The 106,729-nt window shown below is 50.4% G+C and overlaps 3 protein-coding genes across 35 annotated transcripts; 1 reads left to right on the forward strand and 2 right to left on the reverse strand.

The window, feature by feature from the left end:
- Window positions 1-2,536: 2,536 nt before the first annotated feature.
- Window positions 2,537-51,322, reverse strand: LOC102929380 (C-type lectin domain family 2 member D). 32 transcript variants are annotated; one of them, XM_043528997.1, is made up of 14 exons: window positions 50,936-51,117; window positions 48,250-48,397; window positions 47,005-47,167; window positions 43,948-44,503; window positions 27,073-27,199; window positions 24,494-24,596; window positions 24,099-24,386; window positions 13,316-13,390; window positions 12,304-12,369; window positions 11,476-11,568; window positions 9,740-9,924; window positions 6,791-6,900; window positions 4,590-4,808; window positions 2,537-4,391 (listed from the first exon to the last, which is right to left on the reverse strand). In XM_043528997.1, the coding sequence occupies exons 5-13, from the start codon at window positions 27,097-27,099 to the stop codon at window positions 4,646-4,648; spliced, it is 1,110 nt and encodes a 369-aa protein (XP_043384932.1). In that variant the 5' UTR covers window positions 27,100-27,199; window positions 43,948-44,503; window positions 47,005-47,167; window positions 48,250-48,397; window positions 50,936-51,117; the 3' UTR covers window positions 2,537-4,391; window positions 4,590-4,645. The 32 variants fall into 32 exon arrangements, with proteins under 32 accessions (XP_043384932.1, XP_043384947.1, XP_043384934.1 ...); XM_043529012.1 differs by having other exon boundaries at window positions 24,099-24,296; window positions 50,936-51,116; XM_043528999.1 differs by lacking the exon at window positions 47,005-47,167 and having other exon boundaries at window positions 50,936-51,140.
- A 9,903-nt stretch (window positions 51,323-61,225) lies between these two features.
- LOC114020494 (killer cell lectin-like receptor subfamily B member 1) lies at window positions 61,226-78,496 on the forward strand. Its single transcript, XM_043528536.1, has 8 exons — window positions 61,226-61,346; window positions 62,305-62,330; window positions 66,093-66,201; window positions 66,632-66,727; window positions 72,530-72,748; window positions 73,647-73,801; window positions 75,950-76,062; window positions 76,694-78,496. Exons 1-8 carry the CDS (start codon window positions 61,226-61,228, stop codon window positions 76,815-76,817), a joined length of 963 nt encoding a protein of 320 aa, XP_043384471.1. The 3' UTR covers window positions 76,818-78,496.
- An 872-nt stretch (window positions 78,497-79,368) lies between these two features.
- Window positions 79,369-92,967, reverse strand: LOC102937928 (C-type lectin domain family 2 member A). Of its 2 annotated transcripts, none has more exons than XM_043529031.1 (6): window positions 92,822-92,967; window positions 86,198-86,761; window positions 85,349-85,465; window positions 83,146-83,315; window positions 81,382-81,485; window positions 79,369-81,141 (listed from the first exon to the last, which is right to left on the reverse strand). In XM_043529031.1, exons 2-6 carry the CDS (start codon window positions 86,382-86,384, stop codon window positions 81,012-81,014), a joined length of 708 nt encoding a protein of 235 aa, XP_043384966.1. In that variant the 5' UTR covers window positions 86,385-86,761; window positions 92,822-92,967; the 3' UTR covers window positions 79,369-81,011. The 2 variants fall into 2 exon arrangements, with proteins under 2 accessions (XP_043384966.1, XP_037769875.1); XM_037913947.2 differs by having other exon boundaries at window positions 92,727-92,964.
- Between the last annotated feature and the right edge of the window lie 13,762 nt (window positions 92,968-106,729).

The following is a 106,729-nucleotide window of genomic DNA, read 5'->3' on the forward strand; positions in this document are numbered from 1 at the left end:
AGGAAAGAATCTGCTGCTCGGATTCAGAGCATTGCTAATGTGTGGGTGTGTCGTACCTGTGGACTGGACTGTCACTCGCCCATCGGACTCAGCAGACATCAGAGAACTCACCGGTGCACATACCATGCTCTGTAAAGAGCGACGGTGCCATTGCATTTGTACTGCCGTGGCACTTAGCCCCAGTCATGGAGCAGGACTCAGCTGTGCTAGGGGCTGTACAAACACAGACTAGACAAGCGCAAGACAAACGACAACAGGTACAGCACATGGTAAGAGTACGGTATTTTACAGAGTCTAGCACAATGTGATGGCTAAGTATCAAGCATTAAAATAATCATTTGTAATTCAGTCTCTAGGGGGCAGTCCTGTACAGGGGATACTGGTATGACAGTGTCAAAGGGGGCTGCTCAGTGAAGTTCATGGGGCCCAGAACCTCAAAGGTATTTCAATTCTCATCTCCCACCTTTGACCATCTAGTTCTGTGAGTTTTTCCAATAATTTCAATAAGCTTTGGATCAGAAGTTCTGTCAGGCTCCTTTTTGGCACCCCCCCCCCCCCCCCCCCCCCCCCCAGAGTGTGGTACTCGTTAGTGCTGTTATAATGAATGCCAGCCTCGTTATCTGTTTCTGGGAGAGTCCCACTCATGCTAGTCAGAAATCTTTTGATAAAGCCGCTCTTGTTTGAAAATGCCGATTCAGTGAACGCAAACCTTTTTGCAGAAACAGAGCTGGTTTGGTGAAACTTTCCTTGGGACGAGTTCTCACAGCCAGGCCAGACTATGTGAGAATAGCCCAGGGGCCAGGGCCCTCACCTGGGATGTGAAAACCCCCCGGTCAAGTCCCATTCAGAGCAACGATTTACTTGTATCTCCTACTTGTCAGGTGAGTGCATCCACGGTTGGGGGAGTGGGTTGCTCTCGGCCTGTTTGGGAAATTGTGAAATGGTTTCATCCCAATTTGGGACAGAATTTTTTTTTTTTAAATATCAAAATTTTTTGTGGGATGGGAAAACTATTTCCTGCCCAACGATATACAGGCTGCCCTGCATAAGGCACTTTCCAAACACCAAAGGCACACTGTGTCCTGAGACTGTAAGCAATTCACAGCAGGGAATCTATGTGAAGGGGAAGGAAAGCAAAACATGTAATTTATCTACAGATCAATAGACCAGATCAAAAACTTGCCATCAGAACATTTTTTGAAACACAAAATGCCTTTTTTACAAAAAAATATTTCCCCATCCCTCCCTCCCGACATGGGTAAAAGAGTTTTTAGAAGTGAGAGGAAGTAGGATTGGTTGGTGTATTTTTCCTCTCACCAAAACAAAGATTTATTTACTTGTCTATTTTAAACACCAGAGTAACCCAAAATGAGAGACCCAGCTTAGAGGGGAATTATTTTGGGGCAGTTTTCTGGCCTGTATCATGCAGGAGGTCAGACGACATGACCACAGTGGTCCCTTATGGCCTTGGAATCTATGACTCGTTCAGTTTTCTGTTCGTGTTTTCTGTTTGCTTTTCGCTTTAGTTTCTGCTCCAAGTTAAGGGCCTTCAGGTTTCCCTCAAGCATTGTGACAGCTCCCCTTGTGACACTTAGGGCACATTTTCAGAACAGCTCAGCTCATTGTATATGGTGTCGATGAGCCCGACTCTGGAATCATAAATCCAGTTCTGGGGTCCATGTTTTTAAAAAGGTTGAAAAGTCACACAGGGTGCAGAGAAGAGCTTCCACAATGACTGAAAGGTTGGACAAAATTGCCTCATACTGAGAGACTTAAGGAGCTCGATCTGTTTAGTCTGTTGAAAAGCAGATCAAGAAGGGCCTTTGATTACAGTGTGTAGGTCTCTTCATGGGGAGAAACTCCTAGCTACTAACTACTAGCGCAAACAACTAGCTCCTCAACCTAGCAGAGAAAGGCAGAACAAGAACTCACGCCTGGAAGATAAGTCAGCCGACATGCTTCAATCAGAAATATGACACGCACTTTTCACAAAGAAAGAGACTAACCACTGACACAAACTACCAAGGGAAGTTGTGGATTTTCTATCTCTTGATGGTCTTCATATCCAACTGGATGCCTTTCTGGAAGACAGACTATCACAGAATCATAGAATATCAGGGTTGGAAGGGACCTCAGGAGGTCATCTAGTCCAACCCCCTGCTCAAAGCAGGATCAATCCCCAATTTTTGCCCCAGATCCCTAAATGGCCCCCTCAAGGATTGAACTCACAACCCTGGGTTTAGCAGGCCAACGCTCAAACCACTGAGCTATCCCTCCCCCTATAGCCAAACACAAGTTGTTGGGCTTGATACAGGGGGAAGTGGGGGAAGTTCTCTGGCCCATGCTAAGCAGGAGGCCAGACTAGATGATTTAATGGTCCCTTCTGGCCTAAAACTACATGAATCTATTGAAAACCTGGCCACTAATTTTGGTTCCTAACTGGGAGTCATTATGGGTTACTCTGGTATTTACAGGTTTCAGAGTAACAGCCGTGTTAGTCTGTATTCGTAAAAAGAAAAGGAGTACTTGTGGCACCTTAGAGACTAACCAGTTTATTTGAGCATGAGCTTTCGTGAGCTACAGCTCACTTCATCGGATGCATAGCATATCGTGGAAACTGCAGAAGACCTGGTATTTACACAGCCTAGGGGAAGTGACTAAATGCTTTCAGGAGCTCTCCTGACCCAAACAATCTTAGCTCACAGCAATGAATTAAATGCAGATGATGAGAGATGCTGACTAAGTTTCTCCCATTCACAGTTGCTGTCAAAAATTTAAAATAAATAAATAAATATTCAGGATTGCAAAAAAAAATCCTGGAGAAAACACGCTTAGAAAAATGTTTCTTGTCAAATTGTGAAACAGATCTACTCAAAAACATATTAAAAAAAATAAAGTTCATAAGAACAGCCATACAGGGTCAGGCCAATGGTCCATCTAGCCCAGCGCTCTGTCTTCCAACAGCAGCTGGTGGCAGGTGCTTCCCAGGAAATGACCAGAACAAGGCAATTATCAAGTGATCCATCCTGTGTCCCAGCTTCAAGTGATGCTTCCAAGATCCACTGGTTACTTCTTACCCTGACTTTGGTTCAGTGTCTCTTCGGCCTTTTCCCAGGTGTAAGGGTCTATATCCTACACTCAGGGTCTTTGTGTCCCTGTAGCAGCTGCTGTCCAGAAGTACAGGGCTGTTCACAAGCTCTTTGCACCCTAGTGTCCACTTCCCATCTAACCTTGATCCCACCGTCCCTCACTGAGCAACACGGAAAGGGGTGGGGGAGGTCGCAGCTAGAGCTGGGCAAATAATGGATTTTTTTCAGTTTGTTGGAAATTCCAACAAATCAAACAAAAATTCGGTTTCAGATTGAATCAAAACCGATTTTCCCCCCCCAAAATTCTCGTTGCATTGAAAAGTTAAAAAAAAAATTGAAAAAAGTTTCATTTTGATTTTTAAGGTTTAAATTTCTGAAAACAAAAATTAAAGGAAATCATGAAATAAAAAGCTATTTTCAGTCAAAAAGTTTGGTTTCAAAACCAGGAAAATGAAACGTTCAGCTTTTATTTTTCGGTTGTTTTTCTGCCAAATCAATTTGGCAAAGGTCGACACAAATTCACATTGTTTTGGTGACACAAGATCTGCATTTTTTGCCTAAATAAATAAAACAAACAAAATAAATAAAATACATAAAAGGGTTTGGTCAAAAAATTTCACCTAGTTCCAGTTGCGACCAAAACGTATGACCTTTAGATTTTGTTAATCCAATTTTGTCAAACCCAAACATTCAAAAATCCCCCCAAAATCATGACTTTTTTTAATACACAGGGTGAGGGGCTTGGCTCTTCGGGAGCGCCTCGGAGTAGAGCTGCTACACCTCCGGATTGAGAGGATCCAGCTGGGGATGCCCCCGGGCAGGCTTCTTTTGGAACTCTACTGACCACGTACCACTAGGAAGAGGCCCAGAGGCACGCTGGAGGGATTATATCTCCCAGCTGGCCTGGGAATGCTTGGGAGTTCCCCAGGAGGAGTTGGAATCTGTCATGGAGGAAAGGGAGGTCTAGCCCGCCCTACTCTCCATGCTGCTGCCGCGACCCTCACCAAGAAAAAGTGGCGTAGAGGAAACAGAAAGAAAGAAGTTAGTGTCATCACTAGGTTCCAGAGTCAATTAATTAAATGGGGCATTTTTCTGAGTTATTGTTTCAAGCTCTCTGCTGACTCAGGCTCTCTTTGATTTGCCAGGGCATATTGATAACCAAGCGAGCTAGAAACATACTCTTTTTAAAATAAAATTCTTCATAATCTAAATAATTTATCCACTTCACGTATTAAGGGAATATTAGATTTAATATTAAATCATCTCTTGCAGAGCATCCTCTACCTCTCCAACCATTGCTCCCTCCAGGTCCCTGCTGAAAAACTCTCTTTACAACACTCGACTACACTAACTCGACTATAAAATAACTCCAGGGCCTGTGTCCAGCAGTACCACGGCAATGGAGTTATTGTGTAGTCGAGTTAGTGTAGTCGAGCGTTGTGAAGAGAGTTTTTCAGCAGGGACCTGGAGGGAGCAATGGCTGGAGAGGTAGGATGCTCCCCAAGAGATGATGAATGTGTAAGTTCTGCATCCACTAAAGAGGCCGCATTGGCCCTTTAAGTGATCTTAGCCATTGTGTCCCCTCCTGCGGCGCTTGGCTTCCTTCTAGAGCACTCGTCCGGCTGCTTGCAGATGAAATGTCTCTCTGAGTAGCATCGGGAGCTGCTGACCCCATGTTCATTCAGGTAGGCGCACTGCCCTTCCCCTCTGACCGGAAACCTGCAATGAGAAGCAGTGTGGGGTTATCAGATGCAGCCGGCTTCCATTCCTGCTCACGTACAGAGAAGCAATGTGGTCCAGCGGTGTATGATGCAGGGGAACTGGGTTCTCAACCAGGGTTTGCTACTAATCAACCCTGAGCTAGTCACTTCTAGCTGTAAATGTCACAGTGGACGCTGAGCACCTGGAAATCAGGCTCACAGAGAACAGGCAACAGAGGCTGTCAAGCTTCTTGCAGGTTTTTCCCAGTGTATGAGGGGACATAGGCCCGCAAGGGAGTTCCTGGGTCCCAGCCCCGTTCCAGCAGGCAAAACCGGCATATCGTCCTGTTCGTAGACTTCGCAGGCTCTGTATTCTATCTAGTTAGGTGGTTTTCCCCCACTGCTCTGACGGTGAGGCTGCTTCAGAACCTCCCTCTTCTGATGGGCAGAAATCTTCTGCTACTTTCCAGCCCCAAATTAATTCCTGGCCAGTTTATCCCTGTGTGATCTTGTGACAACATTGTCCTGTAGCTTCAGTAGTTCTTCTCCCTCCCAGGTGTCTACTCCCGAGGTATTTACAGAGAGCAATGAGATACCCTCTCATCTTGCTAGCCTCAACCAGCCAAGCTCTTTCAGTCTCCTCTGATAAGAGACACTCTCCATTCCCGCGAGCATCCTAGCTGCACTTCTCTGCACCTGTTCCAGTCTGAGTGTGTCTTTCTTGAATATAGGTGAACAGAACTGGACGCATTAGTGCAGCTAGACTGGAAATCAGGCAGTACTTCAGGGTAAGCAAACCTCATAAGAACGGCCATGCTGGGTCAGCCCAATGGTCTATCTAGCCCAGTATCCTGTCTGTCAACAGTGGCCGGTGCAGAATGAACAGAAGAGGGCAATTATCAAGTGATCCATCCCCTGTCGGCCATTCCCAGCTTCTGGCAAACAGAACTAGGGACATCCAGAGCATGGGGTTGCTTCCCTGACCATCTTGGTTAATAGCCGTGGATGGACCTGTCCTCCCGCTTTCCCTGTCAGACTCGCCTCTTCCAGAAACTTCTCCTTTCTCCCAATATCCTTTTGCTGCCCCACCTGCCCCGCCCCCATTATCTTCTCCCCGTGGGTCTCCCAAGCCCTCCCCCACACTTTCCATCCATTTCCTCTGCCTCCCCTTCTGCCCCAGGCAGCCAGAGTCCAGCTGGGCTAGGCAAGGCCCTAACGCGGCTACCGAGATGTTCCCCCACCGAGCTGCCGCATCTTCTGTCCTGTCCCATAGCCATAGTGACTCCGCTTGGTGGGGTGTCATTGTGTATGAATGATGGGATGTGCTTGTGAATGATTTAGGGGGACCCATTTGCACAGAGGTGGGTGACAAACGGAATTTCCATCCTGAGGGAAATTCTCATGTTTTGGGACAAAAAGTCAAAATATTTAGATTTCCCACAGAACAGAAATTCTCCTCCCCTCCAAAAAAAAAAAAGAAAAAAAAAAGAGAGAGATTTAGGTCAACCCAAAATGAAACATTTTCTTTAGATAGACTGGGGGGCTGATGCCTGGCATCATGGTAATTGTAGTTCTTGGTTCTTCCACCCCTGTTCTCTCCTATAGATCCCGATTCCCAGCTGGACTACATCTCCCATGATGCACTGCAGTGTCTTCCTCCCACCAAAATACCACATAAGAATGCATGAGTGAGACACTGCAGTGCATCATGGGAGACGATGTCTGGTCAAAGACCGGGGCAAATGGGACCAGAAGAACCCAGAACTACAATTCCCATGATGTGCTGCAGTGGCCCCACAGGCAAACCAAAATGAAAGTGTTTCATTCTGGGTTGACTGAAAATAAACATTTGAGTCAATTTCCGCAATGGAAAAATCTCATCCAAAGTGACCTTTCCCTGCAGGAAATTTTGCTTTCGACACAATCTCCACCCAGCCCAGGGTTTTGTTGCATTTGTCTGCGCCCTAATACCGAGAAAGCGAATAAGGAAAAAGGACGCACAGGTTGTTGAATATGGTACCGTTGGTCCACTTCCAGGGCTGGCCCTGGCCTTGCTCCCTCTGGAGGCCAATCCAGCAGTAAGGGATCCCCCTATAGCGCAGCATGAAATTCTGTGGATAAGAACACACACATTATATCCTTATCTGTATTACAGCCACCTTAATGGGGATCAGGGCCCCCATGTGCTAGGTGCTGTAAACGCGAAGAAAGCTGGTCCCTCATGTTAGGATATAAATATTCAGGCCTGTCTGTAAAGGCCTATACTCTAAGAATTTAGGTGTATTCTTATCACTTAGCTAGTTATAGAGGTATAAAAGAAAGAATCAAAATCACTGTCTGCCGGTGTAAGGGCCTTCTCTCACTGCGACGGTCTGAGGCCCTGTTCTTAGGCTAAGGCCTTTGGCTAAGCAACAGAGACAGCCATAAGCTGGGAAGTGACCGGTCACCTCCTCACATTCCAAACTAGTCACATTGAAAGAAGGTGCTATTGGGCTGTTAGGAATACAATCCTGTCCTGATAGTGCCTATCGCCTCCAGAGAAAGGGAAGTGCCTAGAAGATGTAAAAGGAACCTTAGTTTGATAGCATCCTGTCTGGCAAGAACTCACTTATCAATAGCCGGGATGTGAAATCCTCACTGCTGTATTGTTCTATCACTGTAGTCCCCATTTCCCCATTGTTTGTCTGTATAATCTCTGTCTGGTTCTGTGATTATTTCTTTCTGCTGTATAATTAATTTTGCTGGGTGTAAACTAATTAAGGTGGTGGGATATAATTGGTTAAATAATTGTGTTACAATATGTTAGAATTGGTTAGTTAAATTTCAGGAAAATGATTGGTTAAGGTATAGCTAAGCAGAACTCAAGTTTTACTATATAGTCTGCAGTCAATCAGGAAGTAAGGGGGGCGGGAATGGGAACAGGGAATGGAGGTGGGGAAATTGGAATCATGTTTGGCTAAGGGGGGAAATGGGAGCAGGGACAAAGGTGGGGCTCTGTGGTGTCAGAGCTGGGAAGGGGGACACTAAGGAAGGAAACTGGAATCATGCTTGCTGGAAGTTCACCCCAATAAACATCGCATTGTTTGCACCTTTGGACTTTGGGTATTGTTGCTCTCTGTTCATGCGAGAAGGACCAGGGAAGTAAGTGGGTGAAGGAATAAGCCCCCTAACACCTCACCCAAAGAGCTTCCAGTCAAACTACACAGGACAAAGCGGTTTATCCAAAATGATTTTTTCCATAGGAAAATTTATTTAAAAAAACCAAACAAAATACCGCCCCCCACCCCCATTTCATAACTGGGGGGTTTCCTCCCATTTTTCTTACAGTTTCCCAACTTTTGGGAATCACAGAAATGCAGGGCTGGAAGGGACCTCAAGAGATCATCAAGTCCAGCCTCCTGTGCTTAGGCAGGACAAAATAAACCTAGACCATCCCTGAGGGGTGTTTGTCCAACCTGGTCTTTAAAAGCTCCAATGACGGGGATTCTACAACACCCCCAGAGCTTAATTACCCTGAGAGTTAGAAAGTTTGTCCTAGTATCGAACCTACATCTCCCTTGATGCAAATTAAGCCCATTGCTTCCTGTCCTGCCTTCAGTGGACACGGAGAACAACCAATCAGTGTCCTCTTTATAAAAGCCCTAAACATACTGGAAGACTGTTATCGGGTCCCCGCTCAGTCTTCTCTTCTCATGACTAAACACGCCCAGTCTTTTAAACCTTTGCCCAAAGGTCAGGCTCTGTCAACCTTTCATCACTTTTGTTGCTCTCCTCTGGACTCTCTCCAAATTGTCCATGTCTCTCCTAAAGTGCGGCACCCAGAACTGGACACAATACTCCAGCTGAGACCTCACTAGTGCCCATAGGCACCAACCTTCTCCAGCACCCCCCTGGCCCCACCCCAACCTCGCCCCCATTCCAACCCCTTCCCCAAATCCCCACCTCCTTCCCTGAGCGCACCCTGTTTCCCCTCCCCCCAGCTTGCCGCGCGAAACAGCTGTTTGGCACGGCAAGCCTGGGAAGGAGGGGTGAGAAGCGGAGCGCTCAGGGGAGGAGGCGGAGTGGAAGCAGAGGTGAGCTGGGGTGGGGTGGGGGGAAGCTGCCGGTGGGTGCTGAGCACCCACCAATTTTTCCCCATGGGTGCTCCAGCCCCAGAGCACCCACGGAGTCGGCGCCTATGTCAGTGCCAAGTAGTGAGGGACAATTACCTCCCATGTCTTACATACAACACTCCTGGTCATGCACCCCAGGACGATATTAGCCTCGTTCTCAGCTGCATCACATTGTCGATTCATATTTAATTTGTGGTCCACTGTAACCCCCAGATCCTTTTCAGCAATACGACCGCCTAGCCAGGTATTCCCTATTTTGTCTCCATGGATTTGGTTTTTCCTTCCTAGGTGAAGTACTTCGCACTTGTCTTTATTGCTGCTTAAATGATATAGATCTAGGTAGATCTAGGTATATAGGCATATACTGCTGAGATGAAAACATTCCTTTCTTTTTCAGAGTAACATTTGCACTGGTTTCCTGTTTTCGAAATAGGTTTTTATTTCTACTTCTTTTAAAGGCAGGTTTTCACACCTCCTTCCCACGCTTTTTACTTTTCCTCCCTTTTTCTATTTATAAAGTGATGTGGAAAAAGGCCAAAAAAAAAAAAAAAAAAAGAAGGGAACCCAAAATTTTGAAAAATTAGATTTTGGAGTTAAAAAAACAAAACAAACAACCCCCAAACTGAAATGACATTTGAAGTTAAAAATGAAATTAAAAATTGGGGGGGGGGGTCAACTTTTTTCTATTAAAAAAAGTCAAATCCTGTCCCTGAATTTGCATTTTACAACCGCAGGAGATTCAGTTCCTTGTGTCTAGAAGCTGCCTTAGGCCTTCAGGGGGCGCCAGGCTCTGGCATGTCCCTAGCTGTGGTTATGAAGGTGCGTGTCTCTTCCTTACCAGCTCCGTCAGGGACTCAATCGAAGCCAGGGAGGCGTTGAGGGAAGAGCAGTGGCTCTGGCTCGTGCTCCAGTTCCCTTCAGTCTCTGAGAAGAAGTAGCAGTTCCCTTGGTATCCAACCCAGCCGTCCGGGCACGCAGCAGTGACATGGGGCGGGCAGCGTGGGCAGGGAGGAGTCTTCTTGGCTGAAAATAAGTAACACAGTGGTGAGAGATGGACCTCTCCCTGGTGTCTGTCTCCGTGTGGGAATCCCGGCCAGAGAGAGCACTAAGACCCACACGTCTCAGGCCTGGGTTGTCGTTTTGCATAGATCCCGAGACCAGAAGGGACCATTGTGATCTTCTTGTCTGACCTCCTGCATCACACAGGTCTTAGAACTGCCCCCAGAATAATCCCTCGAGCAGAGCTCTTACAGCAACGTCCCACTGTGGTTTAAAAACTGTCAGTGATGGAGAATCCACCGCGCCCCTTGGTAAATCGTTCCGAGGGGGAATAACGCTCTCTGTTAACAACTGATGCCTTATTCCCAGTCTGAATTTGTCCAGCTTCAACTTCCAGCCATTAGATCGTGTAGACTGAAGAGCCCATTGTTAAATATTTGTTCCCCAAGTAGGTATTTATAGCCTGGGATCAAGTCACCCTTTAACCTTCTCCTGGAAATAGATGGAGCTCTTTGAGTCTATCACTATAAAGCAGGTTTTAATCCTTCTTGTGGCTCAACTCTGACCCTTCTCCAATTTATCAACATCCTTCTTGAATTGTGGGCACCAGAACTGGACACAGGATTCCAGCAGCGGTCGCACCAGGGCCAAATCCAGAGGTAAAATAACCCGTCTTCTCCTACTCGAGATTCCCCTGGTTATACATCCCAGGGTTACATTAGCTCCTCTGACCCACCGGGAGCTCATGTTCAGCTGATTATCCCTCATGACCCCCAGACCTTTGTCAAAGTCCCCGCTTCCCCGGACAGAGCCCCCCATCCTGTATGTACGGCTGCCATTTGCATGGGGTGGCTGTGGAGGACTGGGTGGAGCTACGATGGCATCATGACACACTGTACCCTTGCATCCAAATGGGCCCGTCCGCCATCTTAACTTCCGGCACCGTCAGGGGTGGACCCATTCTGTCAGGCAAGGGGTGAAAAATGGGAAGGGTGGGTGCATTTCATGGACTCCCCCTTGACGTACCCTCCTCAGTGCACACATGTGATGGCTGCCACACCAGGGCTAGAACCGGGGCCCTTCACAGCTAAGAGCGAGACCCGTAATGTGGGAGCCGAGAGCCCCTAGGCAGGGCTATAATAACTCATGTTCTCTGTGGCTGGGCCCAAAGGCCGGCCTGTCACACATGCTCGCTGAGGCTTTCCATGCAGGCGAGTGAAGCAGCCACAAAAACTGAGGGCCTACTCTCATCGTCCGTGGGGGGGTTCTATGGAGCTGTGTGCTGCCCAGAGCTTGATTTTCCCAGAGGCGCTCAGCAATTGCCATTCCTGATGGCTCTGGGTGGGGTTGCGGGTGCCGGGAATCTAGGCCCTTCCTCTTTGGGGGAAAAGGGTCTGGAGAGAGATTTCCCCTCTGAAAAGGGGAATGTGCTTCCATGGAGGCGTCAGACCAGGGCAACGACAGGGTGGGAAACGCAAGTGGGCCCCGTGACCTTGGGGCTCGGACAAGCAGTGAATGAAGAATACGTGACAAGGGAATGAGAATCGGCAGGGTTAGGAATGACCCTTCACTCACCCGCCAGCGCAATTATGACGATGATCAAAGCTGTGATGACGACAGTAACGGTAATTGGAATCCGTTTATCTTTAATGCATTTCAGGCTGAAATCTGCAAAATAAAAAAAATAAATGAAAAGACACGAAAGCAGATGAAGGCAGGCAGCAAACATATCAACAGCACATGCTGCCGGTGTGTGAAAACGGTCCTGTTTTGCTAAGTGCTTCCGTGAGTGGATAAATCTAGCTGACGACGATCAAGGGCGTGGAACAGCTTCCATACAAGGAGATGAAGTGGGCTGTAGCCCACGAAAGGTGATGCTCAAATAAATGTGTTCGTCTCTCAGGTGCCACAAGTCCTCCTGTTGTTTTTGCGGGTACAGACTAACACGGCTGCTACTCTGAAACCGTACAAGGAGAGACTACAAAGATTAGGGCTGTTCAGCTTAGAAAAGAGATGACCAAGGGGGCGTGGGATCATAGAATCATAGAATATCAGGGTTGGAAGGGACCTCAGGAGGTCATCTAGTCCAACCCCCTGCTCAAAGCAGGACCAATCCCCATCTAAATCATCCCAGCCAGGGCTTGGTCAAGCCTGACCTTAAAAATAACTAAGGAAGGAGATTCCACCACCTCCCTAGATAGGATAGAAGTCTATAAAACCATGAACGGTGTGGAACAAGTGAATAGAGAAGTGTTATTTACCCAGCGCCTGGCACAACGGGGCCCTGATCTCAGCTGGGGCAGGGACTCTTTCCCCCTGTGGGTCTGTGCAACGCACAATGGGGCTCAGCTGCTGTCTCTAGGTGTTACCGTATTATACCTAATAAATAATATAATTTTTTACCTACATCTCTTCTCCTTTCTGCCACTGGTCCGTGACCCTGCAGCATTGAGACATTCACTCCTCTACCTACCAGAAAGCAAAAGAAACTGTCATTTAAGGTCAGATCATACAGTCCCCTCCACGCAGGGCCCAGTGCTGTGTATGAAGTCCAGGCCTTTTGAATGTATCCATCACTGCTTCCCCTCCCCTCGTGCATCCCAGAGTGACTGGCAGTCCCCAGATCTTGCTAGCCTCACCCCACACAGCCCAGCCTTAGCCTGATTGAGGGGCTCCAAGAAGATCAGAGAGCATGGTAATGCATTTGACAAATTGTGTGCCATGTCCCCCTCTAGTGGCTGGTAAGAGGATAATATCTCTGCCAACATTTTTGTTAGCATTATAACAACTCGGGCTCTTCCTGTTCTCCATAGAAATGTCCAATCCCTCTTGGAATTTTTGCTAAGTTCTTGGCCTTAACATCATCGGTTGATGTCACCTCGCAGTGAGTTCCACCACCTAATTACCCAGTGCATGAAAAATTGTTTCCTCTGATCCGTTTTGAAGTTCCCACCTTTCCGTTCCATCCCTTTGTGCTTGTGCTAGACATGGATCTACCTTCTCTAGCCCATCCGTTATCCTGTCCCTTGTACCCGTCTCCTCTCCAAGGTAACAACCTCAGTCTTTTCAAGCTCTCGTCACAGGAGAGGTTTCCCAGGCCCTTGATCCTTCTCGTCACCTCTCTCTGAACCCCTCTAGTCTACAATATCCTTTCCGAGATGGGGCGCACACAGTATTCCAGATTTCAAGCCTTTCACTACACCAGATCCCCTGTTGGCCAGAGTCCTTCAGGGTGGAAAAGACCCAAATTGCCAACATAAAAAACAAGCATGAACCAAAGAGCAACAAAAACTCCTTGTATCCTGTCTTTATCCCTCATAAAAATGAGGAGGTAACCCAGCCACCATATTTTTGTCCCTCTGCCAATCACACCACAAGCTCCCTTTTAATTAAGACCAAAGTATTTCTTATTTACTGGTATCGCTTGTCACTTCGGGGCTCTCTTCGGCCATTTTCTGGACAATCAGCACCGAGACTGCTGTGTCTCCACCTACCAGGAAGGAACAGAGACGGTCACTCAGGGTGGTTATTTTAATTATGCACTTCTCCTTTAAAGCCGTCAGAATGTGCCAAATGCAACAGACAATGCCCGGTCCAACCTCTCCCTGTGTCCACCTAGGTGTTTTCAGTGCATCCGTCACCACGTGAGACCCACGGTCGTGGCTTCCACCGGCCTTAATATCCTCAAATACCCAAACAGTCCCCACCCCTCCTTCAGAGATTTTAAGGCCTGAAATAGGGCTGTCGATCAGTCGCAGTTAACTCACACGATTAATTTAAAAAAAACAACTTAATCACGATTAAAAAACTTAATCGCAATTAATTCCGCTGTTCAACAACAGAATACCAATTGAAATTTATTCAATATTTTGGATGTTTTTCTACATTTGCAAATATATTGATTTCTATTACAACGCAGAATACAAAGGGTACAGTGCTCACTTTATATTATTATTTTTGGTTACAAATAATTGCACTGTAAAAATGATAAACAAAAGAAATGGTATTTTTCAATTCACCTCATGCAAGTACTGTAATGCAATCTCTTTATCGTGAAAGTGTAACTTGCAAATGTAGATTATATTTTGTTACATAACCGCACTCAAAAATAAAACAACGTCAAACTTTAGAGCTTCAAAGTCCTCCTTATTGTTCATCCAATCGCTAAGACAAACAAGTTTGTTTACATTTATGGGAGGTAATCATAGAAGATTAGGGTTGGACGAGACCTCCTAGTGAAATAGTAAAAAGAAAAGGAGTACTAGCTCCCGATGTGCTGTAATAATTAAATTGTCAGTATTAAAATGTTTTCTAAAAATATCTTGTGCTGTTTCCTGTACATTGTTTCTGGATGGCTAGTCTTTCTGTGGGGGGTTTAAAATACTATGGGGCTACAGTAAGGATACCATTGTTAAAGTTGTAAAATATTTTCCATTTTAACCTCAGTTTTTACAACCACTATCCTATATTGGGGCTAGATTGAATCTCCACTGCATTATACCAGTTTTACCCAGGAGCTACTCAATTAAGTTACTCTGGCATAAAACTGGTGTAATGCAGTGGAGAACTAAACCATAAAATATTAAGAAAAACTTTTTTCAGCCTGAAATTTTGTATAGTAAGTCATAGGTCTGTTGAGAATTTTTGGAGAAACTTTGAGGATAGTTGAATAAGCCATTTGTAAGTTATGAGTCTTTGAAACATTATTTGTTTTTCACATTTTTAAAATAGGTCTAACTTTAACTGCTCATAATTCAAAAGTAGCTTGGGCTAAATACTTTTTACATATTTATCGTCGCTTGTACGTAGGTCTAGCTTTACTGTTTGGAATTAATAAATCTTTAGTTATTTAAAGTTTTGTTTTTGTAGGGTTTTTTCCTGTGAACATTATAGGTTCTTCATGCTACCATGCAGTATTTAGGAACTTAACATGGAAACCCACAGACATTGTAATTTCCATGATCTTGAAAGTAGGCATTGCAGTCTATGGTGCTTCCCTGTGGAGATTGTAAATTCTGATGTGAGAAGGAAAAGAGGAAGTCTGGGTGCACTTGAAAAACTGGTGGGAAAGGAGGATCTAATCCCAAAAAGGGTGTCTAGATGATGATCAATAAAGGTACAACAGGCGTCCCTATGGACTTTATATGCTCCAGTTTGAGATGTAAAATTAGCTATGTATTTGCCTTAAGAAACTGTTCCATATTAATGTAAAAATGGATTACGCTTTCGTTGTTCTATTTGGATTTGAGGTTGTAAAAGTTTTATATGTATAATCTAGTGTACGACTGTGAACTATTAGGAGAAGAAACCTGAACAGATAATGTAGCCAAATAATAGTGTCATGACTGGGCATGGGTGGTCTGACCTAGTGGTGAGAGCAGAAATCAGACTGGGTCAGATACCAGGAAATCATAGTCCAAGACAGGCCAGAGGGCAAAACCCAGACTCAGATGTCAGGCAGGGTGAGGTTACTAGGAGATGAGGAGGACCAGGTTGCGGGGTCTGCAGTCCTAATCTGCATGGACAACTTCCTGTTCCTGTGCTTGGGTTAAATAGAAGCTGGGGACCAATCAGGATCCCCTAATGTTCCACCAATCAGATTCCAGGACTGGAGTCCTCTGTCAGAATTCAGCTGCTGTTCTGGCAGCCGGTCACTGTGGCAGGTTGGAATTGCCTAGCTTGTAGGGGCCCTGTAGACTACTGTCCAAGACTCATGGTTCCTGATAAATAAATACACTTTCCAGATAAAATACAAATAAGGTTACAATATTAGATCTGCTAAGAACTGTTTTAGCACATATGTGGTTTTTTTTTAAATTAAAATGTCTTGAAATCCAAGAAATACTAACCTAAATTTCTAGAATCAATAAACAAACATTGAAAGCCCTGGCTGGGATGATTTAGTTGGGGATTCGTCCTGCTTTGAGCAGGGGGTTGGACTAGATGACCTCCTGAGGTCCCTTCCAACCCTGATATTCTATGATTCTATGATGAAGTGAGCTGTAGCTCACGAAAGCTTATGCTCAAATAAATTGGTTAGTCTCTAAGGTGCCACAAGTCCTCCTTTTCTTTTTGCGAATACAGACTAACATGGCTGTTACTCTGAAACTAGTGAAATAGTGTTTCCTAATATCCAACCTAGACCTCCCCCACTGCAACTTGAGACCATTGCTCCTTGTTCTGTCATCTGCCAGCACAGAGAACAGCCTCGCTCCATTCCTTTTGGAACCCCCCCTTCAGGTAGTTGAAAGCAGCTATCAAATCCCCCCTCACTCCTCTCTTCTGCAGACTAAACAATTCCAGTTCCCTCAGCCTCTCCTCATAAGTCATGTGTTCCAGCCCCCTAATCATTTTCATTGCCCTCCGCTGGACTCTCCAATTTGTTCACATCCTTTCTGTAGTGGGGGGCACAAACTTGATCCAATACTCCAGATGTGGCCTCACCAGTGCCGAATAGAGGGGAATAATCACTTCCCTCGATCCGCTGGCAATGTTCCTACTAATACAGCCCAAAATGCCGTTAGCTTTCTTGGCAACGAGGGCACACCGCTGACTCCTATCCAGCTTCTCATCCACTGTAATCCCCAGGTCCTTTTCTGCTGCCTGCTTCTTATTTGTGATGAAACTGATAACAGGTATTCGCATGGCACTTTTGTAGCTGGCCTTGCAAGGTATTTACGTGCCAGATATGCTAAACATTCATATGCCCCTTCATGCTTCGGCCTCCATTCCAGAGCACATGCTTCCATGCTGATGACGCTCGTTAAAAAAATAATGTGTTAATTAAATTTGTGACTCAACTCCTTGGGGGAGAATTGTAGGTCTCCTGCTCTGTTTTACCTGCATTCTCCCCTATATTTCAAGCTCTAGCAGTCTCGGATGACGACCCAGCACGTGGTCATGTTAAGAACACTTTCACTGCAGGTTTGACAAAATGCAAAAACCATACCAATGTGAGATTTCTAAAGAGAGCTACAGCACTCGACCCAAAGTTTAAGGAGCTCTCTTTCAGAAGTCTTAAAAGAGCAACACTCAGAAGCGGAAACCACAGAACCTGAACGATCAAAAAAGAAAATCAACCTTCTGGGGCTGGCATCTGACTCAGATGAGGACGTGTCAGTCTGCTCTGCTTTGGATCGTTATCAAGCAGAACCCGTCATCAGGGTGGTCGAAGCATGAAGGGACATATGAATCTTTAGCCCATCTGACACGTAAATATCTTGCGACAGCAGCTACAACCGTGCCATGCGAACGCCTGTTCTCACTTTCAGGTGACATTGTAAACAAGAAGCGGGCAGCATGTCTTCGAGTCACCAGGGCCTGCTGAAATGCATCCTAGAATACTCCAGGAGCCGACGGAGGAGCTTTCTGAGCCATTAGCTATTATTTCTGAAAAGTCATGGAAGACGAGAGACATTCCAGAAGAGTGGAAAAGGGCAAATACAGTGCCCATCTATAAAAAGGGAAATAAGTGTAAGCGGGGGAATAGTCCCGCTATTGTGGGGAACTTTCCTGGCTTCTGCACGACCCCGGTGAAGTGGGCTAGCGAAAGGATCTGAGTCCTCGCTCCTACTTCCTTTACCCAGTGGCCTCCCTGCCCTTGAGGGCTCCCCTTCCACTCTCCTGTCTGGCAGAGTCCTCGTCACCCCAACAAGGCTGGGCCCAGGATTCCTGGGGGGCTCGACCCCCAACCCTGCTGTGGTCACCTAGGACAGGGGCTAGGGTGTCCCCACTCCGGGGTACTCTCTCTGCACTGGGCACTTCTCTGATCCACTGACCATTACGTACAAGTTAAAGCAAATGCAAATTATTTAATCAACCATTAATTTTAAAAAGAATAAGGAAAAATGGGAAAGGTTAAAGGAAACACATCACCCCGCTCTGTGGCAGGGAACATCACAAACAGCGTCTCTGGAACGTCAGGGCAGTTCACAGTCTGTTCCTTGTAAGTCCCAGGCCCCTTCTCCGGCCCTGGCCGTGCTGCAGGGATGCTGCGGGTTGGACACTTGCTCTGGTGATGGCCACACGCTCTCAGGCTCTAAGTGGCAGGACCCTTCTGCCCATTGTCGCCCCCGCCCTGTCGGGGTTACGATCCAAGCCCGGCCTGCAGAGCCCCTTGGCTGAGACGTCTCCCTGTGCTGGGCCTGATGCCCAGGGTCCCCCTCGCCCTCCCCAGCTGCTCACCGCGCCCAGCTCCGGACTGCTCCACCCCAGCTCCACCACTCGGTCTCGCTGCTCTGCCTCCAGCTCCCTGGGCTGCTTCTTTGGCATCTCTGGCTCTGGTTGCTGCAGCTCTGCTCCCAGGACAGGTCTGCTCTGCAGGCTGCTTCTGTGACTCTGCTCCCAGCATGGACCTGCATCCTGGGCTGCTTTTCTGGCCCCTCTGGCTCTGGTTGCTGCAGCTCTGCTCCCAGGGCAAGTCTGCTCTCTCTGGGCTGTGCCTCTGGCTTTGGGGCTGCAGCTCTGCTCCCAGGACAGGGTCTGCTCTCTCTGGGCTGCTTCTCTGGTCCCTCTGGATCTGGCCCAGCTCTGCTCCCTAGCTCAGCTTGGGCTCCTGCTTTCTCCTTAGCTCGGCCCCAGTCTGTCTGACCCAGGCAAATCCAGCTCACATGGAGGAGGGGACCTCCCTGGCCTCTTGACTCCCTGACTAGCCTGCCCGCCCTGTCATTCAGGCTGACCAGGAGCATTGGCCTCTCCCCATTGTTCCTGGGGACTATCAGTCTCAGGGTCCTGGTTTCCCATACACCCTTCCCCTTTCAGTACTGGGAGCTAGCAACCAAAAGACCCCCACTGAATGTTAGTAAGGGGGCAACAGTCCCCTTACATAAGGACAACCTGGGGAATTACAGACCAGTCAGCTTAAACTTCTGTACCCGGAAAGATAATGGAGCAAATAACCCACCCCTCGTCTAAATGGAAAAGCACCAGGTTAAAGATGGATTCCAGTTCAGGTGACATGATCACAGGTCACTGTAAGACCCCAAGCTTTCATTCCTCCCGGCCTGATTCACAGGAAGGCCTGCAAGCCAACAGAGCCATCCACAGTCAATTGTCCTGGTTGATGGGAGCCATCAAGATTCCAAAACCACCATTAATGGCCCACACTTTGAAAAATTACAATAGGGCCTCCAAGTTATATTTCATATTTCTAGTTTTGGATACAAGAATGATACATACATACAAACAGGATGACCACACTCAGTAGATTATAAGCTTTGTAATGATACCTTACAAGAGAGCTTTTGCATGAAGCATATTCCAGTTACATTATATTCACACTCATTACCATATTTTCATAAAATCATATAGCATGCAACATCACAACTGCCTAGAAAGGAGTACTGCGGAAAGGGATCTGGGGGTCATAGTGGATCACAAGCTAAATATGAGTCAACAGTGTAATGTTTTTGCAAAATAAGCAAATATATCATTCTGGGATGTATTAGCAGGAGTGTTGTAAGCGAGACAAGAGAAGTAATTCTTCCACTCTACTCTGTGCTGATTAGGCCTCAACTGGAGTATTGCGTCCAGTTCTGGGTGCCACATTTCAGGAGAGATGTGGACAAATTGGAGAATGTCCAGAGAAGAGCAATAAAAATGATTAAAGTTCTAGAAAATATGACCTATGAGGGAAGACTGAAAAAAATTGGGTTTGTTTAGTCTGGAGAAGAGAAGACTGAGAGAGGACATGATAACAGTTTTCAAGTACATAAAAGGTTGTTACAAGGAGGAGCGAGAAAAATTGTTCTGCTTAACCTCTGAAGATAGGACAAGAGTCAACAGTGTAATGATGGCGTGGACTGCACCCTCAGCAAGTTTGTAGATGACACTAAACTGGGAGGAGAGGTAGATACGCTGGAGGGTAGGGATAGGATACAGAGGGACCTAGACAAATTGGAGGATTGGGCCAAAAGAAATCTGATGAGGTTCAACAAGGACAAGTGCAGAGTCCTGCACTTAGGACGGACTAATCCAATGCACCTCATCTGGAGTACTGTGTCCAGTTTTGGATCCCTGCACTACAAGAAGGATGTGGAAAAATTGGAAAGCGTCCAGCGGAGGGCAACAAAAATGATTAGGGGACTGGAACACATGACTTATCAGGAGAGGCTGAAGGAACTGGGATTGTTTAGTCTGCAGAAGAGAAGAATGAGGGGCAGATTTGATAGCTGCTTTCAACTACCTGAAAGGGGGTTCCAAAGAGGATGGATCTAGACTGTTCTCAGTGGTAGCAGATGACAGAACAAGGAGTAATGGTCTCAAGTTGCAGCGGGGGAGGTTTAGGTTGGATATTAGGAAAAACTTTTTCACCAGGAGGGTGGTGAAGCACTGGAATGCGTTCCCTAGGGAGGTGGTGGAATCTCCTTCCTTTGAGGTTTTCAAGGTCAGGCTTGACAAAGCCCTGGCTGGGATGATTTAGTTGGGGATTGGTCCTGCTTTGAGCAGGGGGTTGGACTAGATGACCTCCTGAGGTCTCTTCCAACCCTGATAGTCTATGATTCTATGAAGAAGCAATGGGCTTAAATTGCAGCAAGGGCCTTTTAGGTTGTACATTAGGAAAAACTTCCTAACTGTCAGGGTGGTTAAGCACTGGAATAAATTGCCTAGGGAGGTTGTGGAATCTCCATTATTGCATATTTTTAAGAGCAGGTCAGACAAACACCTGACAGGGATGGTCTAGATAATACGCAGTCCTGCCATGAGTGCAGGGGACTGGACTAGACGACCTCTCGCGGTCCCTTCCAGTTCTGATTATCTTCTGCAAACTGCAACCAAACTTGTTTGTCTGAGTGACTGGCTGAACAAGAAGTGGGACTGAGTGGACTCGCGGGCTCTAAAGTTTTACACTGTTTTATTTTTGAATGCAGATATTTTTTGTACGTAATTCTACATTTGTACAGTTCAACTTTCATGACAAATAGATTGTACTATAGTACTTGTATTGGGTGAACTGAAAAATACTATTTCTTTAGTTTTTTTACAGTGCAAATATTTGTAATCAAAAATAAATATAAGGTGAGCACTGTACACTTCGTATTCTGTGTTGTACTTGAAATCAATATATTTGAAAATGTAGAAAACATTCAAAAATATTTAAATAAATAGTATTCTGTTATTGACAGCGCGATTAATCACAATTACTTTTTTTTTTTTTTTGGTAATCGCTTGACAGCACTAGCCCAAAGACATTAAGAAGAGGAGAATCCAGCGCTTCCCTAGGGAATTTGGTCCCAGGGTTAAACGCTCTCACGGTTAGAAAACCTGGGCGTTATTTCTCATTTGAATTTGTCTGGCTTCAGCTTGCAGCCATTGGGCCTTGTCCTGCCTGACTCTGTTAGTTTAAAGAGCCATTTAGCACCCGGTATTTCCTCCCAGGGCAGGTCCAAGTCACCTCTCAATCTTCCGTTTAAGAAACTAACCAGACGGAGCTCCTTAAATCTCTCACTGTGGGGCCTTTTCTCCAGCCGGCAATCATGTTCGTGGCTCTTCTCCGCCCCTCTCCGATTTTTCAACATCCTTTTTAAAACGTGGGCACAAGAAGTGGAACCACTTGTCCAGTATCAGCCTCACCAGTGCCATACACAGAGGTTAAATCACCCACCTTCCTCTGCTCCCATTTACATGTTCACGGCTCGCGTTCACGATTTTTGCCATGGGTTGAATTGCTTGTTCATTATCACCCCTGCTCCCCCAGGCTGAGATAATAACCTGTTTTTTCAATACATTCAGTGTAATGCATTGCAAAGGGAGACTCTCGTACCCCTCTACTGGTCCAGTCGCACAGCGGATAACAGCCTACTACTGCTGCCACCTCACGTTCTACGTTGCGGTGCTAACTGTCCCCACTTCAAACCCAGCTCATAGACAACGAGGAAAGTCTTTATGTTAACAAACAGTTTAGTGGGGTTCAGGACACACTCCGCTGATCAGAGAGATCTCCTGGCTGATAAAGGGGCCCTTAATGTAATGGGGTGCACAGGGCTCCCCACACAAGTGTTTAGTAAGTAAGAGCAATGGGCCAGCGCTGCTGAGTTATCAGTCCCCATCCCCAGAACTGCAGATTCTCCTGCTCCAGCCACTGGACTCTGGGCCACCAAATTCCCAACCTTCACTTACAACAACCAGATGGCTACTTTTAAGGCATTAAAGAATGTGACCCCCTCTGGCACCAGGCCTTTAGCTCAGGGGACACGCGGCATTTCCTTTCCACCTTGGCTTCAGTGGTGCAGGCTGCTGGGAAGGGCAAGCGAGACTTGGCACAGACACCTGGGAATGCAGATGGCTCTTGACTGTCTCCCTCATTCCAGCCCTTAGTTCTACAGGTTCTATCTCATCGCCGTAGCTTCTGAGAATCTCCCATGTACTTGGTGCCAATGGACCTACGGTTAATATTATTAGCTACTTCTCTTGCAGAAGTGGCATGGGACATCAACCAAGACTGGAGCCCCGTTGTGCAGGGTGCTGCCCAGACACACAGCGAGAGACAGTCCCTGCCCCAGCTGAGATCAGGGCCCCGTTGTGCTGGGCGCTGCACAGACACACAGCGAGAGACAGTCCCTGCCCCACCTGAGATCAGGGCCCCGTTGTGCTGGGCGCTGCACAGACACACAGGGAGAGACAGTCCCTGCCCATTTGTGCAGACACAGTCCCTGACCCAAAGAGCTTCCAATCTAAACAGACAAAGGGCGGGAGGGGAAGTAGTGCAGAGAGGGGACTTGCTCAGAGTCACACCACAGTTTAGTGGCAGAACCAGGATTAGAACCCAGATCTTCTGTCGCCCACTCTGCTGCTCCAGGCACTAGACTACAGCATTGCTGTGGTTTTCTGTTCTGATTAGCATGGGCCTGGCTGGAGCCCTTGGCATAACGAACAGTGTGAACCAAAGCAGGCCTGACCTTGGCAAGATAAGTTTTAGCTAACACCAAGCAAGCGTATCCTGACCAGAGACAAAAAACACACAGCTCTCTCAAGAGACTACGTCAGCACATTCCCAAGAGATGGTGCAGGAACACGCCGACCCCTCGGACGACAAGGAGGGGAGGACAGAACAACAGATAAAGGATGTTTTGGTGGAACTGGAAGGTACAAGGACAAGGGTGGTAACTAGCAACGTCTGGGGCGTCATACATCACTTGTTTGTATCAATGCCTAGAAAGCAGACGCCAGAGGAGGGGTGACTTTATGCTGATCTAGGGGACAGGACCCTGGTGCGCTGACGGAGCAGGTCCCATGGACACGGGGACACACGGGTTAGTGTCCTTGTGGCTCCTACGGGACGCTAGCGCCGTGGTTTGGCCGAGTGTCTTTGCCACTGAACCGAGCCCAGGGCCTTACCACACCACACTGAACGAACACGCGGCTCGGCGAGAGGGAACAAGGCTGCAGCAGCCGCCGCACCCCACAGCACGGACGGCAGTCAGTCATTTCCAAGGGCCCAATCCGCAGAAACAGCCGAGTATCAGGGCTGCTGAAAATCAGGCTTCTTTCCCCAGTTCAAAGGCCAGCAGGGCCCGTTAAGACCATCTGGCAGTACACAGGTGTCAAAGAAAAGTTAGCATATGTGACTCCATTTTGGTTTGGGGCCCACCATTGTCTAAAAGCAAACACGTCAGGCACCAGGAGGAGTGTTCCTTTGATACTGCATTCCTGTGGAAACTCCCCCCCCCGTCTCCGGCCTGTTTCGACTCCAGGTTTCTGTTCTTTGTCTGTTCCTAACTCCCTGCCTCCTGGCCTTTTGATGTGGGCCTCCCATCCTAATAAGAAAAGTTACTGATGCATTGCTTCAGGGCCATGGTGGGAAGTTAAAGTAACAGTTTAGCACGAGGAATGTACCTAGCAGGGATAGGTGGGAGATAAGAAGAAGGTTTGTCTATTGGCTAAGGTTTCCGATGCACGAGGGTAACATGCTTTGCTAAAAGGTATATAATCTCTGTATAACCTGCATTCGGGGTCCCCTCCTGACTAGCAGGGGGGCACCACGCTCGAGCGTAATAAACTTAGTATCTTTGGGAACTCTGCAGTTGTGGACTTTGTTTGTGTGCCTCAGCCTAGACTCGAACTGTGTGTGACCTATCAGGTATAATTCGTAACACAGGCCAGAGAGCCTCCCCCGCAGCGCGTCCGGCATCCAGAACGGGTACGTGTTAAAGAGAGTGTGTGTTTCAGAAAGATAACGAATCTCGGTTTAGTGGCTTCACCTGCTGTTGGAACCACCTCAGCCTCAGAGTGCTGTTCCCATGATTGAGTGAAAACAGGTACTGTTTTCTGCAGTCGGACTTTCCCCAGCCTCAGCCTCCTTCTGTTGGCTCTGCTTATCTCTGCTCCATGCCAGGGACTTCCCTGAGGCAGCTCAGCATGGCCTCTCCAGCCACAGTGCTTATTTAGAGCGGCTTTCTCTGCAGGCAGCAAACAGGGAAAAGCCTGTGATCCCCAGATAAGCATTATCAACGTGACAGCCACTGCTGGGCTTCCAGCTGAGCGCTGGGCTACGAGAAGAAGTGATTCCAGAGTAAGATAGAGAGAGACGTTAAAGGGCCAGAGCTATTCTAGAATAACTCCCAGGGTGGGCGCTCTCATTCCAAAATAAGATCACCTCGTTCCGGTTCAGCTTCCTCCACTTCTGGAACAAGGGGAGCTATCCCGGAACAGCTTAGCCCATGGGAGCTATTCCAGTCCATTCCCTGTGTAGACAAGTCCTGTGGAAGGTGTTTGATTGTGAGAGTCAGACGTGAGCTTGGGGAAGTATAAACCACCCCTCCAGAAGGACGAGGAGCCATGACAGTATGGTGGATTCTCTCCCTACCCCCCTTGAACCCCTTATGCCACTGGACTTGATCAGAAGCCCTGTGACCCCCCCCTCCTACACAGACCCTAGCATAAAGGCCTGCTGGGGATGCAGCTAGAGCTAGGAGCGAGCATAACTCTGCAAGGCTGCTGCAAATTAGAGTAGCCCTGGGGCTGCTCTAAGTTGCATTAACATCCCTGGAGCAGTCCTGAATAAGAGAGACGCACCGGTGGCTTTAGGCCTTGCACCCCCACTGCCTGGGCTCTGACCCCTGTGCTGACCTCCCCACCCCCCCATCTCCCCTTGTCCCTTCTTCTTGTCAGAACTCCAGGGGTTAAAGAAAGGGGGTGCTAAAAGCAGAGGCAAGGCCCATCCTCCTCTCCCTGGCTTGGGTTGAGCAGCCTCCTTCGCAGCTCCCCCTCCTTTCTGGCTGGTGCAGAAAGGATGCCCCCTTCCTGTTTCTATCTAGTTCAACACCCATGGGCTCCTGTGGGACAGGATGGTCTAGTAGCGATAGGGTGACCAGACAGCAAGTGTGAAAAATCAGGACAGAGGGTGGGGGGGTAATAGGAACCTATAGAAGAAAAAGCCCCAAATATCAGGACTGTCCCTATAAAATTGGGACATCTGGTCACCCTAAGTAGCGAGGGTACCACGCTGGGACTCAGGAGAGCTCAATTCTGTTCGCAGCTACACCACTGCTTTCCTAGGTGACCTTGGACAAGTCCCCGCTCTGTGACTCAGTTTCCCCACCTGCCCCTTTCTTTCTGGTGCATTTCACTTGCAAGCTCCCTGCCTCTGAGTGTGTGTCTGTTCTGTGCCCAGCACAGTGGGTTCCTGGTCTCAGTTAGGGCCTCTAGATCCCACAGTAAGAATACAACCAGTAAAGTAACAGCGGGTGATTGTGAGTGAGAGACGCCAGAGGACACATAACGGAGATCAGCTGAGGCACTTCAGCTGAAAGTCTTGTGCTGGTTTAATGAGGAAGGGGCGGCTGACTTGACCTTGGTTACAATCACAGTTCCTAAATGCTAGAATTTTTACCTCACTCTCGCTTACTGGACCTAGTTTCCTTTCTCCCACACATTTTCAGGTGGGATTGGCGAAGCGAGACCTTTAATTGAACCTGAGCCTTTAACGTCAATGGGCCTTGGAGGCTTTTAGCTTTGGAGCCATTGTTACGTGGTGTGCATTTACTGAGACAGGGTGGAATGGCAGAGCCGGGGTTGACCGCATTTTCAGTCAACAAATATTTCAGACTGACAATGCTTAAAAGCAAAAATCCAAGGAGGCAAATTGCCCCTGAGCTCCTCAAAGAACCAGTTCATCAAATCATAGGATCCGAAAAATGTCAGATGGGAAGGGACCTCACAGGTCATCAAGTCCAGCCCCCTGCGCTGACCATGACCCAGTAAACCTAGACCGTCCCTGACAGGTGTTTGTCCAGCCTGGTCTTATATACCTCCAGTGATGGGGATTCCACAACCTCCCATGGACGCCTGTTCCAGACCTTAACTCCCCTTAGAGTTCTATTTTTCCCTAATATCTAACCTAAGTCTCCCTTGCTGAAGATTCAGCCCATTACTTCTTGTCCTGCCATCAGTGGACATGAAGAACAATTGATCACAGTCCTCTTTAGAACAGCCCTTAACATATTTGAAGGCTGCTTTCAAGTCCCCCCCTCAGTCTTCTCTTCTCACGACTAAACATGTCCAATTCTTTCATCCTTTCCCCATAAGTCGGGTTTTCTAAACCTTTTATCACTTTTGTTGCTCTCCTGTGAAGTCTCTCCAAATTGTCCACATCTTTCTTAAGGTCCAGAATTGGGCACTGTACCCCAGATGAGGTCTCATCAGCTCCAAGGGGGCTGGACAATGACCTCCTCTGTCTTCCACATGGCACTCTTGTTCATGCACCCCGGAATGACATTAAAGCCTTTTTTGAAGCTGCATCACATTGTTGTCTCACATTCAATTTTTTGATCCACTAGAACTCCCAGATCCTTTTCCCCACTACGACCACCTGGCCAGTTATTCCCCAGTTTATAGTCGTCCATTTATTTTTTTCCCCCTTCTTACGTGTAGCACTTTGCACTTGTCCTTACTGAATTTCATCTGGCTGATTTCAGACCAATTCTCCAATTTATCAAGGTCATTCTGAATTCTGATCTTGTCCTCCAGAGTGCTTGCAACCCCTCCCAGCTTGGTATCAGCCTCCCAGTTTATAAGCGTACGCTCCACTCCATTATCCAGGTAATTAATGTAAATAATGAAAAGCACCTGACCTACAACTGACCCCTGATAGACCCTACTAGACACATCCTCTCAGCTGGACAGCGAACCACTGATAACTACTGAGTATAATCTTTCAACCAGTGGTGCACCCACCTTATAGTAATTTCGTCTAGACCACATTCCTCAGTTTGCTCGTGAGAATGTCACGTGGGACTAGGTCAAAGGCCTTACTAAAATAAAGATGTATCATGTCTCCTGCTTCTCCACTAGGCCAGTGACCCTGTTAAAAGAAGGAAATTAGGTTGGGTTAGTATGATTTTTTTCTTGACAAATCCATGTTGACTCTTACTTATTACCCTGTTATCCTTTAGGCTAGGGGTTTACAAACCGATTGTTTAATCATTTGTTCTAGTCCCTTTGCAGGGATCAAAGTTAGACTGACTGGTCTATAATTCCCTGGGTCCTCTTTCTTCCCCTTTTTAAAGATAGGTCCTACGTTTGCCCACCTTCCATGAGTTCTTGAAGATAATCGCTAACAGTTCCGAGATGATTTCGCCTGAATCATCGCTGCAAAGTGGGCAGGTTCCAGGCGCTCAATAATAACCCAGGGTAGGTCTACACTGCAAAACACCACACAGGGCAGCGAGCCTCAGAGCCTGGGACTACAAACTCGAGCTTGTGCTATGGCGCTAAACACTGCCATGTAGACGTTGCCACCCGGGCTCGGAGACTCGCCCTTCTCATGGAGCTTCAGGGCAGGAACGTCTACATGGCTCTTTTCAGTACCACAGTGTGTGGCCCCAGGCTCGGAGATGAACATCTGTCATGGGTGGCTTATACTCCATTGCCCTCTGCCCAGGGGGTGAATTGCCAGTGCCCTGGAGTGTTTTGTCTTGGCAGGTGTCGAGGCTGAATCCCGACTCTGTCACGCAAAGTGCAGAAGTGGGGCCCACAAGGATTTTTAAAAAAATTAATACTGGCCACTCCACACTTGTATTAAACTCCCAAGGTCACAGCTTCTCTCTGACCTTGGCTTGGTCAACGCTGCCACCACCAAAATGCAACAAAACCCCCTCTGAACCCAGGAAGGCGCACTTGGGAATTCCTCCCTGTGGGGTACCCTCATGCCAATTCACTCCCAACCCCCCTCCGGGGAAGACCTGAGAAAGAAAACAAAGGAAATCAGCTGTGGCTATCAGCTAATCAGACAACAGGCACACACCTCTGCTGACACCAAAAACCCAATCCTGTTCTTAAAAAAGGTAAATTTTATTAAAAACAAAAAGGCAAAAATACATCTGGGACTTAGGCATTTTCCTAGATCTTAAAAGAAACAATTACAAAAAATAAGCACCCCAGCTAACTTTCTTGGGGGTTCAGCTTAAAGGTTACAAGCAAACAAAAGCATCTGAAGTTAGCACAGAGTCTACAAGGCAATAAAAAATAAAAGAAATAACCCTGATCGTGTCTAGCTAAACACGCTGATCTACTTACACTTTTGGAGTTCAGATGAGTAGTTTTAGGCACAATCTGACGCTTTATGATCATACCTGGCTTAAGCTGCTTATAGCCTGGCTGCTCTGTCCCTCCAGCCCAGAGAACAATAGACAAAGGGAAAATTTCTTTCCCTATTTTAAAAAGTTCTACCTTCCCATTGGCTCTTTTGGTCAGGTGCCCACTTTCTTTTCCTGGAGGACTTTTTAACCTTTTACAGGTAAAGCAAGTAAACAGCTACCAAGAGGGATTTTACGGCTCACTGGCTGGCCATCAAAGGGAGCTATCCCCCTTCATTTATCACAGCAGGGATGTGTTAATGCACACACCGCCCTCTGTACTTAATACCAATGTTTGCTACTAGCCATAAAAATCTCCAGGCTGTGGCAGCTTTTCTTCTGCTTCTGGGGACTTGTCCTTGCCGCCGGGTTAGCTGGAGGTGCCGCTCGAGCGTTGCTCCAGAGCCAGCTCCCGAGCACACCCCCAAACCTCTAGCCCGAGTGAAGCGGTGCCGTAACCAAGAGCCAGCCGCCCCGCTGGGGTTGGGGGAGGACCCGTAGCTCGAGCGCTGCGGAGGCCGGAGCTCGTACCGCAGTAGGGACCTCCAGTTAGGGCAAGTCACCGGGCACAAACGCTCTGCTCTGCCCGTCTCTGTGCGGTCAGTGAACTCAGCCGGTGGGTCAGCGGCTGTTCTGCAGTGTGGATCGCTAGGCTCGAGCCGGCTGTGATAACAAACCCCTCTGGGCCTTCAGTGTTGTGACATTACTAAGGGGAATGGTACTTGGTAGCATGTGCTGACTGGCCTCATGGCACCCAGCAGGGGCTCCTTGGATCTCCCCATAGCCTGCCCCTGCCCCACAGGCTTCCTGATGCCACCTTTCTCTACGCCCCCACTGCAGGCCCTTCCTGCAACTTCCCCTGGCCGTTTGCCCTCCCTTGGCTCCGGTCACGCAGACTAAACGCCGAAGGCCACAGTCTCGAGTGCAAGCACAATGCTTATTGGGGTTACCAAGCAAACACAATCACAGATCCGCACACCAGCAGAGCTATTCCCTTTCCCCCTCCTCTTTTTTACCAGGCCTAATCAGACCTGTAGTGCCTGCCCAGGTCCGACCCCTGACAATTGATGGTCATGTTCCGTTTTGGAGGATCGGGAGTCTGGGGGCTTCATCACCACTTCTTTTCGTACGGGGTAAGGAGTGAGGGTATGTTTTGGCCAGGGTCGCTGTTTCTTTGGCTTTTAGCCTCTCTTATGCCTTCCCCTGTCCATCCGTCCCCGACGCAGACCCGTCTCTCCCCTCCCGACTGGTTGCTTGACCTTGGCTTGGGAGAGGAGTCAGGCAGCCTTCAAGTGTCCGCTCGTAAGTCAAACTCCCACCATCCCCAGTGAGACTTTAACTCTCCTCCTTCTTTTGTCTCATTTTGTGCTATAAACCCCATCTGGCCATGGGCAGATGCAACATACAGAAGATCAAAAGTCAAACAGGCAAACAAACTCCCAAATTTCATCTCAGGCTAATAAACAGGGCTAAATACTCAATGACTGTCACTAACGCCCCCCCCCCCCCCCGGCAGGGGTACTCCGCGCCCCCAGCTCTGTCCCCTCAATAGAGATTTCAGAGCTGAGGCACGGTTACTAGGCAAGGGACAAGCTGTGATGATCACCGGCTATGTACATCATGCTCGTTGCACTTGCCCCATCTGTTTCGTCCACCGGTTGCTACATTGTTGTCATGACTTGTTGTCATGCCTCTCGACTGTTGCCACAATTTGAGCCTGTGGGTCGGGTAGGGCAGGTACCACCTGTGCAGGCCCCCACACAATGGGGCCCCTAGGCAGGGCTGTAATGCAAACAACGGAAATGACAGTTGAGTTCATGCTCCTTCAGTGGAGCGAGTCTGTTTGCAGAACTGGGCTTTAATTAGCAACTCCCCCCTCCTCCCCTCCAAAGTTTAAGCTGATACAAACTCAGGGTGGAGAAAGACTGGAGTCTCTTCTCTCTAAGCCAGAGACGTGTCCCCAAAATAATTCCACTGTGATGCTGTGTAAGTTGTTCTGGTGGTTAATTCCCTTCCCTGTTAAAAATATACGTCTTATGTTCAGCCTGAATTTGGCTAACTTCCACTTCCAGTCATGGGAGCATGAGAGTAAGGCTTCTGACACAGCCCCACATAAACACTGTCATAAGCAAGCTTGGGAAGCATGGTCTAGATGAAATTGCTATAAGGTGGGTGCCCAACTGGGTGAAAGACCGTATGCACAGAGTGCTTTTCACTGGTTCACTGCCAGACTGGGAGGAAGGGTTGACCACATTTTCAATCTATAATTCCCTGGGTCCTCTTTCTTCCCCTTCTTAAAGGTAGGTTTTGTGATGGGTTCGGTCACAGAGACCCCCTTGGGACTGTCACCTGATGTGCTGAATTCACCTCGGAGCCCGTTTTCCCTGCCAGCTTGGGACTCCAGCACCCTGCCTTGTTGAGCCAGACATGCTAGCCTGCTGCAAACACACACCCGGGTCTGGGCCACGCTCCCAAAGCTGCAGGGGAGTCGGGCAGCCTTCAAGTGTCCGCTCGTAAGTCAAACTCCTACCATACCCAGCGAGACTTTAACTCTCTTCCTTCTCTTTTCTCATCATGTGCTATAAACCCCATCTGGCCATGGGCAGATGCAACACACACAGTCTCCACGGCAAAACAACACCCACGGCAGCAAGTCTGAGTCTGGGACTACAGACTCGGGTTTGTGCGATGGCGCTAAAAATTGCCATGTAAATGTTGTCGCCCGGGCTCGGAGACCCACCCATCTCACCGAGCTTCAGGGCAGGAAGGTCTACATGGATCTAGAGGCGTCTACCAGGGTCCAGTCTCAGGTGCTTGTAAAATTTGCAGCTGACACCATGCTGGGAGGATCACAAGCACTTTGGAGGGCTGGATGAGAATTCAAAACGACCTTAACAAATAGGAGAATTGGTCTGAATTCAACAAGATGAAATTCAGTAAAGATAAGCAGAAAGTACGGCACATGGGAAGGAAAAAAATCAAACGCACACCTACAAACTGGGGAATAGCTGGCTCGGGGGTTGTACTGCTGAAAAGGAGCTGGGGATGCAAGTGGATCACAAATTGAAGGAGTCGGCAATGGGCTGCCGCCGCAAATAAAGTGAATTCACCCCGGGAGTCGGATTTTCCAAAGAGCCCAGCACCCGATATCCCTTCTTCCCGCACAGCTGAGCTAACCAGGGGGAACAGAGCCTCCTTGCATCCAGGGTAGCAGCTGATGCCCTTGAGGCCTTATCGGAGACAGAGGATGGCCTTGTGATAAAGGCCTTGTCGACACAGGGAAAAAAATTGTAATCATTTTTCCATGGGTGGCCTGGCACCCACACATGAGGGAGTGAGCCGGAACAAGGAACCACAGAAACGATCATAACTCAGAATTCTGTTATTTCATCAAGAACAGATTTCCCCTTCATCGCCTTGCAGACTGCCCCGGACGCTAGCGGGACCCTCGCTGTGTATTGAGGGGTGTGCGTAGCCCTAAATTTATGCCCCCTGGTTCCCCGGTTGGTGATTAAAACAGAGCCGGGCCTGTCGCACAGAATAAATTGGGGAACTTTCGCATCATATAAATAGAATGAAACTAAAACTATTAGGGGTAAAAACAGACCAAACAGCAGCTGCAGCATTAAACTTAACTATGTAAGTAACACACCTGTGCAAGACTGCAACCAATCACAACCAACCACATCACTAAAAAGCTATTCCCATTCTTCACTATTTTCACATGCCCGTTCTAGCAAAGGCCCCAGCTGCTGGTCTGTTTTGTGTCTATTCAGACTGCAAGCTCTTCGGGGAAGGGACTTAACTCTATCTGTAAAACTCCCAGGTCAAAGGGGCTCTGATCCCAAAAAGTTTCCAGATGCTGCCATATAAATTCTATTCTTTTCCCCTCCTCATTGCTGCATTACATGAGCACCTGTCGGTGACATGAGATTCGTTCCCTCTCTCATCTCATCCCATCCCTGGAGGGGAACAGAATAGGGTGTGCTGGGGAGCGTTTTGTTTTGATGCGGGTTTTGTTTTTAGTGCACACACCGTTCTGGGTACTAAATATAAAATGTTTACTCTGGCAGCATAAAGCATCTTTCATATTGATGCCAATTTTCCCTACGCTCGCTTTAAGGTCCCAAAGAGAAGCAATTTTCTCTTCCTCCCACACTGTCCCCCCTTCCTCCCTCCGTCCCTCCCTCCCTCCATCCCCCAGCTCTCTCACACTCACAACAGAGCTCACCCCTTCTCCACTTTATTCACAACGTGGCTGCTAAGAACACAGAGTCACAGCAATGTCGGGCTGGACAGGACCTCGAGAGCTCAGCAAGTCCAGCCCCCTGCTCTGTGGCAGGACCAAGTAAACCTAGACAGACGCCTATCAGGGCTGATCTAACCTGTTCCTAAAAACCTCCAGTGACGGTTACCCTTAGAGTTTATTACCCTGCCAGCTTAGACGCCTCTCGGGTCTCTCCCACTGGCTCCCGCTCCTCTACAGCATTAGACACATACCTTGAAGGTTCATGTAACAGAGTCCCTGCAGGGCCCTCCTGGCTCCTGCCCTCGCTGGGCTGAGAAAGTCACAGAGACCTTTAGGTGCAGTGCCCACCTGGTGCTTTTATTTACAGGCTGTGTTTCCACCACCTTTCCACCATACAAGTCGTCCCCTTCTTGCAGTCCACCAGCAGGAGAGAGAGGCCAAGCTATCTCTCTGCTTCCCCTCACTGCCTTCCCTCTACCGAAGCTTTCCTCTTTCCAGCTTCCCCCCTGGCTTTCTTCCCTGGGACTCTTACGCAGCCGGAGCCTGCTGGGGCAGCAGCCGTTCAAGTTCCCCGATCAGGGCCAGGTGGTCTATCCAGCTCCAATTCACTTCCCTTCATTGGAGCTGGAGTGACAGAGGGTTGGCGAAGCAGTTTTCTGCTTAGCACCCTGTCACAGTTCTTCTTTAGCTCCTCATTTCCTAGCAGACCTGCTATTTTGTCATGCCAAGGAAACCACTATTGCACTGCCAATGATATCCAGCCTTTCCCCCCGCAAGCGTCTCCAGGCTCTCCCCTCATCAAGGTATAAGACGTCGCCGGCAAAAAACAGGAAGTCCCTACAATACCTTCCTTTCGACTCAGTTCTGCTGCGACACCCACAGAACCCGGCCAGCTGCTGAGGGCACTGGCCGGGGGTGAGCCGAGACTGACTGACTATGCAAAACATGCTGATTGGATTTGTCTTAAACAAAAGGGCTGTTATACAGACAACAGGGACCAACTGTTCTCCGGGGCCACTGAAGGTAGGGCAAGAAGTGATGGGCTTTAATCTGCAGCAAGGGAGATTTAGATTAGACATTAGGAAAAACTTTCTAACTCTAAGGGAAGTTCAGCTCTGGAATAGGCTTCCAAGGGGGCTTGTGGAATCCCCCTCACTGGAGGCTTTTCAGAACAGGCGGGATAAAGGCCCACCAGGGATGGTCTAGGTTTACTTGGTCCTGCCTCAGGACAGGGGGCTGGACTTGATGACCTCTCCAGGTCCCTACCAGCTCCACATTTCTATGAGTCTAAGCTTAAGGCCTCTAGGCACTGCTGTAATACCAGGGACCGCACCAAATGCCTGCTCCCCCAACAGATTCTGCAAGGGAGTAACAGTCTGTTTGCAGGAACGGGCTCTTAATTAGGAGGATTCACAATTCACCACAACCCGATTTAAGCCTTTATTAGCATCGCACTAGTGCCCGGAGGTCCCATCTCCTCTATCTATGGACCCCATTACAATAGCCTCTAATCACCTTAATCTTTTAGGTTTCAGAGTAACAGCCGTGTTAGTCTGTATTCACAAAAAGAAAAGGAGGACTTGTGGCACCTTAGAGACTAACCAATTTATTTGAGCATGAGCTTTCGTGAGCTACAGCTCACTTCATCGGATGCATACTGTGGAAATCGCACAAGACATTTTATACACAGACACCATGAAACAATGCCTCCTCCCACCCCACTCTCCTGCTGGTAATAGCTTATCTAAAGTGATCATCAAGTTGGGCCATTTTCAGCACAAATCCAGGTTTTCTCACCCTCCGCCCTCCCACAAACAAACTCACTCTCTTGCTGGTAATAGCCCATCCAAAGTGACCACTCTCTTCACAATGCATATGATAATCAATGTGGGCCATTTCCTGCAGAAATCCAGATTCTCTCACCCCCTCACCCCCCTTCAAAAACCACACACACAAACTCACTCTCCTGCTGGTAATAGCTCATCCGAAGTGACCACTCCCCCTACAATGTGCATGATAATCAAGGTGGGCCATTTCCAGCACAAATCTAGGTTTTCTCACACCCCCCCACACACAAACTCACTCTCCTGCTGGCAATAGCTCATCCAAACTGACCACTCTCCCCACACTGTGCATGGCAATCAAGGTGGGCCACTTCCAGCATAAATCCAAGTTTAACCAGAACGTCTGGGGGGGGGGGGGGAGGAAAAAACAAGGGGAAATAGGCTACCTTGCATAATGACTTAGCCACTCCCAGTCTCTATTTAAGCCTAAATTAATAGTATCCAATTTGCAAATGAATGGCCCACTTTGATTTTCATGCAGGTTGTAGGGAGAGTGGTCACTTTGGATAGGCTATTACCAGCAGGAGAGTGAGTTTGTGTGTGTGGTTTTTGAAGGGGGGTGAGGGGGTGAGAGAATCTGGATTTCTGCAGGAAATGGCCCACATTGATTATCATATGCATTGTGAAGACAGTGGTCACTTTGGATGGGCTATTACCAGCAAGAGAGTGAGTTTGTTTGTGGGAGGGCGGAGGGTGAGAAAACCTGGATTTGTGCTGGAAATGGCCCAACTTGATGATCACTTTAGATAAGCTATTACCAGCAGGAGAGTGGGGTGGGAGGAGGCATTGTTTCATGGTGTCTGTGTATAAAATGTCTTGTGCGATTTCCACAGCATGCATCCGATGAAGTGAGCTGTAGCTCACGAAAGCTCATGCTCAAATAAATTGGTTAGTCTCTAAGGTGCCACAAGTCCTCCTTTTCTTAATCTTTTAAAGCATTTAACCCTGCAGGGTAGGACAATGCTTTTATCCCCGTGTGACAGACGGGGAACTGCAACCAGATTGATTTAAATGGGAAATAGGCTTGTAAATACCAATGAAGATCAGGACCTAGGTGATTCACCCCAGGTATCAATGGTGGAGCAGGGAATCAAAGCCAGGTTTTTCAGGTCCCAGGCTAATGTCCTAATGACTGGACCATCCTTCCTCTCTTCAAGGCAGGGAGGCCTGGACCCACAAAGGGTGTCATGCTGTGGAGAGTCACAACACCTACCTTTCAGACGCCTAGAAAAATCTCAGGAACAGCACCGGGATCCACCACGCCTGGGTTAGGTTCCCCGGCGCCCTACACAATGAATGGGGAGAGGTAGATGCCGTAGAATGGGGGCCACACCAGCCAGCATGCTAGGCAGGGAGATGCCTACTCCAGCCAGTGCTAACGAGGGGTGTGTCCTAAGCCCTGCCCTCTCAGGGAGTTTGGCACCTAAGTCCAGGCCGGAGCGAGGCACCTATCTCCGCTAGCTATCCACGAACGGGACATGTCTCTGGAGTCAGGCGATTAAACCCCCTGAGTAGATAGTCATCCTCCCTGCCCAGCTGCCTCTCCCTATGAGCCAGAAATGTGATCAGGCCACGCATTAGGCAAGATATTTCCGGCAGAGACAGGGAAGTGTTCGTACCATTAGTCAATACTAACTGTCAGGGTGGTTAAGCACTGGAATAAATTGTGGAATCTCTCATTGGAGATTATTAACAGCAGGATAGACAAACACCTGTCAGGGATGGTCTAGATAATACTTAGTACTGCCTTGAGTGCAGGGGACTGGACTAGATGACCTCTCAAGGTCCCTTCCAGTCCTATGATTCTCTGATTATATAAAGAACTGGTGAGACCTCATCTGGAATACTGTGGGCAGTTCTGGTTTTCCGTGTTTAAGAAAGATGAATCCAGACTAGAACAGATGCAGAGAAGGGTTACGAGGACGTTGTGAGGCATGGAGAGCCTACCCTACGAGAGGAGATTTAAGGAGCTTGGCTTGTTTAGCCTAACCAAACGAAGGCAGAGGGGAGATAGGATTGCTCTCTATGAATACATGAGAGAGATCAATACCAGGGACGGAGAGGAGTTATTTAAGTCAAGGGCCAATGCTGGCACAAGAAAAAAAAAATGGATACAAACTGGCCATCAATAAATTTAGTTTTGAAATTAGATGAAGGTTTCTAATCACCAGAGGAGTTTAGTTCTGAAACAGTCTTCCGAGGGGAGCAGTGCAGACAACAAAATAACTTGTTTTAAGACTGAGCTTGATAAGTTTATGGGAGGTGGAGGGGGCAGTTACGATGAAGTTCCCTACAGTGGCATGTGGCCCATCCATGACTGCTATTAGCAAATATCTCCAATGGCCCATGATGGGACACTAGACGGGGAGGGCTCGGAGGTACGACAGAGAATTCTTTCCCAGGCGTCTGTCTGGTGGGTCTCGCCCACATGCTCAGGGTCTAACTGGTCGCCAGATTTGGGGTCAGGAAGGAATTTTCCCCTAGCTCAGCTTGGCAGAGACCCTGGGGAGGTTTCATCTTCCTCTGCAGCATGGGGCATGGGTCACTTGCAGGTTTGAACTAGTGTAAAATGGTGGATTCTCTGTCGCTTGAAGTTTTTAAACCATGATGTGAGGATGTCAGTGACTCAGCCAGAGGTTTGGGGTGGATCACAGGAGTGGGTGGGTGAGATTCTGTGGCCTGTGAGGTGCAGGAGGTCACACTGGATGATCACGATGGGCCCTCCTGGCCTTCAGGTCTATGAGTCTATAAGGCTGCGTGCGTGTCTGGTGGGTGGGCAGGAGGGACACGAGTGTACAGGCCAGAGATCAGCAGATGAATCCCGCACTGCCGGGGGCGGGGGGCGCTGACACGGGTGAGTTGGGAGAGTCTGAGGCAGGCGTTAGTCTCTCCCTCCATAACTAACGGGTGTCTCAGAACAATCCCCATGACACCTGCATCTGCCGAATTGAACAGGCAGTTGGAGGCTCCCTGCTTCAGGGCGCTGTGGGCGAACCGTCAGAAAACAGCAGTTGGGAGTTGTGGCTGACTGCAGCAGCGGCTGGGGGTAGATACAACCTATCTCACAACCGATTATTTTCTAGCCCGGAAGGGACAAACTGCAGAGCTAGATAAGGAAAGACGGAGCGTGGTGAAATACCACAGCCCTCCTCCACGGAAAAGCAGCCGAAATAAATTTCTTCTTTGACGGGTGTTAAAATCCCCTGCCCCTCCGGAAACTGCAAAATTACAGGGAACAATGAAGAATTGTAGGTGTCTGGCTGGCTGAGTTTCTGGCTGAATGCTTATTATACAGAATGCCATTGGTTTTCAATTTTTAACTGAAAAATTCCAGGGTTTTACAAAAGCTATTTGGTGGGGGGGGGGGGGGGTTAACCAATTTTTGACCTCTCCAGTTCACGAAAATACTGATCCGCTCTGTCTCAAAGTCGTGGGACATCAATGGGCCCCAGTTCCAGACCCTACAGTTGTCATGAACAAGTCTTACCACCGCAGTTTGGTGCCAGGCTTTGTGTCTCCGCTGCGCTGGTATAAATGGGCTGCATGAACTGGGCCCATTGTTTGCCCTGCTGCTTAAAAATCAAGCCAGGCTGGCGTCATGATGCAGTGGCTAAAGAATCCTAGAGCTCCTGTCTCTGAACAAAGAGCTCTGCTCTCATGAAGAACTGGGTCAGATGCGAGATCAACCCACCCAGCAGCCTGTTCTCCTAGTAACAGCATGAAAACCGGCAGCAGGCACTTCAAAAGAAACGGCATTATTCCCGCAAGCTGCTCTGTCTGCCTGCAATGTTGATACAAAGCCTGGCACCAAACTCCGTGGGGGTAGGATGTGCAGAGTGCCCATGGCAATGGACGGGTCTGGAACTGGGGCCTGTTGATGTCCCAGGACTTTGAGACAGAGCTGTCCTAGCTGACGTCCACGCTGGACTCAATGCACCGGCTGCTGGCCGCTTTTGGAGGCCAAACAGCCCCAGGCCTGGCTCGTGCTTCGAAGACCAGCCAGGAACCCAGGCAGTCTCCGCCACTGCAGAGCGTCTGCCTAAAACATCTTTCCCCACCCCCACTCAGACTCACTGCCTGAAGAAAAACAGGCTATAAACTAAAAAAAAAAAAAAAAGTGAAACGAATTGGTTTAAAAGCACAAGAAACAGGATGCAATGTGATGCACCTGTTATTCGTTGGCCTGACTCCTAGCAACCACATTTGCATGCCCACAGCCGTTTGCAGTTAGATGCTAGGGAAGCAAAGGAAAAAACAAGCAGCAGAAGAAGATAAATGAGCAATTAACAGACAGCTGAATCCGATCAAAACCAGTTTTGGCAATTTCCCAGGGGATGGTACTTCTCCAGAGTCACTTACCTCGTCAGCGTTTTGCATGAATTTACACACACACACACCCCCCCCAGTGATTTTAGTTCCTGCAGGTATTTCTGTAACCTTCCCCCTGCCCCCGCCCTGGCAGGGATGGCAGCACAGGGGAAGGGGGCATGCGAGAGCGCCCCTTCTGCAATGCAAATATGCAGGGGCTGATCTGTTTCTGGGGGGCTTGCAGCTGCTGGGGGCAGAGACAAGACCAGGACCTGAAAGGGGTGGGAGCAGCCACTGAAGCTCCAGGGATCGGGCTGGGGAGCAGGTGGGGTCCAATGAGATCAGGTCAGCAGCAGCTACCCCGGTGAAGAGACAGAATCACCAGGACCCCTCTTCCTCGGCCTTTTTACAGGACTAGATTCACAAAAAAGATAGAGGTGGTCATGCACCGTTATCCCTGTGGTTAGAGCAGCTCCTTGGAGATGGTCGGGCTGTGGGGTATTCTCCCCATCTCTCCTGCTGACATCATATAAAGTATGACGGGGGGAGAGGGATAGCTCAGTGGTTTGAGCGTTGGCCTGCTAAACCCAGGGTTGTGAGTTTCAATCCTTGAGGGGGCCATCTAGGGCAAAAATTGGGGATTGGTCCTGCTTTGAGCAGGAGGTTGAACTAGATGACCTCTGAGGTCCCTTCCAACCCTGATATTCTATGATTCTATACTCAGATCTTCACTGGGCCAGAGAGCATGTGAGAATGTCCCAGCCACCAAGCTATGGAACCAGTCACCTAGGACGGAGAAATCTCTGCTCCATCCTCTGTGAACATCCTCCCCCTAGAGCTTTTAGTCCAGTGGTAAGACAGCATCTACCCCCCATGCCACTATTTTGTGAATGGCACCTAAGTCAAGGGGGGGAAATGGCCAAACTAGTCGGTGAAATGGTGTCAAATTTGCAAATAGCTGCAGCAAATAAACGAGGAATGTGAAAAATTTCACACATACCCTGGGGATAAGCCAACATAACTTGTAGCAGAACATGAGTAATGAAACATGGGGGAGGCCTTGTTTCTTGGAAGACAATCATAGATTATCAGGGTTGGAAGGGACCTCAGGAGGTCATCTAGTCCAACCCCCTGCTCAAAGCAGGACCAGTCCCCAATTTTTGCCCCGGATCCCTAAATAGCCCCCTCAAGGATTGAACTCACAACCCTGGGTTTAGCAGGCCAATGCTCAAAACACTGAGCTGTCCCTCCCCCTCCTCCAAGATTAGGGAAGGTAACTAGAGCAGCAGAAATGTTGTGCTAAGATAAGCAAATGGGACAGTAAGCTAAAAGAGAGAATGTCTGAGGTAGCTATAATAAGAGGGAGACCACATGGGGAACCATTCGTTAACAAGAAGAAAACAAAGGACAAGAGAAGTCAGGAGCATAAATAAGAGTAAAGTCAAACATAGTGCGTGGGTAGAACTTGCGGTACAGGGATTGGTTCCTGCAAAGGAACCAAGGCAATTCCAAAATGTGAAGCGATGTATCATGAATGCAATGTAATGTATAAAGGAGGAGGTTGGCGGTGTAATTTCGGGAGGTGTGGTATGACCTATACCCACCCCCTACACTTGAGTTTGGTCAGCTCAGAGTAGCTTTGCTATATGCCAATTAAGAAAGTTGCGCGATCTGCCCAGAGTTGTTCTTGGGGAGCTGAGGGGAAGAGGTCTCAGGGGCACCCCAACGTAACTAAACAGAGACAAGCCCCTGTGTGGTTGCCCTGAGTGGTGTGCTGCAGTTTAGCTTAACACCGGCTCCCAATGACCATAGGTCCAAGCGTCTGGCGTTTAGAAGCAGCAACGGGGGTGTGTGAGAGCAGACGTAAACAGAGTGATTGTTGTGGTCCTAGTATGCTGGGGGCGGGGGGGGGGGTGACAGATGGTCTCTTAGAAGCCGCATGGTGGGGGAAGCAAACAAAGGACTCTTTAAAGCAGAGAAGCAAAGTGCATTGGCCTACAGAGCATGGCTCACATGCACATGTCTGGAATGGAGCTACGCAGCAGGGGATTACCTCTATCCTCAGGAGGAACAAAGTAGGGGGCAGGTACAGACACACACACACCCCTGCCCAGGGACGGACACACACACACACACAGCTGGCTTGGATTCCTGAGTCTCTCATGTCACCGATTTATATAGATCTCTTCTGAAACCTGGTCCTCTTTCTTCCATTGTGAGATCTTCCTACAATACACACTTGGGGAGAACACACACATAAGAGGGGGGTGCAAAAGGCACATACACACACCCCAAGGCAGGGGGGGACTCACACATACTAGGAATCAGAGAGGACACAATGGAGGGGAACACAGAGGGCAGGGGAGGGAAGAGAGACATTTTGGGGGGAGCAGATGAGGACACTGAAAAAAACCCACACATACACACACACACACGCACACCAGGGGTCAAGGACACAAACTGGGGCAACACAGACACACACACGTGCCCCTCTTCACCCACTTGGAAGCAGACAATGTTCTGCGATGGACCTATTTTCCAGGCTCCTGAAAGCTACCTGGGGAGAAAGGGGACTTTCCTTTGTGAGGTTTCAGAGTAGCAGCCGTATTAGTCTGTATCCATAAAAAGAACGAGGAGGACTTGTGGCACTTTAGAGACGAACAAATTGATTAGAGTGTTAGGGAAAAAGGGTTTCTCTCCCGTCTAGGGTTGGGAGGGTAGCCTTCCCTGGACTTCTGTATTAGCCAAACACACACAGAGTCAGGACTCTTAGATAAAATGAGGCACTTTAATGCTAGCAAGTATGACAGCTGAAGGGCTCACCAATTCCTACACAGAGGAACAAGGTAGAGCTTTTATAGCTTGGTTCAACATACTTTGTGAATCTCTTCCAGTTCAAACCGGTCAACCCCTGTTGCTCTGAATCCTGAGGTATGAACATGGAGGCCCATCTGTATAAGGAATTCTTTCCCCAAACGGGGAGTACAGGTTACACATAGTTCAAATTCTTTCTACCCATAAACATAGGGAAAGGACAGATAAGCATAGAAAAAAGACAGAAGCCTAGCTTTACATGATTATAGGGTTGTTTTCTGGTTCTTTTCTTTATCAGAAAGAAAATAATGCTCAAATACATTGGTTAGTCTCTAAGGTGCCACAAGTCCTCCTTTTCTTTTTGCGAATACAGACTAACACGGCTGTTACTCTGAAATCTTTCTTTATCAAGAGCATAAGCTTTCGTGAGCTACAGCTCACTTCAGCGGATGTTTTTTTTTTCCTTTGTGAACCTTTCATGCAGTATAAATAGGCTCGGCAGGATTAGATTTGGATCTGCCACTGATCAGTTTCGCCGCAAGTGCACAAACGGACGACAAAATATTTCCATCCACAATTATCAAGATTTACAGAAGGGCAAAGTAAGGAAAATGCTGCTTGAGAACGGATTAGGGTTTGTCTGACGTGTATTTCCCTCGTCTGTTTTGACATGAGATGTTGCAATTTGTGTTTTAAAGGTTATAAAGCTCTAACTGTTTAAATCTCAACATCTATTGCCATTAATTATTCTCTGCTCCCCCTCTGCCCCCATTAATTTCCCACAACGGCGAGCATTTACAGAAACATTTTTTAAAAGGCTTAAAACCCATAATTTTGCACAGCTGTGAACATTTAAAATTGATAAAAATCTGTTTTAAAAAAGCTTAAAAATAAACTTCAATATTATCTGTCAAAGTTATGAAAATCATCATCATCGTCTGCCAAGCCTAGTTATAAACACAAGCCATTTAAAGTCCCCTAGTCAACAAATCCCCACTAGCCCAAGCTTCGGCTGTTACCCACTGACTGTGGTTCTGCGAGCTCGGACCCACCACTCAGTGACCTGAACAGAAACAGGGGGTTTGGGATCAGGTTCTAGTACGTCCACACTGCAGTGTAAGCCCAGGGTTCAAACTCAGGCTCAAGGCTAACCCCTCTTCCATCAACACACAAATCACGCTAACCCAGGGTTCCACTGGGGTAGAAGGCCTGAACCGGATTCAAGCCAGGACCCAGGGTTCAAGCCCTATTGCTTTGTTGGGTAGATGCAGCCCCACTGGATTCGTGCTCTGGGAGTCCACCAATAGTATCCCACAATCCCACAGGCCGACGTTCTTTGTCCTCTGGACAGCCAAGTTTTTCCACACTGCATCACGAACAAAGGGCTAGAACGGCCACATTTTGGCAGGGCGCATTGCAGACACTGGAGCCCTGGGGTGGGGCCCAGGGTTGAATAAGTGTAGATGCTCAAGTCCTAGGTCAGTGGTTCCCAAACTTTAACAACTAATCCCCTTTCACTAAAATGTCAAGTCTCGCGAACCCCCTCTTAAAAATGAATATTTCCAGGGATTTTCTCCATTACCTGAGTATAAATTCTAAAAGCAGTGATCTGGAAAATACAGAATTTGTTCTTATGACATGCTTATTAGACACTATTATTAATCATTACATTATGAAAATGGCAACACTCTTCCAAGATCTCACTTTCGCAGCTTGTATCACTTTGATTAATCCTGTTATAAGACCAGGCTCCTATGTTTCATCAAGGAGTATCAGACGTGAAACAGCATGAAGGTATTTAAGAAGCCAACTCAGAGAGCATTCACGTCTTGAGCAGTCCAGGCAAACAACGTATGTTACAACAGAGCTTAAACTTGTTCTTCATAATAATTTAAAAACAATACTAGCTGCCTATTTAATTTCAAAAACAGCAAAAAATATCCACCTCCCTTTCCGCTTCTTCTAAGGAGTCTTGAAGTTTAAATCTCCTCAGTCGGACAGATATGCTTGCTTTGATCTACTTAGCTCTTGGAAGTCCAGGGGCTCCAGGCCCCATGCTGCCTGGGGTCCCTAGGGACAGCTCTGTTCGCCATTAGGGAATTTTTCCCCCCCGAGAACCCCCTGTAACATTTTGCAAACTCCAGCTTGGGAACCACTGTCCTAGGTTAACAAACCCCGGGTCTGCTCAGTTGAGGTCTATGAACCCTGGGCTTACATTGCAGTGTAGACATACCCTTTAGGGCTACCCTCTATATCTTACCTCAGTCCCAACAAAAGATGGAGACAGCACAGATCTGCTGACCAGGAGGTCTTGGTTCAATTCCCAGCAATGACGTCACAAGGTCCTTGGGCTAGTCAGTTCATCGATCTATCCCTTACCTACCAAACACGCTCCTGATAATGCTTGCTTGGCGAGGAAATATTTCATTCCTATTCGGGAGGCTCAGACTCTGCAGTGACGAACAGCAGACACCTCCTCAACTCCGCACATCTGGAATAGGAAATTCCACCCACCTCCAAATTGGCTGCTACCCCAGAGAGGCAAGGCTGGAACAGCGGGTTTGGAAGCGAATGACGTCTGTGTTCCTTCACAGACACGCAGCTCATTTCAGAGCCATAGTTTGTACGCCTGGGTTGGGATACCAAGCACGGACACTTGTTTTTACATCTCAGCCATTCCTTGTTGATTTCCACTGTAAGCTCTTCAGGGAGAGGGGCTGTGGCGTTTAATTAATTCGTATGGCTCCAAGGATATTGGTAGTTGCTAAGTAACAAATCACAATCCCTTCTGCAGAGATCATATGGCCTTCAGCCCCCTGCAAGAACAAGAAATGTGCAATATGAGGAACAGAGAGGAATTCTCCATACCCTTGAGATCAGCTGCTGAGCCAGCCCACATAGGGCAAATGTCGTCACCCTTTGCTAACATTTCAGTATTCCTAAATAACACAAGGGCTCAAACATCACGAGCAGCGGTCATGAGACTGGCTTCTAAAACCATGAATTATGCCAACATTTATTATTTTGTGCAACAGCTGCTGTCGATGCATTTAATATTGTTGAGACTCCAGATAGAAAGTGTGAAAAATCAGGGGGGTGGGGGGGAGGGAATAGGTGCCTATATAAGAAAAGATCCCAAAAATCAGGACTGTCCCTATAAAATCGGGACATCTGGTCACCCTAGGCTTTGATCTACAAGAAACCACTAGGAGAGAGGTGTGGCTTTTGGTAAGATTAACGTGCATTTAGACCTTTGACATGTTCTCACTAATGCCTTTGTCCCTCAAAGACAAACACTTTGCATCCGAAGGCATGGGGTACATGGAGAGACGTGAGCAGAGTGAGAGAGGAGAACGCCTATCAAATTGCAATGCAAGATCTACAAGACGATAATTAGGCCTGGATTTGTATATGGCTCTGAATGCTGGGCAAGGAGAAAGAGACAGGAGCAGATCTTGAAAACAGTGACAAAGAGAAGGTGGCGCCGGCCGCTGGGAGTTACGAGGAGGGTTCTGTTTGTTCGCCTCCTGGCTTCTCAGCCTTTCGGATTCGTGTTTTCCAGCTTTTCTGCCTGGCCACAAGGCCTAGAAACGGACCAGAAGGTGAATAATCATTCGGGGTTCACGGCACGTCTCTCCCCCTCCCTGGCCTCCTCAAGCCCAGCCTCTTAAATTTCAGGCCTCCGGCCCGGTGCCACATTACCGGGGCAACAGCTGCTGGCCTGGCTGAATTCAGGGATCTCCAGTGCCAACAGCATGAACTGCTCCAGTGAGAGCTGAGCCAGGCTCAAACAATCCAGATCCTCTCTGCATTGCGTGCAGAGGAACAGCCCGTAAAACACACTACAGGATGGGCAGCTTGTTCCCGTCTGGCCCTGGAAAGGCCCCTGCACCGGTGAGGGGGATTTTCAGGGTATTCCCAAAGCAGAGGGGCCTTGACCTCTCCTCTCCAGCCCCTTTGCATCCTGACTCAGGCCCTCACGTTGCAAACAGACATCGCACTCCTCTTCCCAGCCCCGCTCCCCTCTGCTCCCCCACCCGGCCCCTATCCCACCCTGCTCCCTTAGCCCGGCTCCACCCTGCCTGCTGCAAACCAGACCCCCTCTGCTGTCTGCCTTCCCCATGGAATGAGCCGCCTCTGTCCTTCCCCCAGCAAGCATGGATCTCCCCTCCTGCCCCACCCCTCAAATCCAGGGGCCTCCTTCCCTCCCCCGTTCCCAGTTCCACCCACCCCAGTGCTGCTGGTCCCAAAACAAGGGAGCTTCCTTCCCTCCATGCTGAGACCCCTCCATCCTTCCCCCAGCCCATCTGAGCAGAGCAGGGGGAGGCTGGTTATGGCTGCAGCTCTCCCTGCAGGAGGCCCCATAGGAAGGAAGGTGATCCAGCAAACCCACGATCGCCCATCTGTTCTGTGCGGCCCCCTGGCTCCCATCTGCCCACAGATGCCCCGGCCCTGCCTTAATTCAGGAACCCCACTCCCTTTCCCCAGGGATTTGGGGTGTGGCCCAGTGAAGACACATCCAGGCAGCTGGATAGAGAAAAGCAGGCACCTGGCTAATGGAAATAACTCTGCGGGCCTTGTGACAGCCCCTGCCTTCTCGCTGCCCCCAGGAAAACAGGCACACACACTGCCCTGAACCCCACCGGGGGTCCCACGCTTCACAACCTGCGCAGGCCAAGCTCACTGCACACACCGTGGGCTACCTGCATCCATCCTGCCCCCCCTCAACAAGCTCCCATCCCCCTTTATTGTGGGGACTCCAAGCAACTCCCTCCACTCTGCCAGGGGCTCTGTGTGCCCCCAAATTCCTCCCTCCCCAGACACAGGGATCCCCCCATTCTGCCCCCATGCCAGGGCCTCTGTGCATCCCCCTCCCCCCACACACTCATTTCTTTTCTCTGAGCCATCAGTCACGCCTGTCAAACTCCCCGGGGACAGGGCCAGAGCTGAGCTGGAGGGCGGCGATGCTGGAAGGAGCTGCCAGCACCCGGCTCTTTGATCCCCAGACCGATCCCTGCCATCCTGCAACTGATCCACTGCAGCTTTCCAGAGTCATCCTGACCCAGAGAAACGCCGCCAAGCCGAGGGCTGCCCCTTGCCTGGCTGGGCCAATTCGCCGCCCTGAACACCCCTTTTCTCCACCCTTGGATCCGCTCCCCGCAGATCTCAAACCCTCAGTCCCTTCTCGGATGTTTCCCCCACACCCTTGGGGGGAGTTGAAGGGAGGGTTTCCCCTCTTCTGCCTCCAACAACCATATTCCTTTAAGAAATCCACTAACCCCCCCTCAACTTCCCCTGGACACAAGCCACCACTTACCCTGACCCCAAGCAGCTGCAGGGAGCTAAATGCATTGGGCCTGCCCCATGCAGCGAGCATCTGTAGGGTCCAGCGGTAGGTGGCATTTCAGCCCCTCTTGCCTTTTTTCTCTCCTGCGCCCTCCCACTCCTTCGTCATCCTCAACAACCAACGGGAGAACGAGCTGTGATGACAGAAGGGGGGCAGGTGAGCAGGAGGAGGGCGAGTGAGGAATTGAGTTCATGCTGCTAAGAACTGGAATAAATCGCCCTGGGAGTTTGTGGAATCTCCCTCCCTGCATGACCTTCCCCTCCTCCTGTCTTGTCTAGATGGATAATAAACTCTCCCAGGCAAGGACTGGGCTGTGCCTTTTGCTCTTTGCACAACAAAATAGCATGTGGCACCAACACAGGCCCAGGGGAGTTCCCCATCACCGTGTTTACTGACTACACACCCGGCTTAGCTACACACACAGCACCGCTCTGGCTGGCTCAGGAGAGCCATTCACTGAGTCAGTCCGAGCCCTGGCCCTTTAGGTCGCAGAAAAACCCACCATCAAAAGGTAACAAAAGTTTCTCCCCGGTTCAGTGGTTTTTACACCAGCCCTGCACTGAGATCGCCTTTCCCCCAGCCATTCCCTGCTGGCAGAGCCTGAGAGCAGCTGGTTCATAGCTTCCTCTCCCAGAGCAGCTGTGTGTACCTGAGCTGTTATTTAAATCATTCTCTCCCCACCGGCGCCACAGGACGACAAACGCCAGATCCCCAGCTGGTGTGTGTCAGTGTCGCTCCATTGGAGTCAATGGGGCCGGATCTCCAACTGGTGTGGCCACACCTCCATCGCTTATGCTCAGATAAATTTGCTAGTCTCTAAGGTGCCACAAGTCCTCCTTTTCTTTTCACCTCCATCCCAGACAGCCAGCTGGTCTGAGCAAGTACTTAACCAGCTGTACTCCTTCCTGGCTAGATTACTAGCTGGGATGAAGTGACTGCAGTGGATCTAGGTGATCTAGTTACATGTAATTTTACATAATTAGACTGTGGAACTCATTGCCACAGGAAGATGTCGGTTGTAAGAATTCTGCAACATTTAAAAAGGATCGGACCCTTTTATGCATAAAAAGAGCCTCCAGAATTACAATAGTTAATGCTAACAAATTGTGGCAGCGAACCTCCTGGTTCAGGGCATAGCTCAATCTCCGACTATTAGAGACCAAGGTATGACCTAATATGGGGGGCAAATTAACCCACATCTCCTGCTGCACTTACATTTGCCTTTGAAGCATCGGTTACCAGCCAGAGGCAGGGTACTGGGTTAGATGGATCTTGGATCTGATCTGTTCCAGTCCGGCAAGTCCTATAGGAACTGCCCCGAGTATAACGGACGCAGTGACTTCTGCCTGAGTCTGCAGACAGCCTGAAACACAAACTCTGAGATACGAACTTATCTCCACTAAGCGAGATGATGCCTTAAATATTAATGTTGTGAGTTATGTAACTGCTCATTAATGCCTGGGAACAAGGAGAGGGCTGATTAGTGTTATGAAAATCCACATTAACGGTTCTTCTGGTGAGGAATGATGGACTAGCTGGGGCAGGGAGCAGACACGGAGCATGGTCTCCATTGAAATACGGAGGCCTTTAACACCACTTGCTTTGGTTACGAAAAGGGGCACAATTAGTTTCATTTCCCTGACATGGGAACACGGGGAGTCAGGCTGGGTTTTGCACCAGTTTAACTAAATGGATTTAAAAATGCACCTTTTGTGAAACCAGCACACCCCTCATCCAACAACAAAGCCGAAGACTCTGGTTGTGTTGAGCAGTGTTGGCCGGGGCAGCCATGTTGTGAAGAAGGGTGGCTCGGCGCTCGAGGCGTTGCCATGGTACCTGGAAAATTTAGATTTAATTCCTGACTCTGCCACAGACTCCCGGTGTGACCTTGGGCGAGTCATAACGTCTCTACAGCTCAGGTCGCCAGACTCTGCGGGGCAGGGAGGATTGCCTCTCCCTGTGGGTCTACAGCGCCTGGCACACAGTATTCCCTGTAATTTTTTCCACCCATGTGCAGAATGAATTTTGTTATGTGCACCATATTGAGGTAATGTGCGGATGTGCATCACCAGTAGAAACCAAACACCTAGACATAATATATATTTTTTAAAAGTTACCAAAGGGAGAATTACTCCAGCCAGGACAGGTTGGGTATTTTAGAACTCACTACTCAAAGAATTAAATTTAAGCGTAAGAGAGAAATAAAAAGTATGAAATGCCTAGAGCAGTCAAAAAATTAAAATCACACGCTTTGAAAGAAGTATCAAGAAGTAACAACAAGTACACGAGCATGTTTTGGGAGGGAAGTGAGAAAGAGAGAGAGAGAGGCATGCATTGCCCTTTAAGTTCGCTGCCCTTTTAAGTAGATCAGCGAGTTCAGATATAGCACAGCAGCAGCTGCCATCCAGCTCCCTCTGTCCTGAGCCTTGGCCTGCCCACCCCCCTGTGGAGATGGGGTGCAGGGAGGGGGACACCCTGACATCAGCACCCCTCTCCCTCCTCCTCCTTCCCCCCCACTGAGGCTCCCGGGTGCAGCTCCGAGGCAGAGGGCAGGCGTGCACGGCAGTGGGCGGACGGACACCTGAACTGTGTGGGACTTGATAGCCTGGTGGGGGCACAACGGGGCCCTGATCTCCGCTGGGGCAGGGACTGTCGCTCGCTGTGTGTCTGTGCAGTGCCTGGCACCACGGGGCCCTGATCTCAGTTGTGGTCTCCAGGTGCTACAGCAGGGTGTGCCTCGTGGGGAGCTCAGTACAGCACAAGGCCAGAGAAGCCCCCGGCTCCAGCCCATGAACCCCACCCATTCCCAGTGGGCCGTGGACAACTCCATACTGTGGCTGGCAGAGACGGAGGGAGCCAATGCCCTGAGCACTGGGACATCAGCTTATAACAGAAGATCAGCGCAGCCGCTGCTAACCCAGCCCCCCAAGGCAGGCGGTTAGAGGGGAAAAGGGAATTGAACCCGTGGGCCGCTCTGTCCTAGTGCCATGTCCCTCCAGGGTCCTTTCTGCCAGGGACAATCCAGCAGCTCCTTGCCGATCTGCCAGGCCGAGCTCCGATTTGTGTCTGTGGTCTCACTCGGGACTTTCTGCACCGTCCTCCTTCCACCCCATGTGCATGTGCCCCACTCTGCCCCACACCGCCTCACTGCCGTCCCCCCCCACCCCGCCCCCCATCCACAGCATTTCCAGTCTCCGTTTTTTCTAGCTCAATCTCATTGTGCAGCCCTCTGAACTGAGTGACGCAGTGACCTCTGCTGGCTAGATCCTCTCCCTCCAGCTCAGACCGGTTGAGAGGAGAGGGCTGGGTTCATAGACGGGACCACACGGGTCATCCACTCTAACCCTCTGCCAAGATGCAGGATTCGCTGGGTCTAAACCATCCGAGGCAGATGGCTCCAGCCTCCATTCGAAAACCTCCAGCAAAGGAGCTTCAACCACCTCCCTAAGCGTCTGTTCCACTGCCCTGCTCTTCTTCCCGAGATTTAATCTAAACCTGCCATGCGGTTGTATGAACCCGTGGCCTCTTGTTCTGCTCTCTGTGGCAACTTTTCTCCATCTTTTTTACGGCAACCTTTCAAGTATTTGAAGACTGCTGTAATATGCCCTCTTTTATCTCCTCTTTTCCAACCTAAACATACCCAGTTCCTTCATATGCTCATAGGGCTTGCATTCCATCCTTTGGGTCATCTTTGTCACTCACCTCTGGATCCCTTCCAATTTCTCGACATCCTTTCTATACATCGGTGACCAAAACTGGACACAGTACTCCGGCTGCCACTTTGCTGCTTTGGCCTGACCCCTTGTCCCCACCCCTCTTCTGAAGGAACTTCCCACTGTGTGGACCAACGCTCTGACACCCTGGAGCATGGCCCTGAAGACACACACAGAGATTCTCGTACCTCAGTGCCCACTGAATCTTCCCCCGGGGCATCCCACCAGTGGGAGGCTTTTAAACCCTGCTTCCAACCTCTGACGCTTTCCAAAGTCCTCCCAGAGCCCATCGCTCTCTGTCCTGCTTCCACCGGTGACGTTGCAAATCACTTTAGCAATCCGCTGAGACTCCATCCCCTGCAAACTTCCTCCTGCCGAAAATGAATAGAAAACAGTGACGGAAGGGAGGCAGCTAATTGCAGAGATGAATGTAGAGACAGCCCCGTTCAATACACATGTTCTGTATGGTCCAATTGAGTCACTGATACACGCAGCTCCTCCTCTCTTCTGCTCAAACCTCCTGCTCCCCCCAAAACAAACACCTCATACAGCCCCTTGCTTGCCCACCATGAGCTGCTGTCACTGGGGGTAGAAGAGAAGGAGCTGAGGGTAAAGAGGAAGCAGATGCAGCATAGATGGGGTGGAATCATTTCACTGCTAATTATCTTGCTTTCTCCAGCCGAGCCTGACAGGACGTCCTGCAATCTGTTCACCTCAGCCCTAGGGCAGGTTGGCTTTTTACCACCAGAAGTTTTGGATGGAAATTTGGATTTTCAGTTAAATGGGGGAAGGGGGGGCGGTTAATGGACATTTTCTGGTTTCCCTGAAAAGTTTTGACTTTTCATTGGAGAACAAATTTGGGCGAAAACCTGAACATGCTTAAGTTTTCAGCTGATATTTTTTTTTCTTTTGGTTTACAGCAGGGTTTTTTTGCGGGGGGGGGGGGGGGGGGGAGGGGAATCAATATCAGATAAAAATCAGTTTTCTGTTGCCAGCCTGAAAACAAAACATGGTGGGGGGGGTTTCCGTTTTTTTACAAAACATCAAATTTTTTCCCCTTGAAAATTTTGACAAAAATTATTTTTCCCTCCAGTTTCATGGGCATTTTCCCCAGGAGAGGAAAGATTTCCTGCTAGCCCTAGCTGCAAGCTAAAGTTGCACGGGTAAGAATTAAATTAAATAGTTGTCAGAGTTGCTAACTCTCACAATTCTATCACAAGCCTCACAATATTTAATGCTTTTCTTAAAAAGTGCCAGCTCCTGGAGTCATGTGATTACATAAGAATCTAAGCATTTGTTTTATAAAGCAAATTCCTTACCTTTTTGGTTCCATAGGACAGCTTGAAAAAATGACCAGAGTGGGCCCTAAATGCTCAGAAAACATAAGTCAAATAAAAGTATCTTCTAACATTTATTTTTAAAAAAAACCTCATCATTTTGAAGCCAATTTCATTATTTGGGGACCTGATCCATGATTTTTAAACACTTGGGGTTGACAATATTGATTACTAGCTGCATCAATATGTGTTCCCGTTACCTTCCATCTGTACTATAGCAACGCAATCAATCTGGGCATGGAGCCAGCTCCCACAGGACACTTTAATGAGCTTTTAAACCCCGACATCATGTTGGCTTAGCAATGGGGGTTCCCATCCTCTGCTCTCTGCACTGGCTCGCTAGAGAACATCACATCAAGCCTTAGATCTCCCAACACACTTAATGAATTGGGCACCTAAAAGCCCAGCACCACAACAGAGCTGTCTGAAACAAAGGTTCCGTATATACAGCTGGGTGAAGTTTTTCACACAAAGCTTTTTTTCCCTGAGATAAATGCAGATCCAGCGACATCAGGACATTTGGCAAATTCATCTCAGTTTTGCCAAATTGTCTCAGTAAAAATAACAAACCAAAACGAACTCCAAAAAAGTCAAAATGTTTCCTTTTTTGGCCTTTTTTCCACAAAATGTTTTGATTTTTTGGTTCAGCCTGGCTTGTAGTTTCAAAAACTTCCTTTCATTTTACCGAGCAAATGCTTAAAATGCTCAAAAGAAACACACCACGGTTCATTTTGGATCCGACAAAATGTTTAATTCGACCCCAAGTTAATTCTTTCTTCAATTTTTTGATTCACCAAAACTTTCAGAGAGTTTCATTTTTTCGGTTCAACCCCAAATAAACATCGGCATTATTTTTCAGAATGGCCAGCGTACCAAAACAAACCAATTATTTGCCCAGCTTTATCCGCATCTCATTGTGCAAAAGACAGAGGTTTCTTGGGGTACGTCTGCAGTGCAAAAAACCCCGCAAAACCCTGCAGCCGCGAGTCTCAGAACCTGGGTCTACAGACTCAGGTTTGCAGGCCTTGTGCTACAGGGCTAAAAAAATAGCCACGTAGATGTTCCTGCTCAATCGCTGAAACCCAGCTGGGGGGCGGCTCTTAGAGCCTGAGCTCCAGCCCAAGGGGGAATGTCTGCACAGCTATTTGTAGCCCTGTAGCGTGAACTGGAGACTTGCTACTACACATTTGGGTTTTTTTTGCAGTGTAGACGTACCCCTGGGAGCCGGGCGGGCTGTGGAACAAAGTCCAGCAGACTCTATGAGCTGCCCAAGGCTCAGCACGAGGGGCAACTTTTGCCTTCACGAAATACAAACAGAAGCCCGGCTGGTAGAAATCAACCTGGAAAGTTCACCGCTCCGGGCAGTAGGGGGCAGCGTGCATCCATGCTGTGCTCGTTTACACCCCTAAAAGCGATGCAGCATGTGCTGAGTGTTGGTAATAGCCAGGCTCTCTTAACTCCCTGAGGTGCCCCGACCCCCAGTCTCAGCCCCCCCACCGCCGAGAGTGACAGGAGTGAGCGAGCAGCTGAGAGGCAGGCTCATTCGACAGGGCCTGGGGGATTTCCCGGGGTCTGAACGAGCTCTCCGCTGGCATCTAGCGATGAGCTCGGGGGGAGGAGGGGAAGACCTCAGCACCGGACTGTATTTGCATAGACACACCCACGCTGCCCAGGTATTCAGCAACGCAGCTGGGTCGCCAAAGTGATCGATTCTGGCTGGTGCTGGGTTACAAACCCCTTTATTACTGAGTGCAGGGGTAATGAAAGGTGGTTTTTCTGCTTGTGTGAGTAAAGGGCAGCAGAACCGTGCGTAGCCTGCCCGGAGTGAGGCGCTCACCCTCAGCCGGACCTCACTCGCTAAGCCTGGGGTAGGAAGGGCAAACCCCACTGAAAGCAGAGAGAGAGAGGGCATGGGTGAAGGGCTTGTGTTTATGTACAGCTGTGCCAATGGGAGAGTGCTTTCAAATCAGTATCGTTAATCTAACTCCCTGAGACGAAGGATAAGTTCTCCCTTAGGCATAGCGCTGTCTATCTGGGTGGGGGGAGTATGTCAGAGTAACTATGTTGCCTGTGGGGGAGGGGATTTTTACACCCCTTAGTGATGTAGTTATACCCATATACACAGGCGCTGGTTTCCCGGGGGGTGCTCAACCCCCATTCAGCCCCATCCCTGCCCCCACTCCATCCCTTCTCCCAAGGTTCCACCTCTGCCCCACCTCTTCTCCACGTCTTTCTGTCCCTCCCCCAAGCTGGCCCCATCCCCGCTCTGCTCCCTCCCTCCCCGCGCTGCCCTCACACCGCAGAACAGCTGTTCTGTGGCATGCAGGAAGCGTGGGGAAGGAGAGGGAGGAGTTGACTGGTGGAGGCAGCCGGCAGGCAGGAGTGTGGAGTGCAGGCAGAGAGGGAAGCTTAGCTGCCGGTGTTGGTGCTCCATGACGGGAGCACCCACGGAGTCGGCGCCTTTGCCGAGAGAGGTCTGCAGTGTAGACCTGGACTTAGAGTCCTTGATGCCCTTTGACCTGTCCCCTCCGCACTGTTTAAACACAGCACAGATAAGACTCAGTGGAGAGTCTTTTGTCGCGTTCAGTGCTCCCTGGAGCTGAAATCACCGGTAGCCAGGTCGAGGTGCTCAGCCTTAGACCCGCTGTGGGGCAGTGAAAGACACGGCCCAGCCTGCACGAATGGTGAGGTGCCCGGCTAACGGCTGAGATCACCGAGAGCCGGGAGAAGGGGTGGGACCTCAAGAGCCGGCATCGCAGAGAGTGCCGTAGAGTGGCGGGCGGCAGCAGAGAAAGCCATGGCCCCGGGGTCAACGATGGCACAGCGGTCAGGGGGCGGAGTGAACAATGGCCCGGCAGCGGGCAGCTAATGCCGAGTGAATGGGACAACTGTGAGCCCGGTTGCAGCGGCGGGGGTGGGAGGTGGCCCCGTCTGAACTCTGGGCCTTCCCTGGCCAAGGACAGCGACTGAGTGGGGGATGCGATGGAGGGAGAGGGGAGCGGCGCGTTAAAGGATCATCTGTGAGCCGGGCTTTCACACTGCCAGGTGAGCCACTGAGGTGAAGGCCACCGCCCAGCGTACTCTGGGATGGGCGGTTTGTTTATGGTGGCCTGTCTTGGCATGTGGTTACCATGTCTTCCTAAACTAACACTCGGTTCCCTTTCATAAAAGTTCTCATTTCCTGTACGCAGACTCTGTGCTTGGGAAAAGGGAAGTTCTGCCTTGCAGAGATGCCCGGGGGTGGAAGTAAGTTTTCTCAGAATACTGGGTGGGAGCTGGAGCTGGTTCTGTTTTGTAGGGTTATGAGGAAGTGCTAGATATTGAACCCAGCCCTCGTTGCTGCCAACGTCACCAGGCAGAAGGGTGACACTTGTAGATCCTCAAGCACGACAGGGCGTTGAGACCTCACTCCTTCCTTGTAGGAGAAAACACACCAGACAGCTCTGCGTGTCCAACCCTGCAGAGCTCCATCCATCGACCCAGCGTGACCCCGCGTGGATCCATCCACCCATCTCTGCAAATGTCTCTGTTTCCGTCCTTCCATCCAGCCACCTTCACAGATTTCTTTCTAGCACCCCCTGTGGGATCTTTCTCTCCTTCCCTTTATTCACCTGTCCCTGCAGATTTTCTCTCCCTCTATCTCCACAGATTTCTGCTTCCAGCCAGTCATCTCTGCAGATTTAAATTTCCTTCTTTGGCGTGGTCAACCCTAAGAAGTTTATCAGGCAAAACTTTCCTTCTGTTGGCACAGCCTGTGTCCACACTTAATTTTGTGTCCTGCCAAAGAAAACCTTCCACTTTTGCCCACTTAAATAATCCCCTTCACACACAGTGAGAGACAGTCCCTGCCCCAGCTGAGATAAGGGCCCCATTGTGCCGGGTGCTGTAGAAGCAGAGTCCAGACTCACGTGGCTATAAATGCAGCCATGGTGCTGAGACGGGCATCCATTCTACATGAATGACCACCTGCAAGTCTCCTTCTTTCATCAAGAGTTAGTATGGGAGGCTTTAGCCTTCTTACAGCCCTCAAAATTGTGTCTTCCAACCTCATTCATGGCCAGCCTCATGGTGTATTTCCTTCCACCAATGCTCTGTAAACCTTCTGTAGATGCGTATCTTCATTTGCACGGTGGACATGATCCCACCATTGCAACTGTCGTATTCTCAACTGGTGTAAGCTGCAACTTGCAGGGGTTGTCTAAGTATCTCCTCGCTTATGACAAAAATCAAGCCAACGGACATTAAGAATATGCCGTAATTTTTGACATCGAAAACTGTTTCATTCTCTCTCCTCAGCTGTTTTTAACAAGCTCCATAGAAACGGGTGGTCACCGCCACTGCATTGAATGTTCACCTGAGTTATCACACAGCTATCCTGCCACCCAAACAGGGGCCTTTGAAGATACTGAAGGGCCATCGATGCAGGACCCAATGCATGACTTACGTCTTTAGAGAACCTCTGGTTGCCAACTGACTATCTAGAGAAATAAAGCTATTCACCCATTTGGTATCATTGCCATCTACCTGTAGTGCTGGCAGGTCGTCCGTTTCCATTTCTAGGAGGCGTGCACCCCTTTAGTTTGATCACCGTTGATCTGACGTCCCATACAGTCTGCAGCTCTTCCACCATTAGCTGTTGTCTCTCCAAATCAGGCAATATCCTCTGAATACTCAAAATCCTTTAAAGATTAATCTTCATATTTCACATCTCCTACTTTGGCATCCATCAGCTTTGGCATCAGATAATCTATTAGAACGTTCAATAAAGTAGGCAAGAGAATGCATCCCTGGTGTACTCCTGATTCTACGGAAAACCAGTCTGTAATACAGCTGTTGACAACCACACAATGAAAAGGTAGCCCAGTAAAATCACTCACAAGGGACACTAAATTGTCAGGTGCCCCATACTGATGTAACAGTAACCACAATGGAAACACTGCGAGAAGAGTCTATAAAGGTGATGCTAATTTCCCTTTGTTACTCTCGTCATTTTTAATTACATTCCACAAGGCCTATATAGCACGGATTGCAAGTCAACCTATAAATGAAGCCACACTGATTGTCGTTCATTTTAGGGATGAGCCAGTTTTTCAGTCGGTTCAGGAGTATGATGATCAACACCTCCGCTGGGACTGACAGCAGCGTGATGTGATTTGAGCAATTTGGTCGCTCGCCCGTTTGTAAAAAAGGGATGCTGCAGTCCTTTCCCCAATCTTCTGGAAAGTGACCTGTTCCCCAAACATTTTAAAGGATTCTGTGAAGCCAGTGAATGAAATCCGGACCTCCTCTCTTTAGCAGTTCTGATGAAATACTAGCAAGGCCAGATTCTTTATCATTTCGTGACTGTTTTGCCTGCAAGTATCACTTCTTATGTCACCAGCTGACTTTCTGTTGGATTTATTTAAGGCACCTATGTGTAACAGGTGGCTTGGAGGGCCAGGTGGCCTAGGGGTTAGGGCGTGTGGCTCTCAGCCCCACTGTTTGGTTGAGGAGCCGCAGTCTTTAAGGCCGGGGAGGGGTGGGGAATAGAGGGACCCGGGCCCACCCTCGCCACGGAGTCCCATCCCAGGCCCCTGTACACGTCAAGGCCCTCTTAGTAGGGAGTCAAAATCTGCTGCCCTGGGCTACTTCCTACCAATGTCTGTTCAGTTTGGGGGTTTCCCCCTCTAGTCCTGTTTGCTGGGTGGGTTGCTTCACGTTGGATCCCCTCTTTGGTCTTGGGTGGGACCTTGCTGAGGTCCTTCAGGCTCCTTCAGGCAGGGCAGCTGAATGTTGGTGAGGGCAAGCCCCACACTGTCTCTGGGGTTCGCTCCCTCAGTGACTGGAGGCTCCTCGGTTCCCTTCCCAGTCTTCCTCGACTGGGGAGATGGTGCTTACTCCTTGTTGGCGGCCTGAGCCGGCAGGCTAGTGCACCTTCCCCTCAGGTAGGGAGGCAGCCAGCTCCTGCCTCTTCACCAGCCAGCCCCGAAATGGGCCAGGCTCCTTTCTTTTTTCCCCTCCCCAGGCCAGGCATTGGCTGCAGGTATAACAGACCAGGGCTAGCTGGGCCCAAAGACTCTCCTTTACCCCTTCCATGCTGGCTAGCTTCATCACACCATTTCTAAAACTTAATTACGCGGAACATCATGGTTGCTATTTGGAGTCACCCAGATTCCGGAGCAAGGTCAGCCTCCCAGATGAGTTTAGTCAGGGGGTTCCGAACTAGAACGCGATACGAGGCTGCACCGTGGCCCGGTGGCAACAGAAATGTATACTTCTGGCTACTACTGGGCTGAAACCTGGTAGCCGTTACAAATAATCCGTGTGTGGAAGCAAATTTGAACAGAGGCATGCCATTAAGGGGGGAGGGATAGCTTGGTGGTTTGAGCATTGGCCTGCTAAACCGAGGGTTGCGAGTTCAATCCTTAAGAGGGCCATTTAGGGATCTGGGGCAAAAATTGGGGATTGGTCCTGCTTTGAGCAGTGGGTTAGATTAGATTAGATGAACTCCTGAGGTCCCTTCCAACCATGATATTCTATGATTCTGTGGTTATCTGACCTCTCTCCCAGTGAGCTGTGGGCCCCAGAACTGGTTCAAATCTAGTTTTTTCATGACCCGTTCAAATCCAGTTCTCTCATGACTAGTTCCCACGTTCACCTGGGTTCCTCTGTGAACCCCACCCCTCGGTGCTTTTGAAAACCCCACTGGGCACCTATCATCATCGTTAGGTGCTGGGAGGTGGGGGCTAGCGGGTGCAACAGGCACTCTGATGTTGACGTGATGCACTAGATACGTCATCGAGCATGGCATAAAAAGCAGCTGATTCGTACATCCCAAGGCCAGAAGGGACCATTGTGATCATCGAGTCCAGTGGTACTCAAACTTTTCCTCTCCCGCCGCCACTCCCATTACCAGTAATAGAATGTCTCTGGGCCCCCAACCGGGCTGGGAGCGGAGTCGCGGCTGGCCCGGGGCTGGGAGCAAAGCCGCAGCTGGGGCTGATGGCCGAGGGCGAGGACTGGGGACCGGCGGCCGAGCCGTGGCCGAGAGCGGAGCTGGGACCGCAGCTACGGCCGGGGGCCGGACCAAAGCAGAGCTTGGGGCAGAGTGGGGCCAGGTGGCTCTCCCTCCCCATGGGGGCTGGCCCGGGGCCCACCACATCCCCCTGGACATTCCTCCATGTGCTCCACAGTTTGGGGCCCACTGATCCAGTCTGACATCCCGTATATCACAGGTCAGAGAACGTCCCCAATAGCCGCTAGGGGTGGAGTTCACAAAAGTTGTAAGGTGACAGGCCCATCAAAATAAATCTTGGGGCCTCTGTACCTCATTTGCCGGTGCCCCACCTCCTCCTATTTCACCCCAGTTTCAGACATCCTGAGCCCCCCTACGCTGGGGTTCCCCCAGGCACACTTAGGCGTTATGACGCTCAGCACTGCAACGCCAAAGTCCCTCTGCGAACCAGGGCCCTGCGTGCTTTGAAAATGCCGCTAGGGGCCCTCTCTGCCGTGGTGGGTGCTTAAATACCTTTAAAAATCTGGCCCTTCGTTTCGGTCTTTGTTGCCCTGCTATAAAGCGGGGTGACCAGCGCCTCCCAGTGGCGTTGCGAGGGTGCACAGGCTAGAACATGCAGTTACAGTAACAGGGGTCAATAAAAGGGTACCGCACCGTGAGCGCCATTCGAGGGGTCACAAACTATTTAAAGAGATACTACTTCATTCCTAACCACGACACGCCGCTGTGTTTAGCGTCAGCAGGGCACCGATATCTGACTGCCCCACCTTTAAAGGGCTCTTTATTTTGGCCTCTACCTCACCCAGTGGCCTTCCCGTTAAATTGTGTCTTTCCACCCCAGAGCCTCCGGCTGGGTTATTTCTCGCCTCGCTGAGTTTTCCGCTGTGTCGATTCGTGTCTCTGAGGGATGGGAGGGCTCGACCGAGAACGGACAGTTCAAATCTGCCCGCCCCTTTTCCTGTCCCCTCACATCCCCTTTATATCGAACACACCAAAGGGTGGCGTGAAACCCTGAGAAAGAGCCACGTCAAGTAAGAGGACACACTTCCCTCAATGGAATAGGGATGTGGTTAGCAGCATGTAGCAACCGAGCCTTCTCTGAAGTGCGATGGGCCAAACCCGCAGCTAGTGTAAACCAGCACAGCCCTGGGGAGCTCAGTGAATCAATTCAGATACACAGCAGGGATCTGGCCCCATTGGCTCCAATGGAGCTAGGGGCCAATTTACATAGGAAATGCCATATTGGGTCAGACCAAGGGTCCATCTAACTCAGTATCCTGTCTCTGACACTAGCCAGTACCAGAGCTTCTGGAGAAGTGTACCGAACAGGACAGTTTTGGAGAGATTCACCCCACCCACCTCTCCTGGCTTCTAGCAGTCAGAGGTTTAGGTTCATTTCAAGCATGGGGTTGCATCCCTGCCCACCTTGGCTAATAGTCATTGATCGACCTATCCTCCAGGGACTTACCCAGTTCTTTTTTAGAACCCAGTTATACTTTTGACCGTCACAATATCCCCTTGCAATGAGTTCCACAGGTTTAATGTGTGCTATGTGAAAAAGTATTTCCTCTTGTTTGTATTAAACCTGCAGCCTGTTAATTTCACTAGGTGACTCGTGGTTTTTGTGTTGTGGGAAAGGGTAAATAACACTTATCTGTTCATTTTTTCCACACCATCCATGGTTTTATAGACCTCGATCATATCCTCCCTTAGTCGTCTCTTTTCTAAGATAAGCGGCCTTAATCTTCTTTGTCTCGCCTCGTATGGAAGCCGGTCCATCCCCTTGATCATCTTTGATGCCCTTCTCTGAACCTTTTCCAGTTCCACTATCTCCTTCTTGAGACAGGGCGACTAGAACTGCACACAGTATTCAAGGTGTAGGCGCACCACGGATTTATACACAGATATATATTATGATATTGTCGGTCTTATTTTCTATCCCTTTCCTAACATACTGCTACCCTTTTACGGCTGCTGCACGTTTTCGGAGAACAAGCCATGGTGACTCCAAGATCTCTTGCTTGGGTGGCAACAGCCAATTTAGACCCCATCATTGTGTCAGCATAGCTGGGATTAGTTTTCCCAATGTGCATTACTTCGCACATTGGAAAAAATTACCTTGCACTGGTGGGGGGCTCTCTGGCACGATGGATTCCAACAGAAATAGGGCGAATTCACAGCAGCTGCGATCCGGCCCAAGAGCCCTGTTAATACTTGTTAACCACTGTCACACGACAGCTTTCTCGGCTGGCCGGTTGTGGTATGAGAGTAATATTTTCCGATGCGTGCTCAGGCCACACTCGCAAAATACATCGTCCAAGGTTTCAGTCAATAACTAGTCCGGCTAGTTTGTTCTTCCATTAGTCCCTGTGAACTCTTTGAACTATGATATTGATCTGTTCTAATGCTACATCACAGAAAACGTTTCACCAGCAAAATGCCAGGCACAACAGCGGCACTGGGTAAATCATTCCCAGGCTGAACCAATGTCCTCAAGTGGTGTTAAAAAGAGAACTGAAGATGGTCTTCTGGTTAATGCACTGGACTGGGACCCAGGAGACCTGGGTTGCAAAGTTCTGCCACAAATTTAGTGTGTCGTCTTGGAAAGTCACTTAGGAGCAGACCTTCAGAGATATTTAGGCACCTAGTTTCAATGAGAGTTGATCCCCCGCTGAGATCAGGGCCCCATCGTGTCTGGTGCTGCACAGACACACAGGGAGTCCATGCTGCAAAGAGTTCACAGCTGAAATACATACGAAGCAGGCGGGGAAACTGAAGCACGGGGGAAAGAAGTGACTTGTGCAAATTCACACAGCAGGTCAGAACTGAGATGAGAACAAAGCCAGGAATTTTAATTCCCAGCCCAATAGTTTAGCCCCTGTGACTAGACCCTACTACAGCTACCTGAAAGCTACGGTGCCTCTGAAATCCCTGGCCCCAAGGCTGCACCAGTCTCTACATTTCAAGGCCAGTTGCACTGGTTTAAGGCTGCAGGACCCAGACAGCCCGGGCTGTGACAGGACCCTTTGCAGTCACATGTGAGAGGAGCGGAATTCAGCTCTCAGAGGCGGCACTTCCTGACATTGGATTGATGTCAATTACATTCACAGACCAAGCCCCGGCTGCCCTGAGAGCACAACCAGGTGCTCGTATCAGCTGCTTGCATCATGGCTGGGGAGATAGTCTATGCTGATCTGAACCTCCCCTCTGGCTTTCCTGGCTCCAGGACGCCCCTTTCAGCTCAGCCCCTCAGTAAGTGACCTTTATTTCCCGGGGGGTTCGTCGTAAACCCAAAGATGGATTTTGCTGGGAAGCCCAGAGCAGGTCTGTGCCAGGGGAATTTCTGGCTTTGGGGGAGGTGGCTGAAACACTTTTGATCAGCTCTCTGTAGCTGCTCACTTCTGTGTGCGGGGCTCTCTCGGTGCAGAAGCCTGGGGTGGAAAGGGGAAGTCCATGCTCCCACTCGCCTGCCCGGGTGGTGCATCAGACTTCTCCCGTTACGACCCACCGAGCTCTCGCTGGGGGCTTGTGGAATTCTAGATGGTTGCATGACGGACTCAGGCTACTAGGGCATTGGCAAGAATAATTTGAACTGCTCGGACACGACCCTAGAGTGGGGATGAGCCACAAAAGCTACTGCATGAACTCTACGTGCTATTGAGACAGCGGGGGCTGTCTCTGGCTATATGCTCCTGCAGCCCCCAGCCCAACAGGGCCCTGATCTCACACAGCCTCTCAGGGCGCTACCGTAATTGACTCTTCCTTCCGAGGAAAACTGGTACATGCAACTGTAATTCTGCTGCCGGGCATCCTCTGTAATGGTCCACGGAGCTGCTACTCAAAAGCTGAGGAGCGCTGGCTGGGCGGGGAAGGCTAGCTTCCGGGGTAAGCCCCTGCACTGGGAATCTGGACATGGTGGGTCCTTCTTTTGGTCAGGTGCTCAGTCCCCCAGAGCTGGAGCCAGTTTTCCATACACAGCTCAGCACCCAGCCTGCCTCAGCCCTCGTACCCCACATCTGCAGCACACAGGGGCAGGATTTTGCTGCAAGTGGCCAGAAGAGAATTTGCAGGTACAGCGTAGGGCAGTCATAAGCTACAGTGCCTCCCCCCCAAAAAACCCTAGCGGGGAACAGATTCCAGCAGGGGTGGGCCTGGGAGCAGTAAGGAGAATTTCTGCTGCTCCAGATAATCCGAGTTTCTCAGGACTGTCCATAAATTAAAGCAACCCCAGGGCTGCTCTAATTGACACTCTGGGACTGTTTTGGAGAAGCCCAGAATCACAAGCCCCGGGGTTGCACTTCCCTTCCTGCACAGAATCTCTGCAATGCACAGCATTAGCATGCTTCTTAAGAAACTCTTCAAGAAGCTACGGTTCTCAACTCGCTCTGGGCAGCCGTGACTTCACAGCAGCTATATTTAAGCTATTGTTTCCTCTCCCAACCTCGGTGGGGGAAATTCACATCTCTGCAGAGGGCCAAGCGCAAAGGCCAATGCCCTACTTCTAGCCTGCAAAATAGGACTAGAGTGGTGTCTGGACTTTGTGTGGGTTCTCTATACAGGGGTGAATTTCATCCCGTGCGCCCAGCGTCTTCAAGGCCTCTTGCTAGGCGTCTGTGATTCATACACGTTGCATGTCTAAATGTCACTCTGATCGTGAAGTCTGACCCCCCTGCATAACCCAGGCCAGAGATTGTCACCTACAGATGCCGGCTTTGATTAGAATTATTCTTCCTTATGCTGTGGCCCCAATTCAGCACAGAACTTAACACACGTGCCTCTCGTTAACCACTTCCTTAAGCCCCATTACGGTCAATGGGACCGGAGCACACTGTTCAAGTTAAACCCACGTCCAAGTTCTTTGCTGAATAGGGATGTTTTGTTGAACTGGGCCCTAACTGACATGAGTGAGTCCAGCAGGAACAAAGCATGCAGGCCACGCTTACAGGGGCACTCTGTCCTGGGGAGCAGGGACTCTGAAAAGGATTCAGGAAGGGGGGGTGGATAATCAGCTGACCATGAACTCCTAGTGCGACACTGTGGCCTAAAAAGCTAATGCGACCCTGGGATGCATAAATGGGGATCTCGAGTAGGAGCAGGGCAGTTTTTTTACTTCTTGATTTGGCCCTGCTGCAACCGCTGCTGGAATCCTGTGTCCAGTTCTGGTGCCCACAATTCAGGAAGGATGTTGCCAAATTGGAGAGGGGGTCAGAGAAGAGCCACAAGAATAATTAAAGGATCAGAAAACCTGCCTTGTAGTGATAGACTCCAGGAGCTCAATCTATTTAATAAAGAGAGGGTTAAGGGGTGACCTGATGACAGTCTATAGGTATCTACATGAGGAAAAATATTGAATAACAAGCTCTCCAATCTAGCATAGAAAGGTTCTAACAAGATCCAATGGCTGCAAGTTGAAGCTAGACAAATTCAGACTGGAAATAAGGTGTAAATTTTTAACAGGGAGAGGAATTAATCATTGAAACATTTTACCAAAGGTCGTGGTGGATTCGGCATCACTGACAAGTTTCAAATCAACCCGGGGTGATTCTTCTATAAGATCTGCTCTAGGAATTATTTTGAGGATGCTCTCTGGCGTGTGTAATACCGGAGGTCAGACAAAACAACCAGAATGGTCCCTTCCGGCCTGGGAATCTCAGAGTAGCTCATAGTTAAACTGTGGTTAGTTCAATCAGTTTGTGACAAGGGCAGATATTCTTGTTCTTGGACCTTTTCCATGGAATCTTTTTAATCACCATTTTTTGTTTTCAAACATCATCATTTTGAAATGTTTTGATTTCAAGACAGAGAAATGTTTAGAAGAGGTTTAGAAGACATGATCGACGAGGAGAGGTTGAAGAACTGTACGTGTTTAGTCTAGAGGAGAGACGGAGGAGGGGGGACATGAGACCAGTCTTCCAGTATAAAAAAGGTTATTATAGAGGGTGCAGATCAATTGCTCTCCATGGCCACTGAAGGTACGATAAATAGTAATCAGCTTAATTTGCAGCAGGGGAGATTTAGGTGAGATTTTAGGAAAAACTTGCTAACGCTAAGGGTAGTTAAGCACTGAAACAGGTTAGCTAGGGAGGTTGTGGAAACTCAGTCACTGGAGGTTTTTAAGAATAGGTTAAACAAACACCAGTCACTGATGGTCTAGGGGTAAATATGGTCCTAGCTCCGTGAGGGGTGAGGGAGGGGGAAGGTGGGCTACATGACCTCTTGAGGTCCCTTCCAGCCCTACATTTCTGTGATTCTCTGTCTTGAAGATTGAAAGATGTTAAGTCTGAAATAATAATGGCATTTGGCTAAGCTGACCAATCAAGCTTGGCCATGCAACATAGTAATTAAACCTTGAAAATGCAAAGAGAAAGCACCGAACCAGAGATGTTTACAAATGGGAAAATGTTTCCAGCCTAAAAAGTTGCAAATGGGAAACCTCTGAGAAAATCAAATGTCGGAAAGCAAAGTAATAATAATAGTGATGCCGAATCCTGCCCGGGCCATTGTAGGTTGCTCAGGGCACGACCCAGGCTCCACCATCCCTGTCTAACCTGGGCTGCTGTTTGCCTGTCTTTTGTATTGTTAAGTTCTGTAAACGCGCTCTCTCTCAAAGGACGGCTCGATGGAGGGATCCTTTGCTAGGCCCCCTTTGCATGTTCTTCCAGCTGCCCAATGGCCGATGCTCCTCTTCATTCTTAACCTAAGAACGGCTATACTGGGTCAGACCAATGGTCCATCTAGCCCAATATCCTGTCTGCCAACAGTGGCCAAAAAAAATGCATCCCAGATCTTTCCAACTTCTGTTCTAGATAACTTTAGAGAGCAGGTGATGTTGGACTCTTGGCATTTGTTATTAATTAATTGCATTTAATGTTTAGTAATTTTCTAAGGCATTTGCTTTCCAAGATATTTAGACATCTGTCTATGCCTTTGGTGGATTTCCAGCTTTCACATCTATGCATTAGGGTGGAAATAACATTTGAGCTGAACATTCATAGTTTGGTCTTTAAACTGTAGATTTGCAATGACCGAATCGTGTTTAAGCTGGTCCATGCAGCTGCTACCTTGCCAATTTGTGACATTATTTCCTCCTGGACTTTCCATTGGCGTGCATGTTACAGCCAAGGTATGCAAATTGACAATATACATAATGAACACAATAGACAATAATTAAGAATAATGCAATCAAACAGAAAAAAAATTTGAAAAACAACAAACAAATATGGTGAAGAATAAAAAAAGGGGGGGTCATTTAAAAGTGTGGGAAATGTAAAATATTGAGAAAATGTTCATATTTTCATAAAAATTCCCATTTTCAAGAAAAGGGCCAAAATTTCACCTCATTGCCTTTACATTAAAAGTCAGACAGCTCTCCAGTCATCCCAGACTGGCCTCCGAAGGGAAACCAGATGAACAGGGGAGTGAATAGGCCCCAATCCTGTAATCAACTCCCTGTGGGCATCGGATTCTACCCACGCTGGGGATGTATTTTTCTTTGAAACGGTCTTTCGTACACCAGGTTCCGATTGTTTTTCACCAGACGTTGGCTCTTACAGGTCCCCCGAGTCCCCGGTGGCATCGGACAGCGCTGTGGGTCGGATGGATTGGGAACGTTGTCCTGGTGATTGCTGTGATAGCGCTGGGGATTTGGGGTGAGTAGCTGACAGCTCCGTCTTTATTTGTGCGGGTCCATCAGTGTATAGCATGCACCGCTACAGACTAGGGACCAAATGGCTAGGCAGCAGTTCTGCAGAAAAGGACCTAGGGGTGACAGTGGACGAGAAGCTGGATATGAGTCAACAGTGTGCCCTTGTTGCCAAGAAGGCCAATGGCATTTTGGGTGTATAAGTAGGGGCATTGCCAGCAGATCGAGGGACGTGATCGTTCCCCTCTATTCGACATTCGTGAGGCCTCATCTGGAGTACTGTGTCCAGTTTTGGGCTCCACATTACAAGAAGGATGTGGAGAAATTGAAAAGAGTCCAGCGAAGGGCAACAAAAATGATTAGGGGACTGGAACACATGACTTATGAGGAGAGGCTGAGGAAACTGGGATTGTTTAGTCTACGGAAGAGAAGAATGAGGGGGGATTTGATAGCTGCTTTTAACTACCTGAAAGGTGGATCCAAAGAGGATGGATCTAGACTATTCTCAGTGATAGCAGATGACAGGACAAGGAGTAATGGTCTCAAGTTGCAGTGGGGGAGATTTAGGTTGGATATTAGGAAAAACTTTTTCACTAAGAGGGTGGTGAAACACTGGAATGCGTTACCTAGGGAGGTGGTAGAATCCCCTTTCTTAGAAGTTTTTAAGGTCAAGCTTGACAAAGCCCTGGCTGGGATGATTTAGTTGGGATTGGTCCTGCTCTGGGCAGGGGGTTGGACTAGATGACCTCCAGAGGTCCCTTCCAACTCTGATATTCTATAATTCTATGATTAGCCGGTCCCTCCAGAACTCCATTGTGGAGCCCCTCCCACTACCTGGTACATTTTTTTGATGCTCCGAAGAGCTTGACTGTAACGTGGAGAGAAAATTAAATATATAGGGAAATGGGTGTGCATGGGGATGGATGGATAACTAGATAGATCCAGGCATACACTGGAACTGGTTAAAAATAAGGGGGGAAATTTACTGATATATTTAAAAAAAAATCCTTGTCACCCTCTGTTCAAAATTCAAAAGACCCCCCTAAATTCTGAAAGCTCAGAATTTGAAAAGCTCTGCAAGTTGGCTGAAAAAACGGGAGGGAGTGGGGAGAATTGGGTGACCGTTTCATCAACATTTTCCCTCATTTTTTGTTTCAAATTTACATAAACATTTCAAAAGTAGCAAAAAAATGTCAGCCAACTCCAATACTAGCCCTGGCTGAGAATTCGTCAGCCAAATGTGTGTTTTAAAAAAGGAAAATTTGGATTTTGCTATATGTGTAGCGCTCCCTATCCCCCCGGTTACCTTCTTTAGCACCAATCCCCTGACGCGTTTTGAGGGACGGGCCTGGGTTCTTCTGGATCCCGCCTCCCGCTCCCCAGGGTGTAACATTTTTATTTGCTTCCCGTATGAATTTATTTGCCGGTGCCGCTACCCACCTCACTCCTGCCTGGCAGAGTCACCAGGGCAGCTTGGGAGGAAAATTCTCAGCCCAGGGTAACCCCCACTTACTTGCCAGTTAGCTGGAGACTCCCAAGAAATAACACAGACACATACAATATATTCCACACCGTCATTATATTAGACAGGAGATAAATAGAACACTATTCCAGGGGAAACCGGTGCCCACGCTGATAATACCCATGAATTTCCCCAGTCACGTGACCTGATCTAGCAAAGGTCAAATTAGTGCCCCATTGGTGCGCGTACTTGTAGGGACCCTTGACGACCTGTGACCACGATATCATCTGTGTCTGTTAGCAGCCTGGCTGACTGGGCTCAGTGCAGCCCAAAGGACTCGTGCGTGGGATAAGGCCGTCAGTCCCGCCACGAGTTTAATAGGCAGCAGGTAATAAAATCCCCAAACCCAGACCCTCTGGCTTGAGGGCACATTTCCCACGAGTAGGGGGGGTTTCTCCCGAACCATCTTCCTGACTAGCTAACAGAAGGATGGCGACTCACAACTCCACGCCGGATCCTCACGGTCAGAGATGGCCCTGGACTGCAGAGGGGCTGATGATCACTGCGGGCAGGCGTCCTCTTCATGCAGGGGTCAGGCTGCTGCTGCTCCCAGGATTTCTCCTCACCTCCAACGGGGTGTACGGCTCCGGGGGCAGGTTACTAAACTAGCCTAAAAATCCTTACTTCAGTCTCCCACCCCAGCACTCAGCCACACTCCCAGCCGGCGGCAGCCCCGGGCTAGCGGTCAGAGCAGTGGTGCCATGGGGTGGCTGATTTTCCCTAGGGAGATGGGGGCTAAACTCAGCCAGGCTGTGGGGGGAGTTTTCACAAACACAGCATATCAGGGTTGGAAGGGACCTCAGGAGGTCATCTAGTCCAACCCCCTGCTCAAAGCAGGACCAATCCCCAATTTTTGCCCCAGATCCCTAAATGGCCCCCTCAAGGATTCAACTCACAACTCTGGGTTTAGCAGGCCAATGCTCAAACCCCCCTCCCAACAAAGGTCTCTAACCTGGGAGTCACCTTCCTCCCAGGGACAGCGCCTCTCCCTGAGCAACTGGCACACAGAGCCCCAGGAACCTAGGGAAGCACCTTGGGGCTTACACATGTATATATATCTCCGCTCTGGCTGTGTCACTGCAGTGCACCTTGGGAGTCCCAAGCCTGCGGTGCATCATGGGAGATGTAGTCCAGCCAGGGAGCCTGGTCCATAAGGAGGAACAGCAGCATGAGGCTCGAAACTACAACTCCCAGCAGCCTCGGCAGCGGCAGGTCAATATTGAACCCACCTGAAGTGAAACATTTCATCCTTCCCAATCAGGTTGATTCTGAATTTTTCCTTCCACAGACAAGCTTTTGATACTTTGACTTTTCGTCCCAATTCAGGGCAAAAAGAAATGTTGAAATATTGGAATTGCCTGTGGCACATAAATTCGGATTTTTTGACCGACTCTTTCTAATACATACACAGCCCCAGAGATAGTCAGAGCAATGGAGACACAGGGAGCGCTCCAGACCTGTAGAAAGAGGATATTGTCTTTAACAGACCTGGGTTCTGTTCCCACATCTGCTGGGTGACCTTTGCACAAGGCACTTTGCCTTTGTGTTTCCGTTCCCTCCCCCGCCGATGATTTGCCTTGTCCATTTACGGGGAGATTTTCAGAAGCCCTTAAGGAATTTAGGAGCACCACCTTCCCGCTGACGTGAAATACTCTCCATTTGGCTGTAAGCCACTCTTAGCTCTAGCATCAATTCCTGACTCTGCCACAGACTCCCTGTGTGACTGTGGGCAAGTGCTCTGGGCCTCAGTTTCCCCATCGAAAAAATGGAGATCGTGCCTCCTTCATCTAAGTAGATTGCAAGTTCTTTGGGGCAGGGACCGTCTCTTGCTGTGTGTCTGTGCAACGCCCGGCACAACGGGGTCCTGATCTCAGCTGGGGAGGGGACTGTCTCTCGTTGTGTGTCCGTGCAGCGCCCGGCACAACGGGGCCCTGATCTCAGCTGGGGCGGGGACTGTCTCTCCCTGTGTGTCTGTGCAGCGCCCGGCACCACGGGGCCCTGATCTCAGCTGGGGCCAGGACTGTCTCTCGTTGTGTGTCTGGGCACAGCTGGGCCTCTAGGCTCCACAGTCATAGATATAATACCAATAAGAGAAGGCTGGTCCAAGGGCCTACGGCCTATTTGCAGCCTAGAATGTGTCTGTGCTGGGCTGTAAGGAGCCAGCTTGGCTCTGGGCAGAAGATGCCATTTGCTGCTCTGTTCCTGTTTGTAACCTTGTTTACTTGGGCGGCAGGGGTAACACTGTGGTTTCTCTTTGTGTACAGGAGAGGAAGTAAAATGAGGACAGGAGCTGTTTTCACTCTAGACTGGGCAGTGAGGGGGCGATTCAACTTCAAAGGTCATCTAAGTCAATGGAAAGTTTTATTAACATTGCACTAGTAACCCAGCTGAGATCAGGGCCCCGTTGTGCCAGGAGCTGTTCAGACCCACAGCGAGAGACAGTCCCTGCCCCAGCTGAGATCAGGGCCCCGTTGTGCCGGGCGCTGCACAGACACACAGGGAGAGACAGTCCCTGCCCCAGCTGAGATCAGGGCCCCGTTGTGCCAGGAGCTGTTCAGACGCACAGCGAGAGACAGTCCCTGCCCCAGCTGAGATCAGGGCCCCGTTGTGCCGGGCGCTGCACAGACACACAGCGAGAGACAGTCCCTGCCCCTCCAAGAGCTCAGAATCTCAGTAGACAAGACAGTCAAAGCAAATGAGTTGAAATTACTTGGCCAAGGTCATACAGCAGAGCTAAGTCTTGAATCCCGATTTCCTCCTCACGCTGCCTTTCCATTCATCACGCTGGGCACTCGACTGCACCACCGGCTGGGGAGTTGTAAAGGGATTGTTGTAATTTCAAATTTTGAAACATTTCCACTTGCTTCAAAATCTGGGGGCAGGGGGAAATGATCCTAGTGTCCCCCCAGCTTTTCATCAGCCGTGGACGTTTCCGTACAACTGTCCTCAACACGTAATCGTGAGGAAATGTAGCTGGTGGATAAAATGGAGAAGGGGCGTCCCCAAAATGTGGCTGGGAATGTTTCCCCCTGAAGGTCGTGTTCCCATCGCCAGGCTGACGTGTCAGACAGAGCTGGCCGTTCGCCGCAGGATGGTGGGACAGGGCAGGAGCTCACAGGCATCCCGAGAGGAAGGCTGGCCACCGATTTTGGTGCTAATCTGGGACTCAGGAGCTCTGGGACCTGTTCCTGGTTCTGCCACTGATTCCCCGTGTGACCCTGGGCTGGTCCCTTAAGGCTGGAATTCCGCAGGGGTTTAGGTACCTAACTCTGCAGCTAGGCGCCTAAAAACAACCCACTCGGTGACTAATGCCTATTGAAGTCAATGGGAATTGGGCTCCTAGGGCCCAGGTTCTCAAATGTATTTAGGTGCCCAACACCCACGGGAGTTAGGCACCTAAATCCTGTTGAGGATCTGGGCCTAGGTGCTTCTGAAAACCCCACTCGGAGTCTCTTTGCAGCTTTAAGTGCCTAAACCCCTTGAACAATCTGTCCCCATGATCCTCCCCTTCTTCACAGGGAATGTGGGTGAAGGACAGAGACAGCAAGTGACAGGGGTCAGATAAACTCCGCAACAGACAGGCTGCGCCCCTCAGGGTGGCTGCATTGGAGGGGGAGGCTTCTGGGAGGCCTGTTTTCACTGAGCCAGCTTCCACACCAGCAGAGAGCCCCTGACGCCGGAAGCTGTGACCCCCGCCCTGACTCCCACGCGGCTGCAGCCCAGAGTCTCGGCTTCCTGTGCGATCTCACACCCCCGCCCACGTGGCTCCCGGACCCTCCTCTCTCCAGGGCAGGACGCACAGTGAGGAGGGCTACACTGTATTGAACCTGCAGCCCCAGAGGGGCGGCTGAGGTGGCCTGTCCCTGCTCGGAACCCAGGCTGGTCCACACCACTGTGAAGAGCTCTGTGCCTCAGTTTCCCCACCTGTACAATGGGGATAACAGCCCTGTGCCCTGCCTTACAGAGTGCGACTGGGAGGCGAAATCTAGCAAAGACTCTGAGGTGTTTTGATACTGCTTTGATGGGGGCTGGATAACTTAGATGCAAAGATGAGGTGGGTTTGCAAAGAGGCCCAAGGGATTTAGGCACCCAGCTCCCACTGATTTTCAATCCCAAGCCACTCTTTTGGACTGTGGCCCTTTGGGGCTGTTCTGAAGTCCATGGGAGTCAGTGGAGATGGGGCTGAATGGGCTTTGGGCCAGGCCCTGTGTCTCAGCCGGTGCTTTTCCCCAGCAACTCCCCATCACATTGACCCACCACCTCACTCCCACGGACGCTGCTTTGCAGTTTCCCACTTGATGTCCGAGAAGGGACGGACCCCAGCAGCCCCTGGGAGCGACGGAGCCGGGTGCAGAGATACAGCGATACCCCCTGGGAGCGAAGGAGCCGGGCGCAGAGATACAGCGACACCCCCTGGGAGCGCAGACCCCAGCACGGCAGAATGCAGCTCCTGCCTGGAGCGTTTCCGATCCCAGCTGTGCCACCCGGCCCAGCCCAGCCCAGCAGGTAACCCCAGCTCGTGTGTCTCTGAGCCACCCTGTGCCCCGGGCACGGCCAGTGGAAACCCAGCTGCCGCCCCAGCCCCTGGGGATCCTGCAGGGTAGGGACACGCCGCCCCCTGCTGGCTGCACCGATCTAGCCACCAGCCCCGCTGGGTGCCAGGCTAGGAATGGACCTGCCTCAGCTGGGACTGGGTGTGGGGGCTCTGCTGAGACTGGGGGGTGGGGGGAGCGACATCTAGTGGCCACGCCTGGTACTGCATGGGGGGTCTTAAAATAATCTAATACCAGGATGGCCAAATGTTTGCAGAGCAGGGACAGATCCCAGCAGAGAGACGGTCTCGTGGACTCACCCCCTCCCATTCCCAGCCATCCCTGGGATCCCGCCTTCTCCCCTGTTCTCCCCAGTTACCACCTCCCCTCCCATATCCTGTTAGATGTCCACTAACCAGCCCCCAACGCATCTTCAGTTGTCCTAAGCCCCTTCTAGGCCACTCTGGCAGAATAATGTAGCCTTAAAATGGATGCAAATAGCCCCATGAGGTCCCCTCTGCCCTGGAGACCTCCCTGCCTAGTGTGGGGCTGGAGTAAGAGCCCCTCACACACTCTGTTCCCAACCCCCAAAGTAGGGAGCAGATTGGCGTGTGTGGGTAGAGTGCAGTGCACTATGGGTATTCTCTGCTCCCCGGGGCCCAAATGGGAGCAATGGATAAGGCAGAGCAGCCCCAAGGCTGCTGTAACTGATGCCAGGAGCCAGGCAGGGCCCAGCCTAGCCCCAGATTTCAGGGAGCACAAAGGGGACTCAAACCCATTTTATCTCCATCCCAGCCCCAGTCACAGGAAGGGAGTAGCCGGAAATGAGGCCCAGAGGGCTCAGAGCACTAATGAATCCTGTCTCTCTGCAGGGGGCTCCAGGTGCAAACTCTGCCCCACGGACTGGCAGCTGCACGGGGACAAGTGCTACTGGGTCGGCAGCGGAAGTAAAACTTGGAGCGAGAGCCGCTCCAACTGCTCAGTGGTGGGCTCCCAGCTGCTGGTGATCCGGGACAAGGAGGAGCTGGTAAAGGGGACAGTAACATCCTGCTGGAACTGCCCCTGCGGGCCTGGGCCCTGGGTACAGCGTCTGAGGACTTGTATATGCTACATGGTGGATCTAGAATTGTCAATGCTGCCTAAAGGACTTGGACACCCCACTCCCATTAATTGTTAATATCAGTGTGTTCAAATCCCCTAGTCTGCTTTGACAAATCTCAGCCTAAATCACCAGCCCTGAGATCAGGGACACACAATGGTGGCTTAAAGCTACCAGTACCCTCCCCCTTTTGGGATGTGCCCAACACAACTCAGCTGAAGAGAGGAGCTCTTAGAATCATAGAATCATAGAATATCAGGGTTGGAAGGGATCTCAGGAGGTCATCTAGTCCAACCCCCTGCTCAAAGCAGGACCAATCCCCAATTAAATCATCCCAGCCGGGGCTTTGTCAAGCCTGACCTTAAAAACTTCTAAGGAAGGAGATTCCACCACCTCTCTAGGTAACGCATTCCAGTGTTTCACCACTCTCCTAGTGAAAAAGTTTTTCCTAATATCCAACCTAAACCTCCCCCACTGCAACTTGAGACCATTACTCCTTGTCCTCTCATCTTCTACCACTGAGAATAGTCTAGAACCACCCTCTTTGGAATCACCTCTCAGGTAGTTGAAAGCAGCTATCAAATCCCCCCTCATTCTTCTCTTCCGCAGACTAAACAATCCCAGTTCCCTCCGCCTCTCCTCATAAGTCATGTGTTGCAGACCCCTAATCATTTTTGTTGCCCTTCGCTGGACTCTTTTCAATTTCTCCACATCCTTCTTGTAGTGTGGGGCCCAAAACTGGACACAGTACTCCAGATGAGGCCTCACCAATGTTGAATAGAGGGGAACATTCACGTCCCTCGATCTGCTGGCTATGCCCCTACTTATACATCCCAAAATGCCATTGGCCTTCTTGGCAACAAGGGCACACTGCTGACTCATATCCAGCTTCTCGTCCACCGTCACCCATAGGTCCTTTTCCGCAGAACTGCTGCCAAGCCATTCGGTCCCTAGTCTGTAGCGGTGCATTGGATTCTTCCATCCTAAGTGCAGGACCTTGCACTTATCCTTATTGAACCTCATCAGGTTTCTTTTGGCCCAATCCTCCAATTTGTCTAGGTTCCTCTGTATCCTATCCCTGCCCTCCAGCATATCTACCACTCCTCCTAGTTTAGTATCATCCGCAAATTTGCTGAGGGTGCAATCCACACCATCCTCCAGATCATTTATGAAGATATTGAACAAAACCGGCCCCAGGACCGACCCTTGGGGCACTCCACTTGATACCGGCTGCCAACTAGACATGGAGCCATTGATCACTACCCGTTGAGCCCGACAAACTAGCCAGCTTTCTATCCACCTTATAGTCCATTCATCCAGCCCATACTTCTTTAACTTGCTGACAAGAATACTGTGGGAGACCGTGTCAAAAGCTTTGCTAAAGTCAAGAAACAATACATCCACTGCTTTCCCTTCATCCACAGAACCAGTAATCTCATCATAGAAGGCAATTAGATTAGCCAGACATGACCTTCCCTTGGTGAATCCATGCTGACTGTTCCTGATCACTTTCCTCTCGTGTAAGTGCTTCAGGATTGATTCCTTGAGGACCTGCTCCATGATTTTTCTGGGGACTGAGGTGAGGCTGACTGGCCTGTAGTTCCCAGGATCCTCCTTCTTCCCTTTTTTAAAGATTGGCACTACATTAGCCTTTTTCCAGTCATCCGGGACTTCCCCCGTTCGCCACGAGTTTTCAAAGATAATGGCCAATGGCACTGCAATCACAGCCGCCAATTCCTTTAGCACTCTCGGATGCAATGCATCCGGCCCCATGGACTGGGGCACATGGGCTGAGTGTGTGTGTGTGTTTGTGTGTGTGAGAGAGAAAGAGAGAGAGTTATGAGGCTTGAGGGCTACAGAGAGAGGGGGTAGGTGTGGGGCTGGGTGGACAGAAGAGTCTACATGGGGAATAGTTGGCGAGATGGAGAGGTATGCGTGGGGATGGATAGGTGTGTACAGGGATAGGTGGACAGCCAGACAGTAGTTCTGGTGGAAAGTTGTTGAGAACTTGGATTTGCAAGAAAAGAGCCGAGAGCAGGTTCTGGTCCCCAGCTGCCTGTCCCACACTCCCTGCAGGCGTCCCTCCAGGCCCTGACACGAGGCACGTATCAGTTCTGGGTCGGACTGTCCCGCCCCTCCCCGGAGAAGGCCTGGACCTGGCTGGACGGCTCCCCGCTGGATCAGACCCTGTGAGTGATTCCTTGAGTCAAACCCTTTCCCTCCCCTCCCTGGGCAGCAGGGGCCGGGGACAGAGATTGGGGGAGGGGATGTTTGGGGGAAGGTCAGGACTTTGGGGGAAGTCATTTTCAGTGTAAGGTGATGACAAAGACGCTTCTATTCCCCCCTCTGCCCCCCGCCCCCAGAGGAGGTGAAGCTGGAGCCCTGGGGGCAGGGGGACGTCTCCCAGAGACGGGGTGTGGAGGGAGAAGAGCAAAGGGGTCAGGCCAGAGCCCTGGGGATCCCCCAGACAATGGGGCAGGGGGGAGGGGGAGACACAGAGCAGCCAGAGAGGCAGGAGGGGACCAGGAGGGGGCAGCGTCGGCCCAGCCGGGTGGGGAGGGGACGCGGAGCAGGGGAGGGAGATGGACAGGGTCTAGCCCAGCAAGGAGGATGAGGAGGGAGCAGGCCCCTGGGCTCTGGGCAGCGAGAGGCCGTTGGAGACCCTGGCCAGGGCCCTGACAGTGGGGAGAGGGGGCAGCCCCCAGGGCAGAGCTGGAGGAGACGACGGCTGCGGATCCCGTTGGAACAGGGAAGAGCCGCTACCGACTGCGTGTGATGGACCCACACGCGCTGACAGGGGCCCTCTCCTCTGTCCCGCAGGCTCCCGGTGTCAGGCCGGACTGAGGGGAACAGCTGTGGGTTGGTGAACGGGAATCGGCTTCATTCTGACACCTGCAGCTCTGGATTGCAGTGGATGTGCCAGCGAGAGGCCGTCCCGCTCTGAGCAGGGTACGGGGGAGACCTCAGAGCGCGGCACCATTAGCCCCATGTCACACGTGGGGAAACCGAGCGGCAGACACTGACCTGCCCAAATTACACCGAGAATTGGTGGCAAAGTGGGAAATGGAACCCAGGAGTCCTGGCTCCCAGCCCCTCCCCCTCGCCCAGCGCTGGGAATAGAAACCAGGAGTCCTGGCTCCCAGCCCCTCCCCCTCGCCCAGCGCTGGGAATAGAACCCAGGAGTCCTGGCTCCCAGCCCCTCCCCCTCGCCCAGTGCTGGGAATAGAACCCAGGAGTCCTGGCTCCCAGCCCCTCCACCTCGCCCAGCACCGGGAATGGAACCCAGGAGTCCTGGCTCCCTGCCCCTCCCCCTCGCCCAGCGCTGGGAATAGAACCCAGGAGTCCTGGCTCCCAGCCCCTCCCCCTCACCCAGCGCTGGGAATAGAACCCAGGAGTCCTGGCTCCCAGCCCCTCCCCCTCGCCCAGCGCTGGGAATAGAACCCAGGAGTCCTGGCTCCCAATGCTACCTCAGCCTAGAGAAGAGCAATTCCAAACTCTGGCTTTGCGTATTCCAGCAGGGGCTGGAGAGCGCTGCGGGGGCAGGGCTTGGGCTGTAGGTGTCAGGCTCTGCAGAGCCCTGGGGCAATTTATCCCTCACCCCCCCAGGACAGGGAGAGAAGAGTCTGCCCCAGGTCACGTAAATCAGCCCCGATTCGGTGTCCAGTGGAGCAGAACTGATTGACCCCAGCTGGGGATCTGGGCTTTCCCCTGGATTTCACCCGGTTCATTTCCTTTCACCTCTCTGCCAGGTTCCGCTCTTCGCTCTCTTCCCCAACGCACCCACTGCTCCCGTCCAGCCTGTGACCTGACGCATTTCTGCCCATCCTGCCCTAGCGGATCGTTAACTCCTGTCACTAACGATGGGGTCTCAGCTTCAGAGGTTTCTGTGTGGATGTGCTGTCCACTTGCTACCTCCTTAGAGCACCTTTAAGTAGATCAGTGCCCCCAATCCCGATCCCAAATGGAAGCTTTCCCTGTGCATTATTTGACGCTCTCCGGGGTCACTGTCTCTGTCAGAGGAGCCGGGTTGGGGTGCTCCATGGCAGTGATGGGGGCACTATGGGGACGGCTGGAGTCTAATGAATGCCCTGTGACCCTGTGCCCGGCAGCCCAGGAAGAGATGGCCTGGCAAAGCTGGAGGGCAGGGCGGCTGGCTAGGCTGAGAGGTGACCTTCCAAACAGACCCAGGTGTCTTTAGGAGCCGCCCCCGAGAAAACTGGGCTTGTGAGTGCAACAGGACAGAGCTTGTCCAGTCCCCGGAAGAGACAGGGCGGGTGAGCGCTGGCCCGTTCAGGGTTTGGTCATGGGGCTGGACGAAGGCAACACGCTGAAGGTGCTGTCACACGAGGGAGACGGTGTGGCCTCCAACCAGAGCCCCAGCCTCTACCCTGCAGTTAAACCGCTCCTTCGCTCGAGCCCGAGTTAGGCGGCATGAGCCAGGTGCAGGTGTCCAACTGCCGTGTAAACATCGCCTCTGTGCTTCACTTTCCCCATCTGTGAAATGGGGATATTGCTATTGACCTTCCTGCATGACGCACTTTGAGATCTACAGATGCAAAGCTCGAGATCGGAGCAAGGGATCATCATGATCATGGGGACATTAAAGGTTTCTGTTAAACCGTGTGAAAGCTGGGTGTGTTTATTGTTGATGGGTCACAGAGCGACTCGAACCATGGCTTTGACGTGTTATGTGACTTTAGACGAGTCACTTGCCCAATCTGTGCCTCAGTTTCCTCTCCCACCCTTTGTCTGTCCTGTCTGTTCAGATGGTGAAGGGACCACAATATAGTCCCGATCTCAGCTGGGGCAGGGACTGTCTCTCCCTGTGTGTCTGTGCAGCGCCCAGCCCAACGGGGCCCTGATCTCAGCTGGGGCAGGGACTGTCTCTCGCTGTGTGTCTGTGCAGCGCCCAGCCGAACGGGGCCCTGATCTCAGCTGGGGCAGGGACTGTCTCTCGCTGTGTCTGGGCTGGGCAGCACCCGGCACAACGCGGCCCTGATCTCAGTTGGAGCCTCTAACCGCTGGTGTCATACTTGATGCTTAGCATGGTGGTGTGGGTTTGTGTGTAATTGTTTGAAGTTTGTCTGTCAGTAATGGTTCCTGTGGATTGTGTATGGCTAGACAGAGAACAGCTCAGCTCTTTGATCTCTCTCTCTCTCACACACACACACACATTCCACTGTGCTCATGACAGACAAGTTCCTTCCCAGGGCAGAGACATCAGGCTGAGCCCTGCCCTTTATATGCAGAGACCAGGGAAAAGCCCTTCCCCTAGTGAGTGGAGAGCCCTTCCCCTAGAGAACATCACCCCTTGGCAGGCAGAGGGAAAGATGAAGAGGATCGGGCAGAAAAAGGAGAGAGAGAGACACACACACACTGTCGTCAGTTCATTAGTCCTTGGTGGGAGGGGCGCTCACAGCCCTGTTGGCAGGATGCAGCTGCTGCCTCAGTTTCCCTGTTGGGGTGGGAGGAGCCATTCACATGAGGATTTAAGGTTTACAAAATAAAAATGTCCCTTCTGGGAGCTGGTTTATTATTATAAAAATTTTGTACACACACACACACACACACACACACACACACACACACACACACACACACACACACACACACACACACACACACACACACACACACACACAGAGTCTATCCTAGCACATGCCAGCAATCCTCTTGTCCGCGGTGCCTCTTCACGCTCCTGCAGCCCTCGCAGCAGGGCCTGCAAACCAGCCCTTCTCGCCCTACAGCAGGAGTTTGAGTCCTTCCCCCAGGCTGCAAGGTTCACCCCGGCCCCTTCACTCCACGGCTGCAGGGGCCACAGCACCTCCAGAGACAGTCTCTGGCAGATCAGTCCAGCCACTGCTCTTCTCCGGCTCCTGCCCTGGGTCTCGGAGAGGCGGGACGCTGCAGGTTTGGCTGCTCCCCCTCCAGTTTCCAAGTCAAAAGATTCTGTCTCTGTGCCATAGACGGAGCCTTGGCTTTTATACCCGTTTCCTCTCCCAGCAGGATTTGCCGCCAACTTTTCACACCCTATTGCTTGTGGAGTACAAACAACTGCCACGTCCTGTCTTATGGCTACAGTGTATTCCATCTGTCCGATTGTCGGCGTGCTCTTGTTTTTCCAGCTATAGCACTGGGACATACACAAGGCAGGACGTTATAGTGACGAGTGTGGTATAAAGGCAGGCATTAGATAGGAGAGAAGGACAGATGGAGGGGATTGTCCTCAGTTTATTAGTCCTTGTGGGGACTCCCCTGTTGGCAGGATGCAGCTGTTGCCTCGGTTTCCCTACCGGGTTGGGAGCAGCCGTTCACATCCCCTCCTGTCCGCTGCTTCTCTTCATTCTCTCGCAGCAGGGCCTGCAAACCAGCCCTTCTCGCCTTACAGCAGGAGATCACGCGTCCTTCCGCCAGGCTGCAGGGGTTCACCCCGGCCCCTTCATTCCCCTGGCCAGATCACTCAGCTCTTCTCAGGCTCCTACGCTGAGCCTCTGACAGGCGGGACGCTGCAGGTTTGGCTGCCAGGGCTCCCCTTCCAAAGGATTCCTTTCTCTGTAGCACAGCGTGAGCCAGGGCCTTTATATCACAGCACGGTGCTCGTGAAGGACAGGGCAGCTGCGTCCCGTACGGTCTCGTGGCTATTATATGTTCCATCTGTCCGATTGTTGGGCTGTTGGCTGTCTGGTGACCAGGGGTTCACTCAGGCCGGGGTAGCTGCACGCGGGCAGGAAAAGGAACATGGATGAGGACACAGCAGCCAGGTAAGCACAGGCCCAAGGATGGTTTTTAAGCGGCAGGCTCCAAATGTTATTAAACCTGAACACAGGGGCTGCCCTCAGGCTGGGAGGGCCACGGACTCTCGCCCCTAATTCAGGGTGGGGCTGCTGGAATGGAGCCATAAAAGACCCACATTATGTGGTCTCCCTGTTAAATCCCTGGAGCACCCCACATTCCCAAATGGCCCAGTGGGTGCCAGAGGCTCCAAGGGGAGGAGCTATACGCTGTCCTTCAGCGACCGTCTCTCTTCCTTGCTGCTGGGGCTGTCCCCCTTCGCCAGCCCCATCCAGTCCCCCACTTGCTGAGGCAGCTTGGGACAGCCCCATTAAAAGGACAAAGCCCTGCCTCATCCAGGTCACTGTCACTGTGCTCTGCCTTCTGTTTTCTCCACTGGTTTGCTGCAGATCCAGCGTCCCTCCCTGGAGCAGCCTGAACTGGAAATATCGCCGCTGTTCAGAAAAGCACACGACCCTCCTCCTGCTATTATAAACCTGCAACAGTAACAAATAATAATAATCAGAAATCCAACAAAACTTTGAAAGCAGCTTCAACTAGCAGCCATAATCTGGCTCCAAGCAATTTTCCCCAAGGTCACAGCAAACCTGGGGTGAAACCAGGAATTGAACCAGATTTCCTAAGTCACAGCCCCAGGCCCTAACCACAGGGCCAGTCTTCCATTTTCAATGTGAGCTGCATCATTCACTGAGTGAACAGAACTCAGAGGGACTCACCAGTTGCTGAATTCGGTGCCACTGACCCATTTCCAGGGCTGGTTCAGGTCCCTCCGGAGGCCGATCCAATAGTTGGGGATGTTTTTATAGCGCATCATGAAATCCTTTGTTAGAAAAATAAAAGTAAATATGCGTCACACACCATTTCAGGGCCCCCTACAACCTGCACTTGATTCTCTGAGCTACGACACGGGGTGCTGGGCAGGGGGTCCAGGCTGGGAATTCGACACCAAGAAATAACAATCCAGACTCGAAGGCAGCACCCGTCCGCTCCGTGAGCTACGGGGAAGTCAGTCCATGTGTGGACACTGTGCTAAGACTAGTCTGGTTTCAGAGTAGCAGCCGTGTTAGTCTGTATTCGCGAAAAGAAAAGGAGTACTTGTGGCACCTTAGAGACTAACCAATTTATTTGAAGTGAGCTGTAGCTCACGAAAGCTTATGCTCAGATAAATGTGTTAGTCTCTAAGGTGCCACAAGTCCTCCTTTTCTTTTCGCGACTAGTCTAGTGCTCTTAGTAGAGCTGGCTGGAGCTTTTCCATCAAAATATTCTGTGACAGAAAATGTGTTTCCTGCACAAATGAATTTTTCCAAAAGTAAATTTTGCTGAATTTTTTCCATTTCCACTGAGAAATTATTGTGTTTTGGGTCAGTTCAGCATTAGTCTGCAGCCAGCTGAGCTACCAGGGTGCCTCGTGGGAATTATAGTTGGGCCTCACACCTCCACCTTCCTCTACTATGGGCTGGTTCCCCCTAGACTACATCTCCCATAAAGCACCATGGTTTCCCTATTGGCTGCTGGGCATCATGGGTGATGTAGTCCAACCCGGGGTCTCAACGCACAGAAGGGGGCAGAAGGCTCCCAAAAGACAACTCGCATGAGGAACCACAGCTGCTGTTCAATGCTGAACCAGGCTGAAACAAAATGGTTTGATTTGCTTTGACAAATCAAACTGTTCTGATCTGTGAGTGTCAAAAGAAGTTGGTTTGATCAAACGTCAAAACCAGCCATTGTCACAGATTTCTGGAACTGAAAGGAAAGTTAAAAGTTGAGTTATTTCAGCTTCTTGTCCCGATTCCGATATTTTGACATTTGTTTTTATCCTAAATTTTCCATAAGCTGGAAATTCTGATTTTCAACCAGCTCCGGTAGTTAGCAGCCATCTGGCTCTGCTCTCAGCTGCACTCCAGGCCTTTACCACTCCTACATGCTGACCAAATCCCTTGATTTTACTGAAAGTCTCATGCTGTTTGGTGCTTTTCTTAACACCCCAGCTCCTGGAGTCAGGTGATTACAAGAGACTCTCGTCTTTCGTAAGTTTCTAACTCTCATGGTTGCAGAGATAAACTTGAAAATGTGACCCCCTAAAAGCTACAACACCAGAAAACAAATTCGAAGCCCTGGCAGCTGTTATTTTACAGTCAATCTCTTGGTTTTGGGGGTCCTGACTGCTGATTTTTAAATGCCTGGGTTGGCAACGATGCTCCTGTCACATGAAAGGGGCTGGAAAGCATCTAGATTCCCCCACTGGGAACTCCCCGGGAGCCGAGGGTCAGCACATTAGCGCCCCACGCTGCTCCGACTCAATCCCTGGTGAACGGGGAGGATGGAGAGTGAGTGGAGCACTCTGTGCTCTGGCTATTCTGGGATGTGAGAAGTTGCCCTCAATTCAAGCAGCATCTGGGGCCCTGACAGCCCCAGGGCAAACCCAGCAGAAAGCCGCCTTTGCCACCCCCACCCTGTGCAGCCCAGAATCTGGGTCTCACCATTTCCTGCTGGGTGTCAATCACGGCCAGGGAGGCACCGAATGCAGAGCAGTGGCTCTGGCTGTAGGTCCAGTTTCCTTCAGTCTCTGAGAAATAGTAACACTTCCCCAGGTACCCGAGCCAGCCGTCTGGGCAGGCAGGACCAGCTGAACACGGCTCAGATTTCCTTGCTGGAGATGAGAAAGTAGCAGGGTGAGAGATTTACCCTTCTCCCGCTGTAGCCAAGGGAACCCGCCCCCCCAGTGACACCACCACACAGCACACCATGGGAAGCTGATCTTGTGCCGAGACACGTTCCCCTTTACAACAGGGAGAGGCCAGCGCCCACCCACCAGCTCCCCACAGCGACACCGGCCGTGAATTTGGAGCCACGTTTCCAGCCCTGGTCTCCTTTGCTGTGCCCCGGGTTTGCCCCCCTGCAGTTAACTGCAGGCACAGACGGTGCCGGTGATTGCACCCGCACGTCAGGCACTTCGGCTTCTGCATGGCAGGGCTGGTCTGCGGGGGAAGCAATACCGGAGCCGTGTGTCGTGGGCACAAAACCGTGCTCTGAAAACAGGCCAGTGGGGAGGCCTCCTGTGGTACCAACCAACCGATGAGATAATTATAAACAGCCGCCAGGTGGAGCTGTTATCCCCGGACACCCACAGGTGAGATGCTAGGTATAGAATAGATGCAACCAGACACCAGGGGGCGCTGTTACCCCCTGGACACCCACAGGTGAGATGCTAGGTATAGAATAGATGCGACCAGACACCAGGGGGCGCTGTTGCCCCCTGGACACCCACAGGTGAGATGCTAGGTATAGAATAGATGCAACCAGACACCAGGGGGCGCTGTTACCCCCCGGACACCCACAGGTGAGATGCTAGGTATAGAATAGATGCAACCAGACACCAGGGGGCGCTGTTACCCCCTGGACACCCACAGGTGAGATGCTAGGTATAGAATAGATGCGACCAGACACCAGGGGGCGCTGTTGCCCCCTGGACACCCACAGGTGAGATGCTAGGTATAGAATAGATGCAACCAGACACCAGGGGGCTCTGTTACCCCCTGGACACCCACAGGTGAGATGCTAGCTATAGAATAGATGCAACCAGACACCAGGGGGCTCTGTTACCCCCCCGTACACCCACAGGTGAGATGCTAGCTATAGAATAGATGCAACCAGACACCAGGGGGCGCTGTTACCCTCCGGACACCCACAGGTGAGATGCTAGGTATAGAATAGATGCAACCAGACACCAGGGGGCGCTGATACCCCCCGGACACCCACAGGTGAGATGCTAGGTATAGAATAGATGCGACCAGACACCAGGGGGCGCTGTTGTCTCTCAGTTTGAATATACCAGAGGAGAGGAAAAGACCCTCTGGATCCTTTCACTGAGGAGGAGCAGGGGGGGTTTTCATGAAGGCTTGGATCTAGGTGCCCGTGAAGCCGGCCAGCTCGACAAGACACTGGACTTGGGGGGAAAGCGGCTTCATGAGACAGGAAAAGTGAGTGTAGACCCAGGTTCGTTTTTGTGATTTTGTTTTGTGTTGTTATCATTTGTGCCCACCTCGTTCTCTCGTTTCTAGTTAAATCGTTTTTCTTTCCTGAACAAACCGCTCTTGTTTGTTAGCCATGCTCACAGGGGCTGTGTGTGATACAGGAGCGGTGGTTTATGGTAAAACTGGTAAATAGGGGCATGCTGCACCTTTGGGGCAGAGGATCTGGGATTTCAGTGAGTAGCCGGTGCCAGGGCTGGAGGTCACAGGGGTGCGCTGCAAAGGGATGTGGGGGCTGGGGTGCAGCTATTGTTATCTACAAGGTAAAGCCAGGGCTGGCCTGGCCGGGAGGAGAGGGCTTGCGAGGCTGAGAGGCTGGTGGGGTTAGGGAGCTGACAGCCAGCTGGGAACAGGTGGAGACAGGTGTCTCCCTGCTGGAGACAGGGGGGTAACACAGTGACTCACAGCCCTGGGTATCCAGGGGTGTTTGGGTGACATGGCAGAGCGAGCCAACAGCCAGTGGGAGCTGGACTATGGCGGGTGGGGGGGAGAGACCCCACAGAAACACCCCGGGCTCAGCAGAGTCTGATGTGACTGTTGAAGCAGGGGTGGGCTGTGGTGGGGGGGAGAGGGGAGAAGTTGGGGGGTGTTGTGAGATTTCCAGCACGGAGTGTAAGACACAGAGACGGGGCCATGCAGGCTCCACGCTCACCTGACAGGGCGATGAGGGCGACGATGAGGGTGATGACAGTGATGGTCAGGATGAGAATGAGAACCATGTTCAGAACTGCCCAGCGACGTGCCTGTGATTTCAACCTAGAGCGCAAACCTGTAATAGAAACAGCCATTAATGCTCACTGGGCTGCTAGAGACGGGCCCTGCATTGATAAGCAGCACCAGCTGGAACTGGCTTAAAAAAAGGGGGTGGTGGTATTTTACAAATATACAGAGAGAAATTTAGAGAGCATGAAGTGAAAATTTTCATTCCAAATGGGGGGGGGGGGGGAGTCCTTTCAACTTAAAAAAAAAATAAAATCAGAAAAACAGGGGTTTCAACTGGAGGTTTTCAGAGTTTCCCCCTGCACTTTCAGACTGTTGCCAGTGAAAGTGTTTATCTAAAAGGGGAGAGAATGGGGGGGGGGGGGGGGAAGACCCCAACATTTTAAATCAAAAAGGGATTATTTTCCTACTTCAAACACAAAATTCCTCCCCCCACCAAACAAAAACCTTCCCATTAGAAATGAAGATTGGCTTTGTTTCCATTTGAAACCCAGAAACCTTCTGAGCAAAAAGAGTTGTGGGGAAAAATCTGTCTTGTTCAAAAAAGCATTTTCCACCCAGAAGAAGTTGATGGACATTTGACCAGCCGGTCTCACACTGATGCAGGAGGTGGGGTGACTATGCAGGGACTGAAGCAGGGATCTCTCGACACAGAGCTAAAAGCTGCAGTACATTGAAGGCCGTGGCTAATTTAAGTGTATTTTACATGGACCAGCCACTAAAGGGAGATAAAGGCCCTCCTGAGTCAAAGTGTAAGAAGATCCCAAAGAGACAGCTGTACCTGCAGGGTAGATTTTGCTGTTCTCTCCATCCTTTGGTGGGATGGTCACATGAATTGTTCCATTTGATTTCATTTGGGTTACATGGGAAGCCAGGAGTGGATTTGGCTTTATTTTCTCAGCAGGATACAACCCGTTCCACATCTTTTCTGTCTCCGAAAGAATTGCGGACTCCAAAACAGGGGACATGTTCACCTTTCTGCGGCCAGCGGTAACTACGGCCCTGTTCACAGTGGGTCTGGCGGTGCCGGCAGAGCCCTTCGTAAGGAGATCTTCAAAGCAGCTCACTGGATTACAGCTCAGGTGCGGTTTGGCTACGTGGGGTGATCAGGAAAAACTCCTTTCAAATACAGTTGGATTGTGAGTTTTACCTGAAGACTCCGACCAGCCAGGCTGGATCCAAGCTGTGTTCGAATGAACTGTTTCAAAGGTATCCTTGGCACGGCTTTTATCCCCAGGGTCAACTAGGCCTTAGCAGGCGCTGACCAAATCAATTCCAGGTCGCAGAATCATCCTGGTTCTGTTTCCTCCGACTGGCTTCCGTAGGGTCTGGGTTCGAGGTTTGCCTGTGGAGAGAATTGTCGGGTTACTCTGGCTGGCTTGTGTCGGGGTTTTATCTGCCCAGCCACAGCCCTGCACAGCAGGGGTAGTTAGAGCGGACAGTGCTCGGACTACCTGGGTTTCTCTACAGGGATTTGCATCTGAAGGATCCCAAAGCACTCGACAAACCCATGGAGGCACGTGCTGGAGCGGGGTCAGTTTCATGTAGAGAGAGTGGGGCCAGATCTGATGGTGTGAATTGGGGCAGCTGCATTGAAATCACTGAACCTAGATCCCCAGCTGGTGAAATTAGCCATCGCTCCACTGGAGTCAATGGGTCCTGACCCCCAGCTCTGGTGGGTGATGTCTGTTTATACGTCTGTTACAGCCACACCTGAACTGGCAGGAATGATCACTTCCCCTTATGCAAATAGTTTACAAGAAGTCGTTATGGTTTAATTGCAGTGCCTGGAATTTTGCATGGGGGGCCTGGAATTTTGCATGCAGTTCCCTCTTTCTGCCCTTGGGGGATGCCCCAGGAAGTCCCTGCACCCCTGGTGGGACAGGGCCTGGGAGAGCAGTAGCAGACAGTCCCAGCTGCACCCTATGGCCGCAGCAGAGCTGTTACTGAGCAGATCTGAAGGGGGCGCCCCGTCTCCAACACCAGCCAGCACCAGCTGCTTCAGCGGAAGGGGCAGGACACCCCTGTACTGACGGTGATGGAATAACCTGCCCCGGGGACAGATTCCTCCCTCACCCCCATTGGTTAGAAGCTGGGGCTTATACCTTGCCCAGGAGGGTTTAGAGCCCTTCCCACTCCAGGTTATTTTGTAATATTGATGTTTATAACTCTGGACAGTCCCACTATATCTATAAATGCCAAGAGCTTGGCAGGATTTAGAAAAGGAGATTGGCCAAGGAGATCTTGTGGCAGTGAGTTCCACAGGCCAGCTGTGCCTTGCGTGAAAACGTATTTAGTTAGATTTGAATCTGCCGCCTTTTCAAGTCAGGGGCGTGGTTTTGGGAGAGCTGCTGCAAAATGACACCTGCCCCCGAGTGGAAATGAAAAGTCATTCCAGTCAGGCAATAAACAGCTCCATCAGTGAAACAATAAAAGGCAGCTAAACAAACAGCCCCCTCCTCTCACAGCTCCTCTAGGGTATTAGCAGAGCAGTGGGGTCATGGGGGAGGGGGGTAACATGGGTGTCTCCCCCAGCTGGGCATTGCCCCATAGTCCCATTGTGTGTCCTAAAATGCTACAAGGGCAGGAATCCGGGAGACAGAAAATGCAGCCGGTTCCCCGGTAAGAGTCTCCTGTGCTCGTACAGGGATTCGGAGTCTCCCCTGCCCGGCACCTTGTAACATCTCTGCCACGTGCCTAGTGGGGTATAAAATGCCACCGGATTAGGATTCTCCCCTCTCTGTTAGACACTTGCATCATCACCAATCCACTGGCAACTACACCTGGCCTGGGCTGGTGCCAATGAATCACTAGGGCTACGTCTCCACGGCATGGTCAACCCAGCTGTGTGGGACCCGGGTTTGTGGCCACTAGTGTCCACACTGCACTGCAAACCTGGGCTTACGATTGCTGGCCCGGGGCCTCTCAGCTGTGCTAATGGTCCACACCGCACCGCACAGACCTTCTGATGGGTCTGCAGCTTGAGCTGTGTCCACACTGCAAAATGGCAGAGCTCGGACCGGAGTCACACCAGGACGCAGGCTCAGACTCACCCCAGCAGGATGCTAGGACCTGACTTGACCGGAGTCAGACTGATCTGTGTGTGGACAAAAAGGGGCGCGGTCTCAAACCTGAGTCTGAGCTGGGCTCACTGCGCCGTGTAGACACACCCTAGAGTCACTTTTTTCCACCAGTCAGCAAGAAACTAGCAGAATAAGGAACGCAGCACTCTCGGCTTAGATCTTAGTCTCTGCCACTGCAGAGCTTCTGTCTAGAGCTGCCGCCCACCCCCTCCTGTGTCGCTCCCCCCTACACAATTACAGGAGCAGCCCTGCCCGCCTTCCTCCCAACACCGTCTGCCCCAGTGGGCATTTGTCCCCGGCTGCTCACAGGATCCAGCTTACGCAGTGGGGCTGGCAGATCGTATGATATATGACATCCTGACAGACTCACAGAGCCGACGCACCTACACACACCCGCCGCTCACGCACAAACGCACCCACAAGCTGGGGCAGCAATTCAATCACCGGTGTGACTCCCTGGGTGCTATGGAAGAGAAGTAGCGGGAGGCAGAGCTCTCATGAGCTCTGTGCTGCGAACAGGTTCTGCCCTGGGGGCAGGGAGTTTGTTTAGAAACAGAGGCAGAGGGATTAAGATAGCAAAAGTCTTGGCATTAAATGAAATGAAGGTTAGATGATCCTGAAAGCATTGCCGGGGGCTCCAGTTAAAAGGTAGGAAACAAAGGGCGGGAATAAATGGTCCATTCTCAGAATGGAGAGGAGTAAATAGAGGTGTCCCCCCAAGGGGCTTGTACTGGGACCAGCACTCTGCAAAATGCATCAGTGATCTGGAAAAAGGGGTATGCAGTGAGGTGCCAATGTTTGCAGTTGATACAAGAAGAGAGAAGACAGAGAGGGGACACGATGGTCATTTTCAAGTACCTAAAAGGTTGTTACAAGGAGGAGGGAGAAAAATTGTTCTCCTTAACCTCTGTGGATAGGACAAGAAGCAACGGTCTTAAACGGCAGCAAGGGAGTTTAGGCTGGACATTAGGAAAAACTTCCTGTCAGGGTGGTTAAGCACTGGAATAAATTGCCTAGGGAGGTTGTGGAATCTCCATCATTGGAGATTTTTAAGAGCAGGTTAGACAAGCACCTGTCAGGGATGGTCTAGATGGTGCTGGTCCTGCCATGAGCGCAGGGGACTGGACTTGATGACCTCTCAAGGTCCCTTCCAGTCCTATGATTCTACTATTACGAATTACACCTGATAGGACACGCACACAACTGCTGCGAATTATACCTTGTAGGACACGCACACAAATGCTACGAATTACACCTGGTAGGACACGCACACAAATGCTGCGAATTATACCTGATAGGACACGCACACAAGTGCTACGAATTACACCTTGTAGGACACGCACACAAGTGCTACGAATTACACCTTGTAGGACACGCACAGTTCGAATCTAGGCTGAGGCACAAAAATAAAGTCCACAACTGCAGAGTTCCCAAAAGACACTAAGTTTATTACGCTCGAGCGTGGTGCCCCCCTGCTAGCCAGGAGGGGACCCTGAATACAGATTATACAAAGGTTATATACTTTTTAGCAAAGCATGTTGCCCTCGTGCATCGGAAACCTTAGCCAATAAACAAAGCCTTGTCTTATCTACCACCTATCCCTGCTTGGTGCATTCCTCCTGCTATACCAGTATGTTAATTACACAGCATGGTCCTAAAGCCATGCATCAGTAACTTTTATTATCAGGATGGGAGGCCTCACATCAAGGCCAAGAGACAGGGAGTTAGAGACTAACAAAAACCAGATACTGGGAGTCAAGGCAGGCTGGATACAAGGAGGAGGATTTTCACAGGGATTCAGTATCTAAGGATCACTCCTCCTGGTGTATGATGTGCTGGCATTTAAACAATGGTGGGCCCCAAACCAAAATGGAGTCACATGTGCTAACTTTTCCTTAACACTACTCAAGATAGTTAAGACCCAGGCAGACTGCGAAGAGCTATGAAAGGATCTCTGAAAACTGGGTTGTTAGGATATAGATATTCAGGCCTGTCTGTAAAGGCCTTTTCTTGAAGAATTTAGGTGTATTCTTATCACTTGGCTAGTTCTAGAGGTACAAAAGAAAGAATCAAAATCACTGTCTGCTGGTGTAAGGGCCTTCTCTCATGGCGACGGTCTCAGGCCCTGTTCTTAGGCTAAGGCCTTTGTCTAAGCAGCAGAGGCTGCCATAAGCTGGGAAGCGACTGGTCACATCCTCACATCCCAAACCAGTCACACTGAAATAAGGCAATCTGGGGCTATTGGAAAGGTGATCCGATCTATCACCTCCAGAGAAAGGGAAGGGCCTAGAGGATGTAAAAGGAAGTTTAGTTTGACAGTTTTCTGTCTGTTAAGAACTCACTTATCCATAGACACAGCTGGGAAACCCTTATGTCCTTATAGGTGTAGTTGTGAAATCCTCACTTCTGTATTGTTTTGTCATTACAGTTCCCACTTTGCTATTGTTTATTTGCAGGGTCTCTGTCTGGTTCTGTGATTGTTTCTGTCTGCTGGATAATTCAATTTGCTGGGTGTAAACTAATTAAGGTGGTGGGATATAAAATGGTTAAATAATCATGTTACAATATGTTAGGATTGGTTAGTTAAATTTCAGGAAAATGATTGGTTAAGGTATAGCTAAGCAGAACTCAAGTTTTACTATATAGTCTGCAGTCAATCAGGAAGTAAGGGGGGCAGGAATGGGAACAGGGAATGGGGGTGGGGAAATTGGAATCATGCTTTGCTGGGGGGGAATTGGAATCATGTTTTGCTAAGGGGGGGGGGAAATGGGAACAGGGACACAGGTAAGGCTCTGTGGTGTCAGAACTGGGAAGGGGGACACTAAAGAAGGAAACTGGAATCATGCTTGCTGGAATTTCAGCCCAATAAACATCGAATTGTTTGCACCTTTGGACTTTGGGTATTGTTGCTCTCTGTTCATGCGAGAAGGACCAGGGAAGTAAGCGGGTGAAGGAATAAGCCCCCTAACATGGGTGACTGGGCAACTAAATGGCAGATGAAATTCAATGTTAAATGCAAAGTAATGCAAATTCAGTTGGGATTGGTCCTGCTTTGAGCAGGGAGTCAGATTAGATGACCTCCTGAGCTCTCTTCCAACCCTAATCTTCTATGATTCGATGACGTGGCAAAATATAAACCCAACTATACATACAGAATGATGGGGTCTAAATTAGCTGTTACCCATCAAGAAAGAGACCTTGGAATCATTTGCAGGACTCTGGAAGTATATGCAAATTGAATCCATCTCACTGTGCCTGTATCATCCCCAACTCATTCTCTAGCTTCAGAAGACTTAAAAATTCTCTCCAGTCTTCTCTCCTGCATAATGCAGCTGTCCTGAACGTGCATCAAGACCATACCAGGGAACTAGATGTAAATAAGATTGCTGGCTGGAGACATAATGTCTTGAACCTGGGACATTAGTGAACACAGCTTGTAGGTGACTGCAATATACTGTAATTCATGAGAATGTAATTAGGTAGTTCATAACAACTGAATCGTTATTAAAATAGTAAAGATACCAATGACTGACACATCCAATAACTAGAATATGAAAGAAATGTATACATATGCTGAAAATAGCCTCCCCCCGAAACTAGCAGAATGCCCCCCAAAACACACACAACCTCTTCAAAAGCACCCGCCAGCAAGAATTAAAATCAGGGCCTATGAATTTAATAATCGGTAACTCGAGTCCAGCCAAAGCAGCTGACAACCGCTCTCCAGTGTCTCTGTGGATCTGCTCTGGCAGGGAGAGAAGCAGCAGCTGCTGCCCAGGGTGTTTGCAGGAGGGTCCCTATCCGTAGGGCCAGCCAGCGCCAGAGCAACGGGGCAGGAGCCCGGGGAGTGAATCCGGCAGCTCCGGCCCCAGCAAAGGCATCCAACGGGGCCGGCACCAAGGGTCTGACCCCAGGGCACAAATCCGGGTGCTTTGCAGTGGGGTGAAGCGATCAGATCCCACCTGGCTCTGTGGGGCGGACCCATCCCAGGCCATTCACTACAGCCTGCCCAGGGGCATTGCGGTCTGCCCCCGCTCACCCTGCCTCATAGGAGCCCCCTGCAACCAGCCCCTCAGAGACCCTCTGGGGCAACTGAGCTGGGAGCTAAACTGGATTCGTGGGGACAAAGCCGGGGAGAGACAGAATGGAGGCAGCCCAACCCCTCCCCCAGGAGAGCTTCCCATGCAGATATTGCCCCCCCCCCAGCTCTTGCAGCTCTCTGCTCACCTGAGCAGCAGCCAGGCAGCTCCCTGCAGGAGGACCAACAGCGGTGAAAGGGTTAATTCCAATCAGGGAGGGTTTGCTGGGCTGTCAGAGCTCACAGTCCTGTGTCAGTCCCTCGCTGGGTTATATACACTGGCCCCACAGCTCCTCCCTGCTCTGAGCAGCCAGTCATGTAAATGTTCCCAGTCAGACTGAAACAAAAAGCAGGTTTTAATACTGCACCCTGGAGAGGATTCAAACCAAACCAAACCGCTCCCTGATATGTCCTTCAGAAACAGAAACATGCCCGGGTGGCAGGAAGCCGAGCTGCCCCGGGGACCCGAGCCAAAGACTCTGTGGCCCAGTGAGCGCTGCAGGGTCACTGAGGCACGCAGGTCAGGCCGGGCTAAAGTCTCCCCGTGCAACACAGCTTGGGGGCAGATTTCCCCGGGTGCTGAAACCTGCGGGCCACTCTGGACTCGGGGCCTGCCTGCACTACAGGGGCCTGCAGCCCTAACCGTCCTGGTTGGCTCCCCGGGGTGTACTTGGATAAAGGGGCTCAGATGGGTACCCAGATCCCCTGGCAGGGAGGGCATATGCTGTAGAGGTGCAGGGCACCTTTATACAGAGGCAGATCACTGTTTTTTGGGGCCCTGGGCCAGAGCAGATGGAGGCCCCTCCAACCCCCCTCCAGTACCCCTGCTGGGGAGCAGGGTCAGGGTGCGGGGCCTTGCCCCACCCCACCCGCCTGGCGCTCCTGCCAGGGAGTGGGGGCCACTGCACCCCAACCCTACTGGCAGGAGTGCTGGGCAGAGCGGGTCAGGGCACCCATATTTCTGGGGGCCCCCCAATTGGCCCGGGCCCCGTTGGCCCAGTGGCTAATCCACCATGACCAGTATAACCCATTGTCCACACCAAGGGCTGCGCCAGTGTAATTATTGTGCTAAAAATATTTCACAGCCCCAGCCAAGGAACTTAGAGTGGGAAACTCTTCTAGTGTAGAGCAGCTCTTAATTCACAGTGTCTCCATCCATGTGCGGGGTGCAGGGGTGGGGGAGCGGAGGGGCAATTAAAGTGATTTTAAGTTGAAGGCACCTTTACACTCCCTGAGTGAAATCCATGGACGTCCGTGAGAGTTTTCCCTTGACTTCAGTGGATCCGGATTTCACCGCCCCCCCCCCGCCCCCGTCTTTTGATGAGCCTGCTACTGGGACATTAGGGGTATCCAGGGGGAGGAGGTGAGTGAGGTTGTATGGTTTAGAAGGAACCTATGGGCCAACGGGGTTAACATGCCCCAGTCACTGCCCAGCTCTGGACCCTTTCAAACAAGGTCGGAGGTTTGGTACATGGAGACTTCAGCTTGCTCAGGACCACGGCAACCCCCACTACAAATCCTCCTCCTAACCTTTAATTAAAGATAAAGACAAAGAAGGAAAAACTGACCAAGCCTTTGGAATGTAAAGTATCAACTCTAGTAAGTCCTCTATGGTACCAACTCCCCTTGTCCCCTTTCGCTGGAGAGAGTTTTTAAAGAAGGAAGCCCCTCCCCTGGTCAGACAGTCCCTTAGACGGTATCACAGATGGCAACAATTGTCCTTTGGGGGAAGAGAGAAGAAGTTAGTTGAGATGGGCTGGAGCTGCTGTTGTTGCTGTTAAAGTCCGATCCCATTTCATCCCGGGGTGGTGTTTGGGATTCAGCAGAAAATGCCGACGTTATCCGGGTCCCTCTCTCTGGCCTGGTCTGGTCAGGGCAGGACGTCTCTCAGTAGGACACAGAAGGTCTGGGGTCCCAGCAGACGACGGGGCAGTCAGGCCAGTCGGTCACTCCAGGAGCCAATTTTTCGCCTCAAAGTCTCTTTCATTAAGGCCCTGACAGGGGCGTGGTGGGCGGAATGGGATATTTTGGTCACCAGTGAGGCTTAGTTTCCAACACACCAACTTTGGGTCACAGTTTGTGTGGACCAGGCATGATTTTAACCCAGTCCTTGAATTACATCAGCAGACCTTTTACTTTGGACTAATTCAGTCGCTCTCCCTTGTACCTTTCCCCGTCCATATGTAACCCAGGCCTGCTTTGTGTGGGGCTCTGCCCCCCTCTTGTGGCAGCTAGGCCAGCTAGCGATTGTTGAGCCTGCTATAACTTTGGCCAAGAGAGGTGCGTCTTTTAGCTCATGCCTTAAGCTCCAGACGTCCCAGGTTTGTTCCCTGCGGCCGCCGACGGGGGAATCTGTCGGCCTTACAAGGGGTGCAAATTAAGCGCTGTTCCTAGCCCTGGACCAGGGGATGGAGAAAGGTGTGGGGTAGCAAACACTAATAGCCAGGGATAGCTAATAGGTGGATGTCAGTATTTGCTGCCAGTGGCTAATTGTGCTGGGGAGCAGTTTGTTACCCTATATGTGCCACCTCTGAGCTGGCCACCGGCAGCTCCAGCCAACACAACACAACACAACAGAAACCTTCCCTCCTCCCCTGGGTCTCTCTAACCCACCTACCCACCCCACATCCCAGCTTCCATTGCTAATGCACAATATGTAGTGATATGAACTGGACTGGTTGCTCCCCTGCTGTGTGGTAGTCAAATAGACACAGTGAATACAACAAACCCTCCCAAGGTCTCAGCGGGGATCAGGAACGACAGGCTTTGCGGCTTGGATGTGTCCGTAACGACACCTTAGAGACAACTGGGCTGATATGGGCAGCGAAAGCAGGATGAAAACCCCCTCTGGATCTCATGTTACTGATTCAGCTGCTGTCTGTGAACGTATCACCCTTTTAGCCTGATTTGCCAATGTGCTCAGCACCCACAGATCGGCCGGAACTGAGCCAACTCCAAATCAGCGGATTGGCTTAAAAAGCAGGAGATTTAAAGCAAGGATGAAGTCCGGGTTCCGTTTATTTGTCATTTGGCGTAATCGGTCATTGGCTGCAGGAGTGTTCTCGGCGCGTGCTGTCCCAGCTCTGCACGGGCATGCAGCAGACCTCGATCCAACGGCCCAAAAAGACCACAGACTCGGTTCCGTAGCGAAGGCTACCGGCCGGGTTTATTGTCAACGAAGCCCCATAATAACACCCGGCAGACTTTATGGGGATACTGAGACATGGATGCCCATGAGAATGGCCTCGGCTCAGCCAATGGTGGGATTTTACATTTCCCCCTTGGCCAGGCAAAGACACCCTCCTCTGAAACCCTTCTTGATACATCAATACAAACAGTTACATGTTGCCCCGCTGACATGGTTAGTTACCACTCTCTGACATGGTCAGGAACTATCTTCACCTTGTACGTGTTGGCTTGCTCAAGAGATCTGTATCCATCATGCTGACCTTATCTTTCCGAGGGGTCAGTGTGTCCCCCTATCACCTTCTGGGCATGTGTTTACACCATGACCTTGTAGCGGGGTGTTCTGGCATGACACTTCTGAATGTGTTTACATGAATAGTTAGTACCTAGGAGTGCTTCTGTTTTTGCAACACCGGTCCTGTTCTGGCCAGGTTCTGTGAGCTTGCAAGCAGGCATGTTTTCTAGCAAGGCCCGACTTCTGCTCACAGCCTGATTTTTGCTAACTTTGCTTTATATCACCAAGGCCTGACTACTTCAGTTCAGGCCCCTCATACCAGGCCTCACGTCTCAGGCTCTCTCTTTCTATTGCATCTTGTTTTGTGAATGTAGAGGCCACATTGTCAGGCCCCTCTCTACAACCGGGAGGGCTAGAGCCTTCCTTTTTAAATGGAAGCTGAGTTTCTCACCTCAATCACCTGACTCCGGGAGCTGAGGCTTTTTAAAAAAAATACTCCAAATACGATGAGACTCGCAGTAAACCTGTGAGCGTGCAATGCTGCAGACGTGTTGTCAGATGCTGGGTTATGATTTCTGCTAATGATTGGGGGAAGGCAGGGCCTAGCACAGTCTCTTTGTAGAAGTGTATGCTACAAATGGGTCAAGGAACACCTAGCGCAGGGATTGGCAACCTTTGGCATGTGGCCTGCCTGGATAAGCCCCCTGGTGGGCCAGGCCGGTTTGTTTACCTGCTGCATCCGCAGGTTCAGCCGATCGCGGCTCCCACTGGCTGCGGTTCGCCGTCCCAGGCCAGTGGGGGCTGCGGGAAGCGGCGCGGGCCGAGGGATGTGCTGGCTGCTGCTGGCGGGCCGCGGGCCAAAGGTTGACGATCCCTGACCGAGAGCAAAACACAGGGACGCCTTTATGCTACCGGTGTTGAAACTGACTAAAGCAGGGAGGAGTGATTTAAATCTCCCAATTGAATCATGAGTTCAATCAGCACAGGGAGAACCTGCATTTAAATCAGCGTGACGCCTATTGTCCTTTTAAATTCTATTCCCAGAGAAAGGTTGGGTCCACTGCTTAATTTGTGCCAGGGCTGGGCCCCGCCTGCTTTAGGCTCAGCAGTTTATTGCCCCAGCATCTCTGGGCTTGCCGGGTCTTTTATGAATGTAAAAAAATGGCTTGAGCCCCGGCACCTCTGCTGGTTGGTTCTCCTTGACTGGCGTGGCCATGACAATGTCTGTGGGATCACTGGAGCAGGGGGATGAGAATGTAGGCCTTCGATCTCACATGTGAGCGCCCTACCGCCAGGCGACAGACACATTCGCACCATCTCTTGCTCTCTGTCTCCTCCTCCCCCCGTGACTCTTTAAGTAATTATACGGTGTGGACCAATTGCATGGGAAGAACCTGAGGGTACGTCTACACTGCAATTAAACCCCTGGGTCTGGTCCAGGTCAGGTGACTTGGGCTCGGGATGCAGAGCTGTGGCGTGGACATTTGGGCTTGGACTAGACCCTGAGCTCAAGGACCCTCCCCGCTCACGGAGACAGTTTCGAGCCCTACAAGCCTGTCCAGGCATAGCTGTGCCTCACGTCTTTTATTCCAGGGTAGACGTACCCCGCGAGAGCCCGAAAGAAGAATATCCCATAGCTTGAGCAGCCACCTGAAGGGTAGGAGAGCCCTGCTCCAATCCTTTCTCCCCACTGGGTGGGATTGGCTCTAGGTCTCCCACGTCCCAGGTGAGTGCCTTGCCCAGGCAAAAAGTTATGCCTCCTCCCTTGGGCTTTGTGGAGTGCGGTAGGTGTCCAACTCATTCTCACAAGACACCACTTAGGAACCTAAGCAAGCAGATTCCAGAGGGGGGTTAAGACAAGAGCTGCCCAGAATGGGTCAGACCTGGCCATAGACACCACTCAGCCGCCCCGACGTAGGCGCCTAACTGGGTGAGAGGGGTGGGGCTTAGGACACTCCCCTGTGATCCGCATCTCCCATGGGCTGGCCTAAGCAGCTGTCCACGTAACACACTGGCTTTTGTGGATCCCATTCCTAGGTGCCCATCTCTCCCCATGTGTCATACAGGGAGCTGAAGCAGCTAACTTCAGACCTGGTGGGTCGCCAAGGTTATTCCTGTGGTTTTCTAGGCACCAAAAAGTTAGGCGTTGGGATGCTCAGTGTTACATCGCCTACGTCCCAGTGCAGCTCTGGGCCTGAGTGTTTTTCTCCAGACAGGGGCTGCATTTTGTACCCGCTGCCCCTCTCTGGTTTTTGCTGTGGTGAAGCCAGTTGGGGATCCTGGGAGAGCTTCAATCAAACTGAGACCCACAGGCTCTTAAAGACCTAAAATGGAAAACATATGGGCCCGTCAGCACAGTGGCCCCATATCGGTCATAGGGGATTTTAAAGAGAATTTATTTTAGGCTGCTCCCAGATTATTCACATGCCCCTAGTTAAACCACAGACTTATCGCAGCTGTCACCAGGAATGCTGGAGGCCTGGGAATCGGGGCAGGGGGGGAAACATGGATTGACCTTTGGGGGAGGCAACATGGGTTGACGGGATGCAGGGTTGGAGGAGGGGGCTTTGATTTGGTGGGGGGGTTGATATCTCCATCCCCCAGCCCAGCTGACCAGCCGCAGCATCAGTCATCCTCTTGGCCAAAAAAATTATCAAGAGACAAAGATAAGCCAGAACTCACAAGGGCTTCAAAGTCCTGGGATTCTTTGTGTGTGGGGTGGGGAAGGAAGGACCGTTTCTTCTCAGCCTCCACTATGAGCTCCCTCCCCTTTCCTCTCCTCTCGACCCGGCTCTCCACCCCATCACAGACACCTTGTACTTAGTAGGGCGTGGGGCTGCTCCTAGCAAGTCAGTCATCTGTATTAGCTCCGGACGGGCTACAGAGCTCCCTTTAGAGAGAGAGAAACCAGAGATGTGTTTTCCATACATGCCTTTAATGCCCAGCCAGGTATGATGGAGGTTAGCGTCAATAAGGTTTCAGAGTAACAGCCGTGTTAGTCTGTATTTGCAAAAAGAAAAGGAGGACTTGTGGCACCTTAGAGACTAACCAATTTATTTGAGCATGAGCTTTCGTGAGCTACAGCTCACTTCATCAGATGCAATAAGGTATGTTATGCACGGTGCCACCTAGTGGTAGGACAGTGGGAGAGGATGACATTTTACAGCCATATAAAGATCTCACATGCTATCACGATGAGTGCGGCAAAAATAAACCAATGGACAGAGCTGTTCTTCCCGGTAGACGCATTCTAAGAGAACTACTCAGCATTTGCAGCTTCCCAAGCTAAACTTCAAACTGACGTTTTCTTGTAAACTCCTCTGTATATAGTTTTATACCCTGGCCAGCAGGAAGTTTAGACTGGAAATTAGATGAAGGTTTCTAACCATCAAAGGAGTGAAGAGCTGGAACAGCATTCCAAGGGGAGAAGTGGGGGCAAAAGACCTATCTGGCTTCAAGACTAAGCTTGGTGATTTTATGGAGGAGATGGTATGATGGGATAGCCTAATTTTGGCAATTAATTGGTCTTTGAATATTAGCGGTAGATATGCCCAATGGCCTGTGATGTGATGTTAGATGGGGTGGGATCTGAGTTACTACAGAGAATTCTTTCCTGGGTATCCGGCTGGTGAATCTTGCCCACATGCTCAGGGTTCAGCTGATCGCCATATTTGGGGTTGGGAAGGAATTTTCCTCCAGGGCAGATTGGCAGAGGCCCTGGGGTTTTTTCACCTTCCTCTGCAGCATAGGGCACAGGTCACTTGCTGGAGGATTCTCTGCATCCTGAAGTCTTTAAACACGATTTGACGACTTCAATAGCTCAGACATAGGTTAGGGGTTTACTACAGGAGTGGGTGAGGAGATTCTGTGGCCTGCATTGTGCAGGAGGTCAGACTAGATGGTCATAATGGTCCCTTCTGACCTTAAAGTCTATGAGTCTATGATATGAAAGCTCTAGGACTCGTTAGTGCAATGCTGACACCTGCATTCGTTAGCGCTTTTTCCATGACATTCATGAGACTACTCCTATGAGAAAGTATCGCCCAATGTAAAGGTTCCACAATCGAGTCCATAATTTAATTCTATATCGGTAGCGATTGTATGTTTTCAGTCTTTCCCAAAGAAACTGGTGACTGGGAGAACATGGACCAGTATCAGAACTGTTGTCAGGTGTCTCAGCTCATATTAAATGAAGTAGTCAATTTCTAGCTCTTGAGGTTGTGTGGAAAACCTTAAAAGAGTATCCTCAGTGTAACCAACACAGTGACATCTTCTTGAGTCTGCAGAGAGCCTGAACTGATTGCTCTGAAATAGTGGAATGGCTCTGAGTATAATCAATGCAGCAATGCTGCCTGAATCTGCAGAGAGCCTGAACCAATTGCTCTGTGACCCGGGGGGAACAACTGACCATTCATCTCAATGGGGTGCTAACTCCCAACCCCACTGTTCAGGGCATCCTGTCTACCCCACTCCAGCATGGGGCTGTGTGTGTGTGGCAGATGGGGAAGACTACAATGTCCCCCTCCTCCAAACAGAGACACCCCAGCTGCTGGGCTAAGTGCTGGGGGCTCCCACTGCCAGATTGGCATCTGTGGAGTGGAGTGGGTACTCCTTGCTACCCCTGCTCTCCTGATGGGATAGTGATCCCTGCAGCTGCTCCTGCCCTTCTGGGGAGGCAGAGAACCCCAGCCTGCCCCAAAACCAGACCAGACAGGGCCCCCCAATCCAGCCAGCACACCGCTGTTGCGAGCCTAGTCCCTGTCACAGAAGAGGAGTCAGGGTAAGGGCACAATGGCCATTGTGGGGCAGGACAGGTTCTGGTGTGCCTGGATCACCTTAATCCAGCCCTGTGCCATTGGGCCACCCCATCCCCCAACCCACCCTACCCAACTGAACACACAACCATCCACCCCCCCTGCGCCGCAGAACTGTGCCGGTCCCAGGCTGAGGACCCTTAGTTCAGTGGGTGCTTTACAATTCAAATTCCGTCTCGGCATGGAGATTTCCATATCAAATCAGGCTCCTTTTCCACTGACATCAGCAGGGCTGGTTTCCCATTCCCTGCTGCTGTTTGGCCTGAAGAATCGACTGAACCCTGACATTTAGGCAGATGGGACATCAGGGCCAGGATGGAATTTCTGGTCAGAAAGACACCCCTCCGCCCCCCGCCTCCCACCCCCCCACCCACTCATTATAGCCTGCTGCTTAGGGCACCCAGATGGGGTGTGAGAGACCCAGGTTTAAACCCCAATCGCTCCACCTGACTGGGAGCAACAACCCGAGTGAAGGTCTCCCACACCCCAGGTGAGCGTCCTGACTGCTGGGCTATAGGGTGTGTCCTTCCCCCGCACTCCCGTGGGAGCTTGTCCACTTTATATAAATAATTAAATCATTACTGGAGCAGGGACATAAAACTAGATCTCCCACAGCCCAGGTCACCGGCCATATGGGGTATTCTCTCCATCTGTCTTTATACATATACAATGATGGGGTCTAAATTAGCTGGTACCCGTCAAGAAAGGGATCTTGGAGTCATTGTGGCTAGTTCTCTGAAAACATCCACTCAATGTGCAGTGGCCGTCAGAAAAGCAAACAGAATCTTGGGAATCATCAAGAAAGGGATAGAAAATAAGACAGAAAATATCATATTGCCTCTATATAAATCCATGGTACCCCCACATCTTGAATGCTGTGTGCAGATGTGGTCGCTCCATCTCAAAAAAGATATATTGGAATTGGAAAAGATTCAGAAAAGGGCAACAAAAATGATTAGGGGTATGGAACGGCTGCTGTATGAGGAGAGATTAATAAGACTGGGACTTTTCAGCTTGGAAAAGAGACGAGTAAGGGGGGATATGATTGAGGTCTATAAAATCATGACCGGGGTGAAGAAAGTAAATAAGGAAATTTTAGTTACTCATAACACAAGAACTAGGGGCCACTCAATGAAATTAATAGGCAGCAGGTTTAAAACAAATAAAAGGAAGTATTTCTTCACACAATGCACAGTCAACCTGTGGAACTCCTTGCCAGAGGATGTTGTGAAGGCCAAGACTATAACAGGGTTGAAAAAAGAACTAGATAAATTCATGGAGGATAGTTCCATCAATGGCTATTAGCCAGGAGGACCAGGGATGGTGTCCTTAGCCTCTGTTTGCCAGAAGCTGGGAATGGATGACAGGGGATGGATCATTCAGTGATGACCTGTTCTGTTCATTCCCTCTGGGGCACCTGGCATTGGCCACTGTCGGAAGACAGGATACTGGGATAGAAGGACCTTTGGTCTGACCGAGTATGGCTGTTCTTAAGTTCTTAATCTTTTCTCTCATTTTTTGCAAAATAATTCCAAAAGGGCTCGGTTTCATACTGATGAGAAACAGGAAATTTTTTCAAAAATTGCAAAAATTTGCATGAGGTAGGAAAACTAGTCCCCACCCAGCTCTGCTTCTCCCATCAGCCTTTCCTTTGTAATCGACCTTTGTGGAAATGCTTTTTTCTTTTTCCCCCAGCTGGTGGGATTTCCCTTAATCTGTGTTAGATACAGATGCCGCCCCCAGCACTGTAACTGCAGACTGCCTCAGGACAGCCCCTGAGATAGGAAAGTCTGTATCATGGTCATTTTACAGGCAGGGGAAAAAAACGAAGGGATTTTTTTAACCTACACCACATGGAGTCTGTATCAGAGCAGAATTGAACTGGGGTATCCCAAGTTAGTGCTTTAACCTCTGCACCATCCTTCCCCCCCAAATTCCCCTCCCCTCTCCTCTCCTCTCCCTAGGGCCTAACATAACATTCTGTCCTGACTGAGGGACAGGCCTGCAGCGTGAGAAATGGGAATTTCACACAGCATCCGAGCGATTCCCAGCAGGCAATGCTACGCCTGAGGGACGTAGAATATTTGACTATTGAGCCATGACATTTTTATGCATGGGAGAGTTCTAAGGTCATTGTCAGCAGTTCCTAAAATATCAGACATACAATTCCTCTCTGCCCCCGATTCAGCTGGATTCAGTGGCTACTAAAGCGTCCACCTCTCCAGGAAAAGGAATAGAAAGAGAATCCACAGCACATTCTCAAGGGTGGGGGGTGAACCCCAGGCTCGGGGAGGCTAGCCCCCGGTCCGGTCCACCCCTTCCGCCTGCCCCCCCTTCCCCACAGAAGCCCAGAGGCCCCCTCCACACGGCCGCCAGCCCCGGGCCACCTAAGCGCCTTCAGCCCCAAAGCGCCCAGTGGATGGCGTGCCCCCCCCCCAAGCCCCAGAGTGCCGAGTGGACAGGCGGTTCACGGCCCCCTGCCCCAGCCCCAGAACGCTGAGCGGGTGGGTGACCGCCACATGGCCGCCCACCCCCTTCACCCCAGCCCCGGAGGGCTGGGCAGCACAGCTCCAGCACCGGGGGCCTCCCCAGTGGACCGGGGGCCACCCCAAGTCCCAGCTGCCCTAGCCCCAGCAGGCTTCCCAGAAGAGGAGCCGGCTGCCTCGCCTGGGGCCAACTCATGGCAAGCAGGGTGGAGTGTGGGCAGGGCCACACAGGGCTGTTTGGAGAGGTCCAGCCTTCCCCTGCCTATGCTACCCACCGCCCATGCATGTCCTCATCCTTCCTGGATCATATCTACACGAGTGTTCCTGGTCCCCAGACGGCATGCACAGAATACACCATGCTGGGGCCTCTAAAAGGGGCACAGAGCTGACCCCTTCCACCCCAAACGGAATGGGTTTGCTTAGTGACACCAGCACAGTTATCATCTAGTAGTTTTTTTAAAAAAAAACAACAGCAACAGGCCATTAAAAAATCAAGAAAACAAAGCCATCAAAGCCATCAAAGCCATCATAACCCTTGTACCTCCCATGTAATAAGGAAAAGCAACAGTCTTAGCAAATATAAGCCATACGCAACTCAGCCCCATGCTGTCCTGCCTTTGAAGAGGAGTTTTCAGTGTGGGTCAGAGATAAGGTTATTTGGAACGGATCTCACTTCTTCTCCCTCTCACTGGGGGGAGCCCTGCCCCCTCTCCCCCCCCTCCAGAAGTCTATTTACTCACAGTACATGGAGTACCCAGAGCTTAGGTCCCATCCCAGCCAGACACGGCCCCAGGGTGGTGTTACATGGGCAATACATGGCTGGGGTTACATGTGGAAAGGAGGAGAGAACTGGGCCCTTGTCAGACAGGCGTAGTTATACTGCTTTATGTGGGACTTTGTTTGCCTGGCTGTGGGGCTCCAGGCACCAACCCCGGGCTCCAGCCATGTGGCCCCGGCTTCAGGCTCTGGACCCCGGCTCTGGCTGTGGGGCGGTGGAAGCTGGCCCTGGGTCCCAGCCGCGTGGCACCAGGCTCTGATCCCTGGCTGCAGCTCCGACCGCGCAGCGGTGGGCACTGACCCCTGGCTGCAGCCACACAGGCTCACCACCACCCCCATCGCCCTGGGCCCCCACTGCCTCCCCCAACCTCCAATCCACCACCCCCAGGTCCCCACAGCCCCCCCTGCCCCCCATCGCCCCTGCTGCCTCCTGCTCTGACCTGCCCATCCAGGGCTTAATTTGCCCTGGGGCTCACTGAGGAAAGTGAGATTAACAAACATGCAAGTATCACTTTTCACAGCAAAGCTAGCTGGGGGGCCCTGATGAGTGATACTCGTAGGCTTGTTAATATCGGTTATCAGGGCTTCCCAGTTAGCTACTAAGTCTGCTGTGAAAAGTGATATTAGCGAACACACATATATCACTTTCCCCACCATTAGTTTTATTATTGAATCTGCAAAAAAAAATTAAAAAATGCTATGTACATAAATTACAATGATCTGGCCGTGTGTTGGGGCAAATTTATTTGTTTTCCCTAAAGATAATTAAGTATTTTAGGGAAAAGTGTCCGAGCGGACATCAGCAAGAGTTGGTGGCCGCACTCTGAGGCTACCAGACAATTTGTTGCGAGAACCTCTGCCTTCGGGGTTGGCTTTGACAGCCCCCCAGCAATGCAAAGTGACCCGGGGGAGAGAGGCCGTTGGTTACATCCTCAAACAAAGGGAAGAAAATCTGCCCTGCAGGGTATGTCTGCATTAGGAAAAGACATTGAGGTTAGATGGGATCTAATTGCCCTCCCAGATACAGACATACCTGTAATGGGCTCCCCATTGCAGCCTTAACTGGGAGAGCTGTTCGATAATAAGTCACGCACAGGTTGGGGAAGCTAACCTTGGTTTCTGAGCTCCAGACACTGACCCTTGTCACCTGCGTTCCAGAAAGTCATAATGACTGATTAGATTAGCTTTGGCACAAGAACACTGAGCTGTGCAAGGTTGACCTTGCATTTAAGGTCATGGGCAGGTATTTACGAGATCCAGGTGCAATTCATAGAATGCCAGGGTTGGAAGGGACCTCAGGAGGTCATCTAGTCCAACCTCCTGCTCAAACCAGGACCAATCTCCAATTTTTGCCCTGATCCCAAATGGCCCCCTCAAGGATTGAACTCACAGCCCTGGGTTTAGCAGGCCAATGCTCAAACCACTGAGCTATTCCTCCACCCAATCTTCCAGTTCCCCCCATCTATAGAAAAGGGTCTGGCGGATTCTCCTTCACGTCAAGCCTGGATCTCTCTAAAATACACTCTGGCTCCCCCACATGTTATGGCCTCAATGCAGGAATCCTTGGGCGAGTTTCTCTGGCCTGTGACCCACTGGAGGTCAGATTAGATGGTCAGAATGGCCCCTTCAGCATAAGCTAGGTGTTATACACAGAATCTGAAATCAACCAGCGCATTTGGTGCCAGAATGAACGTTTGCAATAACAGCATCATAAAAATATATATTGCTTTTGAGCTGTGCACTGTTTGAATGTCTCGGCTAATGAGACAATAACCTTGGGTGCAGTTTTATGCTATTCAAGATTAGATTTTTCTCTTCCAAACAGACATTAGAACATCTCCCCTGTCTCACGCACAGAGTATTTCCTGAAAGTCCCCAACCCCAACATGCTATGGAAACTCCAGAAGGGTTGAAAATATTTACTGGAGCTCCGCTCCGGATAGCTCCTGCAGAATTTAAGCCCTGCGCATGCCATCATCCTGAGAATGATCATGATTTGTTTAAGGTTTCTTTGAAGCATCACAGCTCAAGGGAGTTAGCCACCCAGTTCCCTCCACTGGAACCCCATCCACATGGGGATATAAATGCCCCATGCAGGTATTTCAAAATTTGGTGACATACAGAGGGGAAAATCAAAACCATCCAGGGAGTTTAGTAGCTAGGAAACAGAACCAGCCACTGATGCTGCAAAGACTTATGCATGTACTTGTCTTGAAGCACCTGAGTAACTTGCTGGGTTCATTTGTGCATAAAGTTAATCACATGCATAAATCTTTACAGAGTCCAGAACACGTCTAGCTCATCCCCATCAGAAAGCAAAGGCCAGCCAGCCGCCTGGATAGGAGAAACTTGTTTCATTTTCCATCTTCCTATAGAAAGAGGCTTGGCCGGGAAAGGCAGGGAGCATGAGCGGGAACCAAGCAGAAATTTTCTAGTTATGAGAAATCCTTCAGCCTAGCGAGAAGGGAGGGAAGAGTCAGCGTGGGAGAAGAGGAAGCATTCGATGGGAAAGCTTTAGCAAAAGCCCTTGAAAGGTTTTTGATTAGCGAGTGGGTGACAATCAGTTCTGTTCAGTATGTTCTTATCCCGCGCTCGTCACCAGGTGTGCATTAAATCTAGGGTGACCAGATAACAACTGTGAAAAAACGGGATGG

The sequence above is a fragment of the Chelonia mydas genome, chromosome 14, assembly GCF_015237465.2.
Source record: "Chelonia mydas isolate rCheMyd1 chromosome 14, rCheMyd1.pri.v2, whole genome shotgun sequence".
In the NCBI taxonomy this organism is placed as follows: Eukaryota; Metazoa; Chordata; order Testudines; family Cheloniidae; genus Chelonia; species Chelonia mydas.

Excerpts from the sequence above, each read along its gene's own strand:
- LOC102929380 (XM_043528998.1), bottom strand. The coding sequence starts at position 27,099 with ATGTGGTCTAGACGAAATTACTATAAG. Across the intron at positions 24,387-24,493 it reads GGAAGCTGAACCGGAACGAG|CCCAGCGCTCAGCTGGAAGC; the intron begins GTGATCTTATTT and ends TTCTTCTCGTAG. Across the intron at positions 6,901-9,739 it reads TTGAGTCCCTGACGGAGCTG|AATTTCATGCTGCGCTATAG; the intron begins GTAAGGAAGAGA and ends TCTTATCCACAG.
- LOC114020494 (XM_043528536.1), top strand. The coding sequence starts at position 61,226 with ATGGATTCCAACAGAAATAGGGCGAATTCACAGCAGCTGCGATCCGGC. Across the intron at positions 62,331-66,092 it reads CCTTTCAGCTCAGCCCCTCA|ATTTGCAATGACCGAATCGT; the intron begins GTAAGTGACCTT and ends TTTAAACTGTAG. Across the intron at positions 72,749-73,646 it reads GGCCCAGCCCAGCCCAGCAG|GGGGCTCCAGGTGCAAACTC; the intron begins GTAACCCCAGCT and ends GTCTCTCTGCAG.
- LOC102937928 (XM_043529031.1), bottom strand. The coding sequence starts at position 86,384 with ATGTCCCCTGTTTTGGAGTCCGCAATTCTTTCGGAGACAGAAAAGATG. Across the intron at positions 81,486-83,145 it reads TTGACACCCAGCAGGAAATG|GATTTCATGATGCGCTATAA; the intron begins GTGAGACCCAGA and ends TTTCTAACAAAG. Across the intron at positions 81,142-81,381 it reads GGCACCGAATTCAGCAACTG|GTTTATAATAGCAGGAGGAG; the intron begins GTGAGTCCCTCT and ends TTACTGTTGCAG.